Genomic DNA, 125000 nt, shown 5'->3' with positions numbered 1-125000 from the left:
CGCCACCACCACCATCATCATCATCATCACCACCACCATCATCAACATCATCATCATCATCACCGTCACCACCACCATCATCATCAACATCACTATCACCATCACCGTCACCATCATCATCGTCAAACTTGTTTTCCAAGTTGACAAGAGTTGAATAGTTTGATAGGATGCAAGTCAAAGAGCTGTGATGAGCTCTAAATATCTGCTCTGGTATGGATTCTATGCAAAGATGTCCCTCCCAATGCTGCATGCCTACATTAAATCTAGGCATGTAACATGAATAATGGAGTTGATAATAGAGAGGAGGATTAAAAGTAAAAGCAAAACCAAAATAGTATTAGAAGTGAGAGAGGGAGTCAGTGGAGGGGAAAAAAAGAAGAAAGGAAAAAAAGGAGAAAGGATACAAAATAAAAGAATGCATAGATAAGAGACAAGGAAGTAGGTATTACTAGTAATGTAATGATCAGAACACTACTCTTACAGATCAGCAAATACCAGAAACAGCTGTAAAGAATAGCTCATATTCTACTCTCTCTCACTTCCCCTTATCGGTGAGGTTAGAGTATGTAATCTTCAGATATTTACATATCTATGAAGAACTATTCTGAAGGACCATTTGGATCCTCCACTCTTTTATCTGAGATAAAAGAGCATGAATTTTCTAGATATCTTCCTATCTATGATGAACTGCTGTGAATTTTCACTTTCCTGGTTCTCAAATGCTTTGATGTCATTAATAGCTATATATATATAGTTTTCGTCACTAGAAAAAGGGTATATGTAGTTGCATTGGGATCCCTTCGCATCGAAGACCGGTGATTGTCGTGCGCTGACGACAGGTAAATACCCAGAAACCCAGGTCTGTGCTTATCACTTCAGGTCGACGATGGGAAGAATGGCTTCCCTTTGCAAATACTAATAGGGCACAGAAAGTGTGTCAATAGCCAGCTGGAGAAGTTGTTCTGGGGCTACAAGCTACAGTAGCATCCACCCTTAGTGGTTAGCCACATTTAAGTGGCAAATATACTTCACATTGTTGTGCAGCTAGTGTTTATACCTCGTTCAGAGATTTATTATATATATATATATATATATATATATATATACATACATATATATATATATACATACATATATATACATATATATATCATCATCATCATCATCATCGTTTAACGTCCATTTTCCGCGCTAGCACGGGTTGGACGGTTCGACCAGAGTCTGGGAAGCCAGGGCTGCACCAGGCTCCAGTCTGATCTGGCAGTGTTTCTACAGCTGGATGCTCTTACTAACGCCAACCACTACGCGAGTGTAGTGGGTGCTTTTTACGTGCCACCTGCACAGGTACCGGGGGGGGGGGTCTGGCATCGGCCACGATTGGTTGGTGCTTTTAACGTGCCACCGGCATGAAAGCCAGCCAAGGCGGCGCTGACGTGTATATATATATATATATATATATATATATATTATATATATATAATATATATATATATATATACATACATACATACATACATACATACATACATACATACATACATACATACATACATACATATATATATATAATATATATATATATATATATGTCTCTCTTTAGGACTTCCTATTGATAACAACTAAAGAGTAAGAAACATCGATGTCTGTAAATCTGACAGGTGGCAGCAATGGACAAATATGGTGCTTTTACTCCTTTTTTACCATGAGAGAATTTCTTCTCCATAACTGCAGTAAATTTGCCTTTAGCAGCTGAAATAAGTCACAAACATATTTAAACTAACATAAACTTTGCTTAAGCCTAAACAGTGCTTGGAGCTGATGTCACTGTAATTTTTATAACCTCAGCAGTCTACAGGCATAAATCAGTTGATATTGTTGACTGTATTTTAGTTAAAACCACAGCTTGATTAGGTCTACTCAGAGTTGCTTCTCTTGAGTATTACCCATTAACAATGGCCAAAGAGCTAGAAACATTGACACCAGGTATGTGATAAATGGTAGCATGGGATAGATATAGTGTTTTTACACTTTTTTTTTATTACCATAAGAGAGAATTTCTTCTCCAGTGAATTTGCCTTAAGCAGCTGAAATATGTCGCAAACATATTTTAACTAACCTAAAGTTTGTGTGCGTGCGTGCGTACGTACGTACGTACGTACGTACGTACGTATGTATGTATGTATGTATGTATGTATGTATGTATGTATGTATGTATGTATGTATGTATGTATGTATGTACGTACGTACGTACGTATGTATGTACGTATGTATGTACGTACGTATGTATGTATGTAGTACGTACGTACGTACGTACGTACGTACGTATGTATGTATGTATGTACGTATGTATGTACGTACGTATGTATGTATGTACGTACGTACGTACGTACACACACATATCATTAGCATTTTATAGTGTGTCTGATAATTTATTTGGCTTCTTGACTGCTTCTTTCCTCTGTTTATGCTTCTGATGACTAATGAAGCTGATTCTTGCATGGAAGCGTCTACTGACTGAAGAAAGAAGACCAGGAATGACCCGTCCTTTATTTCTCAGTCTTTCTAATTGTTGTTTTTCCTGTCCACCTTTGTATCATCTATCTGTCCATATGTTTTATTGTCCTGTATTGCGTTTTTGTCCCATTTTACATATATGTGTGTGTGTGTGTGTAGTGGTGAGCTCTAAATCCAGAGGACTTGCAAAGACTAGAAAGAAATACAGCTAGCATGATCACTTGGACGTGCAATGTAAATATACATGGACCAGGAAGGAGAGAAAAACTGAGCATAAGAGGAATCAGAAGTGGTGTCCAAGAAATAAAGCAATTCTGGAATGGACGTGGGATGAAGTAGTGAAGGCTGATCTCAAGACTTTTAACTTCACAAAGGAAATGATAAAGGACCAGGATGACTGCAGATATCTGATTCTCAAGAAGATCCATTCATCATGGTGAAACTGAGATTCTGTAAGCACAATGTGCATGTATGTGTGTATGTGTGTGTATGCACAACTGTGTAGCCTGCTCAACTTCCTCTTCAATCCTTTCCCAACATCAATCACCTATCGCTGACTCCATAGTGACCTTCATAACTGCACTTTTCTGCAGCTATAATTAAATAACAGCAGTACTGCATATTTTATCATCTTTTCTGTAATACCAGTTATCTTTCTCACTTGTCATCCCTCTTTCATTCTTAATACTGTTGCTCTCCACTCACATTTTACATTGATCACTCTTCTGCACTACCAAATTTTCTTTCCTTGTCAATCACCATACATCTCTCTTTCTCCCCATATACTACATCTGCCACTCCAGTCACTCTCATGCAACCTACCCTCACACACATCATCTCCCTTTCTCTTATTCTGCCCTATCTACTGTATCATTATTATTATTCTGCTGCTCTTCACCCTCTTCTTTACTGTCAGTCATCACCTTCTCTCCTCTATTTACTCAACTCATATGTATCATCAATCACCCATCAACTCTTGTCCACCATTTATGACATCCACCTCTCAACCTTACGGTCATCATTCACTCTTCCCTGCATTCTTTCCAATAGCAATTTATCATCAAGTACTACGCAACCCTTGTTCTTCATTATATTCAGCTCCTCAACCATTCCTCATCTCAAACCATCCTTCATTCACTCTAACTCCCAAGTCTTCTGTGCCAACCCACTTTTATTCACCTTACTCTACAATTGAGGGTCCACTTTGATATTTCATCATCATAATTTTATCCTCTTTTTCCAACTCTACCCTAGTTACTCTCACCCACTCTTCTATAACGTGAATAACCATGAAGCTCTCCTGCAACTCCCCCTGCCAAATCTGGTCCCAACTTCTCACTTCCTAGAATAAAGCTGCCTTCCTTTTTTTTATGTTCCTTGGTCTGGGTTGCATACAAAGCTTCAGTACAATGTAAATGCATTAGAAACCCCAAAAGTTCAATTTGGGAGACTGCAGCAGTCTAACAAGGGGAAAGAATGATGAGATCCTGAACTTGGATACAGATTACATAGAACAGACTAAAAGAGAAGAAGGGGAAACAGAGTATCAAACCATGTCACGTAGGTCACTTAAAAAAGGCAATACTTAAATTTGAACAACACAGCAACCAAACCAGATAGTAAAGAGTTCTGAAAATATTTGAAATAGAGGCCTAACTCTCCAATTAGCCTTCTTCACAATCCCCATATAACTTACAGATGATCCCAGATGATCTCAAAGAATGTGCAGATCTTACTGTTGAATAGTATGTTGGCATTTTTATTAATGAAAACCCAAATGTACTATCTTCACCACAACTGAAACCAAATTCCATAACATCAGTTGAATTTAATGCTGCAATGTCATCTCAAGCTTATATGCAACTATGCCTCCCCTGATTTTGATGGTGTTACTTATCTGCTTCTCAAATATGGCAGGCTCTTTCCACTGCACCAAGTTTCACTACTTTTCCAATTTTGGTTTAATAACTACATTTCACCAGAAAAGTGTAAGATTGTTCCCATTCAAAAATAGTGACTGCACACCACCTGTCAATTACCATTTGATCAGTCTTAAATGCTGTATCACCAAACTGATGGATTCCTGTGTCAGGGACTTCTGGAATTCTCATAACCTAATTTGGATTTATCCCTAACTCTTGCTACTTTTGTAAACTCATCAAATTTTTTGAAGACATCACCCAAATCACAGATGACAGCTCATGGATGGATGTTGTATATCTTGTCCTCCCCAAAGCCTTTAATTCTGTGCCACACAAAATACTTATTGCAAAGCTCTCAGCAGTGGGGTGAAGGCTAATCTTTGTAACTGGCTGAAGTTCTGGATTCTTAACTGAGATGTGGTAGTCACAGTACTAGAACAACCTTCTGCACTTCATGCAACACCTGGTGTCCTGAAGGGATCTGTCCTCAGTCCTCTTTTATTTGTTGCATACATTAATGAAATAGACAAGGGTGGGCACCATTAATCAAAAAGTTAACATTGTAAACTGTTAATCCATAACCAAAAAGTTAACTTTGATAACTGTCAACCAGTTAATTCTTTAAAAATGTAACCAAAGTTATCAATATACCATTAACATTAATTTTCATTATAGAAAAGGCAAAAAATCAGTTTTTGCTCTAAAACCACCTAAACATACCTTTAAAAAGGGTCAAGACTATAAAATCTGTTAACTTCAATTGACTTGAAGTTAACGGAAGTTAACTTAAGTTGACTTGAGTTAACAGAAGTTAAATGTAATGGAAATTAATTAGTCAGATAATGATTTCCAAAGTTAACTTAAAAGTTAAATTGTTAATGTAAATGCTAACTTGTTGATTAACAGATTAACAGTTTGGTGCCCAGATTTGAAAACAGATACCAATTTGAAGCATGCTTCTACAGTAAGAAATGCAAATGACATTAAGCTGTAACTTGAGATAAAATAAACGGATCATACACACTATAAATCTTTCCTACAATTTGATTTAGACACAATGCAGCAATGGATTTCTGACTGGTAACTCACAGTAGACTAGTGAACTACTATACGTTATATGAGTTAAAACTCAGAATTCACTATCCACAACACTAACATTAAGAAGTCTGTTGGTGAAAGTGACCAAGGCATTATTCTTTTCTACTCTAGGTACAAGGCCTGAAATTATGGAGAAGAGGGCCAGTCGATTAGATCATCCTCAGTATGCAACTGGTACTTAATTTATCGACCCCAAAACGATGAAAAGCAAAGTTGACCTTAGCTGAATTTGAACTCAAAACATAACGGCAGACAAAATACTGCTAAGCATTTTGCCTGGCATGCTATGTTTCTGCCAGCTCACTGCCTTGGCCAAGGCATTATTGTCAACAAGGATCTGCAATAGATGAACTACAGTTTTAAAATTGTCAAAAAGTTCAGAAGTGTCTTAGCCTTAATCACTAAAACTTTTATCCAATGTCATCTTAAGTCACAAGTATACTGTGCAGTTACCCAGAAGCTTAACAGCTCAAGGGGCCTAATTCAATAAATGTTATAGTTTGCCGTCAATAAATAAAAATTACAGGGACCTAGTGCATTGATTTGTTCAGGGACTTATGATACTGTTAAGATGGCCCTGGCTTTGTCAGCTATTCACCAGCTATTTATTTAAACTATTTATAGCTACATGTCGACATTCAAAGTTTGCATCTCCAGCATGGGACTTCCATCTTGTCCAGAATATTAATCTACTCAAAGCAGTCTAGATACATGCAACCAGATGAATACCCTTTGTCACTCATTTACCATATCTTGAACGTATTGCTTCTCGGAGCATTGACACACAAATGCTTTGATATCTAGCAGCTGACTTCGTAGAAGCCCGCAAGATTATCTGCCACATTTCCCACAACTTTGGCCAGCATTTTGAATTCAGTACTTCTACCACTTGTGGACATGATTATATTATCAAAAAATAGGGCAGCATCCATGATTTTCAGAAACAATTTTTTCATGCTCAGAATTATTGAAGGATGAAACATTCTAACCATGTCAGTTGTTAGTTGTCGAGACATGACATTCATTGAAAATTCAATGCTTCCTGAAATTCCCCAACACTGATGAACCTATTCAATTGTTTCCTCCTTAGGATTCTTTTACTATTGTGAATGTACTTCTTAACTTCCTCTACTTGACTTCTATGCCTACTTTCTGTCCCCTCTTTTAACCATCTCTCACAAGTTGCAGTGCACTTATATATATATATATATATATATATATATATATATATAAACAATTGCAGCGTGGAAGGTGTTGTAAGCCATTTAAGAAATACACAAAAGCCGTTCGATTCACTTCAACATTTAAGTTTAATTTGTCAATATATTTTCGTCGTTAAAATCCGCGACCTCACCTTCCACGCTGCAATTGTTTTCGTTTCAGCACAGGATCTCAGATCAAATCACTTGCTATGCGAGTACATCTCCCTATATATATATATATATATATATATATATATATATATATATATATATATATAATATATATATGAATAATATATATACGCATATATACATACATGTACATACTTACATATATATAATATATATATATATATATATATATATATATATATATATATAACTTAGAATAACTTAACTTAGAAAGGTTTTTGGCCAGTATTGGCCCAGGCCATGTCTAACTTAATAGCACCACCTGGCGAAGTCTTTCAGTTCAGGATTTGGGCACCAAGGCCCATTCGAGCAGAGAGTTATTGTTTGTGGAGACATATCCGGGTGTGGGTGGTTTGTCCGGTACTGTTTGAAGGAATTTGTCCAAAGACTTCTTGAATTTGTGTGGTCAGTTTCTTTTTTGACGTGTCCTGGTGTAATGTTGAAGAGAGCAGGTCCAAATGAGGTGAAATAGTTGTGCCGTATTGTCGTTATGTGATGCGATTTAGATTTTTGTTGTGGACGGATGGCACGTGGTCCAAGCCTTGGATGCATTTTGAAGGTGATGCCAACATCATTCGGACAGTGCTGATGGAATATTTTCCACATCATACAGATAATGTAGCGTTCACGGCGTCGTTGGAGTGAATACAATTTCAGCTTCTCTAGTCTACCCCAGTAGTCAAGGTCTGACATGCCATCTATCTTTTTTGTGATTGACCTTTGGGGAGCTTCAATTCTCATAATATTTTGTTTTGTGTAGGGAGACCACAGTGGACAGCAGTATTCAAGGTGGGGTCGGGCAAAAGTGGAGAAGAGAAGGATAATAGCGTGGGAATCTCTCGACTGGAAGGTTCTGAGAATCCAGGAACACATTCTGCGGGCCATGTCAACTTTGCTGCTTATATGTGTAGCCCAGCTTATGTTGTTGTCCACTGTTACTCCCAGGTCTCTGATGTTGTTGGATGCCATGAGAATTTCTCCAGAAGGAAGAGAGTATGGGAGTTTCAGAGCGTCCTCCCTTCCAAAGTGGATCAGTTCGAATTTGTCTTCATTTAGCAACATGTTATTCTTTTTTATATACACACATATATATACACACACATATATATATATATACACACACATATATATATATATATATACATATACATATATATATATATATACATACATATATATATATATATACATATAATATATATATATATATATACATATACATATATATATATATATATATACATATACATATATATACATATACATATATATACATATAATATATATATATATACATACAAAGAGCAATAAAGATTCAAGTTAATTTAAAAAAATTTACTTGAATATGGTACCTAACTTTAGAAATCTGTTTAATTATCTACATTACTTCATGAGTATAGCCTCAAACACTAGGATGTCTAGAGAACTTACATGTATTTTAGCTGATGAGTACGGGACTCGTTTATATGCTGTAATCTTTGCAACTTTTAATAAAACCTGTCCTTGTATGAAACGATCGTACTAAAAACCTATCCATTCTTGTTGCTTCTTTCTCGCGTATATATACATACATATATATATATATATACTATATATATATATATATTATCATATATATATATATATATATATATATATATATATATATACATATATATATATATATATTATATATATATATACATACACATGCATATGTGTGTATATATGTATATACATGTATGTATATATATCCATCTATACACATACAGACTAGTGCATATATGTATGCATATATATAAATATATGTGTATATATATTTATAAATACATACATATGTGTGCGTGTGTATATGTGTGTAAGTGTGTGTGTGTGTGTGTGCGCGCGCGCGCGCACGTACGAGTACATATGTGTAAGCATGCGTGCATGTACATGAAATCCGGCATCTGATGAAAGTGTTGGTAATTGTTTCGGAGCAAGTTCCCTATTTGAAAGGAAACCTTTCGAGAATTGCTCAGAGGCAATATCAACTATCTTTATATTTAGTACCCCTATATTATTATTTATACTACTACTACTACTACTATATGTTAGCGACCACCCGTAGCCTTCAACTGGTTTCTATCCAAGCAGTATAAGTAACTGCTTATCCACTCACTGGTGAAAATCCCACATTTGTAAGATCTATAATTTTTCACCCCTTCAACTGACCATTTCAACCTCAACAATACACTTGAATTGGTTTGGTGTAGGTAGAAATTACACGCGAAAATACATTCAAAATAAAAAAAGGAAAAACAGAAAGGTCTAACTACGAGAAGGGGACTAACAATTACTCACGCATCTTTGTAGTGAAGTCTCGGCTCCGAGGTGTGTTGCTGCTCTATTGCGTATAAACCAGACCAGTTCTTAAGTAACTCTAGCTTTGGCATGGTGCTGTTTACATTCGCAGAACACCTCATGACGATGTTGGCGTACCTCTAACATAGCTTTACCGAAATTCGTCTGTTTTTGGCTGCTCCTGTCTTACTTTCCACACAAATCTTGTTTCTTTTTTCTTTTCTTTTTTCACCTGTTTCTTATTTAACTTGTTTTGGGAGGTGGTTAAATTTCCAGCTAACATTTTTCATTCAAATGAATTTCTTTTCCTTACTCATTTATTTGTCAGGATTGATCCCACTGGGTAATTTATGATAAGGGCCCTTGCCTTTAGCAGTCGGGGTAATCGTGATTTTTGTGGAAGTTCCCACGAGTAACCCTCAGAAGCCTTCTCCTTTTGACGAATTTTTCTGTCCTCATATATCGTATTATATTGTTCTGTACCATCCTTGGTCTTTGTGGACACATTTAGTGGTGAATAAAGAAATCATTGTTTATTTTATTTATTAATTTCTTTAGATAGATACAAGAGAGCAATTTGATAGCTAAAAAGAAGAAAAAGATTGCATAACATCCATGCCTTTCTCAAGGACAACAGCTGAAATAGCTGGAACTATGAATCGAAACCAAATCTCAATAGTTTATTTTTTCAAGTTAACTTACACTCGTTGTTAGTTGTCTTTCATTAACCATTGTGTAGAAATATTGCCCTTTTACTTAACTCCAGAGGGAGCAGTGGTTTATATAATTATTGCTAACCACGGTATTTATGTTGTTTCATTAAACTTCTGAAAGACCATTGAAATTAATTACAATTCTATAAACAACTAATTAGAATATATTCTGAAAAATTGGCTAAACTCTGCTGTTGTTTAGTTCCAGATCATATCAGATATAATATACTCAAAGACATTACAGCCTCAACTACCCCTGTCTATTTTTCCTTTTCTTTTTTTATCTTTTTTTTTTTTTTTTCAGAAATGATATATTTATGATTACATTATCAACTGTCCTTCCCTTTTTGAAAGAGTAGATTGTAATATGAGAAAAATTTGGTTGATATTTCTAGCAGATTGACTAACGATGTTACAGGCTCCTCTGTTGGCTTGTCTTTCTCATCTGTTTTGTTGGTGGTTGAGATAGAAAAAAAAAAAAGGTAGAGTGGAGCAACTTAATTGTCAAAATTGGTTCCGGCTGCTTTAGATTTGTTTATCTGAGAGAGGGAAAAGCGAGAGAAATAGCTCCTCAGAACCAACTAGCAGAAACAAATATCTAAGCTGTGGTTCTTCATAGACTATGTGATTCAGTTCATTATATGTCAGACCTGGTCTATTTCCGTACAAGTCAATAGTGAAGCTACTTCCAGGCTAGGGTAGATATTTAAAAGAATGGTACCATTCTGATACTAATTCACACATTTTGTCTATTTGGTAACAACTTAGAAATCGTTTTTTGATTTCTTTTTTCCTATCCGAAAAATCATTTTCCATAACGATTAGCAAAATATGAACACTGTTATAAAAATCGTTTGTCTTTATTGCCAAATCTCTAATGGTAAGAATAACGGTATGGTACCAACTTCGCTACTCGCTGAAATTTATCTTTCTGCACAGATGTTTGTCTACCACCAATAAGTTGCAAAACTTCGGGGACTGTTATCCTTTATTTCTTTTTCTTTTTCTTTTTAGAGGGAGAGAGGGGAATAATGATTAGAACGATGAGTCTTTGGTTACAGAAACAAATTGTTTTGTGGTGTTACTAAGGTGGGTCGTTGCCTTGTAAGTGTTTTTCGTTCGGTATAATGAACAGATTCGCAAAATTTCATAATCAGAATGCACATGTTACCAGAACTCTAATATATTCCACAAGTCTTTCTTTAAGTTAATTGGCAAATAGTTGAATATTGTTGCAGAGCAACCCCCCACTCTCTCTCTCTCTCTCTCTCTCCTCTCTCTCTCTCTCTCTCTCTTGACTGCTGTTTGTCAGAAAAGATCGTTCCTATATTGTTGCATTTTAGGCCATTTAAAACACTTCGTGGAATTCACTGATTTCCTTTCTTTTTCTTTTCTTTTCTTCCTTTTTTTTTAATGGTATCAAAAGTTTTCAGTGTACATCTTCAAGATGTTCTCAGCTATTTTACTGCGCGCGCGCACACACATATGCAACACACACACACACACACACACACCCACGTCTGTGTGTGCACCTACTTATGAAATTCATTCACATTTTTCATATACATACATGTGCGCTTTGTTTTTATTTTTGTTTTTTGTTTTTATTTTTGTTCGTTGATTCTTGGATTAATACCCCGCCCAGTGAATACTTGTTTTGTAGCAGATACCCTATCTGATCCATATGGTTTATCTACTTGGACGTCAACAATGGCTTAAATACAATAAATATTCTGATGCGGATTAGTTGTGATTAGTTACAAGATCAAGCTATTAAAGTGAATTGCGTTACGCTTCGGGACTGCATGTTACTTTGGGGATGGAGTTAGACGGTAGTTTAAGATTTTAACTTATAAAGAATCGCATTGACTATACTATTACTGAGTAAATTAGAGCCAACCTCTTGGTAACCCTCGTGTGTGTGTGTGTGTGTGTTCCAAAATGAGATGGACACATACACTTCATTTTTAAGGGCTCCGCATAAGCTATAAGATGTTGCAGACAGTCAGCTTTGAGTACTCTGTTTCTTATAGAGCAAACTGTTATAAGCTAATGAAGTTGAGTATTACGTAATTCTTATTCATTTGCCATTCAGTGACAGACAGACAGATGTACAAACATACATTGTCGTCTAAGAATCCATAAGTTAGAAAAAATATAGGTATATATTTGTGAATAGAGTAGGTATGCGTGCATGCCTATGTGTGTGTATGTATACTGACAAAATTTTCATTTTAAGCCAATATCTGGCATAATCTGCTGGTTTTCAAAAATTTTGTTGCAGCGTTTTATGAAACTGAAATGGCAGCCTTATCAAAAATGAGAAAAATTTTTTTAAATCAATAAAGAGTTAGGAAAAATTATCGTAATAATTTTTGTGAGGCAGAGAAAAAGCATCTGGGACATTCAAGCTGTTAATGGCAAAGATGAAAGTGATATGGCTCCGGATAGAATTAGCAGAAGCTGCGATTTTCTAGTTATATGCTAGCTCCTTCTCAACTCCTGCTTTTTAAGTCATATAAATATTAATTATATCTGCTTTTTCAGGATTGCCATCTTAATCATGAGAAAGAGGCTTGTATTTGAGGTTTCGTCGTTGACTCTTATATTTTTAAACCTGATATAGTCAAAAGAGAGGTTCTAGATATCAAGTGGAGCAGAAGGAAGATTATTATATGAAGCTGCTAAGTACCACACCAGCACTCTCACCACCACCACCACAGTTGTTTTAAACTTTGTAGCAATCGAACGAATGAGAGAGCTTCTTTACAGATGCCAAACCTGCTAAACAGCAACCAAATAACCCACAAACCACAGTCTAATGCCTTTAAGAATAGAATCTATTGGATAACGATTGTCTCTGACAAAAGACCGAATGATCACAACTCGAAAACTTTTGATCATGAAATCATTTGCTCAATTGCACGAAATTTACTTAGGAGGTGCAAGCTCAGGTCCATAATTTTTTACAAACAAGGCCAATTTTTTCAATCTTGATATCAAAATAAAAACAAATATAATAATAATTTTCATTATTATAAATGGGAAAGTAATGCTTCAAATCATTCCAAAAAGTTTTCTATGCTCACTTGTTTTGGTGATGAAGTTTTTCAAGAGAATGTCCAAAGTGTTTGCATTGCACAAGTTTTTTTTATGTACATACATTACAGCACAGTGTGTCAGACAGTGTTGCTTCATTGTGATACGGAGTCATGTCTTCAAACAGCAAAGTGTGCTGAACATCCTCTGACTTGATGCAACAGACACTGGCTTGCAGCACGATGACATTCTCATCACAAAGGCTTGTGCATAGTGCTTTCAGAAGAATGGTGCAGTAATGAACAAGGTTCAATGCATCAGTGACCACAGCAGCCATAGATCCAACTTCTTGGAGGATATGATTCTGAGAGTGGTTTCTGCAGTGTACAAAATATGTAGCAGGAAACATGTCTTTCAATCTCTTTTGTGTGCCTGAAATGTTTCTGCTCATGGTATGTGTGCCATCAATGGCAAAAGCAGCATAACCTTGATCCCAGAGAAATGTTTAAGCAACAAAAACATCCAGAATAACTTTAGTCAGTGCCTTCAAAGAGTAGTCAGGAGGATCATAAAAGCCTTGAAAATCTTTGTGGACATCTTGGCTTTCAGAAACGTAATGACAATAATGGATTTTTGTTGCATGCCAGAGCAATCACATATAACATCAATAAACATGGAATCTCCAACAATTTTTCTGATCTCATGTAGGGTGTTATGAGCATATGGTCTAGGATTATATTTTGTATGGTATCAGATAGGAAATCAACTTGTTTAAGCTGCTGACTTATTTCTGCACCACATTTTACAGCAAGTTGTTTCATGAGATGGCACTAGTAACTTCTTTTATCTTTTACTAAGGATATTCCTTGATCCTTCAACAATGGAACTGCAAACTGCTGTTATCTTTTACTAAGGATTTCCTTAATTCTCTGATCATGTAAGTGCTAACCACTATTATCTTTCACTAAGGATGTTCCTTAATTCTTCACTGAATTGATAACTGCTAATGTCCTTTATTAAAGATATTCTTTAATTTTTTTCTTTCCAAAGACAGAATAGTTGACTTATATGGAAATAACATATGATCCATATGCTCAGCTATTCTAGAAACAACTGCAAGGAATTTTACGTATTATTTCTAAATCCCTTATTTACTGTAACTACTCAGCAATTATGTTTGGATTAAAAATGACATGCTCTAAAGTGATCCCACATATTTTACTTGTTCATCTTTTTTCCTACTGTATATCTAGCTGCTCAATGATGAACTACTTATAGCCATCTTTGATAGGCAGCTTCAACAATACCTTTGTTTCAGCTGCTGTTCAAGCTAGGGTTGTAGTGGTAAACCAGCCTGAACACTTATTGCACATACCTATCACATTATATCATTTGTTGAAGTTTTGTAAATATATATATATCATCATCATCATCATCTGCTTTCCATGCTGGCATGGGTTGGACTGTTTGACTTAGGACTGACAAGCCAGGAGGCTGCAGCAGGCTCCAATCTGATCTGGCAAGGTTTCTATGGCTTCCTAATGCCAACCACTCCAAAAGTGTAGGGGTGCTTTTTATGTGCCACTAGCACAGGAGCCAGTCAAGTAACACTGGCATCAACCATATGTGTGTGTGTGTGTGTGGGTATGTTGTTGCCAGTGTTGCCTGACTGGCTCCCCGTGCTGATGGCACATAAAAAGCACCATCCAAACATGGTTGATGCCAGGCTCCCCCACCCTGACTGGCTCCTGTGCCAGTTGCACGTAAAAAGTATCATCCAAATGTGGCCGATGGCAGTACCGCCTGACTGGTTCCTGTGCCAGTGGCATGTAAAAAGCACCCACTACACTCTCGGAGTGGTTGGCGTTAGGAAGGGTATCCAGCTGTAGAAACGTTGCCAAATCAGATTGGAGCCTAGTGCAGCCAGTCCTCAGGTAAACCGTCCAACCCATGCCAGCATGAAAAATGGATGTTAAACGATGATGAGGAGGAGAAGGATGAGGCTGCTGCTGCTGCTGCTGATGATGATGATGATAAGTATTCATATTTGTGTTTTTTTTGTGTGTGTGTGTATTCTTTTACTTGTTTCAATCATTTGACTGCAGCCATGCTGGAGCACTAGCTTTAGTCAAGCAAATTGACCCTAGGACTTATTCTTAGTAAGCCTAATACTTATTCTATTGGGGTCTTTTTCTGAACCACTAAGTGATGGGGACATAAACACACCAACATCTGTTGTGAAGTGATGGTGGGGGAGACAAATACACACACTCACACACACACACACATACACACACACACACACATGCATGCACACATGTATATATATATATATAACTTTTGATTAATCTACAACAAGATTATTCATCTTTCTATTTCACATAATATATATATATATATATATATATTAATCGAAGTATGGTTGCACTGTTGAATGTGGTTTGAGTTCTATGGTTTGTGGCTGTTGGTTTTACTATTGGACCCAGTAGATATCTGGGTGACTTCTGGGTTTCAATGAAAGTCTGGACCAGCACTGGACATTCCTACTGTAGATCTGGTGGTTTGGTGTTATGCTTTTACTAGGGTATCAAGTCCCAGGAAGATGAGTGAAGGGACAGTCACACATCAGACATAACCTTTTGTGCAAAGAATAGCAACAGATTTAGGATTCCAGGTTACATGTGCAGAAGTTATTAAATGTGATTTAGCATTTAATGGTGATGGTGGTGGTGTAAGATGTGTGCTTTGACATTGGCCAGTGTTGCTTGTACGAACTGTGTATCTTGTCTCAGGTAAATGAGTGAAGTTACAATCACTGCGTAATGCATAGCCCTTTGCATTGAGAACGGCAACATATTTTGGGGTTTCCTTTGTTGATAATTTTAATTGTATTTTTACTTTATTCTTTTATTTGTTTCAGTTATTTGACTGCAGCCATGCTGGAGTACCACCTTTTGATAAACAAATCACCCCCAGGACTTTTTCTTTATAAGCTGAGTACTTATTTATAGGCCCTTTTGCCCGACCACTAAGTTACAGGGACATACACACACCAACATCTGTTGTCAAGCGACCTGTACCCATATATGCATGTATATATACATATATATGTAGGTATGTACATATATGTATATATGCATATATTTATATATTATTTATATTATTATTTGATTGAACGCCACGCATCCTTTTCCAAGTAAGTTTTATCTAAATAATTACGATGTGCACTCTTCTATCTTTACTATGTCTTCCCTGTCTATCTCTCTCCCTCTCCTGTTCTTCATCCTTTCTGGTTTTCTCTCCCACCCTTTCCTATTCTTCTCCTCTCCTCTTCCCCTCTCTCTCACTCATCCTCCTCGACTCTCTCATCATTGACACGTGACGAAAGAGAATCTATCTTTCTGCCCATTACTTTACTAAAGACAACACGTGCTTATACTGTCTCCTCTCATAAGCTTGTCTTCCTAGCATTCATAATAATTTTTCTAATTTTTTGGCTTAACAGCCCTCACCATTTGTTTTTGCTGTTTTGTTCTCACTGTCCTGTTCTTGTTACCACTTTCACCCTTTGCAAAAAATTGCAAATTTAATTTAATTTAATTTGCTTTGTGGGAGGAACTATACGAAGTCGCGTATTGTCCTTGCCTTTGTAATGCGGAGTAGATGAAACAGGGACAACTGGAGAAGGGGAACATTATTTAAGTTGCATAAGGCGGCGAGCTGGCAGAAACGTTAGCACGCCGGGCGAAATGCTTAGCGGTATTTCGTCTGCGTTACGTTGTGAGTTCAAATTCCGCCGAGGTCGACTTTGCCTTTCATCCTTTCGGGGTCGATAAATTAAGTACCAGTTACGCACTGGGGTCGATATAATCGATTTAATACCTATGTATGTCCTTGTTTGTCCCCTCTATGTTTAGCCCCTTGTGGGCAATGAAAAAAAAAAGAAAAAAAAATTATTTAAGTTGCATGTCTTGTTTCTCTGTTTTTTTCGTTGTTCAAAAAAAAAGTTTGTTTCTATGTTTTTGTTTTTGTTTTCGTTTCTCATTGTGTTCAACTTTTTTTTAATGTCCTGTACCCATATATGCATGTATATATACATATATATGTATGTATATATGCATATATATGTATGTATATATGCATATATTTATATTATGATGGTAGATGGAAACTGAAAGAAGCCCGTTGTATATATATATATATATATTATATATATATATATATACAACGGGCTTCTTTCAGTTTCCATCTACCAGGTCAACCTGAGGCTCTAGAAGAAGACACTTGTCCAACATATCACACAGTGAAACTGAACCCAGAACCACTTCTGCCCCTATTTACATTTGACAGATTTATCATAGAGCTGTCAGGTATTCATTCAGACTGAGGTGGACGGGGAATGGGGAGGGTGATTCTTCATTTATTGTAGTGGTGGTGGTGGTGGTGGTGGCGGCAGCGGCGGTGGCAGTGGCGGTGGTGGTGCAGCAGCAGCAGTAAAATAGGATGACAATGGTTATGATGGATCTCTTGTATTATTCTGAGAAGAATCTGAATGGCCTGACTATGGTGAAGAGCCAGGGACTGTGTTGTTGAATAGGTCATCAATTGTCTTAGTATTGAAGAGTGACTTCCAATGCTAATTTCCTTGTTGTTGCTATTGTTTAATAGTGGTAAGGGTAATAGCAGCAGGACATGATGGCAATGAGGATGATGAGTCAGTTGTGGTATTCAGAGCAAAAGAGGAAGTGGACAGCTAGATTGTGAAGGGATCTTAATTGTGGAGTTTAATAGGTCACCAATTATGTTATTATTGTTGTCATGTGTGTGTGTGTGAGGTGGTGAAGCATGATCTTCAAACGTCAGGCATCACAAGGTAGTGACTTTGGTGATGTGCCATGCTTGAGAAGACCTGTCAGGCCAGGTGAAATCATAATCATGGCTGATGCTGGTGTCACATAAATGGCACCCTTGTTGGTGGCACATAAAAAGCACCTTTCAAGCATTTGGCCTCACAGAGGCAATGACAAATGAACGGTTTTTAAATCAAAGCTGGACATCTTCCTGTCGAGAGTCCCAGATGAACCTACCTCACGGCAAGAGGTGCAAATGAGAGTTGCTATATCAATCTCCATTCTTCACCAAGTGCCACATATTAGACGAGGTTCTTCACAATAACAGTATAGCACAAAACGGCGGTGCATCAGCATGGCCGCAGCTCTGAGCTGAAACTAGAGAAAAAAAAATACATATATATATATATATATATATATATATATACTAGCAGAGTTAACCGGCATTGCCCGAATTACATACAATTGAAGAATTAGACTTTTCTGTAATGAACTGAAATACCTATGCTTCGAATTTCATCAAAATTGCGGATGAGGGTTATTTCCCTCTTTACACACCCAAACAAAATTGTAATTGTGCCACATGTATCCCATACTACTGATTTTTATGTGCATATTCCAAAATTCCAGCCTTATAGAACCTGTTAAAAGGATTTTACTCCTGAAAAATGGAGGTCATGGAGCACTCTAAAATGTGAGAGTTAAGTCCCCTATTGGTGGGGGGTATCTTAATGTCAACCAGAGAAGTTGAATTGTTGATAATCTTTTTAACTTGGGTCTTATATCTATTGAATTTCTTTGAAATAGGAAATATATGTTCATTGGGTTTGTAAAAGAGAGCAAAGCTAAAGGAAACCAAAAGATGAATGATCACAATAAGCAGTCAGCTACAGTACCCTAGTCGTTGCCACTCCCAATGTCGTATTCCTCACCATGCAGGTGACAGGCACAGCCATAAGATGCATTACCAATCTATAGCAATTGGAAGGGCGTGACCCAACTGAAATAAACATTAAGAACTGTGTGACGTGAGGGCTAAGGAGAAATGAAAGTTGGAGTTTGCAAATGACCACTATACTGATACGTAACTGGATAGAATAAATATACAAGCTATAAATGTCTTTGAATAACCAGCCACTCGTCTGGGAAGGCCTTGAAATCAATGTTACCATGTGGGGACTATGTGTAACCCAGTGATAATAAAAAGACTGAAAAGAGATCTGCAATCAAATAATTTTACTCAACACTTTGCAACTGAATCAGTGGAGGCAAAGATGCCTCTCATTTACTTGACAATTTATGCAGCACATTGCAGAAATCACAATCTAAGTGTATGTCAAAGCAAACTCTTACACTGTTGTATCATTGAATTACAAATAATGCTCATCTTCTATACTCAGATGACCCCACAGCTTCCTAGAGTACAACTATTTGTCTTTACTTAGATAAAATGACAAAATTGTGAGTGTTAAGTCCCCATGAAGGGATCTTTCTAACTTGTAAGAAGATGAAATTTTATAAATATTACTTCATTTGTATCTAATATCTATGGTTAAAATTTCATCAACAGCAAAAATATATAAATTGTTATGGGGGTTGTGACCTTTATGCATAGAATATAATTTCCAAATTTCGTAAAGATCCATTCAGTACTTTTGACTTAGTTTTGGATCATAAAAGAAATGACTAAAATTTGGGAGTTTAGGCCCCCATTAGGGTGTCTTAGAATCCTCATGTGAAGTGGAAACTTTGAGAATACTTCTTGATGTGTGTCAATTACCCATGGTTGAAATTTCATCAACATCAAAAATTTATGAATTTTCATGGGGGGTTCTGCCCCCTTTAAGCATCTGAAATTTAAACCAAACATATTGCATTATACCCGCCCTTATGCATTGAATCTAAGTTTCAAATATCATAAGGATCCATTCAGTAATTTTGGTCCATGAAATTGTATGAAACACACAGCATTGCCCTTCTCCCTAGGCTTCGATTTTGTGTTCCAAATTTCATTATGATCGGTGCAGCAATTTTCGAATGTATAAGTAATACACGAACACATAAAGACATTGTCTTTGATATAATAAATACGAATGTACACACACACATATATATATATATATATATATGTATGTATGTATGTATGTATGTATGTGTGTGTGTGTGCTTGTGTGTGTGTGTGTGTATTATATATATATATATATATATATATACACACACACACACAAAGATAGATTGATAGATACAACTGAGTGGGCAACCAAAAATATGAGACACAGCGTACTGCTTTTTTTATGTTGATAAACCTTGTACTTATTCTATTAGTTTCTTGTTGTGAAACCAGTAAGTTATGGGGATGTAAATAAACGAACAGCAGTTGTGAAGCAGTGATGAGGGTGAAACACAGAAACAAAGTCACACACATACACTTAAATATATACATACATATGTATACAATTGATTTCTTTAAGTTTCTGTCTACGAAGTCCATATATATATATGTGTATGTATGTATGTATACACACACACACACACACAAAGATAAATTGTGTGCACAAACAAAAATATGAGATACTGCTCTTTACTCTTTTACTTGTTTCAGTCATTTGACTGCGGCCATGCCTAGTGTTTTTTTTTTATTTTGATAAGCCTGGTACTTATTCTATCAGTTTCTTCTTGTGAAACCAGTAAGTTATGGGGATGTAAATAAACGAACACCAGTTGTGAGGCAGTGATGAGGGAGAAACACAAAGAAACACACACAGACTTACATATATACATATATATACGATTGATTTCTTTCAGTTTCTGTCTACAAAATCCACTGACAAGGCTTTGGTTGGTCTGAGGCTAGCAGAAGACACCTGCCAAGTCACCATACAGTGGGACTGAACCCAGGACCATGTGTTTTGGAACAAAGTTTGTTACCACACAGCCACACTTGCACCTACGTATGTGTGTGTGTGTGTGGTGTGTGTATGAGTGTATATATGTATGCATGTATATATGTGAATATATATGTGTACATATTACATGTACATCTATATATATATATACATCTACACATATACATGTATACATATACATCTATATGTATAGAAATAAATGTATACATATACAGTTATACACACACACACACATACATAGGTGCAGGTGTGGCTGTGTGGTAACAAACTTCGTTCCAAAACACATGGTCCTGGGTTTAAATTTAAATTTAAAATAATAAGGGTGAGAAATTGAATATTAATTTGATTAATATGAATTGGCAACCAGTGGTGTAGCATATAAGACCATAGCAGATCTTCTTCTAGCAAAATGGATGTCCACTGTTAATGGTTCATCCCTCTTATATAATAGTTTGACTTTAATAGTTTCAGTATTAAAGTGAAAGTATCTGACATTACAATAGAGAGATGTTTTTGTTTCACTTTTAACATGTAATACTGAAATAGTGGAGAAGATATGATATTGCCCTAGGCAAGAAGTTAAAAATTTTTTTTTGCCCATGACACTCCCTGGACCCTAAGTAAGGCATGTGTAAAATTTGAATGAAATTGGTTGTGTAGTTCTCAAGTTTTAGGGATTCACACAGACAGACAGACACATATTCTCAGTTATATATATATATATATATATATATATATATATATACTCACACACACACATTTGCATATATATATATACAATACACTTACACACACTTCAAATTTACTTGCCATACATACAACTACGCACACTGGACACACACACACTACAACTCAACACACACATGGCACGTACATACGCCCCCACCCATTCCCTCTTTCCTCCTTTTACCACTGACCACTGACTTGCGACTGCTATGTCAACTACCTTTCGCCCTAAATACACACACTTACATACAGACGCACGCACTAACATATACATTTTTTTTTTTATCTCGCCTTACACACACATACACACACGCACACGTACACACTCACACATACATACACATTATTCTTCCCATTCATCGAGTTGTTACCAACCTTCCTTTTTCCGCTCTTTTGTCTTTAAAAACCAGCCCCTGTTATCCAAAACTTCCGGCCTTTCAGCATGTTTACTTCGTAAAAACCAGTCGCGTTTTTTTCCCTCCGTTCGCCCACCTCGGGATCTTTCTTTCTTCCTTCTCTTATGTTTCCGACGAAGAGCTCCGCTCGAAACGTCATACCCTCCTTCTTCCCTTTTTCCTGAGCGCCTAATAATAATACTTTATTTGTTCCACGTGTTGTTGTTTTTTCTGTTTTCCCGTTTGGATTAACCTTATATATATATATATAGATATATATATATATATATATATGTATATGTATATATATATTCTTCTAATATAAGGATAAAATTTTATTAAAAAATTTTATCAGAGGCCAGCATATGAGAAATATCTTTTAAGGTGAAAATTATACAATTATAAATAAGGGCAAAAAGAAAAAATCTTCTTTGCCAATATGCTGAAAAATAGGCACTAAATCGTTTAACCACAAAATATTTTCACTTTTTGGATGATTAAACCAGAAATCAGAACTGATTTGGGGATAACTATATTTTTATGAATTTCTGTTAGCTTGCTTTCCTGGTTTCGGCATATGGTGTAAAATAATACAAGTGACAATATTTTATGTAGTTACACAATTTAGTGTCTATTTTTCAGCATATTGACAAAGAATTTTTGTTCTTTTTGCCCTTATTCATATATATATATATATATATATTCAAAGTTCGCAGATGATCTAAATGATTAGGTACACCAGATAAGTGTTGTAATGGATTACTGAGGCTCCTAGGTTATAGCCAAGATGATAGTTATGGAGCCATTGCAGATTTCCGATGCAGCAAATATATAATTGTTATACAGGACATCAAACACTAAGGCAAGGCAAAACATCTCAAGTCATATACATTATTATTGAAGATTCCACTAGAGTGGACGAAAGTGCTAATATATGATACATGATTTATAAAAACATGTAACATACTAATAAATATCTGTAAATATAAAACCATCCAGATTTCTGAGTACCTCATTTCTTCTAATATATAATACCTGTACATCATCTCCAAACCTTCTAATATATATACATACATACATATATATATATATACATACATACGTACATATATATATATATACATACATACATACATACATACATACATATATATATAAACAATAATGATGATGATGATGATTATATATACATAAGAATAGGCATATTAAAAGGTGTCCATAGGAAACTTCATTCAAATAAAAGTGTTAGGAACCACTGGTCTATACTGTAAGGCCTGTACAGCACTAAAGTTGGTTGTTTTGTTCTGTTGTCATGAATACAAGATGATACGAATGGAAAACAATTTAGCGATTCCATGCCAGCATAGGAAAATGGGCATAAGAAGAAAAAAGTATGGCAATGATGAAGATAGTGGAAGACATGTGGTGGTGGTAGTGGTGGTGAGGGAGATGATGATGATGATGGTGATGGCTTTGACAACAACAGAAATGGTAGTAATGGTGAAAGTAATGGTGATGATGATGATAATTGTGATGCTGATGGCAACGGTGGTGGTAATAGCAGTGGTTGTGGTGATGATGATGATGATGATAATTTTAGTTGACACTTTTTCTTTCACATTGTTTCAAATGTTTAATGTTTTAACTGAAAGAGGTTTCTAATTTCATCCTCTCATAATAATAATAATAATAATAATAATAATAATAATAATAATAATAATAATAAATGCCCTGATGCAGTACCAGGCAGTGGCTCTTGTGGCTTCTGATCTTAACTGATTGGAAGTTTTATCATGTACATTGTTTTGTCTTGGTATAAAAGAGGGGCTGCAGCAAATATTCTACTCAGTACCACAGATTTGCTTGTCAGTTGTTTGACCGTAACCAGTTGACCATGTTCCTTAGTGGCTGATGATATGTGTATCTCTGATCATGAGCAGAAGTAGTGGGGGAGTATCATAGCCATGTGTTGAGAGGGATTCTTTGGGGTTTGGATAATTCACATTTGGAAACATGGGTGTTTTGTTCAACATCCTTAAACAACCCTTAATCAGGGACCTTTTGAGCAGGATGGGCTACTCAACCAGAAGAAAATTCTAACTGGGTCCCACTTGTAAGGTCATGCGCTGTTTATCTTGATATGAGATCACCATGCATCACAACTATATGTGCATGACATGGTGATCTCATATCAAGATAAACAGCGCATGACCACACACACATACATACATACACACACATAAGTACACACTAACATACATGCATACACACACACATACATACATACATACATACATACATATATACATACATACATACATACATACATACATACATACATACATACATACATACATACATACATACATACACACACACACATACACACATACATACATTGCAAAAGGCTATTCAATAAAATTACCATTCGCCTTGATAACTGACACAATATGGCTTCTGAAATGACTAAATATATTGATCAGGTGATCTTTATTCTTGTTAGTCATAACCTCCCATATTAGAGGCATCAACGAGTCCTTGGTATTGTTGACATGCTTATTGGTCTCCCTCTCAATGATACATACATACATACATACATACATACATACACACACATACACATATATACATATACACACATACATACACACATACATACATACTCACACACATACATACATACATACATACATACACACACACATACATACATACATACATACATACATATATGCATATATCTATCTATTTATATATGTATGTATGTATGTATGGATACACACACACTCACACATTCACACACACAAACTCCTTAATAGCAAATTTAGGGCAATATGAACATATTTAGATAAGAAAAATCAAGTGGTTTATCTTGACTTGCTTTTCTATTTTTTTGTATTGTCAAATATATCTGTTTGCTCATAAATTTGTGGTCCTTTCAGTGAGAGCGTTCAAAGAATACAGATCAGGGAGCAAAAACAAGCAGAAAAGAAACATCTTGCCATTGGGCCCCAGGAGTAACACCGTATTATGTTGTCAACTTCATCAGAACACGTATTTGTTAACAAAACTCAGATTTGGCAAATTAGCTGTGAGGAAACGAGTGACACAAAGGAACAAGTCAATAACTGTAGCCATTTTGATAATCAATATCAACAAATAAACAGCTCCAGAGAAGAAGATGTTACACCAAGTGATGAAGGGGACACTGATCTGGTAAAATTGAAATCTTGTTTACTTGTGTTAAATTATTTTCAGTGAATGCTAGCAAAATAGCATCCAAAGTCACATGTGATTGATAGAAGCAATGTGTGTGTGTATAGATGAATAGACAGGTAGATAGATAGATAGATAGATAGATAGATAGATAGATAGATAGATAGATAGATAGATAGATAGATAGATGGATGGATGGATGGATAGATAGATAGATAGACAGATATATATATATACACACACATATATGTTTACACGCACACAAACGCATTTATACACACACACGCACACTCAGACATATTTATACACACACGTGTGCATACACGCACACACACACATAGTCCATCAGCTATCCAAAAACAAAATTTTAATTTAAGGAAAACAAAAATATTTTTGGAAAACTCAATATATTTTTATAGAATTTGGTCCACATATTCTTATATGCATATTGCAAAAGGCTATTCAATAAAATTACCATCAGCCTCAATAACTGACTCAACATGGCTTCTGAAATGACTAAATGCATTGATCAGGTGATCTTTATTCTTGTCAGTCATAACCTCCCATATTAGAGGCATCAACGAGTCCTTGGTATTGTTGACATGCTTATTGGTCTCCCTCTCAATGATGTCCCAGTTATAGTAGTTATGGGGATTTTAATCAGGAGAGCTAGGAGGCCAAATGTTTAGAGTAACATAATCATGAAAACTTTTGGTCATCCGCTTCTGGGTCGTGTAGGTTGTATGAGGGAGAATAGAACCTTGCTGGAACATGTATAGCCTCCTTTGAGCAACTTTCTCTCAGTGCAGGGTTTGACAACCATCTGCATTGTCTCAATATAGGCTACTGCATTGATCCTAAGTTGTGGGAAAAGTGAAGAGGTATGACATGGCCCTTGACATACCTGCAAGACCATCACTGACGATGGAACTTGGTATACATAACAGAAGGCCTTCTGTGGGGTTGGCATAGTGAACAGCCATCTGTCATTCCTCTTGTCCATTTTTTGATTTGGGATAAAATTCTTTCCTCCTGAGAAAAATCAGAGCATGGACTCTCTCTGGTGCTTGCATTTGTTCAACAAGTGCTTTGGCCAACCACACTGTTCTCTCAGTTCTTATCAGACATGAACTGCCTTCAAATAACAAAGAATTTGTACTTGATGTGTTTGAGCACCACACATCTCATCATCTACAACCCACAAAAATATTTGGCAATGGTTCTCATTGACTTACCATGATTCTCATTGATGATGCTATAGACTAGCAGGACAAATCCAGCTTTTCTGAATATCAAAAATGCTTTTTTCACATTTGGCCATGAAAGATATGTAACGTGAAAGGATCTATCATCGAAACACTGGCAGGGTGTCGAGATCCTTTCTAGTCACATACAAAAATTCTTGTAGAAAAAAACAGACGAAACTCAGGTTAAAGGTGAACAGACAACTTGGTTTATTGATTCATGGTTGTACGTTGTCTGATGGGGGAATAGACAGCCTCTGAGATACTGCTGGTGTTGGTCGTTGAGGTTGGTTGAAGTTGGTTGAAGCTGGTGTGTGGCTGTCAGAGCCAGGAAAACCGTGACCGATCGCAGTGCTGTCTTGAGCCGAAGAGAGCGATTTGAGGTTCGCGGGCTCGAGAGATGTTTTCCCGCACATGCGCATGGGGAAGACTTCCGGTGGCCACCCGGAAGTAGTCCCATTCTGCGCATGCGCGCCGAACCCTACACAGTAGCATCACTACAGGGCTCCCCTCCGAGTGCGAAGTACGGCAACCAGAATATTGTGGTGGTGCTGCAGAAAACAGAAGGCTTGCCGATCCCCAGAAGACTTGGTACATACTATTATACAATAAGAAACATTTTAAAGTTAAATGTAAATTGTTTTTGAAAGTTTCTTGGGCCAATGCACTGTTCTGCCCGATTTTGTAACATACGGTGTGCTCGGGGCACCCGTTGACGGCGAGGGTGGTGTTGTAGGAGCCGGTGAAGGTGTTTGTGCAGGTGAAGGCGTTTGTGCAGGTGAAGGCGTTTGTGCAGGTGAAAGTGTTGTTAAAGGTGCATAGGTGGGTGTGTCAAGGTTGTCATCAAAAGATGAAGACGTCTCAAAATGTGCCTTTTTTAAACGGTCCACGGAAACGGTCTCCGAACGACCATTTATCTCAATCGTGAAAACCTTTGGTGTGCGAGAAAGCACACGAAAAGGTCCTTTATAGGGAGAAACAAGTGGGCCCTTCACAGAATCGTCCCGAACAAAAACATGCGACCAGGTGTTCATATCCGGTGAAGATGGGACGGTGGAGATTGCTTTCTGGGAAGCATGGGCGGAAGGTTTGAAAAATATTCCCGCAGTCTGGTGACATAGGTCGCCGGATCATGGGGCGGGGAAGTGTCTGGCACCAACATCGTACCGGGCAATGCCAGTGTGGTACCATACAGCAGCTCTGCAGCAGAAAACCCCAGGTCTGCCTTGACAGCAGTCCGACAGCCGAGAAGCACAATGGGCAGAAATTCGATCCAGGACTGTGGGTCCGAAGAGGCACGAAGAGCGGCCTTGAGCTGTCTATGGAACCGCTCAACCAATCCATTAGACGCTGGATGGTAGCTTGTGGTGTGGATATGGTGCATACCCAAAATTCGCGACAATTCGCGAAATAGCGAGGCCTCAAACTGTCGTCCACGATCAGTTGTCAATCGGGACGGGACTCCGAAGCGAGAAATCCAGTTTGAAACGAAAGCTCGCGCAACAGTCTCAGCAGAAATGTCTGCTATCGGAATGGCTTCTGGCCAGCGGGAGAAACGATCGACACAAGTTAATAGATAAGAGAACCCGCGACTCACAGGCCATGGTCCAACCAGATCGATGTGGACATGGCGAAAACGGGCCTCCGTGGGGGGAAATTGTCCAAGCGGGGCACGAACGTGCCGTTGAATCTTGGATCGTTGACACTTGGAGCAGGTGCGTGTCCAACAAGTAATTGTGCGACGCATATTCGGCCAGAAAAACCGAGCAGTGATTAGTTTGAGGGTGGCAGCGATGCCAGGATGTGATAAGGAGTGCAGTGCTTCAAACACTGAGCGTTGATGGGTCTCAGGCACCAGTGGCCTGGGAGATCCAGTTGAAGTGTCACAAAGAATGGTGCCTTCGGCTGACGGAAGCGGAAGGTAGGAAAACTGGCAACAGGAGAACTTGGGAGAAGTTAAATCTAACGACGCCAAAGGTGGCTGCTCCTGCGATATGGCAGCTAAGTCGATAGCAGCAGGAGACGAAAGGGCGCAAACTGGAAGGCGAGAGAGAGCGTCAGCAGGAACGTTCTCTTTTCCAGGTATGTGTCGAATGTTGCTAGTAAATTGAGAGATAAAATCCAGGTGCCGAAAAGCACGGGGTGAGAGTTTGTCCGTTTTTGAAAACAGGGCAAACGTAAGGGGCTTGTGATCCGTATAGATCACAAAATCTCGCCCTTCAAGTTGATGCTGGAAATGACGAACCGATAGATAGATCGCTAGGAGCTCACGATCAAAGGTGCTGTATCGTCGTTCAGCTGGTTGCAGTTGACGGGAAAAGAAGGCTAGAGGTCGAACATGGTCATCCACTGTGTGTTGTAACACAGCGCCAATCGCAGTGTCCGATGCGTCCACAGTCAAAGAGAGAGAAGCACCAGGAACTGGATGTGCAAGCAAAGAAACAGAAGCCAGCTCCTTCTTAATGGACTCAAAGGCTGTCACTGCCTCAACAGAGAGGGTGACTTGACTGTCCTTTCTAGGAGAGTCCTTTAACAGCCTGGTGAGAGGTAGCAGCTTATCTGCACAACCGGGAATGAAGCGTCGGTAGAAATTGACCATCCCTAGATAATGCCTGAGCTGGCGCAAGGAAGTGGGGGGTGCGATGCGTTGAATGGCATCGACTTTTGACGAGAGGGGGCTGATTCCAGTCGAATCAATATGATGCCCTAGAAAATCTAGGGAAGAGCGTCCGAAAACACACTTGTCGGGGTTTATGCGTATGCTATACGCGCGAAGACGCTGGAAGAGTTGAGAAAGGTGCCGGAGATGATTTTCTCGTGTGTCGCTCGCAATGAGTATGTCATCGACATAGGCAAACACAAAATCAAGACCGCGGACAACCTCATCAATGAAACGCTGGAAGGTGCTAGTAGCATTCCGCAAACCGAAACTCATGTACAAAAACTCAAAACACCCAAACGGGGTAGTGATTGCAGTTTTTGGAACGTCGGCTGGGTTGACCGGTATTTGGTGGTAAGCGCGTATCAGATCGACCTTCGAAAAAATGGTACAACCATGGAGATTTGCTGTAAAGTCCCGGAGATTTCTAATCGGATAGCGATCGGCTATTGTGACGGCATTGAGGCGTCGATAGTCTCCAACCGGGCGAAAATCAGACTCGCCCTTTCGCGCCAAATGAAGGGGAGATGCCCATGGGCTGGTGGAGGGGCGTATAAGGCCAAGTTGAAGCATGTGCTCAAACTCGGCTCTGGCCGTTTTAAGTCGGTCTGGCGCTAGGCGCCGGGGGCGTGAGAATACAGGTGGCCCATTGGTGGTGATGAAATGGAGGGTCGAGTGGGTGGGATTTTCCGGTTTAAAGGCAATGTCCACTAGCTCCGGAAATGAAACCAAAGAGAGTGAAAAGGGTCTCCAGAGGTGGCAACAAAGAATGTCGGGCTAAGGACCGCAGTGGTGGAACTCCCAGTCGGTGTAGAGAGCGACGTCGTGCTATCAAGAAGCCTCCGACGCCTGACATCCACCAATAGGTTAAACCTATCCAGGAAATCAGCGCCGAGAATAGGATGCGTGATGTCAGCGATGACGAAAACCCATCGAAAGTCTCGACGAAGGTTGAGGTCGAGGCGCAGCGAAATCTGACCGTAAGTGGTTATGGGAGACGAGTCAATAGCATGCAAGACAATCGAAGAGCGCTTGGGCTTGTCTGCAGCCAGACGAAGGGGCCAGATGCTGCAACAGGAGCCGGTGTCTACCATGAAGAATTTCTCCGACACCAGATCTTTTACATAGAATGCACGATGTTTGGGAAACGAGATGGAAGAAGGTGACGTGCTCACCTCCTCCGGATTAGTTTTCCGAGGGCTTGAAAGTGCACGGCTGGGTACACCGATCTGCCTTTTCGGCATATCTCGAATGGTACCAGCACCAGCCGGAACGAGAAACAGAGTCACTCCGACTGCGAAATAGAGCTACTACGACTACGAGATTGCGTCGATCCACGCACGGCACAGATCATCGATCCTCCGCGTAAGCGCGTCGATGTTCTCGGCCAGTTTATCGTTCGTCGGAGGTGTCGGGGGGGCTCTGTACATGCGTACAGGCCCCGCGAGGGAGATGGGCGCGAAAACTCCAACACTTTGTCGGCCATCGTGGCGATCTGGTCCACAGACACAGCATCCAGTGCCGTGGCCAACATTGTCTGCACGTGGGCAGGCAGCCTTGAGAAAAATATCTTACGTAAGAGCGGCGCGTCAGCGGCGTTGCCGCTTAGCTCTCTTAGATGGCGCAGAAATTGGGATGGAGTTCTGTCCCCTAACTGCTCGTCGGCCATCAGTTCATTAAACTGACATTCCTCTGAGCGCGTGTTGCGACGGAGGATCTCCGCCTTTACTGACGCATATGTGGCGTCAGGATGGGGACTCACAATGAGATCCCTGACCGATGTTGCGAGCCGGGAGGGCAAACTTGAAAACAGTAGATGTAACTGCTGTTGTGGCGGAATGGTATGCGCGGCAAAGTGTGATTCCACCTGTGCAAACCACAGCCCCGCATCCCCCGTAAATGAAGGCAAACCTGAAGCCATGCCTTTGTCGGAAGGAGTCTGTGAGAAGGGGGCAGAAGGTATGGTCGAGAAACGGAGAGAGAACACGTGGAACCGAGAAGGCAATTCAAAATTGTGTTTGTGTGTGCACCTCGTGGGTAGCAAAAAAAAGGAATAAGTGTGTACAAGGAAAACAAAATACAGAAAAGGAAAAAAAATGAATGTGTGTGTGTTTTTCTTTTTCTTTTTTTTTTTTTGTACTGTGTGCGATGAATAAGGTTATTTGACCCACCTCGCCGTGCTGAAAAGGAGAAAATAGGAAAATAATGTGAATTTCCGCGCTCTTCGGCCCCAAAAAAAACCTGTTCGCTGTGTCTTCTTCTATCCTGTTCTTTTTCTCAACTAGGGGTCACCAATTGTAACGTGAAAGGATCTATCATCGAACACTGGCAGGGTGTCGAGATCCTTCTAGTCACATACAAAAATTCTTGTAGAAAACAAACAGACGAAACTCAGGTTAAAGGTGAACAGACAACTTGGTTTATTGATTCATGGTTGTACGTTGTCTGATGGGGGAATAGACAGCCTCTGAGATACTGCTGGTGTTGGTCGTTGAGGTTGGTTGAAGTTGGTTGAAGCTGGTGTGTGGCTGTCAGAGCCAGGAAAACCGTGACCGATCGCAGTGCTGTCTTGAGCCGAAGAGGGCGATTTGAGGTTCGCGGGCTCGAGAGATGTTTTCCCGCACATGCGCATGGGGAAGACTTCCGGTGGCCACCCGGAAGTAGTCCCATTCTGCGCATGCGCGCCGAACCCTACACAGTAGCATCACTACAGATACATTCTCATCAGAGGCCAGGAGTTCTTTCCTGATCTTAAAGACAAAGGACTCGGTGACATTTAAGAAGGTTGCAATTTCAGAATTACTGTGGTTGATGGCTGAGGTGACAAGAACAACATGCCTTTTCATTGTCTGCATTAGATTCTAAGTTTCTAAGTTGAACTAGAAAATAGAGCATATTTAGTAAAAAAATTGGGTCACTTATGGTTCTTAAAGTTTTGTTCTCAAATAGCTGATGCATCATATATATATATATATATATATATATATATATATATATATATGTATATATATATCTATTCTTTGGCACCTTTGGTCATGGCCAACCGTGGGTATCACATCCATCCATTTATTGTCTAGGCTAGGCCACTCAACTTGAGTAGCACCTCTTGTGGCTATGGAGACTGATGCAAGAATGATAGTCTCAGTTGCATAGATCGCATCTGTGTGTGGATTCTGGTCTGTCAGCTTTTGATCCCTTACGTCAGGCTCGCTTTACTGCAGCTGCAGCTGACAGCTTCTCATCACCAATCCGTAGCTGTTTGAGAAGTGTGCTTTTCCACCAGGTGCGGTCTGTTGCCAGGTCCTCCCAGGAGTTGATGTTGATGCTGAGTGCCTTCATGTCCCTCCTGCACACGTTCTTGTACCTCAGCTGCAGGTGGCTCTTGTTCCTCTGTCGATGACTACGAACTTGAAGTTGTTCATCAATTCACCTGACAACCTCTCTCTCGATGCCGAGATTGACAAGAGAATTGGGAAGGCAGCCACTACACTCGCGTGCCTCACATCAAGAGTGTGGACAAGCCCAAAGTTGACCATGAAAACAAAGATGGTAGTGTACAATATATACACACACACACACACACATATATATATATATCACGTAAAAAGCACCATTTGAGTGCGGTCGATGCCAGTACCGCCTGACTGGCCCTCATGCCGGTGGCACGTAAAATGCACCCACTACACTCTCCCAGTGGCTGGTGTTAGGAAGGGCACCCAGCTGTAGAAACTTTGCCATATCAGATTGGAGCCTGGTGCAGCCTTTTGGCTTGCTTGCCCTCAGTCAAACCATCCAGCCCATGCCTGCATGGAAAGCAGATGTTAAACGATGATGATGATAGTGATGATGATGATATATATATATATATATATATATTTAAAAATAGGCAAGCAAACAAATAAATATATGAACAGACATACATAGAGACAGACAGACAGACAAAAAATAATTCTTTTAATAATTGCCCGCAAGATCTACCTCCAAAGTCTTGGTGGGATTGAGGTACCCCACATTGTTGGGTAGGTATGAAACTTGCCTGAAAAATGCATGATGTGTGTTTATTTTGTCCATATGTTTGCATCTATATATCTCTATGTATGAGAATGAGTGAGAGAAAGTAAAGAGAGAGAGACAGACAGATAGGCAGACAGGCAGAAAGACAGACAGACAGGCAGGCAGGCACAAGGAAAGAAAGCAAGATTTTTGAATGAAAATGAGCACTCTTGGGAACGAATGTCATAATTTTTACTATTACATTAGTATGTGAATAAACAACACGTGTTCAGGTGCTTCTTGGGTCAAAAGATATTATACGATCAAAGTTACAAAGGTATCAGTCACTTCCGACTGACCTTTCAAGAACAGTTTTTTTTCTCAGCCCATTTCTGAGTGAGACTGACCATAACACATAAACCAGACTCTGAAGCTGACTCTGGGCACCTTAACAGAATCCCTGTCCAATGATAGAAACCTTGGCAATGGCTGGCATGAGCTTGCTTCTACTTAGCACTTTAAATGCATCTCTGAGTTTAGCCATTCAGCCTCACCAGCATCTTGTTCACTTGCTTTTTCTTATTACTTATTTTTCTTTATTATTATTGATAAGCTTTGATAACAAAACAGGAATATATGTTATAAATTTGCCAAATCTTGTTATCATCCTTCATTTCTAAAACATAAATCATGTATAATAACGATTGAGTTCATTAAAGTATCAGTTAAAAAAAATTTTTTTTAATTTATACTGTGTACCAATAGTGTTGCACGATGCCGGTTGGGACAGTTACCAGTGTACTGTATATGGTGCACAATGTGGTTAAAGTGTTAGGAAAACCTTGGTTACTTCTTCTGCAAGAACACATTTGATGTGAACATCAAAAAAATATTCTACCAGAACATAAGTAACTTCTTTTTAAAGTTCTCTCTTACAGACTTTCTATAGAAATTAGAGACAGCACAGAAGGTTATAATGTTTCATATACGAATACACCTATGTAAACAATGCACTCAATGATAGAAAAATAGGAAATGGCCCTAATTTCTATAGAAAATTGATAGAGATAACTTTAAAAGGTAATTGAATTGCACTGCTAACACAGGTAGGATACAATATTGATGTATAAGTCTTTAACATACTTTATACATTATGGTTGCAAAATAAAATCTGGTGTTCCTATCAGCAATTACTAAGTAGCTTCTACACAGTCAGAAGGTTCCTAGAACTGCTAAGAACTGAAAAAAATACCAATTTTAGAGTAAGGTAGTTTACCATTATTCATGGTGCTTTATCAGAAACATTGATAAAGATGACTATCGGTGCAGGCATTACTGTGTGGTTGAGAAATTTGCTGAACAACCACGAGGTTGAGGTTTTGATCCCACACCTTGACAACTTTAGCCTCGGATTGACCAATGCCGTGGGAACAAAATATTGTCAACAGATGGAAGTAGCATTGCAGTCTCTTGTGTGTGTTTATACACATGTGCATGCATGTGCTGTTTGTATGTGCATCATTGCAGTGACAGCACTTGGGTTGCATTAACATGTTTATATCTCCCATAAACAAAAATAAGTCTGGTAGCTTGGCAGTGCAACATTGTAAAGCTGCAGGTTAAAATGTTTTACTTAAAAACGAGTGATGGTTTGCATCAGGAAGAGCATTCAGACACTACATACTGCTTTTAATAGACCTCGTGCAATCCATGTTGATATGGAGGGGGAAGGGCAAAGAGGAGGAGTAGAAAGAGGAAGAGGGTGAGAGGTGGAAAAGGAAGGAGAAGAGGAAGTGGATTTGAAGAGTGGTGACTTAAGAATCAAGAATGAATACTCAGCTTGTTAATAAAGAGGAAAACAATATTAATTCATGTTGTGTCTGGAGAAGTCATTTTCTTTTTGTGTTTTATAATGTAACACACTCACCGGCAAAATTTCCACTTTTTTCTTATTTTTATTTTCCTAAAATTTTCATTGCGTTTTGCAACCTTTTCAATAGTCTTGACTCTGTCCGTTACTTACACTGAATTCCCTTTTGTTTGTTTGTGTGCATGTGTGTGGGTCAGTGTGTGTGTGTGCCTAAACATGCATGCATGAACGTATGTATGTATGTGTGTGTTTGCTTGTGTATGTATGTATATATGTGTGTGTATGCATATGTATATATGTATGTATGTGAGTGTGTTACATTATAAGGCACAAAAATAAAATGACTCTCCCCAGACACAACAGAATATGCTTCAACACCTCAAATAAAGAATCTTGCAAACCAAATCTAAAAACGAAATATTAATTCATGATAAATATAAAAAAAAAGTATCATAGACTTCCAAAACTGCCAACTGATAACCTGTTTAGAAACAGACAATATATAAAAATTTTGACATCCGTAGACATACTGTCCACTAGAATGGTGGTCATCTGGAAGGAAATATATTTTCCAGAGAAGCAGAGAGGTTGTCAGTGAAGGGTGGAGAGATGGGGAGAACAATGATTGATAAAAAATGAGCAATTTTAACTTTTACTTCTACTTGTTTCAATCATTAGACTGTGGCCATACTGCAGCACTACTTTGAAGAATTTTAGTTGAAAAAAATCGAACCCAGCGCTTATTGCCTGGTATATATTTTACTGGACCCTTTTGCCAAACCACTAAGTTACAAGGATGTAAACACACCAACACTGGTTGTCAAGCAGAAGAGGTGGACAAACACAGACACAAAAACACCCCCCACCCATGTGTTTATACACACACACACATATATATACATACATACATATATGTATATATATATATATATATATATATATATATATATTAGAAGAAATGAGGTACTCAGAAATCCGGATGGTTTTATATTTACAAATATTTATTAGTATGTTCTATGTTTTTATACATCATATACCATATATCATATATTAGCACTTTTGTCCATTCTAGTGGAGTCTTCAAATTGAACTAAGTTTTTGCAGGAATTTTGACTCTTTTTATAGTATTATTGAGTGTGTAGTAGTGGAGAGAGAAATAAGATAGTACAAGAGGGTGATGAATGGGGAGAAAGTGAGAGAGAGAGAGAGCATGTGTGTGTGTGTGCGTGTGCATGTGTGTGTGTGTGCGTGTACGTGTGTGCGTGTGTATGTCTGTGTGTGTTTTTGTATCTGAAAGAGGTGTTAAAGAAAAAGAAGGAAAGGAAGAAAAAGGAGAGAAAGAAAAAACATTTTTGTTGATCTCTTTGCAGCTGGTCAGATAGTCAATAATAATTCTTGGCTTTTAGTAATGGCAAATCCAGCTGTTTACTCCAAGGGGAGCAAAATGTCACTTTTCGAAAAATTGTTTGGATTTCCTTTTTATTATTGTCTTGTGAGAGAGAGAGAGAGAGAGTGTGTGTGTGTGTGTGTGTGTGTGTGTACGTGCATGTGTGTGTGTGTGTGTTTTTGTATCTGAAAGGACATATATGTATGTCATTGCCAGAACCGCCTGACTGGCCCTCGTGCCAGTGGCACGTAAAAGCACCCATTACACTCTCAGAGTGGTTGGTATTAGGAAGGGCATCCAGCTGTAGAAACTTTGCCAGATCAGATTGAGCATGGTGCAGCCATCTGGTTCGCCAGTCCCCAGTCAAACCATCCAACCCATGCCAGCATGGAAAGCGGCCGTAAAACAATGATGGTATATATATATATGTATATATATATATATATATATATATATATATATATATATATATACAGAGGTTGGACAAAATAATGGAAACACCTACCATCATAGCATCATAATTTTGAAATATCTAAAAACCATCGAAAGCTTGTTTATTTTTGTTTTTTGATTTATTGTTAGTGTTTCTTAATATGTTTTGCTAAAATTGCTGTTTCTTTTCAGATATCATCAGGAAAAGGCAATTAAAATTCATTAAAATGATAGATCTATTGGACTTTCAAACAGGTCAAATTGTTGGTGCTCGCATGGCAAGCGCTAGCATAACCAAAACAGCTGAAATGTTTGGTGTATCAGGAAGTACTGTCTCAAAAGTAATGACAGCCTTTGAGAAAGAGAGAAAAACCTCCTTGTTTAAACAAAACTCCGGAAGAAAACCAAAACTTTCAGATAGGGACCATTAGACTCTTACTCGAATTGTTAGAAAGGATCACAAAAGTACAGCTCCCAAAATTACTGCAGAGCTTACTGACTACCTCAAGAACCCAATTTCCACTAAAACTGTTCACCGGGAGCTATTGCAAAGAGTGGAGTAAAAACCTACAGAATTGGTCCCTAGAGCAGTGGAAGAATGTTATTTTCTCAGACAAGTCATCTTTTATCATATTTCCAACCACCAGCCAAGTATATGTATGGAGACAGCGAAAAGAAGCATTTGGCCCAGACTGCTTTCTTCCAACTGTTAAAAATGGAGGAGGATCTGTGATGATCTGTGGGGGTGGGTATGTCTTGGAAATCCACTGGCCCAATAGTTTCTCTTCATGGCAGAATTAATAGTCAAGACTATTTAAGCATTTTATCTGATCAAATTCATCCTATGGTTGCAGAACTGATTCTGGAGGGAAACGCAATCTTTCAAGATGATAATGCACCAATTAACACAGCTGAAGTTGTTACTGAATGGCATGAGGAAAATTTTAGTGAAGTTGAACATCTTATTTGGCCACCACAGACCCCAGATCTCAATATTATTGAACATTTATGATGTATTTTACAAAAACAAGTAAGGAGTCAATATCCTCCAATATCATCACTACAAGAACTGGAGACTCTTTTAGCTGAAGAATGGGCAAAAATTCCTTTGGAAACAATTCAAACTCTCTCTGAGTTCATACCTCATAGAATTCAAGCTATAATTACTGCCAAAGGTGATCCTATCTCATATTAAAATAAATTGGTTTGAAATTTTAAGGTGTTTCAATCATTTTGTCCAACCTCTGTGTGTGTGTGTATATATATATATATATATATATATATATATATATATATATATATAGAGAGATTTTGTCCGTTTGTGTGTTTGTTCATTTGTTTGTCTGCCAAAATGAAAGTGAATGGTCAAGGGAAGCTATTATGTATATTTATCTATCTTTATATATATCATCATCATCCTCATCATCATTAACGTCTGCTTTCCATGCTAGCATGGGTTGGACGATTTTGACTGTGTGTATATATATATAATATATATCAACACACACATACGTAGACCCATCTACATACATACATTCACACATTTAATCACACACACTTATAGACATACATGCACACACTAACATACAAACCAACATGCACATACACACACACATACATACAACACACACACATACATACTTACACCACACACCCACACACACACAGACATACATACACACTACATACACACATACATACGCACATACATTTTACACACACACTCACACACCACACCGCACGTACATACTTCACACACACACACATGCACACATACATGTAGGCACACACATACATACATACCCACACATGCCACACCCTTACACTGAATGCACCACACACATACACCTTTTTGCATCCAGCAGCCCCCCCTCTTTTCTTGCTTTCCGGTTTTGGCTGATGGATCCTACACGCATACACACACACACACGCAACGTACACATACATACATACACACACGCATACATACACCCATACACATACATGCATCCTACACACCACATACATAACACACCACATACATACACACACACACACTCACTCACACACCTGTATGTACGCGCACACACATGCACATACACACACTTCCCCACACCCACACGTACATACATACACACATCATACACATACACACACACACACACACACGGACATACATCTATGCACACACATATATACACAACATACTCACATACATTCATCGGACACCACTGCCACCCAGACATACACACAGACACACTCACACATCCACACACATACATACTTACGCGCATACTCGCAGGCGTGCGCACACACGCGCTTGCGCTGGTTCGCGCACACATACGCGCCGCATGCACCTCGCTCTTGGACCCGACGAGACCTCCCGCGCGTTCTGGGACCGTCGCTTGTCGTTGGGTTTTCCCACGCCCGTCTCCGCGGGACCACTCTTCCATCTTCCTCAAGCTGGAGAGTCCTTTTTCCTTAACCCCCCCCCCTTTTTGTTACACACACGCGCACACATTGCTTAAATATATACATTACTCTTACACACATTCAATCTACTCGCCATTAATACTACCACGAAACTGGACAACACACACACACTACTACTCAACACACGCTGGCACGCTACATACGCCCCCACCCCTTCCCCTCCCTCCCTCCTCCTTCCTTCTTTTTCTTACTACTGACCTTTGTCTGCTATGCCGACCACTGTCTCGCCCTACCTCACACGCCTACACACAGACGCACACACTACACCATACATATATTTTTGTCTTTTTTTACTCGCCTCCTCACACACACACATACACACACGCACACGCACACACTCACACATACACACACATCTGTTGCGTTACCAACCTTGTCTCCACTCTTTTGCCTTTAAAAACATACTTTGCTCTTGTTATCGTAAACTCCGCCTTCACCATGTGTAACTTGTAAAACACCAGTCGTTTTTTTTTCTCTATCCCTGTTGCCCGCTTGGGATCTTTCTTTCCTCTCTCTTCCTTTTTATGTTTCTGACGACGAAGAGCTCCGTCGAACGTCATACCCTCCTGCTTCCATTCCTGAGCGCCTATTAATAATAATACTGTAATTGTTCCATTGTTGTTGTTTTTTTTGTTTTCCCGTTTGGATTAAAACTATATATATATATATATATATATATATAAGAGAGATTTTGTCCGTTTGTGTGTTTGTTCATTTGTTTGTCTGCCAAAATGAAAGTGAATGGTTCAAGGGAAGCTATTATGTATATTTATCTATCTTTTATATATATCATCATCATCCTCATTATCATTTAACGTCTGCTTTCCATGCTAGCATGGGTTGGACGATTTTGACTGATGGCTGGCAAACCAGATGGCTGCACCAGGCTGCAACTTTGATCTGGCAGAGTTTCTACAGCTGGATACCCTCCCTAACGCCAACCACTCCGAGAGTGTATGGGGTGCTTTTTACATGCCACCGGTACAGGGGCCAGTCAGGCGGTACTGGCAATGACCTTGCTTGAATCTTTTTACACATGTCACTGGCACGGGTGCCAGTAAGGCAACGTTGATAACGATCATGCTCAAATGGTGCCCTTTTACGTGCCACCGGCACAGAAGCCAATGGGCTGCTCTGGCAACGTTCACGCTATATATATATATATATATATATATATATATATATATATATATAACAGAGAGATTCTGTCCATTTTTTCGTTCAGAATTATGCACAACATTTTGCACAAATCTATGAGAAACTGCATTAAGACAAATATTCTCATTTGTGGTAAATGTGACACCGTCTTCCTTCCTTGTAAACCAGTTATACCATCTGATGTCCCATTCCAATTTAAGCCCTTACAGTTTCCTATGCCACTTTCTTTTGCCATCAGCATTAATAAAACTCAGTGCCAAACACTAAAAGTTGCTGGACTGCACAACTTGAAGAACAAACGGAAGTTCGTATATGAAATCCATCTTTTTTCTACTTCAATTATTACATGTTTTTCTCTTATATAATACACACATACAGGATGAGTCAATCTAAATCTGTAATTGTAGTCTCACCCTGGTTCAGATTCTCAACTGAATCCTTCAATTCTCCTTGGGCATACGGCCTATTCAAATGTCAAAAGAAACCATGACAAATGGATTTTCCACTTCACCTGTGTCCTTCTCAGTGCCATCGCACAGTCACCTGAATTCCGTAAAGCTATTCTTCTCGCTTCATGTTCAGACTGAATCGTTCAATTCTCCTTTGGCATACCACCTATTCAAATGTTCATTCCGTTTCAAAAGCATATCAGAAACAGAATACCAGTCCAAGCAATTCTTTGCTTAGAGTTTGTGAGAGATACATCATCATCATCATTGTTCAACCGTGGTCGAGACAATGGAATTTATCATGCTACGCCAGACTTCACGGTCCATCATGGCATTACGGAGGTCCTGTTGCTGGATGCCTGTATCCCTGGAGATTACATCAGGGTAGGAGAGTGTGTGCCCTCTGGTATTGCGAGTAGATGGCTTCCAGAGGAGAAGAGTAGAAATTACTTCTTTTTCAGCTCTACAACAATGTCCAGCAAACTGGACTCTCCTACCTTTCACAAGAGATGACACAGGTGGTAGTTTCCCATATATTTGCATTTTGGTTGGATGGCGCTTCCACGAGAGATTTTGAGCTCTCATAAGGAGGCGAGTGTAGGTTCCATCCAACCGCCTCTCAAGCTTCTTTGATAACGTCCAGGTTTCTGAGTCATATAGTAGAATTGGTTCGACTGTGGCTTTGAAGATTTCAAGTTTGAAGTCTCTACTTAGATTTGATGACCAGATCTTATGCATGTCATTACAGGCTGACCAAGCCATACCCTTTCTAGTTAGAAAGATACATACATTATAGCAAGAAATCTTTTCTAGCTTTACTAGGTGTTCATGAGCCATACTTTTAGAAACTTCCAACTCATCTGCTAATTCTCTAGTCATGATAATTGAGTTTTCTTTGATTTTTACTTTTGAAACATCTTCATCCAATTTTGAAGGTCTTCCACTGTGACTTCCAAGCTAAACTCTCCATCTTCAAATTTTGCAAACCATCTTCAAACAGTTGATTCACCAGAAATTTCACAAATGTTTTTGCAAGTCTTTGCAGCATTTTCCCCTTTTTTAAAAAAGAAAAGCATTACAATGTGAATATGACATTTTTGGTTATCCCTTTCAAATACTGATAAAGGGTAACCGGAATGAAAGATAACTCTAATTTTAGTCAAGAACAAAGAAGAGATGCACCACCACTTCAAGCAATGCCAAAGTTTTAACTGTGCTACATTTCAGGTGTATTCAATGAAGCATTAAAAGATTTAGCTTAAAAACGTTCAGAACTTATATATAATATATATATATGTATAAAAGATGGGCTTCTTTCAGTTTCTGTCTACTAAATCCACTCCGTGTGGTAGAGTAGGCTCATCAAACCAGTATGATCTCAAGCTCAAATTCACAGCTTCCACATTAGATAGAGACCCTGGTCCAGTTCAGTATTAGTCACATGACATATTGGTAAATTCTCACAAAATGGAATAATTCATACGCAACCCCTAAATACAGGAGAACTACTGAACTAGAAAGTATGTCAAAAGAATGGCAACTACATTTTTTTTTCTTTTCAATTTTCTGTTTTTATCAATTTTTCATAAAATAAAGGGATTGACATAGATAATATTTGCTGCATGGTGAGAGGGTCTATCAATAATCTTCAACTGCAAACAAAAATAAAATCTGTTACTTCATTTTGATATCTAAAAACAATAATGATAAAAAAAAAAACTGCATGTAACTTTAAAACACTTTTCAATTAAGGAAGTAATTAGCTTTGGAGGATTGTTATTTAAGTAACACTTGTCTTTGATAAGAGTTTATCATGAAAACCATTTAGGAAAAACATTTACCAACACTGGCTTACAGAAGGAAACGGGAGTGGAGAGGGAATGAAACAATCAAAATTTGCTAAAACATCCTTAAAAAGCTTACTTCTTTAAATTAAAAAAACAAACAAACAAAGAACTCTTGGCTAATGTGACTAAGAGGAAATCTATTCAAAACCTATTCCAGAACATTACTAAATATATCTTGAAATATGAGTAGAATTAAAAGTAACTTTAACCTATATCAAACCAACCCACTGAAGATCTATGATACAAAGCTGCTTATCTTAAAATACTCGTATTTAAATATAAATATTCCAGCCTAAATATACTTAAGAACCGTTATTTTGACACCAAATGGTAAATGTTTCAGTGAATTTAAGTCTTTGTGTGTTTTTGAATGACTAATATGTATCGTCATCCTCGCCGTCGTCATCATCACCATCATCATGATCATCACTGTCATTTCACATCTGTTTTCCTTGTTGGCATGAGTTAGTTTGACAAGTGCTGGCATGCTAAAAGACAGAGCCAGTATCTATTGTCAGTTTTGCCATGGTTTCAATGGCTGGATGCCTTTCCTAAAGCCAACCATTTTGCAGAGTGTACTGGGCACTTTTTTTATGTGGCACCAGCAGCGGTGAGGTCACCAAGCAGCTTGCAATGCAAGACAAAGTTCCTTGAATTGGGAGGGAGAGGATAGTATTGAGGGAGGTTGCTTTGTGCCAGTTGCTGAGAGGTTAAAAAGACTAATAGAGAGATAGAGATAAGTTCCTTGCTGTAGAAGAGATTCAAGGGTTCCTCAGTTGGAGGTGAAAGGAGAGAAAGAGAGACTTAGAGAGAGAGAAATAAAGCTGGAAAGAGTATGAGAGATGGTGGTGGAGACATGTCAGGAGATACTCTAAAAATATAGTGAGGCAGGCCATGTTGTAATTGTTTAAGTTTCAACAGTCTCAGATCAAGCTATTTGCCAGTCAGTTACATTTCCAAAAAGACTTTATTCACTTTCATTCCAAATGCCACCTTAATAATAGAAAACTTATATGTTTTTACTAACTTTTAGGCACTGGTGTGGTAGGAAGCTTTGCTTCCCAACCATATCATTTCAGGTTCAGTTCCACTGTGTGCAACCTTGAGCAAGTGTCTTCAACCATAATTTTGGGCCATGTGAGTGGATTTGGTAGATGGGAACCAAAAGAAACCCCGGCATGGCCTCCATCTAATGAGTAAAATGGAAAAGTATGTTTAGTATAGTTTTAAGGGAACATTAGTAATATGGCATCTAGAGGGGACACTGAAATAACAAAAAAAATCTCCTCCAAAACAGACCCTGTTGTCCTTAGAAAGATAAGGCATATTTAAAAAATTTTATTTATTTATTTATTTTTTTGATGTGCTTTGTCCAACTGTAACACTTTGAGCTGCTGTTTTCTTCTGTAGCTCCAGGCTGACTAAAGTCTTGTAAAAGGATTTGGTAGATGGAAACTGAAAGAAGCCTGTCGTATATATATGTGTGTGTCTGTGTGGTAAGAAGCTTACTTCCCAACCACATGGCCCTGAGTTCAGTGCCACTGCATGTGGCTTCTACTATAGCCTCAGGCTGACCAAAGCCTTGTGACTGAATTTTGTAGATGGAAAGCAAAATAAGTTTGTCCTCTCTCTCCAGAAATGTGTGTGTGTGTGTGTGTAGCAGCTATGGGAACATGTAGAATCACATTGATATGATGTAAACGACTACCAAATGTAGCATGTAAATGTAACTCTTGAGGTTCTCACGTCAGAGATACCAGTGAAGAACATCGAAAAATAACACCAAAAAGGAACAAATGTTATTTGTCACCTAAATGTGGCAGACCCATAGGGGACAGTGCTACTGTTGTTTATAGCCCCAGGAAGACACCTCATCCAGCTGACTAATGACACACTGTCTGTGTCTGATTAATATTTGTGATGGGAACGATGATTCCCCTTCGCAAATACTAATCAGACACAGACCGTGTGTCATTAGCCAACTGGACAAGATGTCTTCCTGGAGCTATAAGCAACAGCAGCATCGTCCCCTATGGGTCCGTCACATTTAAGTGGCAAATATATGTCACGATTCCATGCTGTTACTGTTTACATCTAACTCAGGGATTTATTATTGGAACAAATATTATTTACATTTTTTTATTTGCCTGACAAGCGATTAGTGAAATAGCAGTAATCACGGTGACAGTGACAAATGGTTTGGTTGTGGAAGCTGCTATGTGTTAGTAGAGAGGGGAAAAGTAAAGATTGCACTGTGTTGACAAGAGAGGGAAAAAGGATAAAGGTGGCACGGTCCTTTCTTGGTTTTGGTCAAAAGTTTCTCTTCATATGACATCTGAAGGACAAAGGGAAGTGTTGCTCTTGGTCATGAAGCAAAAAGATCCAGAAAAGAAATGGTTTCTGTTATATAGACTATGCTAGAATGTGGGTCAAATCTTAAACAAAGGATTGACCTTTCCATGACCAGCAAAAGTCTTTGGAGGTCAAGCATTCCCCATTAATCATCTGGTGCGAAGATGCAAAGGATTTCTTGCTGGCTTGACAAGCAACAAGCGAATGGATTTGGTTTCAAATCTCAGGCAAGCAGGGCCAAGTGAGGTCTCTCCCTCTTTCTCTCTCACTTTCTCTCTCCCTCTCTCTCTTTCTCTCTCTGTTTCGCTCTCTCTCTCCACACACACATACACATATGAGATTATATAAATGACAAAAGAACAAGAAATTATTATAATGAATTTCATTAACTTACAGCTGTTTTTGTCATAAGGTAATGAAATTAATTACATAATTTCTTGATCACTTGCCATTTATATAATCTCTTACTACGCTCTGTTTCAGCAAATGCCTTTTTCTGAAATACATGTATACTGAGCCTTAACACAGTATTATCAGTATCACAATGTGTTAGTGAAATATTAACAGATATATCATGATCATGATCATAATCATCATCATCATCTGATGTCTGTTTTCCATGCTGGCATGGTCTAGATAGCTTGATAGGTACTGGTAAGGCCAGGCACTGCACCAGGTTCCATTGTCTGTCTTGCTTTAGTTTCTACGGCTGGATGCCCTTCCTAACGCTAACGACTCCACAGAGTGTACTGGGTGCTTTTTACATGACACCAGCACCCACACCAGTTCTTTCAGAATATTGGAAATGATTGACATTGCCTGTATGAGAGTCACTTTCTTTTACAGCTATCACACCATGTCACGGTAAGGAGACATAAATATATACACACACTCACATATACACATACATACATACCAGGGACGTGCTGCCTGGGCAGGTAAGGTAGGCAGTGCCTACCCTGAATAAAATTGATTGATTGTAACATTTTCCTTTTACGGCAAATTATGCACCAAATTCAATAAAATTATGAAGGTTACTCTGATTACTATGGATAAAATGCAAAATATTTTATTTTTTTATTGATTAGGTTAGCATAATTCGCCTCTGCTTTTCAGTCTCTGTGTTTAAGCTATGCATAGAACTGCTGTAGTACACATGCTGTGTACATTCCTACAACAATGTTTTCTTTATGCAAAGTAAATCTGCCTCCACCTCAGTCGCACGCCTATGTTTCACTTTTTTTTTTTTTGTGTTTTACTACATAAACGTCACCAACTGCCTACCCTGAGTAATTACTAACAGCACGTACCTGATACATACATACATTCAGACATACATACATATATACATACATGCAGACATGCATATATACATGCATACATACATGCATGCATACATACATACATACATACATACATCATACATACATACATACATACATACATGCATACATACCAATACATACTTACCTAGATATATATATGTATATATGATGGGCTTCTTTCAGTTTCCATCTACTAAATTCATTCACAAGGCTTTGATTGGCCCAGGGCTGTAGTAGAAGATACTTGCCCAAGGTGTCATGCTGTGGAACTGAACTCAGAACCATGTGGTTAGGAAGCAAACTTGCCTCACAGCCATGCTTGCATCTATAGCCAAGCCTGGGCTTTTAATTATATACACATGTATATGATTACATAAACCCCTCCCCTCAAATTCTGGGCCTTGTGGCTATAGTAGAAAGGATTATTATATACATAATTGTGTATGTAATAATAGATGATGTAAAGGTGATGAGCTGGCAGAAATATTAGCACACCAGACAAAATGCTTAACAGTATTTCGTTTCTCATTCCTAAGGTATTTTTCAATGTTGTTGTTGTTGTGTTGTTATTATTATTATTATTGAGTGAGAGAGCAGTGCATGCCATCAAAGTGACACTGGGGTAAAATATATGAAGCCCAGTATACCCATCATGACTACTCGTCTGATAAGGGTACACCAGGCACATGCATCACAAGCATATGTGCGCGACATGGTGATCTCATATCAAGATAAACAGTGCATGACCTTGCAGGTGGGACCCAGTTAGAATTTTTCTTCTGGTTGTGTAGCCCATCCCGCTCAAAAGGTCCCTGATTAAGGGTTGTTTAAGGATGTTGAACAAAACACCCATGTTTCAAAATGTGAATTATCCAAACCCCAAAGAATCCCTCTCAACACATGGCTTTGATGCTTCCCCACTACTTTTGCTCATGATCAGAGATACACATATCATTAGCCACTAAGGGACATGCTCAACTGGTTAAGGTCAAACAACTGTCAAGCAAATCTGTGGTATTGAGCAGAATATTTGCTATAGCCCATCTTTTATACCAAGACAAAACAATGTACATGATAACACTTCCAGTCAGTTAAGATCAGAGGCCATGAGAGCCACTGCCTAGTACTGCATCAGGGAATTTATTTAGTATTATTATTTATTAATATTATTCAGGTCACTACCTGGAATTGAACTTGGAATCTTAGGGTTATATATATATATATATATATATATAAGCCTCCTCTGGCCCCTGTGGCACATAAAAAGCACCCACTACACTCACATTGTGGTTGGCATTAGGAAGGGCATCCAGATGTAGAAACAGTCTGATCAGACTGGAGCTTGGTGCAGCCTCCTGGCTTCCCAGACCCCAGACAAAACGTTCAACCCATGCTAGCGTGAAAAACGGACGTTAAACGATGATGAGGATTATATATATATAAGATGTACCCAGTGTAAACTATGGACACATAAGAGGTGCAGCAATGTCAAAGGTAGGCTAACTGGGAAGATAGTTTTTGTATGTGGCAGATGCTCGGGAGCATTGACCTCCGAAAATCTGCAGAAAACAACTTCCGTCACTTTCCAGGGGGAAAAACTAGAAGTAGTTGATAGCTTCCGTTATCTAGGTGACCAAGTCAGTAGTGGGGGTGGGTGCGCTGAAAGTGTAACTGCTAGAATAAGAATAGCCTGGGCAAAGTTTAAGGAGCTCTTACCTCTGCTGGTGACTAAAGGCCTCTTGCTCAGAGTAAAAGGCAGACTGTATGATGCATGTGTACGAACAGCCATGCTACATGGCAGTGAAACATGGGCCGTGACTGCTGAGGACATGCGTAAGCTCGTGAGGAATGAAGCCAGTATGCTCCGATGGATGTTTAATGTCAGTGTACATACTCGACAGAGCGTTAGTACCTTGAGAGAAATGTTGTACCTAAGAAGCATCAGTTGTGGTGTGCAAGAGAGACGATTGCGCTGGTATGGTCATGTGGCGAGAATGGATGAAGATAGGTGTGTGAGAAAGTGCCAATCCCTAGCAGTTGAGGGAACCCGTGGAAGAGGTAGACCCAGGAAAACCTGGGACGAGGTGGTGAAGCACGACCTTCGAACGTTAGGTCTCACCATGGAAATGGCTAGAGGCCGAGACCTATGGAAGTATGCTGTGCGTGAGAAGACCCGACAAGACTAGTGAAGCCATAACCCGTGGCCCCTACCTGGGACGTAGTCAGTCCACCTGTGCATACTTTCCTCCTTGTGACACTTGTGAAGACCTGTTGAGGCAAGTGAAAATCAAAATCAAAATCAAAATCAAATCAAATTAAACCAAATAAAAATAGATGAACATCAATGGAATTTGTATCATTGTGGGTGGCACATAAGAAAACCATCCGAACGTGACCGTAGCCAGTACCGCATCGACTGGCCTCCGTGCTGTGGGCACGTAACAAACAACATCCGAGCGTGGCCGTTCGCCAGCCTCGTCTGGCACCTGTGTCGGTGGCACATAAAAACACCATCCGAGCGTGGCCGTCTGCCAGCCTCGTCTGGCACCTGTGTCGGTGGCACATAAAAACACCATCCGAGCGTGGCCGTCTGCCAGCCTCGTCTGGCACCTGTGTCGGTGGCACATAAAATCACCCACTACACTCTCGGAGTGGTTGGCGTTAGGAAGGGCATCCAGCTGTAGAAACACTGCCAGATCTGACTGGCCTGGTGCAGCCTTCGAGCTTGCCAGACCCCAGTTGAACCGTCCAACCCATGCTAGCATGGAAAGCGGACGTTAAACGATGATGATCATGATGATACATATATATATATATATATATATATACACACACATACACAAAAGTAAGCACATAAATGGGAAACAAGGTAAAAAATAGTACTCGAATACCACAGGTAGAATAATATGAACCATCCTCCCACCTACATGGAAACCAGAATGCCGAGATCAGAAAATGGAGACATAGCAACACTATTCCTTTTTTAGGAAGAAAATACCAAAATCACACACTGGACCCAATAATACACAAAATTTTAATGAACACACACAACATATAGACCCAAAGATCATAAATTTGTCAATAGGAACCTCAACAAGAATGAGATGAATCTCCTATTAAAAGGTTTCAAAAGTTTGCCCCGACCCCCACCTCGCATCTCATTGAACTGAAATCTGATATTGAAAACTTCAACTGCCACCGCCAACTTATAGGATTCTCCAGCCATAAAAATTTAAATGATGAATCAATAGTCAGAAATAAATTCCACTTCACCCCTGACAAGGGAAAGGACAAATATTTAGACGCGTATATAGATAATAATGAAGAAATAAAAATATTTTTTTCCAAAATTCTGACGACTTTTTTTTCTTGATATATATATTGGGTTGGGGCATAATTATTGCGGCTTTTTTTTTAACAAATTTTATTCAACAAAAACAATAACAACATGTAACAAAAACATCTTTAAATGATTATTCCGGAGCATAATCACTATCTACTTCAATTACTGCTTCCCATTTGCTTGGCAGATGGTCAGACTGTCATTTAAAGATGTTTTTGTTAAATATTGTTGTTGTTTTTGTTGAATAAAATTTGTTAAAAAGCCACAATAACTATGCACCAACCCAATATATATATATATATATATATATATATAATATATATATATATAATATATATATATATATATATATAAAGCGCTTTATGGATGTGAAACCGGCCTTATCTAACTTTATTTATATAATAGGATCTTTTCCTCTTGTGACATGTGCCGTTCAAAAGGTAAAGAACCATATTATATACTGCTCTATAACTTAGAATGCGCTTCTTTTCCAGATTTATGTTTTACCGACGATATATGTATGTATATATGGGTGTGTATGTGTGTGTAGTCATCATGTGATCATACTATGGGCTGGTTGAACATGGACAAGTGTTGCCTACTTAGATGAAATAAATAACTCTCACTTTACATGTACTAATGACAGCAGTCCATCGAAATAATACTCAGCAATCATCTAATGATGTTTTGCCAGAAAATTCAGCCGACGAACAAACAGAAAAGCTTTTCACAGGTGAACATGACGATGATAAACAAAACGACTGCTCTTCTCCGGATGACCAAACAAACCATGTGGAAGCTGGAGTTTCAGCGGATAATATAAATGTAAATCCAAATATAAATACTAATGTAAGTTGATTTATTTTGGTTTCTTTATAAAAACAATAAGAGATAACAATAATTATTGTCTTGTTTTGGGGATTTTTTTCCCGAAATAATTATTGTTGTTTTTAGAATGGTCTTTTTTTTTTTTTGCCAAATAAACACACGCACTGCACATATTTGTTCTTCACTCGTTTATTACTGTTTTTATTCTGATTCATGTCCATTGTCTGGAAATCTTTCCTTATTTTGTGCTGTTAATTAACATTTTTTTTTCAATCGTTGTTGGATCTTCTCTTGTCGCTTTATTTTTTTCAAATGTAAATAAATATGATGGAAAATGTAAGACGTTGTCATTGAAAGTTTTTCATTTAAAAAAGAAAAAATACGAATACTAATAATAAATTTTCTAAAAAAAAATGCGAATTAAAAAATGCGTATTAAAAAAAATACGAAGACCTATATATGACAGGCCTTTGTATTAAATACGACCGTCCTTACTTCTTTCCATAAAATAAATTCTCACAATTGTTTATATTTCATAATAAAATGGATGTTAGACTGTAAGGCAACCTTGATCAACTACCTCTATGCTCAAAATCATTCCAACCGTGACAATCCCAACTTTCGGTGATGTTATCCAATTTGTACCGTTGACATAGTAGTATCGTATTGGTTAATGAAGATGTGGTATATTTTGTTATTTCTATCATGTCTAACAACCACGGAGGTTTTCTCTAATTTATTGTTGTTAGTCTTTAACCCCAGGTTAATCCTCATCGAACGTATTCCAGCCGTGACAATCCCATCTTTATTGAAGTATCTAGGCCTTATTTCACGTGTTCTCTTTTTACGAGTACAGTAATTTAATTGGAACTTAGCTACTATTTCTAGCAGTATAAGTGCCACTTAAAGATCTATATTTATTTTATAGAATAAATCAGTAAACACATATCACAAGTCTACATGAAAATTAAGCACTTCATACCATTTTCACATGAATTATTCTTATTATATAAACATCGATAATGTTATTAATTAAAAATATATTTAGGCGGTATAAAACCTTTCAGTTGTGTTTTAAGTCACATTTTTTGATTACATAATGGATTTGTTTACAAGCGTAAATTTGCCCGAAAATGTTTTCCGGTACTATATATATATATATGTGTGTGTTCTATATAACAATTGAATTATATATGACGCACTGCGTGTCATGCCCCGGTCCGTCGGAAAATAATTACCTTGCACGAAACCTTGTCCTCTAACAGACACCGATCTTTCATACAATGAACATGTTATAGTATAAAATAACATCAAACTGGAAAGTAAACAATTGTTAAACTCCAGTCTTCTTTTCGTAGATCGCAACGATGCCACGTTACCCCCGTTAACAATATATAAGATAAAAATGATATTGGACATCCATCAAAGTGTAAACATTGCATCGTGCATGTAACTTAAGACAATCTCTTTTCAACTTACAAGAATTGAATTTAATCAATGCTACTTTCGGAAGCATATAACATGCGCGACCTTTCTACGTCTTCGAGACTAGTCTTCCATTACTTTATTATCTACTTATATGTACAGAAATCGAAAAGTTCGTCTGATTAGCTTGATATATATCGTAATTTTTTTTTTTTTATTCTTTTCAGTCATTGCACTGCGGCTATCCTGGGGCACCGCATTGAAAGGTGTTTAGTCGAACAGATCGACCCCGCTACTTATTTTTTAATAGTTTCGTACTCATTTTATAGGATGCTTTTGCTGAACCGCTAAATTCCGGGGACCTAAACAAACCAATACCGGTTGTCGAATGGTGTTGGGGGACAATACACACACATACATATCTATATAAGTTTGTGTGTGTGTTTTATATATTAGACTGTGTCCATGCTGGGGCTCCCGCATTGAAGAATTTTTGTCACGTGAATCAACCCCAGCGCTTATTTTTTGAAGCCCTATACTTATATCAGTTTGTTTTGTCAATTTGCTAAGTTACAGGGATGTAAACGCACCAATACTAGTTGTCAAGCGTTGGTGAAACTCGCGCGCGCACATATTTGACGGGCTTCTTTCACTTCTTTTTACCAGAGGCTTTGGTCAGCTCAACGCTATAGTAGAATACACTCGTGGGATTGAACTGAGTACCATGTGGTTGGGAAGCAAGTTTCTTACCACACAACCACACCATCACCTATATTAATATTAAAATACAATTCAGAATCAGTTGAATTAGGTACTTAAATTGAGGTCCCTCGCTAGTTCGGTATAGTACACACACCAACAATATTTGACTATTGAATATCAAGACTCCGTGTAGGTGTGTTTGTACCTAATATTCCTCTCATATGTGCACACAACGCAACCCAGCTAAGTTAAGATATCCACTCTTGGTAATTCAGACGTGGGATCTTTTCCTTTTGAACGGCACATGTCAACAACATTTCTAGTTAACTAAACACTTTTAAACTTCGTATACTGGTAGAATGTGTTTATAAAACATCATTTTTTTCTTGGCTTTATTGAGAAAATTCTATATGTTGTAACATATTTCCACTTTAATTTCAAGCATTTTGGCAATTTTAACCAATCGCTGACCTCCATTTGGGGTGAAAACATTCCGTGCTGTATGAATATGTCCCTCGTTTAAGAAACAGATTGGGTTTATTTACATTTGCGAAGAAAAAAAGATACCCTTCCCCCACCCCTAACCCTAACTCTAACTCTAACCCTAAATCTAAAATAGATTGAAATGCAATAGATCGATACTAGGGTTATAATTATGGGTGACATTTTCATTTGACACCACTAGAAAAAAATCCCATTTTCAGTAGCGGTGTCGTATGAAATTGTCACCCATAATTATAACCCTAGTATCGATCTATTGCATTTCAATCTATTTTAGATTTAGGGTTAGAGTTAGGGTGAGATCTTTTATACTTGGAATTTTTTTTCCATTCTCTTCTTGTAAAAATCTGTTGTTGATAATAAAATGTCTTTCATAATAAAAAAAAATGGACAAAATCATTTGATATATATGAAGACAAGATTATATATATGTATATATATTCTTTTACTTGTTTCAATCATTTGACTGGAGCACTGCCTTTAGTTAAACAAATTAACCCCAGGACTTATTCTTTGTAAGCCTAGTACTTATTCTATTGGTCTCTTTTGCCAAATCACTAAGTTACGGGGACATAAACACACCAACATTGGTTGTCAAGTGATGGTGAGAGAACAAACACAGACACACAAACACATACACACACACACACACACACACAATGGGCTTCTTTCAGTTTCCATCTACCAAATCCACTCACAAGGCTTTGGTCAGCCCAAGGCTATAGTAGAAGACACTCGCCCAAGGTGCCATGCAGTGGGACTGAACCCAGAACCATGTGGTAGGGAAGCAAGCTTTTTACGACACAGCCACACCTGCAATTAAATGTATATTGCATAGACTAGCAGAAAACCCACCTCTAAACTGTTCATCTGCTTGTATTCTTGATAAAACAAGAAGCAGACCTTCTCGAGGACAACACTGTCAAGTTAACCAGTGTCTCTGTTTTGCCAAGGCTGACTTTCACTCTACCATTTGTCCTTTCAGAGTCAATATGAGTCAGGAACTGGGGTCAATGTAATTGGCTTTGCCTCCTTCCCCCAAATTTTTTAAACTGCATCCAGTAGTTGGTGTCTTGGTTCAAGAGTTCCAGGATTTTGAAGATCAAAGAACAACCTCTCACGCACTATTGTTCCCAGGTCTACTCTGTCCCAGAGTGGTAGCACCTGTCAGGGTCCCAGATATTGGGTTAAATGGCATGTAACCACCCTAGTCAGGGTATTTTGAAATTATGGGATACAACACAATGGATGTGAGCTATTTCTGTAAATGAATCTTATTGAATCAATGGCAAATATCATGAGATGTTGTATGGCTGGACAGACAACAAACTGTCAATGGCCAGGAGCAACCAGTTCAGTTAGTGAACTGCTGCTATCATCTGTAATCATGGCATGCACAGATGAGATATTTCAGCTTGTGAAAGACTAATGGGACTAAAGTCCAGGCCAGACATTCATGTGTCATCACTCAATCAGGACATCTGGCATAGAAGGTTTACATTGGTCCAGGCAAGTCACTGGAACTGGACTATGAAGGATAACACTTGGATTAAAGGATTACAACAACTGCCATGATCTCAACAATCTGGAAGGGTCTACAGTAGGCTATGATCATTGCCCCTTTCTCCACCAACTAAATAAGGAAATTAGGCTTCACTTACAAGAAGACATCTTCATGGTGATAACAGTATACAAATATCTAAATTGATGTATTTTTAATTTAAATTTTTTTCTCTTTTAATGTTTTATTTCCAGCCAAGAAGGTTTAGCTTCCGAAAACTATGGGCTTTTACAGGTCCAGGTTTTCTGATGAGTATTGCTTACTTGGATCCAGGTAATATAGAATCTGACCTTCAGACAGGAGTCATTGTTAAATATAAGGTAAGAAATAATTTCATATTCCATGTGTGAAATGAAAAATAAAAAAATTAAAATGAAATTAGCACAAAAAAATGTTATGGTTTTATGTGCGTAAATAACAAAAATGTTTCTTGTTCTTGGTTCTAAAGTTGCTGACCCAAACTTTGGAACCTCCTCTCTTTTACTTGTTTTAGTCAGTAGACTGTGGCCAAACCAGGGCATTACCTTGAAGAGGTTTTAGTCAAAGGAATTAACCCCAATGCATTTCTTTTAAGCCTCATATTTGTTCTATTGGCTCTCTTTTGCTGAACTGCTAAGTTACAGGGATGTAAACAAACTAACATTGGTTGTCTAGCAGTGGTGATGGGCAAACACATACACACACACACATGCATACATACATACATATATACATACATATATATATATATATATATATATATATATAATATATATATATATACAATGGTTTCAGGCTCTTCAAAATACTGAGGATGCATTATCGAATGGAAATTGTAGTTATGGCTGATGCCAGCAGCGCCTGTCTGGCTCCCCGTTCTAGTGGCATGTAAAAGCATCATCCAAATGTGGTCGTTGCCAGCCCCCAGTGGCCCCTGTGCCGGTGGCATGTAAAAAGCACCCACTATACTCTCAGAGTGATTAGCGTTAGGAAGGACATCCAGCTGTAGAAACACTGCCAGATTAGATTGGAGTATGGTGCTGCCTCCTGGCTTCCCAGACCTCAGTCAAACTGTCCAACCCATGCCAGCATGGAAAACAGATGTTGATGATGATGATGATATATATTTATAAAGCTCTCCAATTCCTAAACACTGTTTGGCACTGATACTGCTGAATTTCTTCTGACTTGGTTGTCTAATAGCGCAACTGAATCAGTATTGTTGATTGTGTTATAAGTTAAAGCTATGACTTCAAAATCTGCCCAGAGTTATCTCTCTTCAGTATTTTCCATTGATAATACCTAAAGAGCTAGAAACAATCTAGGAATCTGACAGGGTACATCACTGGACAGATATGACCTTTTTTACCATAAAAGAGAATTTTTTCTCCATGGTAACTGCAGTAAATTTGCCTTTAGAAGACGAAATACATCACAAACATATTTTAACTAACCTAAAGTTTGCATATATGTATATGTGTGTGCTGGAGAAGACCCGGCAACCCAAATGAGACCATAACCCGTGACCTAAGCCAGCTGTGTAACCAGCTCACTTGTGTGTACCTTTCTTTTGTTGGATACTAAAATTTGCTTGCAATGACCTGTTGAGGCAAGTGAAATCAAATTCGCTGATGTGGCCGATGACAGCACTGCGTGACTGTCACCCGTGCTAGTAGAATGTTAAAGCACCATCCAAGCCCAATTGTTGCCAGGGTTGCTGACTGTGTCCCTTGCCGGTGGCATGTAAAAAAGCACCATTCGAGCATGATCTTTACCAGCATCGCCTTACCGGCACGTGAAAAATAACATGTGAGCGAGGTTGTTGCCAGTGCCACTGGACTGGCTCCTGTGCAGGTGGTACATAAAATACACCATTTGAGCATGGCTGTTGCCACTACTGCTTGACTGGCCTTCATGCCAGTAGCACGGTAAAGCACCCACTACACTCTCAGAGTTGTTGGCATTAGGAAGGGCATCCAGCTGTAGAAAACATGTGCCAAATCAGATTGGAGGTGGTACAGCCATCTAGCTCACCAGTCCTCAGTCAAACCGTCCAACCCATACCAGTATGGAAAATGGACGTTAAATGATGATGATGACAACTAGCTTCTTTCAGTTTCTATCTACCAGTTCCACTCACAAGAGCTTTGGTTGGCTCAAGACTATAGTAGAAGACACTTACCCAAGGTGCCACGCAGTGGGACTGAACCCAGAACCATGTGGTTCATAACCAAGCTACTTACCACACAGCCACTCCTAATCCTATTTATATATATATATATATATATATATATATATATATATATATATATATATAAATAAATAAAAAAAAACCAGCAAGCAAAACATAGCTTCGATAAGAATATATCTTACATAAATTTCTGGTAGAAAGTATTCTGTAAAAAATATTTTTGATAGAATTCTAAATGATATTCAAGCAGAAGTCAATCCTAATGAGTATTAAGCAAGTGGAATAATTAGTTTTTCTGTCAGAATACATCAAAGAAAATCACTGTTGAAGAATTTATGGCTTTCTTAAATACATTAGTAATGTAAATGAAGTGAATTTGTAAGATTCAAAATGAGGTCATATGTTAAACTATTTCATGGTAAAGCAAATCAAATAATACTTCCTGCTATGGAAAAAAAAAGAACATTATTTATGTTTGGTGGATATTTGTCCTCATCTTGTTTGTTGTTAACACAACATTTCAGCTGATATACCCTCCAGCCTTCATCAGGTGTCTTGGGGAAATTTTGAACCTCGGTTCTCATTCCTAAGGTATTTTTCGATGTTAATATTATTATTATTATTCAGATTACTGCTGGCCATACAGCATAGTCGTTAAGAGCACGGGCTACTAACCCCAAGATTCTGAGTTTGATTCTAGGCAGTGACATGAATAATAATAATAATAACATAAAAAAATACCTTAGGATTGAGAACTCAGGTTCAAAATTTCCCCAAGACACCTGATGAAGGCTGGAGGGTATATCAGGTGAAACGTTGTGTAAACAGCAAACGAGATGAGGACAATTATCCGTGAAATGTAAATAATGTACATAATTCCTCATCTTTTACATATAGAACTGCAAAAAAAAAAGGAAGTTTCAGTGAAATTGATTAAAATGTGACTCCCCATGCCTGTGGAATGTAAAAAGCACTATCCAAACATGGTCAATGCCAGCAACCCCTGCCCCAACTTGCTCCTGTGCTAGTAGCATGTAAAAAGCACCATCTGAATGTGGCCAATGCCAGTGCTGCCTGACTGGCCCCCATGCCAGTGGCATGTAAAAAGCATCCACTACATTCTTGGAGTGGTTGGCATTAGGAAAGGCATCCAGCTGTAGGAATATTTCCAGATCAAACTGGAGCTTGGTGCATCCTCCTGGCTTGCTAGTCCTCAGTCAAATCGCCCAACCCATGCCAGCATGAAAAACAGACTATAAATGATGATGATGTAACAGCTGTCGAATTGTTTGTGTATAATATTGTCAAACTAACTTAAAACCTACAAATCATGCTTCTGGCTGAAAGATCCTTGTTTGACTAAGTTCATCATCATCATCTAATATTTATGTTCTCTGCTGGCAATAGGCTGGATTGTTTGATAGGATCCAATAGGCTCTACTGTCTGTTAATTGTATAGTAGCAAAACAAGTTAGCACTATTTTGTTGTGGTGGCATAGTACACTGTGCTATGCCCAAAACATCCAATCACTGCTGGCCATGGAAGGATATATATGACCTAGCAGTGAAGCACAAGTTTTGAAAGGCAATAATCAGTTTCTGAGAAGTCATCAAGATGTAAACACATCAGTTCTTTGTCCAGATGACAAAACATTGTTAAATTAACACCGTTCATACAACTATGGAATTTCTACCTCACCTCACAACCACTTCAAAACTCATTGGATTTTTTAGATTTGCAGCCAAGTACTGAATCTAACTACCTTGATTTTATTAAGAAATTTACTCATGTCTTGCTACACCCTGTTGCCTTAAACACTTATCTCTGATATGCCTACTGCTTTATGTGTGACCATGGAATAAATTGTGATGTTCATTTGCAGAAAAAACCCATTGTCTTCTGATATTTAATAGTACATCCATGTATACATTTTACAATGTTGTCACATCCAAAAACTTAGTGAAAACCTCAAATTGGTGTTACTATGTGATCCTCTATATGAGTAGTCATGTACCTCCTCTGCAGCAAGAAACCTGTTCTGTTCCGGCCCTTTTCTCTCTTACTTTAATCTCCTCTACTCCTCGTCTCCTAACATGAAGTTGCCCACCTCAGGGCTTATGATCCTGCAAGCTTCATGGTGACATGAAAATAAGACCCCAGTAAATATTGTAAAGTAGTTGGCATTAGGAAAGGCATCTAGCTATAAAAAAAATACACTTATATCTGAAACCTTCTTACATACACATTATCCTAACCAATGTGGTATCGTCTTTCCAATTTCCTTCTTGTTACAGTGTGGTTTTTATAGCTAGATGCCTTTCCTAATGCCAACTACTTGCAGGACCTTAAGCCCTGAGGTGGGCAACTTCATGTTAGGAGATGAGGAGTAGAGAAGATTAAAGTAAGAGAGAAAAGGGCCGGAACGGAACAGAACAGGTTTCTTGCTGCAGAGGAGGTACATGACTACTCATATAGAGGATCACATAGTAACACCGATTTGAGGTTTTCACTAAGTATTTAGATGTGACAACATTGTAAACTTCTGTTGATTTTCTATTTTCGTTTCTCTTTTTGATTTTTCATAGTTATTATGGATGTTGTTTTGGTCAACATTCATGGGTTTGATATTACAACTCCTGGCAGCTCGACTTGGATCTGTCACTGGTAATTATATCTCTTTTTATTCATTATATCATTTAATTCTGTCTTTTGTTGTTCCTCATCATTTATTGTTTCGAGTTACAAAAACAAATGATGATAGTAATCTTGGTTTCTAATTTTGGAGCAGGACAGCTGTGTGAAGAAGTGTTGACCTCTAACTGTGGAGGGAACCTGTAGTAGAGGTAGACCCAGGAAGACATGGGATGAGGTGGTGAACTTTGGGCCTCACAGAGGCAATGACTAGTGACTGAGATCTTTGGCGATACATTGCGCTTGAGAAGGCCTGTCAAGCCAAGTGAAATTGTAGTTGTGGCTGATGCTGGTGTCATGTAACTGCACCCATGCTGGTGGCATGTAAAAGGCACCTTCCAAGTGTTCGGCCTCACAGAGGCAATAATTGAGATCTTTGGTATTATGTTGTGCTTGAGAAGACCCATCAAGCCCACCAAAATCACACTTGTGGCAGATACCTGTGGCCCACAAATGGCACCTGTGCTGGTGGCACATAAAAGCAACTATTACATTCTCAAAGTGGTTGGCATTAGAAAGGGCATCCAGCCATAGAAACCATGCCAAATCAAACTGGAGTCTGGTACAGCCTTCCGGCTTACCAGCCCTAGTCAAACTGTCCAACCCATGCCACATGGACAACAGACATTAAATGGTGATGGTGATGGTGGTGGTGGTGATGATGATGTTGATGGGTAAATCAGTGTAACTGACTGGTATTTATTTTATCAAACCTGAAAGGGTAGAAGGTAAAATCAACCTTAGCAGAATTTGAACTCAGAATACAAAGCCAGAAGAAATGCCACTGAGCATTTTGTCCAACATGCCTCTGCCAGTTTGCTGCCTTCAATTAATATCATTCAAATATTGATTTCAAATTTTGGTACAAGGCCAGCAATTTTGGGTGAGGTGGGTAAGTCAGTTATATTAACCCCAATACTCAACTGGTACTTATTTTATCAGGCCCAAGAGGATGAAAGGTAAAGTCATCCTCTGTGGAATTTGAAATTAGAAGTGGCTGAGTTCCTCTTGAGTGTTGGGCCTGACAGAAGCAAAGTGGTTGAGTTCCTTTTGAGTGTTGGGCCTCAGAGAGATAAAGTGACTGAGTTCCTTTTGAGCATGGGGCCTTACAGAGGCAATGACCAATACCTTTGGCATTATGTTGTGCTTGAGAAGAGGACCTATCAAGCCGAACAAAATTGCACTCATAGCAGATATCAATGTCACACAAATTGGCACCTGTGCCAGTGACACATAAACGCACCCCGGTGTCATGCAAATGGCACGTAAAGGTACCAAATACACTCTCGGAGTGGTTGGCTTTAGGAAGGGCATCCAGCTGTAGAAAACCATGCCAAATCAGACTGGAGTCTGGTGTAGCCTTCCAGCGTGCCAGCCCAGTCAAACTGTCCAATCTAAGCCAACAAGGACAACAGATGTTAAATGATGATGAGCTGTGATACCAGTGTCAGTGGCACGTAATAGAACCATTGAAACATGGCCATTGCCAGTGCCGCCCCGACTGGCCTCCGTGCCGGTGGCACGTAAAAAGCACCATTCGATTGTGGCCGTTGCCAGCCTCGTCTGGCACCTGTGCACATAAAAAGCACCCACTACACTCTCGGAGTGGTTGGCGTTAGGAAGAGCATCCAGCTGTAGAAACACTGCCAGATCAGACTGGGTCTGGCACAGCCTTCTGGCTTCCCAGACCCCAGTTGAACCGTCCGACCCATGCTAGCATGGAAAACGGATGTTAAATGATGATGATGATGATAAACATAAAACCAGAAAAAATACTGTGGAAGATAATTATATGAAGCATCTATTCAGCATTTCTAGTTATGGCCAACATGTCTCTATTCCAGAACATTCTGAAATTTCACACCTGAATTATTTCGTTCTACTTTTATTCCAGGTTGTGCTTAAGATTTGTTTGCTCCAATGTTTCTAGAAAACGAAACTTTCACATTGGTTTGTGTTTGGAGTTTTATCTTTTGCTTGTTTCAGTCATTAGACTGTGGTCATGCTGGAGCATCTCAAATAATTCTTAGTCAATTGACCCTAATACCCATTTTTTTAAAGCCTATTATTATTCTGTCAGTCTCTTTTACTGAACTTCTTTATTATGGGGATGTAAACACTGATTGTCAAGCAGTGGGGAGGGCAAACAAACACATATATAAACTGTGTGTGTGTATATATATATATTTATATATATATATATATATATATATATATATATATATATATATATATATATAGAGAGAGAGAGAGAGAGAGAGAGAGAGAGGAGAGAGAGAGAGAAAGAGGCTTCTTTCAGTTTCTGTCTCCCAAACCCACTCACAAGCCATTAGTTGCCCCAGGGTATAGTGGAAGACATTTGCAGTGGGACTGAACCTGGAATGGTGTGGTTGGGAGGCAAGCTTCTTACCAGACAACCACATCCATGCCTAATCATTAATATTTGATAATTGTAAAATAAAAATTGCACCTTTTACAAAGCTCATGCAATATACTCTAAATGTAAAATAAAACTTTCAAATCTTCATTTTTAATATTTTGTAGGAGAGAACTTAGCCCAAGTCTGCAGAAAAGAATATCCCAAATTCCCTCGCCTACTTCTCTGGATAATGATTGAGTTAGCTATTATAGGCAGTGATATTCAAGAAGTCATTGGTTCGGCAATTGCAATTAACCTCCTGTCAAATGGATTGTAAGTTCTTTCAAAATTGTCCTTGGAATTTTCTGAGGGTTTCTCAGCACTTTACTAATTCTAAAATTTCTTCATTTAATATATATAAATATGTACACAATGTAAGACACGTGGCTTAGTGGTTAGAACATTTGGCTCAAGATTGTAAGGTCGTGAGTTCAATTCCTGGCGATGTGTTGTGTCCTTGAGCAAGACATTTTATTTCACGTTGCTCCAGTCCACTCATCTGGCAAAAATGAGTAGTACCTGTATTCCAAAGGACCAGGCTTGTCACGATCTGTAATACGTTGAATCTCCCTGAGAATTACGTTATGGGTACATGTGTCTGTGGAGTACTCAGCCACTTGCATGTTAATTTCACGAGCAAGCTGTTCCATCGATTGTATCAGCTGGGTCCATCGTTGTCGTAACCAATGGAGTGCTCCTTTTATGTACACAATCATGCAGCTATAAAAATCCTGCCATAATAGTCACAGAAGTCTGGTGCTGGCTTCGGCCTGGCTAGCTCTTGTGGTACTGTCCTACTCATGCTAGCATGGAAGAAGATGATGATGATGATGATGATGATGATCTTCACTCCCAAACTAAATTTTTTTGTGTCAAATTATATAAGTATAGATAGGTATAATGAACTTCTTTTCTAGAACAGCTGAACTGCCTCCTCATTATTTTCCTCCAAATATGACCTTGGTCTCTTCAACTTCAGAGTTAATAAGTATCTTGCCTATTATTAACAGTGTCATTCATTTTAATATCGTAGTTGTGGCTAATACCAGTGCCATCTGACTGGTACTTGTGCCGGTGGCATGTAAAAAGCACCATTCAAGCGTTGGGCCTGATGGAGGCAGCGACAGGTGACCAAGGCCTTTGGCAATATACTGTGCTTGTGTAGACCTGTCAAACCAAGTGAAACTGGTGTCAAGTCAGTGGCACATAAAAAACACCCTTACACTTTCAGAGCGGTTGGCATTAGGAAAGGCATCCAAGCGTAGAAACCTTGCCAAATCAGGTCAGAATTTGGTGCAGCTCCCATCCTGGCTTACTAGTTCCAGTCAAATCATCCAACCCATGCCAGCATGGAAAGCAGACGTTAAATGATGATGATCTGTTCTTTTACTATTCTCTCATGTTATTTGCTCCCTTACTGTCAATTATCAGTTATTTGTCATCTCATCATTTTCTGTTTAATCATTTAACGTCCGCTTTCCTTACTGGCATGGGTTGGACGGTTTGACTGAGGGCTGGTGAGCCAGAAGGCTGCATTAGTCTCCAGTCTGATCTGGCAAAGTTTCTACAACCAGATGCCCTTCCTAACGCTAACAACTCTAAGAGTGTAGTGGGTGTTTTTAAATCTTTTATTAATTATTTTATTACCATCCAGTATTTGCTACCTTAAATATGCATGTCTCTCTCTTTCTCTTTCTCTTTTACTTGTTTCAGTCATTTGACTGCGGCCATGCTGGAGCACCGCCTTTAGTCGACCAAATCGACCCCGGGTTTTATTCTTTGTAATCCCAGTACTTATTCTATCGGTCTCTTTTGCCGAACCGCTAAGTGACGGGGACGTAAACACACCGGCATCGGTTGTCAAGCAATGCTAGGGGGACAAACACAGACACACAAACACACACATACATATATATATATATACATATATACGACAGGCTTCTTTCAGTTTCCATCTACCAAATCCACTCACAAGGCATTGGTCGGCCCGGGGCTATAGCAGAAGACACTTGCCCAAGATGCCACGCAGTGGGACTGAACCCGGAACCATGTGGTTGGTTAGCAAGCTACTTACCACACAGCCACTCCTGCGCCTATACTGTGCTTGTGTAGACCTGCGTCTATATAGATTCTTTTCTCTCATTAATACTACACTTCTTTTCCCTGGATCTTTCTGCCTAGAAAATACACCTTGCTTGAGGTGACTGTAAATAAAGGAAAATGTTCTTGGTCAGTGTTATTATTCTCTTAGGAAGGTCAAGGATTACATCTCACTCGCATATACCATTAGAAATTTTTTTTTTTGTTTCTATGACCAAATGTCCTTCCTTCTTATTGTGCACCACGTTACAAAGTGTAATAGTTTCATTTTATTGTGGCACCAGCACTAAAAAAGTTGTCTTCTATTTGACAAGATTAAAAAGTCCCCTCCTACAGTGTCTCCATTTGTCGCTTCATCATCCCCAGAGGGTTGCCTCACCCCTAGCAAGAGAGTTCCATTTTCCCTGCATTGTCCCCATTCATTTTTTTCTTTCCCACATGACTATTTGGGAAAAGATCTGCAATGACAGGACGAAAGACAAGAAAATAATGAGAACTGGGCTGATAGTAGTAAGATGTTAGAAGTTAACTTCATAAAAGAGTGAAGAAATGATAATCAGTTATATGATGATGATCATCATCATCGTTTAACGTCCGTTTTCCATGCTAGCATGGGTTGGACGGTTCAACTTGGGTCTGGGAAGCCAGAAGGCTGCGCCAGGCCCAGTCTGATCTGGCAGTGTTTCTACAGCTGGATGCCCTTCCTAACGCCAACCACTCCGTGAGTGTAGTGGGTGCTTTTTACGTGCCACCTGCACAGGTGCCAGACGAGGCTGGCAAACAGCCACGATCGGATGGTGCTTTTTACGTGCCACCGGCACGGAGGCCAGTCGGGGCGGTGCTGGCAACGGCCACGTTCGGATGGTTCTCTTATGTGCCACCGGCACTGGTATCACAGCTACAATTTCCATTGATGTTGATCGATTTTGATTTTGATTTTGATTTTCACTTGCCTCAACAGGTCTTCACTAGTAGGGTGTGTCATGATAAAGAGATTGGATAGAAGCAGTGACTGAGAGGGAGATAGGGGAGAGAGATGAAAGAGGAAAGAGTAATGGAAGAGAGAGAGAAAGCTACATGATAATTGTTGGCAAGGGGAGTGAAGAGAAACAGTGTAAGCAGTGTATTGAAAGAAGAGAGGAAGTACTATGACTGAGTGAGTGAGTGAGTGAGAGAGAGAGAGAGAAAGTGATAGCAATAAAGACAGATGATGGCAAGGTAGTAAGGACTGAATATATTTGCCCATGTTTGCATTTTGTTTACTGAACTGAAAACTGTGTTGTTTATGTTGTATCCTGTGACTTAGCAGTTCAACAACTAAAAGGTGTAAAATGAGAACCAGATTTTAGCAAGTAGTGTTATTGATTTCATTGACTAAACCTTTGAATGCAGTACCCCAGGAAGGTCACAGTCTAATGGTTGAAACCAGTAAACAAATGAGTGTGTGTGTGTTTGTCTCTCTCTCTCTCCTCTCTCTCTCTTATATATATATATTATATATATATATATATATATAAAATAAGGATAAAATCATTAATTTAAAAATAATATAACAATTTTATCAAGTGGTCAGCATGCAAAAAATAACCTTCAAAGGTAATAATTATTAAAATTATAAATTAGGGTATCTACGAGATACCACCATGCTGAAAATAGCAGCCATGATCTGACTTTAAAACTACCTAAATTGTTCATATATCAACACGGAGAGAAAACAAAAGAGACAAGATGAAACTAGTAAAAATTACTGGATAATTCTAGATCCAGATTTCTGGCTTTGCATTTATGAATGCTTTGCCTCGTCAGTAGAATACACACAGAAGATAAACATAAATATATATATATATATATATATATATATATAAATACAACATACGAATACTTACATATACGAACATATACCTACATATATATGCACGTATGCATCATGACCAGTTCAAAATATATATATATATATATATATGATAAAATGATAATGATGATAATGATAATAATGATAATAATGATAATAATAATGATAATAATAATAATCATCATCATCATCATCATCATTTAACGTCTGCTTTCCATGCTAGCATGGGTTGGACGGTTAAACTGAGGTCTGGGGAGCCCGAAAGCTGCACCAGTCCAGTCAGATCTGGCAGTGTTTCTACAGCTGGATGCCCTTCCTAACGCCAACCACTCCGAGAGTGTAGTGGGTGATTTTATGTGCCACCGACACAGGTGCCAGACGAGGCTGGCAAACGGCCACGCTCGGATGGTGTTTTTATGTGCCACCGACACAGGTGCCAGACGAGGCTGGCAGACGGCCACGCTCGGATGGTGTTTTTTATGTGCCACCGACACAGGTGCCAGACGAGGCTGGCAGACGGCCACGCTCGGATGGTGTTTTTATGTGCCACCGACACAGGTGCCAGACGAGGCTGGCAGACGGCCACGCTCGGATGGTGTTTTTTATGTGCCACCGACACAGGTGCCAGATGAGGCTGGCAAACGGCCACGATCGGATGGTGCTTGTTACGTGCCCACAGCACGGAGGCCAGTCGATGCGGTACTGGCTACGGCCACGTTCGGATGGTTTTCTTATGTGCCCCGTGCCACCGGCACTGGTACCACAAAGATACAAATTCCATTGATGTTCATCTATTTTGATTTGTTTTGATTTTCGCTTGCCTCAGCAGGTCTTCAGAAGTGTCACAAGAAGGAAGGTATGCACAGGTGGACTGACTACGTCCCAGGTAGGGGCCATGGGTTATGGCCTGACTAGTCTTGCCGGGTCTTCGGATGGTGTTTTTATGTGCCACCGACACAGGTGCTAGATGAGGCTGGCGAACGGCCACGATCGGATGGTGTTTGTCATGTGCCAACCGCACTGACTACAGCACTGATGGATTTCTTGTGTGCCACAGGCACTGGTACCACAAGATACAATTCCATTGATGTTCATCTATTTTGTCTATTTTGATTTGATTTGATTTTCACTTGCCTCAACCGGTCTTCACAAGTGTCACAAGAAGGAAGGTATGCACAGGTGGACTGACTAGTCTTGCCGGTCTTCGGAAGGTGTTTTTATGTGCCACCGACACAGGTGCCAGATGAGGCTGGCGAACGGCCATGATCGGATGGTGTTTGTTACGTGCCCACAGCACGGAGGCCGGTCGATGCGGAACTGGCTACGGCCACGTTCGGATGGTTCTCTTGTGTGCCACCGGCACTGGTACCACAAAGATACAGATTCCATTGATGTTCATCTATTTTGATTTGTTTTGATTTTCACTTGCCTCAACAGGTCTTCACAAGTGTCACAAGAAGGAAGGCATGCACAGGTGGACTGACTACGTCCCAGGTAGGGGCCATGGGTTATGGCCTGACTAGTCTTGCCGGGTCTTCGGATGGTGTTTTTATGTGCCACCGACACAGGTGCTAGATGAGGCTGGCGAACGGCCACGATCGGATGGTGTTTGTCATGTGCCCACAGCACGGACCAGTCGATGCGGTACTGGCTACGGCCACTTTCGGATGGTTTTCTCTTGTGTGCCACCAGCACTGGTACCACAAAGATACAAATTCCATTGATGTTCATCTATTTTGATTTGTTTTGATTTGATTTTGATTTTGATTTTCACTTGCCTCAACAGGCCTTCACAAGTATCACAAGGAGGAAGGTATGCACAGGTGGACTGACTACGTCCCAGGTAGGGGCCATGGTTTATGGCCTGACTAGTCTTGCCGGGTCTTCGGAAGGTGTTTTTATGTGCCACCGACACAGGTGCTAGATGAGGCTGGCGAACGGCCACGACCGGATGGTGTTTGTTATGTGCCCACAGCACAATGGCCAGTGATGCAGTACTGACTACGGCCACGTTCGGATGGATTCTTGTGTGCCACCGGCACTGGTACCACAAGCGGTACTGACTACGGCCACGTTCGGATGGATTCTTGTGTGCCACCGGCACTGGTACCACAAGGATACAAATTCCATTGATGTTCATCTATTTTGATTTGATTTGATTTTCACTTGCCTCAGCAGGTCTTCACAAGTGTCACAAGAAGGAAGGTATGTACAGGTGGACTGACTACGTCCCAGGTAGGGCCCACGGGTTATGACCTGACTAGTCTTGCCGGGTCTTTGGATTGTGTTTTTATGTGCCACCATGTTCCCACAGCACGGAGGCCAGTCGATGCGGTACTGGCTACGGCCACGTTCGGATGGTTTTCTTGTGTGCCATAGGCACTGGTACCACAAGATACAAATTCCATTGATGTTCATCTATTTTGATTGATTTTCACTTGCCTCAGCAGGTCTTCACAAGTGTCACAAGAAGGAAGGTATGCACAGGTGGATCGACTACGTCCCAGGTAGGGGCCACGGGATATGGCCTGACTAGTCCTGCTGGGTCCTCTCATGCACAGCACACTTCCATAGGACTCGGTCTTCAGTCATTTCCTTGTTGAGACCTAAAGTTCGAAGGTCGTGCTTCACCACCTCGTCCCAGGTTTTCCTGGGTCTACCTCTTCCACAGGTTCCCTCAACTGCTAGGGTGTAGCACTTTTGCACACAACTATCTTCAGCCATTCTCGTCACATGACCATACCAGCGCAGCCGTCTCTCTTGCACACCACAACTGACACTTCTTAGGTTCAACTTTTCTCTCAAAGTACTTACACTCTGACGATTATGAACACTGACATTACACATCCATCGGAGCATACTGGCTTCATTTCTTGCAAGCTTACGCATATCCTCAGCTGTCACGGCCCATGTTTCACTACCATGTAGCATGGCTGTACGTACACACGCATCATATAGTCTGCCTTTTACTCTTAGCGAGAGGCCTTTTGTCACCAGCAGGGGTAAGAGCTCTCTAAACTTTGCCCAGGCTATTCTTACTCTAGCAGTTACACTTTCAGCACACCCACCCCCGCTACTGACTTGGTCTCCTAGGTAGCGGAAGCTATCAACTACTTCTAGTTTGTCTCCCTGGAACGTGGTAGAAGTTGGTCTCTGCACATTTCCAGTGTTCATTTCTCCTGAGCATCTGCCACAGACAAAAACTATTTTCTTAGTTAGCCTTCCTTTGACATTGCTGCACCTCTTATGTGTCCATAGCTTACACTTGGTGCACCTTATAGAGTTTCTACCTACACCTTTTTTACAGATCGAGCAGGGCCATCTACCTGAAGTCGTTTGTGGTTGGTCCACTTTCCTACTTATTAGGACTTTGGTTTTGGCTAGGTTGATTCTAAGGCCCTTCGATTCTAATCCTTGTTTCCACACCTGAAACTTCTCCTCCAGTTCTGATAGTGACTCAGCAATTAGAGCAAGGTCATCAGCATATAGGAGCTCCCAGGGGCATCCTGTCTTAAATTCTTCCGTTATTGCCTGGAGGACTATGATAAATAGGAGGGGACTGAGGACTGAACCTTGGTGGACCCCAACCTCTACCCGGAATTCTTCACTATACTCGTTGCCAACCCTCACCTTACTAGCTGCGTCTCTGTACATGGCTTGCACAGCTCTCACTAACCATTCATCTATCCCTAGTTTCCTCATTGACCACCAGATAAGGGATCGGGGGACCCTGTCAAAGGCTTTCTCTAAGTCAACAAGAGCCAGGTACAAGGGCTTACCTTTGGCTAGGTATTTCTCCTGCAGCTGTCATCATCATCATCATCATCATCATGTAACGTCCGCTTTCCATGCTAGCATGGGTTGGACGGTTCAACTGGGGTCTGGGGAGCCCGAAAGCTGCACCAGTCCAGTCAGATCTGGCAGTGTTTCTACAGCTGGATGCCCTTCCTAACGCCAACCACTCTGAGAGTGTAGTGGGTGATTTTATGTGCCACCGACCAGGTGCCAGACGAGGCTGACAAACGGCCACGCTCGGATGGTGTTTTTATGTGCCACCGACACAGGTGCCAGACGAGGCTGGCAGACGGCCACGCTCGATGGTGTTTTTATGTGCCACCGACACAGGTGCCAGACGAGGCTGGCAGACGGCCACGCTCGGATGGTGTTTTTATGTGCCACCGACACAGGTGCCAGACGAGGCTGGCAGACGGCCACGCTCGGATGGTGTTTTGGTGTTTTTATGTGCCACCGACACAGGTGCCAGATGAGGCTGGCAAACGGCCACGATCGGATGGTGCTTGTTACGTGCCCACAGCACGGAGGCCAGTCGATGCGGTACTGGCTACGGCCACGTTCGGATGGTTTTCTTATGTGCCACGTGCCACCGGCACTGGTACCACAAAGATACAAATTCCATTGATGTTCATCTATTTTGATTTGTTTTGATTTGATTTTGATTTTGATTTTCACTTGCCTCAACAGGTCTTCACAAGTGTCACAAGAAGGAAGGTATGCACAGGTGGACTGACTACGTCCCAGGTAGGGGCCATGGGTTATGGCCTGACTAGTCTTGCCGGGTCTTCGGATGGTGTTTTTATGTGCCACCGACACAGGTGCTAGATGAGGCTGGCGAACGGCCACGATCGGATGGTGTTTGTCATGTGCCCACCGCACTGACTACGGCACTGATGGATTTCTTGTGTGCCACAGGCACTGGTACCACAAGATACAAATTCCATTGATGTTCATCTATTTTGTCTATATTCCTGTCTTACCAGGAATATAGCATCAGTAGTACTTTTCCCTGGCACGAACCCAAACTGTATATCATCTAAGCTAACTCTCTCTCTAATTAACTGGGCTATAACCCTCTCCGTAACCTTCATTACCTGATCCAACAGCTTGATGCCCCTGTAGTTATTTGTATCTAGGGCATCGCCTTTACCTTTGTAGCAGTTGACTATTATGCTGCTACACCAGTCATTGGGTATGACTCCTTCGTGTATCACCTGGTTAACTATACGGGTGACTTATATATTATTGTTGTTCTCTTGTCCACCTTTGTGTCTCTATCTGTCCGAATGTTTTAATGCCCTCTGTTGCGTTTTTGTTCCATTTTGATATTCATATACATACACACACACACAGAGGTTGCAGTGAATAAACTGTCGTCTAAATTACACAAAAATGAAAATAACACTGACATCTCATTTTAACAGATATATTTAGCAAAATTACATAAAAATACCTTGAAATATTAAAGAGTAAATTTATTCAATAAAATTGCCATTGGCTTCAGCCACAGCCTCCAAACGGCTTCAAAATCTCCTGTAACTCTTCTGGATGGTTTCCTTATTTAAGTTGGTGAAAGCTGCCATAATTCTTGCCTTCAGTTCATTTTTGGTGTTAGAAGGAGTTTTGTTGGTCTCTTGCTCAACTGCACCCCACACATAATAATAAAGGGAGATCCAGTCTGGGGAGTTAGGTGACCAGATGATAGGGGTGATGTGGTTGCAGAAAATGTCTGACAGCCATGTCAGTGTTCTTCTGCTTGTGTGGCATGGTGCAGAGACCTGTTGCCAAACATAGGGTCTTCCAGCAGCCACCATCTTTCACCCAGAGCTGCACTACCTCTTCCAGGCGCTTGATGTAGGCCTCCATGTTGAGTCTGAGGCCATGTGAGAAGGTGACTGGAGGCATAGCATTGCCATCACTAGTGATCATTCCAAACACCATGCTGTTGACTGGATATTTGATTTTTATCACTCTCTGTACATATTTTAGGGACATCACAAGCCAATGGTTGTGTTCACCATCAATTTGTATTAGAACTTCCAGCACTAATGGCAAGCAGTACAGCATGTTGTTTCCAAATTTCTAGCAGAGTGAATTGCATCATGGTGTTGTTTTTTTCACAGATAGTGCCCAACTGACCCTACTATACTATGTAGTCGACAAAATCAAAAACAATGTTCATGCACAAAATTAGAAATATAAAATGGCACCCTATATATATGTACACACACACACACTCTCTCTCTCTCTCTCTCTCTCTCTCTCTCTCTCTCTCTCTCTCACACCTATGCACACATAGTTTCCCTAGAGCTGGCAGCTATTAGAAGGGAAATAATCATTTCTTTATAATTTGAGGCAGGATTAAAAATCAGACTTTGAAATTAAGGAATTATAAGCAAAAGATATATAGAATTCACATATTTAACTTATTTTTATTACAAAATTCAGTTTCTAATTGGTGGTAATCATGTATAGCACTATTTCGTTCTCTTTAGAAATGGTCAGCATGATTTAACCTGTTATTTATTAGTTAAATAAAGATTTTATGAAGTGAGACATTATATCAGCCCTTTTGTTACTAAATTTCTCTTGAAATGCACTGCCATTGTTATGTTGTTGTTTGGAAAGTGAGTAAACATGAAGTTTTGGTGGCAGATTTTAATTTAAATCATTTAAGATAGGAAATTTGTACCAAATGCTTAAGGGTGATGTCAGGCAGATTGGTATCAAAAGGGTTAAAGCTGAAAACAATTATATTCTGAGGGAAATTCAAGGAATGTATTTTGTTTTCTTTTTCTTTTCATAGAATGTTAATAATATAAGAATTGAGAGAAAAGAGAGAACATTCTTAGTGTTTGCATACAGAATATAGCTATTTCCAGATAGATAGGCACTCACATATGTAACTGCATACACATATTTATTTGTGTACAACTGTATGTTTTTAACACCTTTGTAATTATGGGCTTTTTTTTCTTTCTCAGGGTTCCAATATGGGGCGGTGTTTTAATCACTGGTTTGGACACATTCACTTTTTTATTCCTGGAAAATGCAGGACTGAGAATACTGGAAGGTTTCTTTGGTCTACTAATCTCTATAATGGCAGTGTGTTTCATGTACCTGGTATGTTACATTTTATTTGAGCATCATCATCATCATCGTTATCATTATTTAACATGTATTTTCCATGCTGGCATGGATTGGATGGTGTGACAGGAGCTGGCAAGCGTAAAAGTTGCTTCAGGCTCCAGTTATCTTTTTAGGCATGTTTTCTATGCTGGATGCTCTTCCTAACACCAGACTGTACTGGCTGCTTCTTATGTGACACCAGTGCTTTATATGTGGCACCAGCATAGCCAATTGAAAGTCATGCTAGTCTATAGATTAAATTAAGGCAACATTTAATAGAAGGAAACTATGCAAGTCATATTTCTGAAGGTTTAAATTAAATATGTATAATTTAATTTTGCTTGATTTATAACCAGATGTAGCCTCAAGTTTGGAATAAAAAATATTTCAAGTAGGATTGTTTGTCAGAGGACGTATTTTGATTGGCTACATGTATAAAATTTAGATAAAGAGAGAGTAGTATGGAGTTTAAGGTCACAAAATGAACTTTGGCTGTGTATATACATCATCTCATTTCAGCTGATCTATTAGTCAGACCAAACAAACACATCTTCAACTCTTGCCTCAGTCCATAGCCGTGTATCTCCACTGCAGCAAGTCACCTGTTTCTGTCCCCACTTCATCATCTGGCACAAAGCCACCTCCCTCAATACCACCACCACCCCTCTCAGTTGAGGGGTCTTTGTCTTACAAGGTAATGGGTGTCCTCACTGGTGCTGGTGCTATATGAAGATCACCCAGTACACTCTGTGAAGTGGTTGGTGTTAGGAAAAGCAGACAGTGGAGCTTGGCACAGTCCTCTGGCTTGCCAGCTTCTGTTGACCCATGTCAACACAGAAAACGGATTTTAATTGGTGATGGTGATGATGATGTTAATTGTAGGTGTATATTCTATTTAGTTGTTTTTGTAGCATCTGTGTGTGTTTGTGTGAAATTACATTGTTATTGGCAAGAGTCTGATCTTAATACTTTTCTTCAAGAACAACTTCTAGGTTTTTGACAGTTTAGGACATACTTACCTCGCAATTGTTGTTCTTACATTTTTTTTTTATTCCTGCTAAACATTTCAGCTATCCCCTGGCTGGCTCATGTGCCGGTGGCATGTAAAAAGCACCAACTACACTCTCGGAGTGGTTGGCATTAGGAAGGGCATCCAGCTGTAGAAACACTGCCAGATCAGATTGGAACCTGGTGCAGCCGCTGGCTCTCCAGACCTCAGTCAAACTATCCAATCTGTGCCAGCATGGAAAACAGACACTAAACGACAATGACGGCAGTGACAGCCAAAAATATTTGAAAATATCAATGACTTTTAGTTGCAGTCTAGATTTTGAGTTAATGATCACTAGATCTCGCTCATTATGAATTAATTACATCAGTTGCATTTTCTTATTATTAATGAAGAGACTAAATTCCTTGGTTTCCCTCCCTAACACTTCTTGTGTTTTATATATTTCTCCTGATATAACCCAATATCATCAATGAACATTAAGTTAATCACTGCCTTTGATAGGACATATCTACTTCTATTTGTGTGTCTCAAGCTAACTTCTAATTTGTCTCCAATAGTTTCACTTTCATTGTGTGGCACCTTGGTCACTTTCTACTATAGTCCCAAGATGACCAAAGCTATGTGAATAAATTTGGTAGGTGGAAACAGAAAGAATTTCAGTGTGTGTGTACCCCCATCCTTGTCTTGACATCACTTGAAGGATGTAAAGGAGTATCACTGTCATACAAGCAGTGTCATTCATTTCCAATATTCTTTGGAAACATATCTGGCCATGGGGAAATATCACCTTATTTGGATACAGGTGAGGTTTGGTGACAGGAAGAGCATCCAACTGTAGAAAATATGCCTCAAAACTCCATCTGACCCACACAAGCATGGAAAGGAGGGGGATTAAAACGACAATGAAAGAGATGAGCTTGTTTAATTGTTTAATCTTCATCAAATAAAATGACAGCATTTGCAATTTACTTTAATGGATATTAACACAAAGGATTTTCATCATCATACCTCTTTGGATGCTGTCAAAGTTTTATACATGCAGTCCTCCACATTTTTGTTGCCTCTTTTCAGATGAAGATCATCATTTGGAACATTCATTTCTGCTTCACATCTAGACTCATCGCCACCATTGTTGTCATCATCATCATTTTTACATCCATTCTTCTATACCTACATGGGTTGGGTGATTTCTTTCAAACACGCCATTCCTCTTTTTTGAGGTATTACCTTCCTCAGCCTTCACCACTTTCTCCCTTGGTCTTCTTCTGATACCAGATCATCATCATCATCATCATCATCATTTAATGTCTGTTTTCCATGCTGGCATAGGTTGGATGGTTTGACTGAGGTCTGGAGAAGCAGTAGCTGCACCAGACTCCAATCTGATCTGGCAATGTTTCTACAGCTGGATACCCTTCCTAACACCAACCACTCTGAGAGTGTAGTGGGTGCTTTTTACATGCCACCGGCACAAGAGCCAGGGGTAGCTGGAATGTCTGGCAGGTACATCTTCCACACAAATCTCCTGGCACTTCATTACCCACCTGTCATCATTCTTCCTAACTACGATTGATTCTTCTTATACTCAATTTTCCTCTCAGTCATCTGTGCCTTGTCATTAATGCTTCACAAACATTACAAATCTGGTGAACTATGCTTAGTTTCTTTCCAACCTTCGCACATCCTCTGCATTCAATGCCCATATCTCACTAACATGCAGCATCATACAATCAACCCATCTTTGAGAGAGAGAGAGAGAGAGTATCCCCTTACTTGCAGAAGAAATATTAGGTTGTTCCAAAAATAATGGCCAATTTCAGAAACATAAATTTATTCTGGAAAAATTATCACTAGAAATGCTTTAATTAGTCAAAGTATGAACTGTAAACATCTATGCATCTCTGCCATCAATTAACGAGATCAATTATGCCTTGTTGATTGGCTTTGATCCTAAATCTTTGAAAGCTGATTACACCTCTGGTTTGGACCTGAAAATTTTCTCACTTAAAAAAGTGTTTAAATGCTTTAAAAAATGGTGGTCAGTGGGTGAAAGATCAGGAGAATACGAACAATGTGGTAAAGTCTCATATCCCATGTCTGTGAGTTTCTGCAGCATCATTCTTGCCACATATGGCTTTGCATTACTGTGGAGTAGAATTGGGCCACACCGATTCACCAATGCAGATCTCAATTTTTGCAAGTGAGCATGTATTTCAGTGAGTTGATTGCAGTAAATTTCTGCTGTAATGTTCTGATTGGCTTCCAGAAACCTGTAATGGACAATACCTATTGCAGACAACCAGACAGTCATCATAATCTTTTGCTGATGCAATTTTGGCTTTGGGAAATATTTGGAGGACTCATCACGATCAAGCCATTGACCTGATCATTTACGGTTATCTTAAAGAATCCACTTTTTGTCTCAAGTGACTATTTGGTCAAGAAAAGGATCATTGGTGTTTCACAGAAAGAGCATTGAGCACACTTCAAAATGCTGAACTTTTTGATTTTCATTGAGCTCATGCGGTACTCATTTATCAAGCTTTTTCACTGTACCAATCTTCTTCAAATTGCATGAGACCATTGCAATACTGACACCAAGTACCTGAGACATTTCTTTAACACTTTGATGTGGGTTTTGTTCAACAATTGCTTTCAATTGTTCATTGTCAAGACTGCGTTACCATCCTCTACCTTCTTCATCTTCAAGGCTCTCATCACTACTACAGAATTTCTGAAACCACCTTCATACTGTGTGATCGCTTGTGGACCCCTCTCCCCACGCTCTGTTGATATTGGCAGCAGTTTGGGAGGCATTGTGCCCAAGCTTGAACTCATGCAAGAAAAGTAAGCGATGGTCCTTTTTTGTCAATTTCATAATTAAGGGCGCCTATGCTTCAAGAATGTTTTCTGTCTGAAATAAGTAGAAAATTATTAAAGAACATACATCAATTATTAAGTAAGCCAAAATTCACGTAAAATATAATTAAAATAATATGGTAAAATTGCATTTCAAAACACAACAATTAGAACAGCCATTATTTTCGGAACAACCTAATAGCTTCTTGGACTTTTTCCACCCTATTCTTATTCTTGCCCCTTCACTATTTTAATGACTACGATGCCATGCAAAAAGCACTGGTGCTACATGAAAAGCATCCATGTGGGTGCCATGTATAAAACACTAGTGCTGAAAACACATAAAAAGCATCTGGTACATTCTGTGAAGTGGTTGGCATTAGGATAGGCATGCAGTCATAGGAACCTTGCCAAAACAGACAAATAGAGTCTGGTACAGCTATCCAGCATGCTAGCTTGTGCCAAACTGTCCAAGCCATGCTGGCATGGAAAACAGACATTAGATGATGATGATGGTGACAACTGCAGCGCCACCAAAGACAACATGGGTCAAATGAAACTCATTGAGGCAGATTCTATTCAGCTGGATGCTCTTCTTATTGCAATGCTCTCACCTGTTTGCCTTTCAATCTAATTCAGGTTAACACAGATCTTTAACTAGGTTTCTAGTTCTGTCCCTGTCAAATATTGACATAATCTTGACAGTTACAGCTTCTGTTTACATGAAAATAGAATGGACAGTCAGACAATTGTAACTTGCCTTGGGTGCTATATTACATATTTCAGATAACCTTATCTGACAACTGCAGTTCTCCCTGACTCACCTACTTCATGCAGAACTCTGTGTTATTTAAGTATGCTCTCAAGTTTGTATTATCTTCACTGCATATATCATTTAACTGCTTCAGTACAACTGACTGCAACATGACAGTAATAACAACAACAGCAACGATGATCAAACAGGAAGAAAAGAAAAGTTTTTTTCAGCACAGTTTTAAAGTATTGTTGTTTACTCTTTATCAAAATAGATCAGCTGATATCTTTTATTGATAAGTTACTAGAAAAGGGGTTGGCAATGTCAATAACCTTTCACAGGCCCTCCATAGCTGGTGAGATCGGATGCACTTAAAGAGTGGACACTGGCTGTAGCTTTAGCTGCTGTTTCTGTTGTTCTTTAACCCTAGGTCAATTATGATCATGCAGATCTATGATCAATGTAATTTCAGCCATGGCTATTCCATTGTTTTTTTAGAGTGGCACATAAAAAAGCACCATTCAAGCATAGTCGTTGCCAATGCCACCTGACTGGCCCTCATGCCAGTGGTATTAAAAAAAGCACCCACTACACTCTGAGTGCTTGGCATTAGGAAGGGCATCCAGCTGTAGAAACCTTGCCAGATCAGATTGGAGCCTGGTACAGCCATCTGGCTCACCAGTCCTCAGTCAAACCGTTCAACCCATGCTAGCATGGAAAGTGGATGTTAAACAACAATGATGGTGATGTATTATCAATATGTCCTTTACTAATCTAAATGGTTGGATGTTTTGAAATTGACTTAGTGGAATTCATAGCTGAAAGTCTGAAGCCCTAAAAAGACTTGGATGAGGCTGGTGTCGTTGTGGACTCATTGAATAAGGATGTTTGGCACTGCTGATACCTGTGTAGGAGGACAAAGGTCCATGTCTTTAGGTCTCTGGTTCTCCCTGTCCTGCTCTATAGTCATGGGATTCAGATACTGTCCAGAGCCTTTGAGGGGCACCTGCACTCCTTTGGTATCTGAACGCTTTATATACATCATCATCATCATTTAATGTCTCTTTTCCATGCTGGCATGAGTTGGATGATTTGACTGAAGCTGGCAAAGCTGGAGAACTGTACCAGGTTCTGTTGTCTGTTTTGACATGGTTTCTACAGCTGGATGCCCTTCCTAACACCAACCACTTTACAGAATGTACTTGATGCTTTTTACATGGCACCATCATCATCATCATCATTAGCATCCGCTTTCCATACTGGCATGGGTTACTCAGTTTGACTGGAACTGGAAACTCAGAGAGCTGTGCCGTGCTCCAGCCTGATTTTGGATTGGTTTCTATGGCTGGATGCCCTTCCAATTGCTAACTACTCCAAAAGTGTAGTGGGTGCCTTTTACATGTCACCAGCAAGGGTGCCTTTTATGTGTCACTGGCACTATCCTCATGGTTTCATTCAGTTGTCATTGCCTTCTGTGAGACCCAACAACTGAAGATCATGCTCCACCACCGTCTTCCTGGATCTCCCTCTTCCACATGTTCCTTCCATAGTTAAAGATCAGCACTTCTTTACACAGTTGTCCTCATTCATATGTATCACATGACCATACCAACACAGTTGAGTGCTTTTCACAAGCCACCGTCACCAGTGTTTTTTTATGTGGAACCGTCACCAGTGCCTTTTATATGGCACATAATAGGTTTCCATACAGTTTCTGTTTAACAATTTCATGCACAGTGCATCGATTAGTCTGAAGCTACAATAGAAAACACTTGCCCAAGGTACAATGCTGTAAGATAGAACTTAAGATAACATGATAACCAAACAAACTCTGTATCCATCCAGCTTATGTAAGATAATGCTTCTATGTGATATTATTCATCTTTTAGACCAAGGTCACCAAACATTTTTCACAGCAGGCCAGATAACTGAGAGAATGATGAGTGTGGACCACATAACCATCTCGTTCAATACAATACTGTGAATATACAAAAAATATAAATAACCATATTTATTTACTGGAAAGATATCAAAGGAAGCAACATTAGCAATAAGATAGTTATATCACACCCAGCGCGCACATATCCGAATAAAAAGATTAGTGAGATTTCTGAAACTGGTGTTTAGTTTTTAAGATATCAATATTTGCTTTGGAATTGCTGCATCCAACCAAGAGAATTGCTTTCAAATGTTCATCAGTCAGCTTCGTTTTATGTGCTGACTTAACATTCTTCATTATTGAAAATGTTTGCTCACAAACATAAGTGGTTCCAAACACTGATGCCATACCAGGGGCAAATAAACTCTCATTGCAGATACTTGCACAAAAGGTACTGTGCAGTGGCTGGCTGGCTGGATGAACTGATCTCACTGATCTGGATCCAGCCCATAGGCCATAGTTTGGTGACCCCTGTTTTAGACTGATGCCAAATCTACACCACAAAATACTGTGTACGATATACGAACAGATGTATGATGGAGAGAGAGTATGTCCTGTTGCTTTTATTTTACAAACTCTTTTTCAGTTCATTATTATCAAGCCAGACTTTGTAGAAATCATGAAAGGTTTAGCCATTCCGTGGTGTAAAGACTGTAGCAGAGATGGTATTCAACAAATGGCTGGCATTATTGGAGCTGTTGTGATGCCTCATAATATATATCTTCACAGTGCTCTCGTTTTGGTAAGTAAATTCAATTCTGAAAATATTTTACTTCCAAATGTCTTCAGTTCAGATTTAAGCTTAGTTACGTAAATCATTTTATTCAAAGCTTCGTTTCTCATTATTTTCTTATCCATTCACCTTCATTTAAAAGACACTCCATTACTTACTACGTCATGGGTTCCATTTGATCCACTCAACGGAACAGCTTACTCATGAGATTACTGTGCAAGTGGCTGAGCACTCCACAGACATGCGTACCCCTTCACGTAATTCTCAAGGAGATTCAGCGTGACACAGAGTGACAAGGCTGGCCCCTTTGAAATACAGGTACTACTCATTTTTGCCAGCTGAGTGGACTGGAGCAATGTGAAATAAAGTGCCTTGCTCAAGGACACAACACACCACTGGAAATCGAACTGATGACCTTACGATCATGAGTCGAATGCCCTAACCACTAAGCCATGCACCTTAACTCCTCTTCATTTAACCAGCAAGTTCAGAGGTCAGAGGTAAGTCAATGATATCAACCCCAGTATTCAACTGGTACTTATTTTATCAACCCTGAAAGGATGAACGGCAAAGGTGATCTCAGCAGATTTTGCCCAGCGTGCTAACGATTCTGCCTGCTTGCTGCCTTAACCAACATTGTAATAAGGATGCAAGAGAAGCTCTCTGCAAGATTTCTCAACCCACTAGAAATAGCAACCAAATCTTCCTCATATCACACTAATCTCATTTTGTTTCTTGTTTGAGCAAAAAAACAGGACACATAGGATCTTTTGTCTTTTATCTGTTTCCAGTCAAACAAATCAACCCCAGTACTTTTTCCTTAAGGAATGCCACCTACTCTGTGGGTTTTTTATGCCAAACTGCTAAGTCATGGGGATGTAAAATAAACTGGCAACAAGCAGTGGTAGTGGGCAAACACACACACACACACGTGCATGCACATATATAACAGACTTCTTTTAGTTTCTGTTTACCAAATCAACTTACAAAGCTTTGGTCAGTCCGAGAATATAGTAGAAAACCCTTGCACAAGGTGCCATGCAGTAGGACTGAGACTGGAACCATGTGGTTGGGAAGCAAGCTTCTTACCACGCAGCCACATCTGGTGGTTTTTATATACCTGATGCATCTGAAAACAAAATGGGATGATCACATTTGGAATGCCTTTAAATATAAACATTGGTAAAATTAGATAAATGCTAATATTTCAGACACAAGCATGGCTGTGTGGCACCTTGGACAACTGTCTTCTCCTATAGGCTCAGGCCAACCAAAGCCGTGTGAGTGGATTTGGTAAATGGAAACTAAAAGAAGCCCATCATATCACTACTTTGTACTGTTAATCCTTAAACATTTTTTTAACTCTCCCTTTTTTTTCATTCTCTCTCCTTTATTTTTCTCAATCCTTTCTGTCAAAGAGCACTGTAAAAGACTTTTCCATTCTCCCTAAGTGTTAAACTAATGCACCTGTTTGTTCTTCTTACACATGTCTTTGTCTTTTGTTTTTCTGTAAATTTGAACTATATATGTGTGTGTGTGTGTGTCTTTGCGACGGTGTTTGTCCCCCACCACCGCTTGACAGCCAGTGTTGGTGTGTTTACATCTCTGTAGTATGGCAGCTCAGTAAAAGAGACTGATAAAATAAGTGCCAGGCTTTTAGAAAAGAAAAGATCTAGGGTTGATTCATGCAACTAAAAATGCTTCAATGTAGTGCCCCAGCATGGACACAGTCTTATAACTGAAGCAAATAAAAATGTCTCAAGTGCAGCATGTATATTTACTCATTATTCATTTCATCATCATCATCATTTAACATCCACCTTCCATGCTGGCATGGGTGGGGCAGGTTGACAGGAGCTGGAAAGGCAGAAGCCTGCACCAGACTTCTGTAATTGTTTTGGCAAGGTTTTTACAGCTGGATGCCCTTCTAAATACCAGCCATTTTAGAGTGGGGACTGGATGTTTTTTAAGTAGCACCTGCACTGGTAGGGTGACCAAGTACCATGCAAGACAAAAAATCTTTTGAGAGGGGAGGGGGAATTGGAGGAGGTGATCTTTGTGTCAGATAATGAAAGGTTATAGTGAGATAGAGAGACAGAGACAGGGGCTCTTTCTGAAGAGGAGGTACAAGGTTACCTGACCAGAGAGAGAGAGAGTTTTAAGTTTTGATTAATGAAAGTATATTGGTTGGTAATTATAGTTATTTGACATTACTTTATATGTATTTAATGTGATAAAGTGGTAAAGAAATCAATCCAGTATGCTTTGCTAGATGTGCAATGTCAGTGTGCATGTATGACACACTGTAAGCTTCTTGGCAGAAAAGTTGGACATAAGAGGCATCATATGTGGTGTGCAAGAGAGACGACTGTGCTGGTATGGATGAGGACAGCTGTGTAAAGAAGTGCCAGTCTCTAACTATGGGAAAAGCTATGATAGAGGTAGACTCAGGAAGACATGGGACGGGGTGGTGAAGCATGATCTTTGAACTTTGGACCTTACAGAGGCAATGATTAGTGACCAAGACCTTTGAGAAGACCCATCAAGCCAAGTTAAATCGTAGTCATGGCTGATACCAGTATGATGTAACTGGCACCCATGCTGGTGGCACATAAAAGCACCCATTACACTCTCAGAAACCTTGTCAAATCAGACTGGAGTCTGGTGCAGCCTTCCAGCTTGCCAGTCTTGGTCGAACCATCCAACCTATACCAGTATAGACAATGGATGTTAAATGATGATGATGATGGTAAACTAGCAGAATCATTCGCATGGCAGACAAAATGCTCAATGGAATTTCATCCTTGTTTATGTTCTGAATTCAAATGCAGCTGGGATTGACTTTGCCGTTCATCCCCTTTCAGGTTTAATAAAATTTGAAACCAATATTTTATATGTATTTACAATTCAAAATGGCCACCCTGTGCTTTCACCAGAGCCCTTAATCTTTTCTCAACTAAAATGCATGACTTATTTATAAATATATGTTGTATCAGTATATAATTTGAATGTACTGTCCATTGCATTAAAAAAAAAAGTACTCCAGCAGATTTGAATTCATTAACTATATGTTGCTTTTCTAAAACTTTATATCACTTCATATAGAACTGTTAGAGCTAACCATGAAAATGCAACACTATTACAATGAATGATGGTTCGGGAAATAAAACTAAAAAGCCAAGTTAAAATACTTTCACATTCATAGAATCTTATTTGTCCTCTTTTGTTTCCATAAGGGGTTCTTCACAACATAAAAGACCTCGTCAGCTCAGCATTGGCACATCTGCTTTACCCTTTATGCTTAACACATAGCACAAGATCAGTACAATATTGCATTTAATGATCAATTCAGTTCTATATTTGAGAGATGAGGAATTATGTACATTATTTACATTTGACGGATATTTGTCCTCATCTTATTTGTTGTTAAAACAACATCCAACCTTCAAGTGTCTTGGGGAAATTTCAAATCTGGGTTCTCATTCCTCAGGTATTATTCGATGTTATGCCATATGCCCGAATAGTAATAATAATAACATCAAAAAATAGCTTAGGAATGAGAACCCAGATTCGATATTTCTCCGATGAAGGGTGGAGGGTATATCAGCCAAAACGTTAAATAATGTAATAATTAATTTCTTATATTTATTAATCTTAAGTTTTCCTTGTCTCAGATAATATTTCTTTGGTTGAAATCTTAGATGATTAATTGAAGTCAAGTCAGTATACTTTTATGAACTATATTATGTAATAGATTGGAGGTGATATGTCTTCCTGTAGAAATGGGTGTTAGAGAATTTGTTGGAACTGTCATCATCGTCATTTGATGTCCATTTTCCATGCTGACATGGGTTGAATGGTTTGACAGGAGCTGGCAAGGCCAAGAGCTACACCAGTTTCTGTAGTCTGTTTTGGCATGGTTTCTACAGCTGGATATCCTTCCTAACGCCAACCCTTTTACAGAATTTACTGAGTGCTTTTTATAAGGCACCATCATCAGAGATTTTTATGTGGCACCATCGCCAGTGCTTTTTACATGGCACCATCACCAATGCTTTTTATAAGGCACAATCATTAGTGCTTTGTATGTGGCACCATCACCAGTACTTTTTATAAGGCACAGCACCAGTGCTTTTTATATGGCACCATCACCAGTGCTTTTTATATGGCACCATCACCAGTGCTTTTTACATGGTACTATCACTATAGAACTCTTAATGCTTATAGCAGCTCCCTAGCTAGTTCTTGCAATATTATGTTTTACGTTTTTGTGTATGATGATGATGTTGACGATTCTAATTATTATGTTGCATGTTTTTCTTTTTAGTCTCGTAGTGTTGACCGAACGGACAAAAGAAATATCAAAGAAGCTAACATGTATTATACCATTGAATCGTGTAAGTACATTTTTGTTTTGGTCATAGTTAATAACTTAAACTAGTAATATGTTAACAATTGAGCATGGTCGATGCCAGTGCTGCCTGACTGGCACAACTGCATGTGGCACGTAAAAAGCATCATTCAAGCATGGCCGATTCCAGTACTGCCTGATTGACTCCCCATGCCAGTGGCACATAAAAAGCACCCACTACACTCTCAGAGTGCTTGGCATTAAGAAAGGCATCGAGCTGTAGAAACCTTGCCAGATCAGATTGGAGCCTAGTGCAGCCTTCTGGCTTGCCAGTCCTCAGTCAATTGATCCGATTCATGCCAGCAAGGAAAACAGATGTTAACCCTTTCGTTACCAACCCAGCCAAAACCGACTCTGGCTCTGAGTACAAATGTTTTCTTTTCATAAGTTTTGAATTAAAATCTTCCACCAAACTTAAGTCACAATTTATGTTCCTAACAGTAGCTTAATGATAACTAAGTTATTTTACTAAATTCTTTGTTATATTTAAAATAATTAAAAGAAATACAGAGCATCTCAACAGAAATATGGTAATGAAAGGGTTAAACAATGATGATGAATGTTAGATTTAGAACTAAAATATTACCATATTATGAAGCAGGATACCATTTTAATAGATTTAGTTTTATTCTTCTGTTATTATTGTTTCTTTTTGCTTTTTACATAAATTTTTTTCTTATTTTATTATCATCATCATCATCATTTAACTTCCAGTTTCCATACTGGCATGAGTTGGACAGTTTGACCTGTGCTGACTAGCTGAAGAGCTGTCCAGGTTGCAATTCTCTGCTTTGCAACAAGTTCTATGGCTGGATTCCCTTCCAAACACCAACCACTTTACAGAGTGTATTGCCTGGTTTTTACATGGTGCTAGTATGAGTAATTCTTCTGTGGTGCCGGCATGAGTGTCTTTCATACGGCGCTGGTATGGTGCTTTTTCTGTAGTAGGGACATAAATGTCTTTTACATGGCACTGACATGAGTGGTTCCCACATGTCGACTGCTTTTTACATGACACCAGCACAAGTGCCTAAAGGAGAGTTTTTTTATTAGAGAAAATAATTAGTGCAGATATGACTATGTTTAAGAAGTTTACTTCCCAACCATGTGATCTCGGGTTCAATTCTGTGTTTGGCACTTTGAACAAGTGTCTGCTAATGTAGCCCCAAGCCAACCAAATCCTTGTGAGTAGATTTGGCAGATGGGAACTGAAAGAAGCCTGTTGTGTATATGTCCATGTATTCGTGTGTGTGTTTACACCCATGCATGTGCGAGTACCCTTGTCCTGAGATCATATGACGGTTATCAGTGAACATCATCGTCATACAAGCAATGCTGTTATTTTCCAGTTTCCTATGTAAAATCATGTCTGGTGTCTGGCCCTGGGAAAATATCACCTGAAATCAGGTGAGGGTTGGTAACAGGAAAGCATTCATGTGCAGAAAATCTACCTCAACAAATTCCATCTGACCCATGCAAGCATGGAAAAGAGGTCATTAAAAGGTGATGATGGTTTTTACAGCTAAGTATTCTTTTTATTAATGAAGGTGAGTGGCTGAGTGGTTAGGGTGGTCAGCTCATGATTGTTAGGCCTTGAGTTCAATTCTTGGTGGTGTGTTGTATCCTTGAGCAAGACACTTTATTTCACTCAGCTGGTAAAAATAAATAGTACTTGTGATTCAAAGAGGCAACCTTGTTACATTCTGTGAGAACTACATGAAGAGTACAACTGTCTGTGAAGTGCTCAGCTATTTGCCTGTGGAATGCTCAGTCATTTGCCTGTGGCGTGCTTAGCCATTTTCCTGTGGTGTGCTCAGCCATTTGTCTGTGGTGTGCTCAGCCATTTGCCTGTGGTGTGCTCAGCCATTTGCTTGTGGTGTGCTCAGCCATTTGCCTGTGGAATGCTCAGTCATTTGCCTGTGGAGTGCTCAGTCATTTGCCTGTGGAGTGCTCATCTATTTGCCTGTGGAGTGCTCAGCCATTTGCCTGTGGTGCACACAACCATTTGCCTGTGGAGTGCTCATCCATTTGCCTGTAGTGTGCTCAGCCACTTCGCCTATTAATTTCACAAGCAGGCTGTTCCAGTGATTGGATTAAATGAATCAGATCAAGCAGAACCCATGTCATCATGAGTGATGGACTGCTTGGCAGTGGTAGGCTACTCTTCTTATTGTTAATCACTCAGACATGCGATTATAATTTGAGCCTTAAGCAAAGCTATCATGTCTCATTCTGCAGCACTCAAATCAGAATCATATAACCTATAATTCTACTTATGTAAACTTGTAGCATTTCTGTTTTATAAATCAAGTTTAATCTCACATATGATTTTCATTTTATAGCTTTGGCCCTGTTCTTATCATTTATCATCAACATGTTTGTGGTAACTGTCTTCGCTGCTGCAAACCTACCTGATGGCACTGATACACTTGCAAAAGCTGTAAGTATTATGTTATTCTATATTTTTATGTATCTGCATAAAACCTAATAGCATACGTGATTTGTGTCAAGGCACTTAATTCTGGAGATGTTACAAAGACTTCATCATCATCATCATCATTTAATAATCTGTTTTCCATGCTGGCACGAGTTGGACAATTTGACAGAAGCTGGCAAAGCCAGGAGCCACACCAAGTTCTATAGTCTGATTTGGTTTGGTTTCTACAGCTGGATGCCCTTCCTAATGCCAACCTCTTTACAGGGTGTACTGGATGCTTTTTATGTGGAACCAGCACCAGGGCTTTATGCATGGCACCATCACCAGTACTTTTAACATGGCACCAGCACCGGTGCTTTTCATGTGGCACCTGTACCAATGCTTTTTGTGTAATAATTAAATATCAAGTTCAGTATGGTATCATTACTCCTGAACTCCCTTCGTTATACTGAAAATACTTATTTAAAAAAGTACTGGCAGACCATTTATTATCTCGAGTAAAACAGAAAAATTTGTGAATTTGTTGCTTTGTATTGCTTTCAACTGAAAAGATGACAACTAAACAGTACTGTTTAACCATAACATGGACGGCATATCTGGATTTTATGAAGAGCTAACATAGAACCAGAGTAGAAAAGGTAAAAATATAGATGTATGAGATTAACTCATTGGAATTGAAGACAAGTAATTTAGCTCTGTTAATTGCAGATTGATTAATTATCATTATTGCTGAGTTTGAACCAAAGTTTATCTTTCTTTTCAGGGAACATGGTTAGCTACACACTTCAATATGCCTGCTTTAAAAATTATTTGGGCAGTTGGAGTTTTGGCTTCTGGACAAAGTTCAACTATGACGGTAATAAAAATATTTTGCTCTGCTTTTGTAACACTTGATCCAAATGTTTGTAGTTTTCCAAGTTAAGCTAAAACAAATTTTATTGAAGGGAAGCTACTTGTAAGTAAATTTGTCGCATTTCTCACTCTTAATTAAAATACTATTAAACAAGTATGAAAAGTCAAAGGAACATGTGTAGACCAAGGGGAACATTTTATAGTTTACAATTTGCCAATCTGCATAAATATTTCTTTTTCTTTATTAAAATGGTAATTTATTTCTGCAGTATGCCAATGCACATATAGATACAATAATGACAGATTTTCGATTAATTTTACAGGGAACTTATACTGGACAGTTTGTCATGGAGGTAAGTTGCTTGAATATTTTATTGTCTCAAGAAGCAGTTCTCTACCGTGACTTCTAGAAGTGTTTGCAGCCCTCAAGCATCCTTCTGGAAATTCCCACTGGGGTTCCTTCTATAGATATAATAGATTTTTCTTTAATTGACCTCTGTTTTACTTTTTTTTGGGGTGTGGCTCCTTAAAAAAATCCCAGTTTTGGATTTGGTCTAGATATTAAAAACGTTGAGAACCATTGATCTAGAGAAATTATAAAGAATCTTTTTAGTACCATTGGTGAATGGCAGCTGCATAGGGACCTGTTTGGAAACATCTCTGCTGAGAAAATACTCAATCTTTAACTTAACATATCTGTAAGCATGTGTGCAATCATACTCTACGACGTTAATTAAACTGTTATAACATAAATTAACCAGATCGTTATTATGTTTTGAATACCTTCAATGGAAGTTAAAAACAACATTCTTTTATTTGTTTCAGTCATTTGACTGAGCCATGCTGGAACACCACCTTAAGGGGTTTTAGTCAAACAAATCGACCCCAGGACTTATTCTTTGTAAGCCTAGTACTTATTCTGTCGGTCTCTTTTGCCAACCTGCTAAGTTATGGGGACATGAAACACACCAACATTGGTTACTAAATCCACTGACAAGGCTTTGGTTGGCCCAAGGCTATAATAGAAGACACTTGCCCAAGGTGCTACACAGTGGGACTGAACCCAAAACTATGTGGTTAAGAAGCAACACAGCCACGCCTAAAGTATTGTTTTGGTTTTTAGTCTCAAAAATTGATTTTTCTTTCACATTATTTTTAAGGGAACCTCAGAGTGTTTCAGATTTGAATGCAAAGCAAAACTTAAAGCCACTCCTGGTTTAATATAAATACAGTGGCACCTTTTCTTGCAAATTTAATTTGTTCTTCTCCCAAAATGTTCATAAACCAAAACTAATTTTCCCATAGGAAATTCAAGAAAAGGTACAGCAAATGCGAGTGGAGATGTACACAGAATGAAAGATAGACAACAACTGACCCATTCCAGTTGATACGCCCAGCTTGTCATGAACTGTTGTTGCCAGTTTGTGTTTTCATTACTTGAGACACCATTCATCATCCTAGACGCTTTATGTTTGAAAAATTGTTCATAAACTGATTTGTTTGTAACAAGAGGTGTTCATGAGTTGAGGTTTCACTGTATTAAATGGCTGTATGGTAAGCTTCGCTCTGTCTCTCTCAAAGAGTCAAGATCAATGCTAAACAGCTAAGTCAGCCAATATGGTCCAGATCCAACCTCTCTCACCTATCCTACAATGTCATTCTAAAAATACTCACAACATTGAAATCTCAAAGCTGTGAGATCATGCATGATTAATTTGAAATAATGTGAATAATTAAGCATTACATTTGACAGTAATCTAAATGCTAAAGGATTGATATTATAAATAAGAATATTTGCAACATTTGTTAAACTAGTAAATGGGAGAAAGTCTGATTCTGCTTGAATTGAATTAGTGAGAAAACTGGTGCATGTGATCAAATGAAATAATGTCTAATGGTTCAGATCAGTTTTTCACTGACAAAAGCTGCCATCCATGTCGTTGCACCTGTTTTGTTTTCCATGAAATGCACATTGATATTTCATCATCATCATCATTACTTAATGTCTGTTTTTCATGCTGGCATGGGTTGGACAATATTCAGTTAAATCCATTTCACTTTATATTTGTTGCTAATACTCTTTGACCATTACTATTTAATAACAGGATTAGCTTTATTATTTGTTTCTACATTTCTCTCTTTGTCTATTGTATCACTCTGTTTAAATATTAAAAGAAAAAAAACATTTTTTTCTCAGGGTTTCCTTAACATCAGATGGCCAAAATGGCAGCGTGTACTGATGACCCGATCAATTGCAATGGTTCCAACGATTTTGGTGGCATTATTAGCTCAGAAATTCTTGGATCCTTTGAACACTTGGTTAAATGTGTTACAGAGTGTCGAATTACCATTTGCATTGTTTCCCATTCTTCACTTTACAAGCAGTTTGAAGATAATGAATGATTTCAAAAATGGCAGGTATGTATCATATTTCCCCTAATACAAGCTGTTGTTTGATATTGTTGTTATTGTTGCTTTTAAGCCCCAAGTAATCATTGATCCAGTAGATCTATGATGAGAAAGATATTGAAGCTGTGACCACCCATGCCATGTGTGATCACAGCTTAATGTGGATGTTAAACAATGATAATGATGATAAATGTATGTTTTGCTGCTTCATGTAGAAATCTAGGTGAGCAGGGTCACAATCACCACTGTGATAACAAAGACGAACAATGGTTTTTTTATTTTTGGAGCCATTTATTTTCTATTCGTACGTTACATTGTGCAGGTGTACCACATGTATATACAAATGTATGGCAAGTATACAGTAGACTACAAAATAAGACAAACTTAAATGCAAAAATTACTTGAACAGGGTTTTACTGATATTTGACTTCTTGATATACAACTTTCTTGTAACAAAATTTGATTAGAAAATACATTCAAAATTTTTATTATGACTGACACATATGGGCGAAAAGTACTGAATGAGGAAAAAATGTTAGATGTACTGAAGCACTTTCACCCATGAATATACAATTATCTACACAACATTATATGTCTCAGGTTCATGTAAGGAAAACTACTAGATATATTTAGATTATCTTACAAAAACTTTGTCAGCTCATCATTCTAAAAGCAGTAAAAAATTGGTTACACTGGTACAAAGCCACGTTCGCAGCAACATGAAATAACCAAAGAAGGAGAACATTCAGAGATGACAGCAGGTTTTCCGAGATATAGATGGACACAAAAAGACTCCGCCAGTTTTTCTGGAAACAAAACAACCTCGATCCCAGATACAAACCAGAAGTGACTCGCTTCAACAAGTTGTGAAAACTAATACTAAATAGTAATACAAAATAGTAATTGTTGGAGATAACAGTATGTAAGACTACACCATTCAGTTGTTCTCTTTTTTTTAAACAGTAAAATATTATTTTAGTGAGATCTGGCAGCTATTTCTAGTAAAAAATATGCAGACTTTTAGAGGTTCTTTCATTGGTTTTGCTTTATAAATTCTTTTGTTGTACTTTACAGTGTTATATATATTACCAATATTTTCTGCCAATGCAAGAAATCTTTGATTACCAAAATATTTCCTTTAGGACAGTGTAAAAATCCATGATATGTATATCAATGTAATCAAACTATAATCAATATAGATAATCATGTGTGTGTGTGTGTGTGTATGTAATGTAATATCCAACCCATGCCAGCATGGACAACAGACGTTAAATGATGATGATTGATGATGATAATATATATACACATACCATAACCCGTGGCCCCTACCTGGAACGTAGTCAGTCCACCTGTGCATACCTTCCTTCTTGTGACACTTGTGAAGACCTGTTGAGGCAAGTGAAAATCAAAACAAATCAAAATAGATGAACATCAATGGAATTTGTATCTTTGTGGTACCAGTGCCGGTGGCACACAAGAAAATCATCCGAACGTGGCCGTAGCCAGTACCGCATAGACTGGCCTCCGTGCTTTGGGGACGTAACAAACACCATCCGATCGTGGCCGTCCGCCAGCCTCATCTGGCACCTGTGTCGGTGGCACATAAAAACACCATCCGAGCGTGACCGTCTGCCAGCCTCGTCTGGCACCTGTGTCGGTGGCACATAAAAACACCATCCGAGCGTGGCCGTTCGCCAGCCTCGTCTGGCACCTGTGTCGGTGGCACATAAAATCACCCACTACACTCTCGGAGTGGTTGGCGTTAGGAAGGGCATCCAGCTGTAGAAACACTGCCAGATCTGACTGGCCTGGTGCAGCCTTCGGGCTCCCCAGACCCCAGTTGAACCGTCCAACCCATGCTAGCATGGAAAACGGACGCTAAATGATGATGATGATACATAGTGTTGGGCCTCACAGAGGCAATGACTGAGACCTTTGGCATTATATCTTGCTTGAGAAGAAGACCCATCAAGTCAAGTAAAATTGCAGTTGTGGCAGATACTGATGGTACATAAAAGCACCCATTACACTCTTGGAGTGGTTGGCATTAGGAAGGGCATTCAGCCATAGAAACTATGCCAAATCAGACTGGAGTCCGGTGCAGCTTTCCAGCTTGCCAGCCCTGGTCAAACTGTAAAACCCATGCCAGCATGGACAACGGATATTAAATGATGATGATGATGATAATGAGATATAAGTGATTGTTTCTTTTATGTTCAGTTATAATGAAAATAATTTTACATTAGTCTGATAGATTACTCTGTACTTTTGCAGAATACAAATTTATTATTCTTATACAGGAATGTTGTTGACAGTGACTTCGAAGATTCAGCAGCTAAGCCATTGTTGGACGGCAGTCTTTGAAGTCACAGTGAATAATATTGTTTTATTTTATTACATTATCTTTCATTTGATCTGTTCTCCCTCTTGGCAGATTTAACAAAATATCTTTTAACACAATTCTCTGGTAATATTTTGATACAACTTTTTTTTCTACTTCTTTAACCCTTTTGATACCAACCTGCCTGAAACTACCTCTGGCTCTGCAGTACAAATGCCTTGTTTTCAAAAGATCTGAATTAAAATCTTCCATCAAACCTTAGTCACAATTTATGTTCCTAACACTAGCTTAATGATAACAAAGTTATTTTACTAAATGGTAACAGACAGACAGAAATTGCCATTTATAAGTATATAGATTAAAGGTTTCACTCAAATATCTTTCTCAGACACACATTGTATAAATGAAAAGTTGCATGCGATCTCCTGAAACAGCTCTCAATTTCTGGAAGAAAGAGAACCAGAGTTCTTAAGGCAATCAAAGAAGCAGCTGAGAAGAGTTTCAGGGGGATCTAGTCAAAGAGGAATGGAAGTGAATTTCAAAAGGCAATAATTTAGCCTACAGTCAACTGGCATCATTGAATGAACTGGTTACAGCGCCCAACATGCTTTGGAGCTGGGATACCTTAACCATCCAGGAGGGCTAAAACATAAACAATGGCACAGAGAGATATCCAAGGGTGGTGACCTGGATATGTCACCAGCCCCCTGAGGGTACAAGGAGTCAAAGGTTGAAACATATGCATGAGGAAAGCAGGGTGGGATTTCTCTGGAGACCATCTACTGTTCAGCTCTCCCTTGAGTTTCTTACTAATTTCACCCTCTGATATGTCCTGCATTATGATGACATATTTCACCATCTGTGTGACTGGTCTGTACAGCCTACCGCACTGACTGACACTACTTACTGAGTCTGTCCACTATTTATTAGTAGTGGATCAGTCCACTTCCCATCTGGGGGCATCTACCACAACATCCTCAATCAACAGTTGTTATTTCTGTCATTATCATCATCATCGTTGTCATTTAACGTCTGCTTTCCATGCTGGCATGAGTTAGACAGTTTGACTGGGGTCTGGAAAGCCAGAAGACTGTACCAAAATAAATGTTCAACTGGGAAAATTTATGAGCAGGTTTCAATTCTTAGTTAGAATGTCTGCCCTTTCATTGGTAATGCTTGTAAGAAAAAGAATTAACTTTCTATTTTTTTATTTTTTACAAATTTTAAATGTATAATTTTAGTGAAATATTTCTGTTTCAGAATCCTGCAAGGTGTTGTGTGGTTCTTAGCCATCTTAGACATTGGTGTCAATATTTACCTGATTAGCTTTTACATCGTTAGTATACTTTTTTAATTTTTTCCTTTCATTTTAATTATTTTTAATCTTAATTGTTAATGTTATTGGTAGCAAAATTATTTTGTAAATGCACCCCAGTGTCATGCAAGTGGCACCCATGTTGGTGACACGTAAAAACACCCATTGCACTCTCAGAGTCATTGGCGTTAGGAAGGACATCCAGCCATAGAAAACCATGCTAAATCAGACTGGAGCAAGGTGCAGCCTTCCAGCTTGCCAGCCCAGTCAAACCATTCAAACTATGCCAGCATGGACATCATCATCATTTAACGTCTGCTTTCCATGCTGGCATGGGTTGGACGGTTCAATTAGGGTCTGGGAAGCCAGAAGGCTGCACCAGGCCCAGTCTGATCTGGCAGTGTTTCTACAGCTGGATGCCCTTCCTAACGCCAACCACTCCGTGAGTGTAGTGGGTGCTTTTTACGTGCCACTGGCACAGGTGCCAGACGAGGCTGGCAAACGGCCACGATCGGATGGTGCTTTTCATGTGCCACCGGCACGGGGATCAGACAAAGCTGGCAATAGCCACAGTCAGATGGTGCTTTTTACATGCCACATTAAATGGTAATGATGATGATGATGATATGAAATATGGTAAATAAGAATTCTTTATAATTTTTGACACAAAACTAACAATTTTAAGGATAGAAGGAAGCCAATTATATTGACTTCAGTATATATCTGTTACTTATTTTATTATCCCTGAGAGGATAGAAGGCAAAATCAGCCTTGATAGAATTTGAACTCAAATGTAAAGAAGCAGCAGAGATGGTGCTAAGCGATTTGTCCAACATGCTACCAATTCCAGCAGCTCACAACTTTGACTATTTTGCATTTAAAATAACCATATAGGCACAGGCATGGCTGTGTGGTAAGAAGCTTGCTTCCCAACCACATGATTCCAAGTTCAGTCCCACTGCATGGCACTTCAAGCAAGTGTCTTCTTCTATAGCCTCAGGCCAACCAAAGACTTGTGAGTGCAACCTGGATATATAGAGGGGCTAGGAGACAAGAGGATAGCAATGATACAGTGAGGACAGGATTGGGGAGAGAGAGATAAGCATTGGTATAGTGCATGAAAAAGAGGACATGTGAGGAAGAGAAGAGATGTAGTTTGGTTTGTTGGGGTAAATTGTGTGAAAAATTGTATTGTTGTTACATGTTGGTGGAACATACAGCATTTCTCAAACTCTGTTTAGCTGAAGTGGGCAAGTGTTCTCAAGAATCTCATTTCACCAGACATTATCATCTCCTCTGTGAGGCCTAACAACCTGAGATCGGTCTTCACTATTTCATCCCTTGTCTTCCTGGTTCTCCCACTTCCACAGGTGTCATCCACTGTCAGTGATTAGCACTTCTTTATACAGCTCTCGTGTCTAAACCAATGTAATCTTCTCTCTTGCATGCTGCATGTCTGATTCCGCTTATGCCCAACTTCTCTCTCAACACATTTGCACTTTGTCATACATGTACACTGATGTTGCACATCCAACGGAGTGGCAGATCATACGATGCCTGTGTGCGAACAGCTATGCTACATGGCAGTGAAACATGGGCTGTAACAGCAGAGGACATGTGTAAGTTTGAAATAAATGAAGCTAGTATGCTTCACTGGATGTACAATGTCAGTGTCCATGCTTGACAGAGTGTAAAAATCTTGAGAGAAAGGTTGGGCATAAGAGGCATCAGATGTGGTGTGCAAGAGTGACAACTGTGCTGGTATGGTCATGTGATGTGTATGGACAAGGAAAGCTGTGTAAAGAAGGGCCAATCTCTAACTGTGGAAGGAACCTGTTGTAGAGGTAGACCTTGGAAGACATGGGATGAGGTGGTGAAGCATGATCTTTGAATTTTGGGCCTCACAGAGACAATGACTAGTGTCAGAGACCTTTGGTAATATACTGTGGCTGAGAAAACCCATCAAGCCAAGTGTAATTGTAGTCATGGTTGATGCAGGTGTCATGTAACTGGCACCTGTGCCAGTGGCACATAAAGACTACCTTTTGAGTGTTGCGCCTCACAGAGGCTAAGTGGCCGATGCCGGTGGCACTTGAAAAGCTCCTTTTTAGTGTTGGGCCTCACAAAGGCAATAACCGAGCCTTTTGGCATTATGTTGTGCTTGAGAAGACCCATCAAGCCAAGTAAAATCAGTCATGGAAGATACTGGTGTCATGCGAAAGCACCCATTACACTCTTGGAGATGTTGGCATTAGGAAGGGCATCCAGCCATAGAAATCATGCCAAATCAGATTGGGATGTGGTGCAGCCTTCCAGCTTGCCAGCCCTGGTCAAACCATCCAACCCATGCCAGCATGGACAACAGACCTTAGATGATGATGATGATTTCTCTCTAGTTTACACATGACTTCTGCATTCAGAGCCCATGTCTCACTACAATGGAGTATATTTGTATGTATACAACCATCATACAATCTGTCTTTCACTTTGCAAGCGAGAGTCCTTTTGTTGCCAGCAGAGGTACTAGTTCCCTGAACTTCCTCCATCCTCTTCTGATTCTAGCAACAATACTTTCAGAACATCCTCCACCATTGCTAATTTGGTCACCTCGGTAACAAGAGAGCCTCCTGTGTGTTTAAGTGAGTCTAATTCCTGTGTGACCTTAATACTTATTGTTCTTCTGCATCTTCTATATGCAAAGACAACTCTTTCTCTTAATCTGTGATTCCATTGCACCTCTTATGTACCCATAGTTTGCACTGGTTGCAGAAAATGGAATTACTTCCAACTCCTGCACCAGTGCATTTTACATGGCACCAGCACAGCTGCTTCCTACATGATGCAGGCCATGGATACTTTTTTCCATCACTAGTAGCAAACTATTGGTTGTTAGACATTTCATATTTATAAAATTCTAAATAAGCTCTTACGATATTCTATAGAATTCAATACTGTTGCTTTGTTTCATATTCCTGTTCATAATTTCTGTATTTACCAAAGGCTAATTTTGACTTTGCTCATCTTCTTGCAGAACAGTGAAAGTCCTTGGTATGTTTACTTGATAACAGCCATTGTTGGTCTACTGTATTTCATGTTTGTTTTATACCTGGTGAGTTCCATTTATTTTACACATTTCATTTGACATTTTTGTGAAATAAAGGTATCTTTGTAAATACATGCGCTTCACTCAATGAAAAATATACTCACACAAACAGAAATACTCTCTCTCTCTCTCTTTCTCATAGTCTCTCCAATCTGAGAAAGATGGTTGCATTAGATGATCAATATCTGTGAACATTCATCTGACTTCTCACATCAAAGTTAGATACGCAGATACAGTTCCAGGCAAGGAACACCACTTGTTGAGATAAAAGTAGATGCCTTTCTGTGTCTCTCACAGCTTACCCTGAAGTGCTGCAGATGCCAAATGGTTTGAAAGTTGTTTGCTGCCTTGGAGCAAAGGTTGTACCACCTGGTCCAGTCAGCTGCAATATACTCAAGATTACAAGACTGAAGTTTGGCTCATTTCCCAGAAAATCACAGATGCTTTTGAGGTACATTATCATCATTTTATATCTGTGTTCCATGCTAGCATGGTTGGGACAATACCACAAAAGCCAGTCAGGCCGAGGACTGCACCAGACTTCTGTAACTGTTTTGCCAAGTATTATTCTATGGATGTGAAAACTAGGAAGCGACAAAAATGGAAGAAAAAACAACAGACAGCTTTCAATTCAAATGTTTAAGAAGAATACTTGACATCAAGTAGCTGCAAAGAGTCTGAAATGACACAGTTGAGACGACAGCAAGCATCAACAGGATTTGTGACAAATTAAGATGTGGATGCTGGAACTGGATTGAACACATCTTCAGACAAGATCGAGAAAGTGATTGTATGGTGGCACTAAAGTGAAAGCCTGAGGGGAAGAGAGCAGCAGGGCATCTTATAATCACATGGCAAAGAACCATTCACAAGAAAAGGTGAAGCTGGGATGAGATCGGAATAATGGTAGAAAACAATTGGTTGGAAAAATTGTGTTGTGGCTTTATGTGCCTAGTGGCACAGAGAGAACTAACTAATATATATACATATAGTTCCAAAGGCTAAAGCTCTGCTCACTAAAATGTAATTAAGGGAGATATACTGTATATGTGAAATATCTTTATTATATTGGATTGTCCGGAAAGTTCATGCTGATTTATAGTAGCTTACCTTTCGACTTATTTTAGAACATGGTTGAGTCCATAAAATAGGATTTGACTAAACCTCCATTTAGAGCACAGATTAAACTATCCTTTCATGGAAGAAGGTTTATGTTCCTATAACCTGTGTTAATTCTGTAACCCTTTAATATGGAAGATGAGAAAGTTCATTTTCGGCACTTGATGCTTTGGGAACCAGACAAAAATTGCTGCAGCTCAGCTGGGATGTGTTACCCCACCCTCCATATTCACCAGATATTGCTCCTTCAGATTTCCACTTATTCAAGTCTCTGCAGAATAGTCTTAATAGTAAAAATTTCAATTCCTTGGATGACATAAAAAGATACCTTGATGAATTCTTTGCCATGAAGCCCTCTCAATTCTGGGAAGAGTGTATTTTCAAGTTAAAGGAAAGATGGAGACGCATTGTGCAACAAAATGGTTCATATTTGGTTGATTAAAAATGTAATGGCAAGTATTTATTGACCTTTTTCTTTCCTTTAAAAATTGGCACGAACTTTCCAGACAACCCAATAAAAGCATGCTGGATTTCATACTCCACAAACACTCAAATAAAATATTCAGTGACCTTTTATGATGTATTTGGTGAAAGTTTTCTCTCTAAAATCCTAAGTCCTCAAAAAAAAAAAAAAATGTTCAAAAGATGTTTTGCACAAGCCTTTTTTCAATTATAACATTAACAATTTTCTTTTTTTAGGGTATTGGGAGGAAGAATTGCCTCAAATTAAAGGTAAGTTTCTGTTTGTATGTTTAAAAAATATGATCCTAATTAATTCCCTTCCAATCACTTATAATTAATGTTGTAAGATAGGAATAGCAGTTAGATTGAATTCAACAAATACCTATGACTTCTGTTTAACTTTGAGTTAACCCTTTAAAACATACAATGCTTAATTAGAGCTGGTGCTAATCCTTAATTTAGTTTCTGTATTAAGTATATAAAAGGTAAATCTCCCTGATTAGTTTGTTAGCCTTTTTGTATTAACCCGGTTCTCTGTTTTCTGGGTAAAGTAAACAGTGGTACACAAAACAAAGCATTTACACTTGGATTGCAAATTCAAGATGTGCAAATTATTTTGTTGATTGTTGCCAGGGCTGGTGGCACATAAAAAACACTATTCAAGCTTGGTCATTGCCAGTGCAGCACTGGCTCCTGTGCAGGTGGCACATAAAAAGCATCTCTCCTCTACAGCAAAACACTTGTGCTTGTCCCTCTGTCAACACCTGGTATACAACCACCCGCATCTGCCTTCCCCCTTCCCAAAGGCTTCCTCTTAGTTGTGGGAGTTTTTTCCTTTCCTTTTTCTCTACTTTCTGTCTTGCAAATTGCATGGCAACTTCACTAGTGCTGGTGCCACATAAAAAGCACCCAGTACACTCTGTAAAATGGTTGGGTAGAAACCATGCCAAAGATGACATTGGTGCTCAGTGTGGCTCTGCACCTCACTGGTTCCCAGTGAAACCTTCCAACCCAGGCCAGCATGGAAAGTGAATGTAGACGACAGCAGCAAAGGCAGAGAATAATAATAATAACAATAACAACAACAACAATAATAATTCTTTGAGAATCAGCTGTTTGGTATATTTCATAAATCAAATGTGTACAGGACTGATATGGGCAGCGAAAGTACTGGTACAAATATGTGCAACAGAGTAAAGTGCCCACATCTAAGTTTGAATAATCATTGGTTTATGTGAGGTTTCCTTATATTGTTTGAAACGATAGTTTCATTATGACCAAGATAATTAGTTCACTAAATCCTGCCAAACTCTTGATCATTCTGAAAATTGTTTGAAAGCAATATATACCATTTGAAGGGTTTAAAGTAATAAATATACGTTCCAAGAATTGTACATGCGAAAAAATGGATATTTGTAGGCACATACACTCTCTCTCTCTCAAATGCATTCTTATATAAATGTTTACATATTCACAAGGAGCCAACCAGAGACCTCTGACACAGCTATTGCAGTGAGCAAGTGAAGAGACAAAGTCCTTAACAGCTTTCAAGTACATGCAACTTATTTTGATTCTCAGACCTTAAGACATCATAATAAAGATTAAAAACAGTCGTTGTTGTGGCCAATGACACTGCTGCCTGATTGGCTCCCATGCTAATGGCATATAAAAAGCACCATTTGAGCGTGATCAATGCCAGTGCCACCAGACTGGCTCTCATGCTGGTAGCACATAAAAAGCACCATCTGAGCATGGCTGATGCCAGTACTGCCTGTCTGGCCTTCGTGCCGGTGGTACATAAAAATCACCCACTTCACTCTTGGAGTGGTTGGCATTAGGAAGGGCATCCAGCTCTAGAAATATTACTAGATCGGATTTGAGCCTGGTACAGCCTTCCAGCTCGCCAGCCCTCAGTCAAACCCTCCAACCCACGCCAGCATGGAAAGCAGGCGTTAAACAACAACGATGATGATGATGATGGTAGCAACTGGTCACCCAAAGTTTAACTCAAACCAACACACTAGACCTCTTATATCTGCTTCTCAGGACTGGAAGGTCTTTGTCCATGTCATAGATTTGAACAGACCAGCAATTGTTTAATAATACTGACACATTTTGTTGACTAGCTTAAAGCTGCAATCTATACAGACCTTTAATGTGGCTCCTGCAGAGGGCTAATTGGACCTGCAGCCCAAAACTAAAGAGAGCAATAATAATAATAAAGCATTTATTGGTACCCTACCAATATGGTATTACTTTAAATTCAATGAAAAACTTCACAAAGTTTACAAATTTTTGGAGTTCTTTCAAAATTTAAAATTTCAATTGTTAGCATATAAGAAATCCTCATCCAGAGTTGATCCCAATGTTGGATGTTCAAGAACTAAATGAAGGCAGGTTTTCAATCTCAGGAATATCCTGATTCCAAAAAAGTATAATATGTCTATGTAGAGCAAATGTAGATTGAGATACAGGGGATCCAGGATTGACAAACAGACAGAATTTTACGTTTATTGTTCTAGATTTGTGTTGTAGAAAATACCATCTTCATTTGTTTTGCAGGTTTTTTCTGGGTTTTTTTCTATATTTAGCATTAAAAAAAAAGATTCAAGTAAGTGTAAAGCAAACAAATCATTGAAATCTTGAAATTAAAGGATAATACATGATTAATTTAAAATAATGGAATAAATAAGCATTACATTTGAAAGAATAATCTGTTTGCTAATGTGATTGGTTATTGGTTCAGATTATGGTAAAATGTAATCAAATAAACTGTGTATCTTTTGTTTCACAAAAAAATATTTATTTAACAAATTACTGTCTTTTTATTAACTTTAGATATTTGTACTGAGATGTCTTAGAAGAATTTCTGATTTGCCAGCCTTTGAACGAGAAGAACAAATAGCCTATGAAATTTTAGAAGAACAATATTAAGCACCAGGATTTTAAAGAATATTTCAATTATTTTAATAATAACTGGAATTTAATTGTCTTAATATAATGTAGTCTTCTATGACAAAATGGAAAAGAATTTGTCAACTGTCCAACACTTAATTTCTGCAAAGAAATATGCTTTTTTGGAGAATATACAGTTTTCCAAATAAACTGTTCTAATTTTATAGAATTCTCTTAAGAAAAATGGAAATTGTTTTGGAAAGTAGAAACCTTTTGGTTTCTTTTTATGGAATGCTGATTGTGGTCTCTTAGAGAAAGAAAATTATACTCATAAAATTTATATTTCTACAAGATATTTTTTTAAAAGAAATGTACCAAAAGACAAAGGAATTTTTTTAAACGTTTTGAATAAAGCATTTTTAAGTACTTCATTTTATTTATTTATTTATCTTTTATTTTACAGCAAAAAAAAAAAATGTTCATCAAATCTGCTAGTATCATTAATTTCTTGTGTCTTTGATATAAATAATGTATGAGTTTGAAGACAAAGATTATGAGGCTAAGGTGCCAAGAAGATAGAAATGGAAGCAATGCCCATGATCTCTGTAAACTCCCTCACTCTTGAGAGATTATGGTTGATGTTTAGCTTGAAAAATCAAATGTCAATGTCCATAAGGAAAATGTAAATGGGAAGGAAAATAAGTGGGTCCAGAGAAAAGAGTAAGCAATTGGTCTGTTAAGAAGAGCAAATGCTGACGAAGTAGTGAGAGGAGGAGAAACAGCTTGCTTGTATGTTAATGTGTTATTGGTGATTGTTTCTTTGCTGGTCAGTTGGATAGCTTTCCTTTGGGTATAGCCTGGAATTTGGTTGTGAGTGTAGCAACAGCACCATTGTTTAGATGGGAATTGTGTGCCAATGAACAGAAAATAATTAAAAGGAAAAATATATAAATACAGCATGGTGATTCTTAAGGAATGAGAAATTCGGTTTTCAGACAGCAATAGTTCCTGGAAAGGTACAACGTGTCAAAATATGTAAAGAAATATGATTGATTTCAAATTTTGGCACTAGGCCAGCAACTTCGTGTGAGCGGGTTAGTCAATTACATTGACCCCTGTGTCCAACTGGTACTTATTTTATCGACCATGAAAGGATGGAAAGCAAAGTGGACCTTGGCAGAATTTGAACTCGGAATGTACAGATAAAATACCACCAAGCATTTTGTCTGGTGTGCTTAATAATTCTGCCAGCTCACTGCCTTAAGAAATATTGATTTCAAATTCTTTGCACAAAACTGATTGGTAAGGCCAGCCATAATGGATACTTAATACTATAAAATTTGGATATATATATATATATTTAAATAATGAGGGAGATAAATTGAATATTAATTTAATTAATATCAATTTAAAACCAGCAGCCTAGCATATAAAAATCTGAAAAATCAGAGAAAATTCTAATAAATGTGTATATTTTAAAAGCTAAAAACCACTATGTGGACAGCCATATGCTAGAAATAGATCACCTACGATCAAACTACAAAGAAAGAATGTTCTCTAGAGAACATATATATATATATATATATATATATATATATATATACAAAGGGGAGAGGTGAATATATGTGGCCTAATGGTTAGGCTATTTGGCTCGTGATTGCAAGCTCGTAGGTTCGATTCCTGGTGGCTCTGTGTTGTTAAGGAAGATGTTTTATCTTACGTTGCTCCAGTCCATTCAGCTGGCAAAAATGAATTGTACCTGTAATTCAATGGGCCAGCCTTATCACACACAACCTCCCTGAGAGCTACATTAAGGGTACACCTGTTTGATGTGTGCTCAACCACTTGCACGAGGTGGGTGTTCCATTAATGAAATGCTCATTGTTGTCACTGATGGCGAGCTAGTTTAAATAGAGAGGCATTGTATTGTAGGGTAAAGGAATTTGCTTCACAACCATGAAGATTAAGCAAGTCTCCTACTGAACTTCGATACTTTGAGTAAAATTTGGTAGACAGAAACAGCATGGATATTTATCATATGCCTTAGTATGCCAGTGTAAATTGGTACGTCTTTATGAAACAAGGTTAAACTTAACATAAAGTAAGGACCACAAGGGAATAAGTAAAGGGGTTGATAAGATCTATCAAAACACTTGAAAGTGGTGTCTCTCACTTGGATGTGGCACAATGACTGAAGCCAGTAGAAGAAAGGAGATGTATGGGAGACAACTCTTGATACGTTATCAGAAATTCATTACCTAAATATTACTAATAAAATCCTGGGTTAATGTTTACGATATCACCTGGAAACGAAATATTTTTTTTAAGGAAACAAATATGAAAACAAAAATATGTGCAAAGCAACGGGAGTTGGGGTGAGAGGACTTCGGAAAATTCACAAGATCTGATTTTAAGGAAAATGGATATCTTTTAAAAGAAATTGTATATATATACCTTTCAAGTGGCATGCATTATGGATGCCTAATGTGCCACAAATCCCTTATTTTTGTTCAGAAAAAAAGGGAGGGAAACTGGAATTATTGGAAAATGTTTTATTGTTTTCAATGAATGAATTACAGTGACCTAATATGCCACAATCTGCAATCTGGGATTAATATATCCAGTGATTTTTAAGAGGTATGTAAAAGATATTTTGTTTTAATATTATAATTTTACTTGTTTCACACACAAACACTAACGTGGTATTTGTAAGGATTTTGTATCATTTTTTTCTCTTTTCTGTCCCAACTTCATTACCACTAATTTTTATAGCTTCAGCATTTTCCCTTATTATTCTTTTCACACTTGTTTGAATTTTCATTCTTAATGTAATCCACACTCTAGAAAACATACTTCTGCAAAATGTTATCTTAGAATATGGGTAAAGAAAGAAAGCTAATGCATTTTTGCACCTCATATTCAAAAACGCATTTTTAAAAAAAAAATTTCTTTGGATTCCTAATTATGGTAAAGGTGTACTTGTAAAAATTTAATGAAATTTCAAAGAAAGAAACCACCCCCATTTTCCGGACAAAAAAGTGTTTTATGGCATATTAGGTCACCGTAATTCATTCATCGAAAAAAGAAAAACATTTTCCAATAATTCTGCCCCTCCCCCAACTTTTTCCAAACAAAAATAAGAGGTTTGCTGCACATTAGGCATCCGTAATGCATGTTGTTTGAAAGGTATTTATATACAATTTCATTAAAAAAAAAAAAATCCCTAACAGTTATGGGTGAAAAAACTCGGATCTTGTGAATTTTCCAAAGTCATCTTCCCACCACTTCAGAAAAGATTTTACCCACAAATTTCTTTATAAAATTTACTTATTTTATCAACCCCAAAAGGATGAAAGGCAAAGTCAACCTCAGCGGAATTTGAACTCAGAATGTAAAGTTGGATGAAATGTTGCTAAGCATTTTACCTGGCATGCTAAATCTTAGGTGGTCTCCCAAGGGCCATATGAACTTCTAAGGACCATATGCACCCCTGTTTTATGTGGACTCTCACATGTTATATGAACTACCAAGGATTATGTGGACCTTGGTTGAGAATTAGATTATTATTATGCACAGAGGGACATATTTCAGATAAATGGGAGCATATCATTCTGCCCCACTAGATTTTGTGAAAGGCAAATTTTATAACGTAAATATCTAGATATATATTTTGGGGTTAACATGCAATTTACAGTCATAAAAAAAGCGGATGTGTCCTTTAAAAACATGAAAGTATATTGCAATAAAAACCAGAAGTGATAACAGTAACATCCCATAATTTCATCCTATCACATTTCTAATAGTCTGTATATGGATGCTGTCATCATTTGGATCAACAAAACTGAGTGAATGACTGGCAACTTCATGTGTATAAAAGATGCTGAGGCACACATAGGAAGCCTACCCATCAGATATCAAACATATTTTATGAAATTTTGCTAGGTCACAATCATCACTTCCACAATCTACTTTCATTTTTTAGGACAATTTACTTTCACTTTTTTTACACGGCATGTTGACCTATTTTCAATGGTGTAAAATACAATTATACTTAAAAAGTTGTGTTCAGTCCTATTGATTGATTGATTCTAGTTTCAGCTCATGAGCTGTGGCCATGCTGGGGCACCGCCATTTATTGTGTAGCACTTTTGGCAAATATGTACTATTATAGCCCAGGGCCAACCAATACCTTGTGAAGGAATTTGATTGATGGAAACTGTGGAAGCCCATTGTATCTCTGTCAATCTATCTGTCTATCAATCTATCTGTCTGTCTGTCTGTCTGTCTGTCTCTGTCCATCTATCTATCTATCTATCTATCTATCTCACTGACTTACTCTGCGTGTTTATCCTGCTATTTGACTCTGATCTACAGTTGTGTTGGTTTGTTGATGTCCTCATTACCTACTGGTTCAGCAAAAGAGACTGGTTGAATATATACTGGGTCGCTTTGTTTGACAAGATATTGCATTGCCCCAACATGGCCACTGTTCGGTAACTGAAACAAGTAAAAGATTAGTTTCTCCCCTTTCCTCCAATTCACTCTTGATTTACTCCCTGGAAAACCTTCTTAAAAATACATATTTTTCATGGCATTTCATGGGCACTTCTTTGTTTCCATGGCTCCATGAGTTCACTTTATCACGACTGAAAGAGGTGGTGGTTATCTGAAACTTATCCCAAAATTTAATCAAAATAATTAAGTTTCGCTCTTGAAAATGCTTCTCAAAAAGATTTCACTTTAAAGAAAGCTGTGAGAAAACAAAATCTGTAAGGTGAGACAACACCAAACTGTAGTTGTGCCCAAAGTTTTTCGTTTAACAAGCAGTCTACCTCTGTATATAGCTAGGGAACAGAGGCAGGGGGACACTTCGCCCCAAGTGACGCTTTTATTGGTATGGCAATTTTGGGTATGCATGCATATGGGGTGGATATGAAGGAGGAAGGGCAATGAAGTTTTTTTTTTTCCATGAGAGTTCCGGACCTCAATTATGAACTCATTTGCATACAGCCAATCAGAGCTCACCTTGAAAATCCACATACTGTGTACTACTACAGTATAGCCAGTCAGGCATAGAATGGTGTATGTCACTCTGTGAGTACAGCATAGCAGGTCTCACATAAGCATCCCACCACCATCCTCATAGATCAATTGAACAGTATCTCTATATCGAACTAACACTTGGTACCTATGCTCAGACTGAGATTAGTGGATACTGCATGTACCCATTGATAAATGCTAGGTGGGCGCCATATTGATTACAATGTTTCCAGATCAATGCAAACATTTTAAATCAGGAATTACAAAATCAGTCTAAAAATTAGGAAACTACACTCATTTACATTTTCTAGTAAATTACACAAATTAGCAACACTTATGGCATCATCGGTAAGCAGCTCTCCATTCACTTGATACACTAAATTTCACATTTGTCACCCCTATTAACCCATTTAGAAGAGTTACATTTTGCTAAAACGCACATTTTCCACTGAACTCAACTAGAGTATTTTCGCGACTAGTGGACACTAGTTTCATAGTTTTGCTCTGATTGGCTGTATGCAAATGAGTGCATAACTGAGGTCCAGAACTCTCGTGGGAAAAAAAATTGCGGTCCAACAGACTAAAAGGCTGCTCCATACGGTATACACTCTAGCTATGCAACTGGTTTACCACTGTAAAATAGTGAAAGTAAATTGTCCTACAAATTGAAAGTAAATTGCAATAGAAACCTTGTGATGATAGTGACATGCCAAAATTTCATTAAAAAAAGAGCATGAAGAACTCTCTCACTATACCATTGCCACACGCACCTACATGTATAGTAAATTCTAGTAATATATTAAGTATTTCAGAACTAGTAGCTGCAGTACACCTTTCCAAAGTACTATACATAAGAAAGTAATTCAATGGCTTGTATGGTGATGCATGATAGTCAGCACTGTTACACATGAGAAATGCAATAATCACGCGCATTTAATAAGCTGTAGAGAAACAAATGGGGAGGGGAGGTGGCATTGTTCCTATAGATTTACTCGGACAACACTGGCCAATTCCTTTTCCTCTACTCATAAAAATCCAAATAATATATGTGGGTGAGTGTCGTCACTTTCCATTTCTATCACTATTTACTTTCACTTTTTTACGACCGTTAACCTAATGTTTTAATCAAAAATTGGATCTTTTCAGTTTGAACGGCAGTTTGTAACATAATTTCTAGGCAACTAAAAAATTTTAAACTTCATATACTGGTAGAATGTGTTTATAAAACATCATTTTCTCTTGGCTTTATTGAGAAAATTCTATAGTTTGTAACATATTTCATCTAAAATTTCTTGCATTTCATCAGTTTTAACCAATCGCTGACCGTCCATTGAGGTGAAAGCATTCTGTGCGTCATCAATGTCCCTCGTTTAAGAAACAGATTGGGTTTATTTACATTTGTGAAGAAAAAAGATACCCTTCCCTCACCCCTAACCCTAAATCTAAAATAGATTGAAATGCAATAGATCGATACTAGGGTTATAATTATGGGTGACAATTTCATACGACACCGCTAGGGTAAATGGGAGTTTTTCCTAGCCGTGTCAATGGACGCTCAGCGATTGGTTAAAATTGCCGAAATGCAAGAAATATTAGACGAAATATGTTACAACCTTTAGAATTTTCTCAATAAAGCCAAGAGAAAATGATGTTTTATAAACACATTCTACCTGTATACGAAGTTTAAAATTTTTTAGTTACCTAAAAATTATGTTAAAAACTGCCGTTCAAACCGAAAAGATCCCAAAAATTTATTACGACCGTTAACTTGATGTTTTAATCAAAAATTTATTTAGACAAAATAAAAAAAGTAAAAAAAAAAGGTACTAAACAGTGAACTAATACACGTCATTGGTCATCACTATTTGCTTCCGGTTTAAAGAAAAAATATTCACCGGACAACTTTAAAAAACTGAGCTTAATTAAGATACATGCAATTTAGTACTAAAAAATAACTTAAATTTAAATACGGAAGATGAATGTTTTTAATTATAATTTCAGATATTTAAATTTAAATTAATTTTGTGCAATCAGATTACGGGATTTATTTGAGATCGGACTCTGCCTTTCCGGAAGTTGTTGCTACAAGTAATATATTCCATTGACGACATCGTCCGCTTAAGTCTGACAAGAAAAACAAAGGTAAACCGTATTAATATTGCTTCATTTCTTTACCAGTAATGTACTTAAATTAATTACTAAATTGTGTTTCGAAGGAATTTAGTCGTTTTGTGTATATCGAAAGATGTACATGTATTTTATGATGATCGACTTTTTATGTCAACGTGTCACTTGTTGGGAAGCTGGGAGGCGACGAAGAACCCTTTAACAGACGACTTGAGCGAAAATATGGTTACATTTTCTTTCTTTTTGGTGATAAATATATACATTGAAGACAATTGAAAATGTTGCTGCATAGAATGTTCAGTATGATTAATTAGTAATAATATTGAAAATTAGAATTTGATTGGAAAACTGTGTAATAGAAATATCTCTTAGAAATTTACCGTTGTCAGACTGAATAGAGCAAAAGAAAATAATTCACAATAAATCATAAAAATTTGAAATGAATTGTTTAAATATGATACAAACGGACTAATCACGATCTGGTCTGAAGGTATTTGTCTCAAATTACACAACCAAGGAACAATATTTCAGAAATATTAGTTTTAAAGATTTACTTTTCCATATGTGAGAACAATATTGTAAGCCTGGGGCTAAAACACAAACAACTAAATGTTCTCCATATCACGCCATACCGTCTTAATAAAAGAAAGGATACTTTCGATAATGTTTTTCTAGATACACCGTGAAATAAATATGGGTTAATAACAACTGACTTGGGGCTAAACGACAAATAGTTAGGCATTGGCGGATATAGAGTTGGAAGTTTATTTAACAAATTTTTCTCAAAAATAATAATCAGTTGTCTTAATACATAGATTGGGTTATTTATATTCGCGATATGAAATCTCCAAGATTCTTTCGCTTCAATATTATCAATTGTGCACTGCTTAGCAAAAAGTTGTTTCTAATCCATGGTACATATTTTTAGTAAGGTGGGCCGCAGTGGTCGATTGTATGAAAAGTGAAGTGTCTTGACTACAATATAACACTGTACTCGTGACAGGATACTATCGTCAATTTAACAAGTGGTTGACTAATGCCTTATCCACTCAAACCTTCCACAGATTCACTGAGGATAATCAAAAAGGATCAAAGGCCCTTCCCGAGCCTTAGACTCATAAGGCTGGTCTCCTGGACTCTGTGGAATATATACTCAGCCCTGGATGGGGTGCCAGTCCGTCACTGGACGACTCATTTTTGCCAGCTGAGTGAACTGGAGCAGTTTGAAATGAAATGTTTGCTCAAGATGACAACACATCACCTTGTCCAGGAATCGAAATCCCAATCACATCTTGAATGTATTACCCTAACCATTAAGTTACGTGCCTCTCCTCTAGTGATAATGGTGTGGATGGATTAGAAGTAGCAAAGAGTTCTAGAATCATCTTGACTGGATCTGAGTTTTTCCTGTTGACTTCTGAATAAGGAAGGCTGGTGAATGGAGTGAAATTGGCGCTGCTGCTTGGGCTTGTGGTCTACCACAGTATACATAGTCTCTGCTGTGAAGTGAACTGATCTGGGTTATGGTTGGCTAAGACTGCATGCTAAAGTGGCATGGGAAATTCATGTTGGCCATCATCTTTTTGGGGGAAGAAATCAAGGTAGAAATTGTCTTGAAGACAAAGATTATGTCGGGTTTGCTAGTTAACAGCAGTTAATGTCTGGTGATTGAGGTTGTGGATATCTCCCCATGCCAGTTTCACATATAAAAGCACCCAGTACATTCTTTAAGGTGGCTGGCATTATGAAGGACATCCCCTTGTCAAAACAGATGATTGGGACCTGGTGCAACCCTTTGGCTTCTCAACTCCTCTGAAACCATCCAACCCATGCCAGCATGGAAAATGGATGTTAAATGGTGATGACTTTATTCTTTGTAACCCTAGTACTTATCCTATCGATCTCTTTTGCCAAACTGCTAAGTTACAGGGACATAACACACACACACACACATATACAGCATGCTTCTTTCAGTTTCCGTCAACCAAATCCACTCACTATCTTTTGGTCGTCCCAAGGCTATAGTAGAAGACACTTGCCCAAGGTGCCATGAAGTGGGACTGAACCCGGAACCATGTGGTTGGTAAGCAAGCTACTTACCTCACAGTCACTCCTGCACCTATATACACAGTAATCCCTTACCATGTCACAGTTCACCTATCGAGGTTTATTATTTAAGCTAACCCATGCTAGCATGGAAAGCGAACGTTAAAAGATATGTTGATTCCTCTGTGGTGTTGTTTTGCATTTATAATAAAATAAATATACATAAATTATAAAAGTAAAAATAGTATACTATACAGTACTGTTTCTACTTCACGGATTTTCACCTATGGCAGGGGTTTTTGGAATGTAACACCCGCGATAGTCAAGGGATTACTCTATACATATTTTCCCTCAGTCATTCAATTCCAACATCCATCATAATTATTCTCATATACTTAAGTACAAATGACCCTACTCTCTCTTTCCATTTGGTCAGCTTTCTCCATCAATGAGATTTTTCATTCAGTGTATATTCCCCCCAATGGGGATTTAACAGTTTAATAAATATTTGAAAACACTAAAACTTATTTCAAGGAAGACCCATTAGTTCTCCTGAAAATCTTTCATTTAAGGGCTTTTCCTCATTTATATAATCTAATATTGATTCCATGTAAAGATTTGTTTTCTTGGATTTGTCTTTCTGTCATGAAAGAAAAAGAATGTTTCACCTCTGTTGTTGAGTTTTCTCAAAGGCTCAGATACGGCATTTGGGAAACTTTAAACACATTCCCTTAATAGCTGACATTTCAAACTGAAGAAATTATTATTGTATCTGAGAGAGAAAATCTCCTTTTTTGACCGAGCTCACTAATCCCTAATCACTTCTCAGACTCCTTTGTTACATTCTCTTCTCAAATTTTTCATCATCTGCATCTTCTTATAAACTTCTCAGTAAAGCTTTTCTTTTTACTATATTGCACCGTGTACCTTGGTTGGAAGGGGTTGAAACTTCTGCAAATTTAGAGAGAAAAAGAAGGCACCCCCTTTTCTGAAAAGTGTTTAGTGGTTATTATTGATTATAGTCCCATTTAGATGTACTTGCAAACAGTCAGTGGTAACCTGGTAGATCTTGTATACTGAATATGTAATTTAATAAAACACGATTTCTCTTTAAACTTATTTGTTGTTATTTAGTATATTCATTTCTTTCTTTTCTTTTTTTTTAATCTGAAAGCAATGGATCAGGTAATGCAAATGGTTGAGCCTGGCAAACAGTTTGCCAAAGACTCCATAAGACTTGTCAAAAGATGCACAAAACCAGACAGAAAAGGTAACTATTTGTAACTTTCAACAGAATTAATTGAACCTTTACTATTTTACATATATAATTTATACCAAGTAACAAAAAAACTTTGTTGAAAGGATAAACAATTATCAACTAAGTAATTCCTTAAATTTTGTACATGTTTTGTTGTATTTAAATGTCTAATAGAAGTAGGCATTTTGATTTTAAAAAAAGGTTCTATTTCATTTTCATTTTTTTAATTAAGGTGTTTAGATAATTATTTCCATATTAAAGCTAAAAGAGAGACAGGTTAGCTTTAAAGAAAATGCATTGCTGTGTGATAAGAAGCTTGCTTCCCAACCACATGGTTCCAGGTTCAGTTCCACTGTGTGGCACCTTGGGCAAGTGTCTTCTACTATAGCGTCAGGCCAACCAAAGCCTTGTGAGTGGATGTGGTAGACAGAAACTGAAAGAAGCCTGCCATGTGTGTGTGTGTATGTATATATATATATATGTGTGTTTGTCCCCCCACACCACTACCATTGCTTGACAATTGGTGTTGGTGTGTTTACGTCCCCATAACTTAGTGGTTTGGCAAAAGAGTCTGATAGAATAAGTCCTAGAGTTGATTTGTTTGACTAAAAGGCAGTTCTCCAGCATGGCCACTGTCAAAATGACTGAGACATTGAAGAAAATGAAAAGGAAAAGTATTGCAAGAATCTTCCTATATAATCAAACACTAAAGCTACTGGATATAAGCGGAGCCGTTGCTAAGCCCTGCAACCCCTGCCGTTGCATGGGGCCTCTACAGTTGAGGGGGCCCCATGTTAAGATCAAAGTATGTAGATGAGTCCTCTATTTACTTCAGTTAAGATGCTGAACAGGAATTAAATTATCTATGTTAACTAAAAATTTCAAGAAATAAAATAGTAATACATTGTGCCTGCAAAAGTTTTTGTAAAAATATTACATTGTACCAGACTTTGTGGATTGTCTATCATATCTATTGAATGTAAACTTAGCTCTCAGCTTGATTATTCTGAACTGATCGATGATTTAGCGAAGCGAAAAGTGTGCTGTGTTTGTCTTTGAAAGTTGCCTGGATTATAAAAATGCTCTTTTATTCATATGTGGAAGTTTTACTTATTGAGATTTGTAATAGACCTAAATAAATTTAACTTGTACTTTTGAAGATGTTCTTTAGGATAATGTGAAATATTGAACTTCAAATAGAATAAAGTAAAATATAGCTATGAATAAAAGGTGCATAGATTATGAATTTTGGTTGAAGGGATGGGGCCTTGAAACAAAATGTTTTAGGGGTCCTGGATATAAGGAAGATAATGTTTATGTTTTAAAACTTTTATAATACTTTATTAGAAATAATTTTTAAATAATTAGTAAGAGTTGGAAAACCTGAAGAATTATCATATCTCACATATGTTTCATTGTTGCCCTAGCAACTTTAAAGCAAGAATACACTGAAGCCATTTTCTGTGTTGTAAAAAAAGGTTACACAGAAAAGGTTTTCTGTTGATGTTTAGCCTGAGATTTCTTAGAAAAGCTAATTTGGAGTTGGAACTTTCATGCCTTTCTTAGGCGCATTAACCCTTTAGCACCAATGTTCTACTTGTTTTATGTTCAAACTGACCGAGCCCAGCTTCTCACACCCACCCTGCAATGTCATTCTAAAAAATAATCATGTCACTGAAATCTCAAGACTTCAAAATAATGCATCATTAATTCAAAACAATGTGAATAAACAAACATATCTGACAAGACTAATCTTCTGCATGGTCGATGCCAGTGCCACCTGACTGGGGCCCCATGCCAGTGGCCTGTAAAAAGCACCCACTACACTCTTGGAGTGGTTGATATTAGGAAGGCCATCAAGCTGTAGACACCTTGGCAGATCAGATTGGAGCCTGGTGCAGCCTCCCAGCTGGCCAGTCCTCAATCAAACCGTCAAACCCATGCCAGCATGGAAAGCGGATGTTAAACAATGATGATAATTCTGAATGCTAAAGAGTTAATGATGTAAAATGAAAAGGACTTGTTGAGCTAGACTCAAAACCAAGCTGCAGACTCTATATATGTCAGGTCAACCTATAAGTTCTGTCCGAATTTTGAATAAAGAAAACAAGTGATCAAATGTTATATTTAATTGAAATTTAATCATCAATATACTTTCCCTGATTATCTATCACTTCCTTCCTTCTATTTACAAGCTTTTTAATCCCATCAATGTAAAACTCTTTTGGTTTCAAAGCGAAGAACTCTGAAATGTCAGTTTCAACCTCCTCCTGGCTTGCGAAAGTTATGTCCCCCAAATGATTCTCTAAACTACAAAACAAATGGTAGTCTGAAGGAGCAAGGTCGGGAGAATAAGGTGGATGAAGAATTTTTTCCCAACCAAGCTCTTCGATCTTCTGTGATGTGATCTTTGCAGTGTGGAGTCGCGCATTGTCCTGATGAAACATCATTCCTTTTCGATTCACTAAAGCGGGTCTTTTTTTCTTCAAAGCTTGGTTCAAACACTCTAATCGCTGACAGTAGACTTGAGCATTGATTGTTGCATTAGGTGGTAACAGTTCAAAGTGAATTACTCCTTTGCAATCCCACCAGATAGAGAGAAGAACCTTTTTCCCATGAAGTTTCGTTCTCAGTTGTGGTTGAGCTTTTTCTCTTTTACCAAGCCACTGGTTACGATGTTTAACATTTCAATAGAAGATTCATTTTTCGTCACCAGTCACAAGTCTATCCAAAAAAGGTGAAATGAGTTTGCGAGAATGAAGAGAAGAGCAGATGTCAACTTGAGATTTGCGGTTTCTTGCGGACAATTCACGAGGTACCCATTCTCCAAGTTTAGGAACCTTTCCAAGTTGTTGAAGATGACGATGAACAGTTGTATGGTTTGAACTAAGCTTTATTGCCAATTCTTCAACTGATAATGCAGGATTTTCCTCAAGTAATGCCTCAAGGAGCTTATCATCAAACTCAACTGGACGTCCTGTTCAATCTTCATCTTCAAGGCTGAAATCTCCACTTCTGAATTTTGGAAACCATCTTCTGCAAGGTCTTTCATTCAAGCATTCTTTCTCATAAACTGAGTGTATGTTTTGAGTCGCTTTGGCTGCAGAGTTTCCTTTTCTGTACTCATAAAACATTATGTGCCTCAAATGCTCTTTGGATACTTCCATGTTCAAAGAAATTTTAGTTCTGCTATTCTGTAAAATAATATTTAATTAGTTAAATGTACACAAATGCATGAAAATAATTTTTAATTCCATTAGACATGCTAAAATACTACTAAATTTCATTCAATTTTAAAAAAGGTAAAATCGGACAGAACTTATGGGATGACCTGATAGGTAACCTGCACTTTTCCTATAAGCATTATTTTTAAGAAGAGACTTGAATCATTTCTAAGGTGTTCCCCACCACCTCCATCACCAATCAAAGCTGTTTTCTTTCATTTATCTTCCTAATTGTTTGGGGATTATCATGATTGATGCAAACCAAGTTAAAATTTATATCCGTTCAAACAAATGAATATTGTTAAAATTTTCGTAATTGTCTAACAATAGAAATGTCTTTTATTTCCATTTAGAATTTCAGAAAATTGCTGTAGCCACTGCCATTGGTTTCTGTATCATGGGATTCATTGGTTTTTTCGTGAAACTCATCCACATCCCCATTAATAATATCATTGTGTAAGTAAACCAGCTTGCTTCCAATTAAGGGCTGCAATCTGAATGAATTTCATTTTTGGCTCTTTTTTATCTTTTACTTGTTTCAATCATTAGACTGTGGCCATGCTGGGGCATCGCTTTCAAGAATTTTTAGCTGAATGAATTGACTCCAGTACTTTTTTTTCTTTAACCCTTTTGATACCTTATTTCTGTTGAGACGCTCTGTGTTCCTTTCAATTAATTTTAAATATAACAAAGAATTTAGTAAAATAACTTAGTTATCATTAAGCTAGTGTTTGGAACATAAATTGTGACTAAGCTTTGGTGGAAGATTTTAATTCAAAACTTATGAAAACAAGACAGTTGTACTACAGAGCCAGAGGCAATATCTGCCAGGTTGGTATCAAAAGTGTTAAGAATTGTGTCTCTATTATATATTTTAACCCTTTTGTTATCATATTTCTGTTATGATCTGTGTTTCTTTCAATTTTCAATATAACATTAGTAAAATGACTTAGTTATCATTAAGCTAGTGTTAGGAACATAAATTGTGACTAAGGTTTGGTGGAAGATTTTAATTCAGAACTTTTGAAAACAAGACATTTGCACTACAGAGCCAGAGCCATTTTTGGCCAGGTTGGTAACGAAAGGGTTAAGCCTAGTACTTTATCAGTCTTTCTGCTGAACCATTAAGTTATGGGGACGTAAACACACCAACACCAGTTGTCAAGCAGTAGGGACACACACACATATATATATATATGTGTATCAGGCTTCTTTCAGTTTCCATCTACCAAATCCATTCAAGGCTTTAGTTGGCCCGAGGCTGCAATGGAAGACACTTGCTCAAAGTGCCACACAATAGGATTGAACCAGCAACCATGTGATTGAGAAGCAAGCTTCTTACCACACAGCTATGCCTGCCCCTAAAAGTATTTTTAATTTTAAATTCAGAGATTGCTTTAATAATAGTTTTCCCTCCTATTTTTGAAAAATTTAGATCTCTTTTCATTTAATGCAATGCAGTTGTTGTTATTGTCATAATGCTATTCAGACAGAAGTCTGGCAGTTGTGTCATGCAGCGTATTGCTACATACTTCAGTCTTTCAACATCCCATGTGAAGAACTGATCTCCCCATTTTGTTCACTTCTCTTCACGAATATCCTCTTCTGACCCATGCCAGCACTGAAAAAGGACATTAAACAATGATGATGATTTTGTGAAATATCACATTTTTGTTCTGCCTCCGATGGTTTCCACATCTATCATCAACATCAAAATATTTAAGTTGATTTCATACAACCTTCCTTTGGGTGAGGGAAAGTTGTTTTGTTTTATTGATTACCAGAAGCAATTCTTTATTTTCCACTCATTCTTATCACTTAAACTCTCAACTATGTCTAGTAAGTTGTCTAAACAATTTATGGATGTCATTTTAGAAATGTCCCTTTAACATCCCTGAAATTATGGTTGGTTTTTCCAAATAGTCCACTTCCTTATTTGTCTTTTTTTTTTAAATTTCATATTCCTAAAGGCTTAAATAAATTCTTTGTTAAAAAACAGTTTACTTTTATAATTTTCCAGATAATGACTTTAAGATGAAACTTATAATTTTATAACTGTTATAAAATTTCATGAAAAATTGTAAATTTTCAATAAACTATTTCTCTGTTTTTCAGGGGCAGTTAAATCACTGACAATGAAAAGATTTCCTAGGTATACGAGTTTGTTGATTAAATAAAAACTGTTTTGTATACATTTGTCTTTTGTTTTTAATTATTCTTCCAAAAGAAATTGATTATACTTCAGTAATTCTTTTAATGAGAAAAAGTTTTTTGATTATTGGTGCTTGAGAAGAAGACCCATGAAGCCAAGCAAAATTGCAGTTGTGGAAGATACCGGTCGCACACAAATTGGCATGTAAACACACCCCGGTGTCATACAAATGGCACTTGTGTCAGTGGCGCGTAAAAGCACCCATTACACTCTCGGAGTAGTTGGTGTTAGGAAGGGCATCCAGCCATAGAAAACCATGACAAATCAGACTGGAACCTGGTGCAGTGTACCAGCCCAGTCAAACCGTCCAAGCCATGGACAACAAGCATTAAATGATGTTGAGAAACCTAATTAAGCTGGCTTAAGCCTCAAAAGCATCCAGGTTGAATTCTTTTAAAAAATGGTTTTAGTTAAGAGGAAGGAATTCCAACTAGTAAGCTAACCTGAAATAGAGTTTTGTGAGGGGATGTAGAAAACTAAGAAGTGGGTTGGCAGTACCCCTGTGTTTATAAACGTGATTCATCAGAAACAGCCAAATGGCAGGCTGAAATCATTCTTTTTAGGTGTGTACATTTATATCCCTCACAACAAAAACTCTGTGTACATGTAGTTGTGCTGTAAATATTTTGGCTAAAACAAGGCTTACAATGCCTAGAGAATATCAGTCATTCCCTAAAACTAGATGGCTGTCACCCAGCAGTAAATTGTTATAAATAGCAGTCTGTTGAACAAAGGATACTTTTGTGTAATCACTCAACCCTCAAACTTCCCAGCCTCCCAAACAGGAGCTGATTCTTTTTGTTCTTTATCAAAATATTCTCCAGTTTTACAGTTTTTCTTCCTCTCCTTTTCTAAAAAATGATGGCTCTTAAGACAGAACTTGCTTGGAGAAAGCATTCAACTTCACTGTCTGCTTTGCATCCAGCTTGGTGAATCTCCTCCAAGTCAACCCTTCCACTCCACCCCATATATCCCAAGTGCAGAAATATCTTCAGTAGCTTCAAACAAGGCCACTGACCCTGCTTATTTCGTTTCCATTACACTCAGTCTGCACCACATATTGCTCCTCTGTTCATCAAACTCTTTAACTCTCGCTTTCTACATATAGATTCTGCACATCCCATTCCCAAGAAAGGCAACTATCATCCTGTTGCTCTCACATCTAACATCACTGATGAAGACTGCCTTTAAAAATGACCTCCTTCAACACCAATCTTTTCACCTCACTGACCACCAAAACAGCTTCCACAGAGTTAGTCCCAGTGGAGACATATTCACTTTAAAAAGCTTTGAAAGCAGTGTCATTATTTTGGACAAAGCAAAGCTTTTGACCAGCTCTAAAATGCAAATATTCCCACCTGTAGGCTGCATCCACCCCTTATCTGCCTAGCAGATCATACCATTGCAGCACATGTTGACCAAGCACTTCCTATACATTAATGACCTCTACTTAATGTCACATCCAACTATGCTCACTCTAATGCAAATAACATAACACTTCATTTCTTCAACCATACATAATCCACACGCACCAAACCGCTTCTGGTTCTATACCATCTTTTAGTCAATCCTTTCCACTATCTTTTAACAGCAAAAGAACTCCAACACTACACATATCTAGAAAAACACCACTGCACTACGTAGACCTAAACAAGCAACACTCAACTAGAGCCGTAGCAATTGCTCCAAATGTGAGGCATTACTAGTACTGATGATTCTTCCAAATGAAAGCACATCTTTAGCATAGCTAGGATCCCAAACTGAGCCTTCTCTCTAAAGCAAGAAAATATTTCACTTTTAGACAGTCACTGATGCTCAACAGGATACTGCTCCCACATACTCAGACCTGGACTTCTTGACTGATTGGCATAAAATCGCTAACGGATGCACCTCAGTTCTCTATCTTGGAGCTGGCAAGTCATTTCACCCTTGTTGAATCCACTCCATCCCCTCGTTTTGCTCCTATTTTACTTGGGTGGACCATCATAGCCATTCTGTTTTTAAAATCCTATTGTATTTATATAATTTGGAATTCTTATCATCATTTAACGGCTGGTTTCTATGCTGGTATGGATTGGATGGTTTGACAGAAGCAGGCAAGGTAGAAGACTGTACCAGGTTTCACTGTCTGTTTTAGCAGGGGGGGTTTTTTACAGCTGGATGCCCTTCCAAATGCCAACCACTTTACAGTGAACACTGGATGCTTTTTATGTGGCACCAGCATTGGTAGGGTCACCGAGTAACTTGCAAAACAAAGAACCTTTGGGAGGAGGTAATCTTGTACCAGATGATATATGGTTATTAGAGTGTGACAAAGAGACAGGAAAGGGAGGTGTTGCTGTAGAGGAGATACATGGTTATCCAGTCAGAGGAAAAGAGTGGGAGATAGGAAGAGTAGAGAAGAGGGCAGGAGGGAGATGATGGCAAACTGCTGGGACATACAAGGAAAAGCAATCAGAAGAATTTAAATGGGATGGTGTCAGAGCAAGAGAGAGAGCTAGATGGTGGTGAAGTGCTAGGGCATACCCTCATGGTATGGGAGTTAGAGTATTACCAAAGGGAGTAGAGACTTCCCCTGAATGCAAAGAGTGTGGTGGTGAGGTGCAGTGGCTGATGAATCCTGGATATATAGAGGGGCTAGGAGACAAGAGGATAGCAATGATACAATGAGGACAGGATTCAGGAGAGAGATAAGCATTGGTATAGTGCATGAAAAAGAAGACATGTGAGGAAGAGAAGAGATGTAGTTTGGTTTGTTGGGGTAAAGTGTGTGCAAAGTTGTATTGTTACATATCGGTGGAGCGCATAGCACTTCTCAAACACTTTTTAGCTGAAGTGGGTGGGTCTTCTCAAGAACTTCACATCTCAGTCTATTATCATCCCTTCCGTGAGGCCCAACATCCTAAGATTGGTCTTCACTGCTTCATTCCATGTCTTCCTGGTTCTCTCTCTTCCACATGTGTCATCCACTCTCAGTGATCAGCACTTCTTTATACACCTGCCTTCATTCCAACACATCTCATGTCTAAACCAACAAAATATTTTCTCTTGCATGTTGCATCTGATTTCTCTTATGCCCAAATTCTCTCTCAACACATTTGCACTTTGTTGTACAGTAATCCCTCACCATGTCACAGTTTATTATCTAAGCTTACATCGATTCCTCTGCATTTATTATTTTATTATTCTATAATAAAATAAATATATACAAATTATAAGAATAATTTTTAAAATGTACAGTACAGTACTTGGCGTTAGGAGGGGCATCCAGCTGTGGAAACATTGCCGGATAGGAATGGGGCCTGGCGCGGCCTTCTGGCTCGCCAGCACTCAGTCAAACCGTCCAACCTATGACAGCAGGGAAAGCGGACGTTAAACGATGATGAGTACTGTTTCTACTTCGCAGATTTTCACTTGTCGCGCGGGGTTCTGGAACGTAACACCCGCGATAGTCGGGGGATTACTGTATATGCACACTGATGTTGCACATTCAACGGAGCATACTACTTTCATTCCTCTCTAGTGTACGCATGTCTACTACAATGAAGTATAGCCGTTCGTACATAACCATCATACAATCTACCTTTTACTCTGAGAGAGAGAGAGTCCTTTGCTGTCAACAGAGCAAATAGTTCTGTATTTTTTGAAAATTGCTAAAATGTTTCGTGTATAACCAATTTATTGCACATAATTTTTTTTTTAACAAAAGCTTGTACAAACCCCGCTTCAGAACCACGGAAAAGCAAATGCGGAAATCGGTATAAACGACTATTCCTCTTTCTAAGTATGTAGTCGAGTTATGACTAATGGTAGATAACTCTTGATATATATAATAAGAGTTAACTCCCTGAAAACAGGGGAGGGTTAACTTTCAATAAAAACTAAAGGTTGATCAAAGCGATGAAAATATTTTTACAAATTAAATTTAAATGTTGAAGTGAATCTAACGGTTTTTGTGTGTTTTTAAATGGCTTATAAACACCTTCCACGCAGCAATGTTTATCTTGAATTTCAAAATTTCTTTTTAGGAAAATACGTTATTGTTAGTAAATGACTCGATGTTGTATTTTAAACAATTGCTGAACCTGAATCATATAATGTAGACAAGATATTGGATAATTGTCCGTGAATAGCACATGTCGGTTTCCTCTCTCTACCTAGCTGACCTGTTATACTTCTGCCGCATGTGGTCAGATAATTAGAACAAAGGGTTTTATCTATTTATCGATTTTCTATAGCTATAGTGGTTTGCTAATCCTTTGAAGAAAGGTGGCGAGCTGGCAGAATCGTTAACACGTCGGGTAAATGCTAAGCGGCATTTCGGACGGTTATATGTTTTGAGTTGAAATTCCACTGAGGTTGCCTTTCATCCTTTCTAGATCGATAAAATACGTACCAGTTGAACACGGTATTGCTGACCTTGTGTCAAAATTAGAAATCAGTTTCTTAAAATGGAAGGACACAATGAATTACGTTCTAAATACAGTGAAGCTGGATAAGATGGCGGTCGTAGCTAGAATGGCAATCAGAGCTTAAACAACCACAAGGGAGGATGTTGGTCTCAGAGAGAGCGAATGATCTAAATTTTTAGATCAATTGGAACCAATAAATGTTTTTGACAAGAGATCTCTATTGCAAATAGTATGTAAATTGGTCTATCAAACATGCTCAAGGCATAATTCTCGTAGCCAAGTTCTTCCCACAAGTTTCAAATCTCATTTCGAGTTAAAGCCATTCTGTTATAGCAATTTCTGTTGCAATATTAAACTTCAGTTGGACGTAACCACAATATAAATATCGTTGTGTCCTTGTGTGAACTTCGCTGCTGTCATTCAATCTGATAAACGAAGCACCTTCATCGAATCACAGTCAGTAAGAGAAACTTTTATACCAAGAGTGGGGAATACCTTCGCCTGCATTTTAATGTGAGACTATCCGGTGACAAAGTCTCTGAAAATCCATATGCGAAATCAGTGGCGGCTCATAGAGGGGTGCTGCTTCAGAAAATGTTTAGCTGTTGTTTTAATATTGTGTAAAAGGAAACAAAAACATATAAAAAGAAAATTTATACATAAACTTGATCAGCTCGCGTTTTAGTCACAGCCGGGTAGTGTGTTTAATTTGTTCACTGAACTCACCGCGAATTCCCCCTTGTTTTTCATAAATCCCCACTTAATCACAAAATAAGGGGGCGGGGAATGTGCCCTATTTTTCAAATCCTGGCAGCAACACTGAAGCTAGAAGCATGATAATAATCTAATTCTACACTTTATCACATTCAAGAATATAAACACGTTTTCAAGCGCAATAAACGCGGAGTTAAGAAGAAACACTAACTTTCACCCGGCACTGTCGTTCACGCAGTACTCTCTCTCCCTAGCGTGAAGCTTCCTATCTCAAACATGCGAACGTTTAGTCACTCTAGGGCATTAACAAGGTTCCACACATTTGTTCTATGCGGTTGTTTCACCTGCTAGAAATAGCAACCAAATCTCAAATTTCACTCTACTTTCTTAAACATAGACGGATAGATAGCTCAAGACACATTATATACGAAAAGACATTGACAACAACAACATTTTTTTTTGTTATAGACAAAGGCCTGAAATTTTGACGGGCGAGGGTTTAGTCAATTACATCGACCCCAATGCCCAACTAGTACCTATTTCATCGACTCCGAAAGGATGAAAGGTAAAGTCGACTTCGGTGGAATTTGAACTCAGCACGTAAAGGAGAACCAAACATCGCTAAACATTTTGTCCGGCAGAGCCCAAGACACTGAGGACAAATATCCTTTTCTACTCTAGGCACAAGGCCCGAAATTTGGGGGCAGAGGCACCAGTCGATTAGATTGACCTCAGTACGCAACTGGTACTTACTTTGTCGACTCCGAAAGGATGAAAGGCAAAGTTGACCTCGACAGAATTTGACCTTAGAACAGGACAAATATCAAAAGACAAAATACAATAAACAAGCTTGGTGGGTTGATGGGTAGGGGTACGTCGGTGAAAAAGAAATCTAACAATGATAAAGATATAACAAGATACTAAAATAAAATTCAAAAAACATCTTACTATAATGGGCATGGTGGAAGGAAGCTGTGGCTTTCGTTAGGAGTGGTCCACATACCCATTCATGATACAAAGGCTGGGAGCTTATTTCAGTTCGGGAGTGAATCGTCATCACATGTCACTTTGTTGCAAATACATGTCATATAGTTGCAATAGACTGCAGGATCATCAACAATAATGCGATTTCTCTAAGACACCACACAGTAATCTATCAAGTCCATTTACACATTTTTCAATATATATTGCTGTTATGACTTTCCTCCCTCATTTTACGCCTCCATCGTAGATGGGTAGATTTGCTAGTCAAAAGAATAATGGCTTTCTAATTTAGACGCAGGGATGCATTCGAGCAGAACTAACCGGGAGTGAAGCAAAAACCTCTACCATACTGTCTTAAACAACGGAGCTAACATGTTTTGTTTGAATAGAGAAAGCTAATCTCCGTCTGTTTATCCGTCACGACATCTATTAGCGGAAGGGAACAATGGGGAGGAATCAAAATATGTCACAATGTATTTTTAGAAGAGGAGAGAAAATGGCGAAAGAGAAATACAGTGAATGTGTGTGTGTGTGTGTCTTTCACATAGACATCGCTGCTAGCGGGGATATTGTTGCTACTTCCAACGATTGAGCATCTACCATTGACAAGGCTAAGGAAGGCTGAAATATCACGTGCTCTGGTAGTTCTTACGGCGACGATTATCTCCCGTTAGCGATATACACAAAGTGCTTATATGCACCAAAAGTCCACATGAAAGTTTTTCTAACTGGCAACTATCAAAGTATTGTGTGTACTGTCACACCATCCACTTTTAAGTTTTGATAAATATTACCTTATATATATATATATATATTAAAAATGAGGAAGGCTGCTCTATATCTTAGTGCGTTCTTTCGGATTTATGTCTTTTTATATATGTGTGCGTGTGTGTGTTTCTTTGTTTCCGTCAACTAAATCCACTCATAAAGCTTTACTCGGCTCGGGGTTACAGTAAAAGATACTTCCCAAGGTGCTGTGCAGTGGAACTAAACCTGGAAACGTGATTGGGAAACAGAGTTCTTGCTACATAGCCACAGCGGCTAAAAACAAACTCATTTACAGGAAAACATAAGTGACCGATGCATGAAATGAGATTTGTGGATAGTTTTTAACAATCTCTAAATTTGTTTCGCCATGCATGCTAATGAAGATATGATATAAATCATCGCTAGTCCCAGAGCATTCTTCGCTCTTCCAGTAGTCTGTGTATGGATGCTGTCATTATTTGAAGCAACAAGGCAGTAGCCGGCAGAATTGTCGGCATGCTGGATGAACTGCTTAGCAGTATTTCGCCCGCTGCTACGTTTTGAGTTCAAATTGCGCCGTTGTTGACTTTACCTTTCATCCTTTCAGGGTCGATAAATTAAGTACCAGTTGAGTACCGAGGTCGAGGTAATTGACTATCCCCTTCCCCAAATTTTAGGCCTTCTGCCTATAATAGGAAGGATTATTTGGAGCAACAAAATTGAGCGAATGTTCGACAACTTCATGAGTATATAGGTCACCATATAGGAAACCCAAACATCGGATGGTTTATAGAATGT

General features: G+C 38.6%; 2 protein-coding genes across 5 annotated transcripts in view; one reads left to right on the top strand and one right to left on the bottom strand.

Moving 5' to 3' along the window:
* LOC115220956 (cubilin) overlaps nt 1–10793 on the bottom strand; it is a 96617-nt gene extending 85824 nt beyond the window's left edge. The window contains exon 1 of the mRNA XM_029791166.2: nt 9248–10793. Within this exon, the coding sequence (XP_029647026.1) occupies nt 9248–9251 (4 nt within the window). The 5' untranslated portion in view covers nt 9252–10793. The remainder of the gene's footprint in view (nt 1–9247) is intronic.
* Nucleotides 10794–24810: 14017 nt separating this feature from the next.
* Nucleotides 24811–101709, top strand: LOC115220809 (natural resistance-associated macrophage protein 2). 4 transcript variants are annotated; one of them, XM_029790974.2, is made up of 15 exons: nt 24811–25092; nt 54835–54960; nt 59397–59475; nt 62047–62194; nt 72653–72791; nt 79948–80103; nt 84422–84491; nt 86848–86945; nt 87706–87798; nt 88118–88147; nt 89992–90212; nt 93805–93880; nt 96891–96968; nt 98781–98813; nt 101382–101709. In XM_029790974.2, exons 1-15 carry the CDS (start codon nt 24907–24909, stop codon nt 101475–101477), a joined length of 1629 nt encoding a protein of 542 aa, XP_029646834.1. In that variant the 5' UTR covers nt 24811–24906; the 3' UTR covers nt 101478–101709. The 4 variants fall into 4 exon arrangements, 3 of the variants coding, with proteins under 3 accessions (XP_029646834.1, XP_029646833.1, XP_036366352.1); XM_029790973.2 differs by lacking the exon at nt 24811–25092 and adding an exon at nt 50162–50472; XM_036510459.1 differs by lacking the exon at nt 24811–25092 and adding an exon at nt 51481–51594.
* The last annotated feature ends 23291 nt before the right edge of the window (nt 101710–125000 follow it).

This window comes from Octopus sinensis, linkage group LG17, assembly GCF_006345805.1.
Source record: "Octopus sinensis linkage group LG17, ASM634580v1, whole genome shotgun sequence".
Lineage (NCBI taxonomy): Eukaryota > Metazoa > Mollusca > Cephalopoda > Octopoda > Octopodidae > Octopus > Octopus sinensis.
Note: the sequence above shows the minus strand (reverse complement) of the source record. Positions and strands in the feature narration are given on the sequence as shown.

What these genes read in the sequence shown, in the direction of transcription:
- LOC115220809 (XM_029790973.2), top strand. Translation starts at nt 50,263, where the DNA reads ATGACAGCAGTCCATCGAAATAATACTCAGCAATCATCTAATGATGTT. An exon ending in TCGACTTGGATCTGTCACTG is followed by an intron (nt 59,476 to 62,046) that starts GTAATTATATCT and finishes AATATTTTGTAG; the next exon opens with GAGAGAACTTAGCCCAAGTC. An exon ending in TCATGTTTGTTTTATACCTG is followed by an intron (nt 96,969 to 98,780) that starts GTGAGTTCCATT and finishes TTCTTTTTTTAG; the next exon opens with GGTATTGGGAGGAAGAATTG.